This window comes from Myodes glareolus, chromosome 3 (genome assembly GCF_982192425.1).
Source record: "Myodes glareolus chromosome 3, mMyoGla1.1, whole genome shotgun sequence".
In the NCBI taxonomy this organism is placed as follows: domain Eukaryota; kingdom Metazoa; phylum Chordata; class Mammalia; order Rodentia; family Cricetidae; genus Myodes; species Myodes glareolus.
Genome location: NC_142028.1, coordinates 71,719,433 through 71,863,316, shown reverse-complemented (window position 1 = coordinate 71,863,316; position 143,884 = coordinate 71,719,433). Strand labels below are relative to the sequence as shown.

The window sequence follows — 143,884 nt, the reverse complement described above, 5'->3', positions numbered from 1 at the left end:
AAGGTCATGGTTCACTGCAGAAGACTTAAATATTTTAAATGTCATTGTAGTGATCTCAGGGAGGTTAAAAGGACCACAATCTATTAAACACACCTGGGATACACAAACTTAAATCCTAGTTACCTACTTCAGACTCAAACCAGAAATCATCCACAGGAAGCTAGATGAAGCCTGTTTCTAGAATAGTTATTATTCTATATGATCATTAATATCCAGACAGAAAGTTTATAAATAGTTAAAATAAAACCAAAAGTGTATGAGATTATTGGTAATAGAATAGTTCCTTAATTTTGATTTTTCTTCTGTGCCATACCAGGTGGCTCTTCTGACATGAGACAGAGATTTTGAATTTTCCTTTAACAAGCATGCTTAGGTTTAGAGAAAGAGAGAGTCATGCTCTAACTTCAAAACCAATTTTATTTTTTAATTGAATTAGGACTGCAAAAAGACCATTTACTTTATATGTCCATAGGGAACTGTTTTGGGATGTCCTTTGTACACTGTGAATACATGTTGTTTTTATTGGTTGATGAATAAAGCTTCTTTGGCCAATGGCAGGGCATCATAGCAAGAAAGGTGCATCATCAGGCAGTAACCAGGCTGCTACTGTTTTTGTTCTGTGACCTCAATGAACACCTCACTCAGCTATTCAAAGTGTGTCTTTCGGGCAGTATATGGGCCACAGGCAGTGGTATCAGGATCTAACTCTAACACACGAACAGACTTTGTGGAGCCCATTCTCTATGGAGAGATACCTGGTTCAACTTAGGCTCTGGGTTGGGAGGGGGAGGGCCCTAGTCCTACCTCAACGAGATGATGAGACAGACTTAGTTGACTTCCCAGGGGAGGCCTTCACCTCTCTGAGGAGCAGATGGGGACTGGGGTGAGGGAAGAAGGGAGAGCGAAAGGAGAGGAGGGAGGGAAAACTGAGATTGGTACATAAAAATAAATAAATAAAGTGTGTTTTTCTAAACTTTAAATTGTTCCCCAAGATTTTCTACTTCAAAGTCTTTAACAAAAACATCTTAACCTAGCTTTATTAACAATCTACATGTCTAAATTCTTTCTAGGGGTGGTGGTTAAGTAATTAATTTATTCCAACAGCAATCCTTGGAAAAAGCCAATCACTATCATTGTAAGAACCAATAACACTGCCCAGAGAGGGGCTAGAAACCCCCTGAGAGTTTTCATCCAACTCGTAGATGATTAGGGATGTGGGTAATAAGCAGAGCTGTGCTCAGCAACACTATGAGGTCAGTTAAACATTTTCTTTTAGACTTCTCACAGATCAGGAGCCTTCCAGTCATAACATTTCCCAGTAGGCAGTACCAGGAGCCTTCCAGTCATAATCTCTTACTTAGACAATACCAGGAGCCTTCCAGCCATAACCTTTCCTGTAGGCAGTACCAGGAGCCTTCCAGCCATAACCTTTTAATTAAAGGATATCAGGAACCTTCCAGTCATAATCTTTTACTTAGGCAATATCAGGAACCTTCCAGCCATAATCTTTTACTTAGGCAATATCAGGAGCCTTCCAGCCATAACCTTTCACTTAGGCAGTAGTTTTTATAATTGCCAAAAAACAAGTTACTTGTTTCACTTTTCCTATTTTAAAGTCCTATCCAATTATCTTAACTAACCATCCAATTCTTTGCTTTTGAGCTACATAAAGTCGCTATTTAAAGCTTTGTTTTAGCTGTAATGCACACCAAAACCCATGGACACATTTCCGAACATCAAGATCAGAAGTCTTGGGACTCAGCTAGTCTAACTCCTGGGACTCAATTTTCCCCCTTAACCATTAACCTAAGCCACAGTCTATATGACTCCTCAAGTAAAACTCCCAAGTCCTAGCTGTGTGGCACTTCCTGGTTCCTATTTTCTATCCGTTGTAGCCCCTGCTTTATCAGGGGTGGGGACAATACTACATCCTACCTTTACCTATATTAATTTCCCCGCTAAAATAACCTCCATTTGTTAAAAACCACATTTGTTAAAAACCCTCAGTCATCAAAATTCTATTTAAACTAACACCATGATTGTATAAAATCATTACTTCAACTAAACAGTTCAGCCTAAGATGAAATCATCTTCATAATAATCTACAGGTGAAACTGCTCAAGAGAACAGGATATTTCCATGAGATAATCACACTACATTAAAGCCAGTGGGGACCCCCTGACACCCGTCCACACCATGCTAGATACCAGAGAAGAACAGCAGCAGCAAGCTTGCAAAGGCACAGCGGTAGTAGAGACCTTCTGGAGCCAAAGTGCTCAGGGCCTGGCCTATGTGAGAGTCAACCATCAGTGCCTTGCACACTGGTGAGTGGGACTCCTGAAGTCCAGTTGCCACCTGCTGCTCCTCTCACATGCCACTGGCACTTGCTTTGTTTAATTCTCCCTTTTTCTTGTGACAGGATTTCTCTGTGTATCCCTGGACATCCCGAGACTTGCTGCGTGAACCAGACTGACCTTGAATTCACTGGGATCTCCCTGCCTCTGCCTTGTGAGTGCGGGGATTAAAGGCGTGTGTGCACTTTCGCCACTTCCTCCTTTATAAAGCCAGGGTCCCAGACCCCACAGTACCATACACACATCCTACATAACAGATTCATTTAAACATTTTTCAATGTTTTTCAGGGAAAAAAAATGAGCAGGAGATTGATACCTTGACTCTAGAATAAGAAAAAAAATGGCTTCAGAACACGCACTGTACAAGAATCTGTGGCTACAACCTGCAGCTTGGGGAGGAAGAAGCCATGCTCCCACACCTTTGTGCTACACTCAAGACACACCCTTCATGATGGTCTGGAAGCCCTGAGCAAGTTTCTAGTAAGATACCGTCTGCTCTCACTAGCTAAAGCTTCCTGCTGCCGCCCCTGTGGACCTCACCTAATTCTCACGTGCCCACTCACGTGAACTAGAATATGCTCAGTGGTGAAGGCAGCTGCCGCCAAGCCCCAAGTCCCGAGTTCAATCCCTGGAACTGCGTTTTGAGAATCCAGGAGAGGTAAGAAGCTAGGGTGTGTGTTAGAGGATGGGTCCCTAGCTCTATCAGAGATGGCCGTCCTCTCCTAGAGAGAAGGCTTGAGCACAGAGATGATGAGAGAGTACCAAACTCACCCAGACGGAAGACTCTCATCACCTCACAGGTCAGAGCATGGCCTCTGGTTGGATGTCTGATTGCGAGTGGAGAATGACCTTCATTTTTTCTGGGGCCAATTGGAGACTCTGGCTTACAAACCCAGACTCCATATATCATATGCAGGAACTCTGCACGAAAGACCCCAATTTGATGAGATGTCTTCCCCATGATATGGAAATCCTGTGAAATCAAATAAGGCAGCCTAACAATATGCATTATTGATAGAGGGGGATGGGATGAAAGAAATGAATTCTTCACAGCTCAATACAAGGTGGCATTTGTCAAGCCCCTGGCTTTCCCACCAATTGTTACTGGGGGGCCCACAATGATATCTGACCTTAACCTGCCTGCTAGACACAATTACACCTAGGATTCTGAAGGTTTCACTTACTTTCAACTTCAAGTCATGGCTCCCAGCTAAAGAACTCTGCTCTTATTCTGAACTTCGGAGGATTCCAGTCTTCTCCTACACATCAGGAAATAGGTTTGCTGCAAGAAAATCTTTACAATCTATGGTTACTGGAGGCATGTTAGTTGGCTCTTTATTTATAGCATCTTCTGTTCTTTCAGGCATCACTGCAGATATAGCAGAGATCAGAAATCTTACTGAACATCAAACATTTGCTAATAACACCTTCTCCTATATACTGCCTACTACTCATGAACAGGCCTTCATGGGAAATGAATTCATTAAAGCAATTGTTGGCAAATACTAACAAATATACAGCTGAAAATTTGAGACTAGCTGTAGCCAACCGGATCTCTCAAAATTATCTACTAAAACTTATTCAGAGGAATAAAGAGAAAAATGTATTCAAGCAAGGCTCTCTTTTCAATGAGTACACAGACAGATCTCAGCCCTACTCAGTGGGAGCCCACACGTGACTCAGTTTCCATCTGGAGTCATTTCTGACTTAAAGAAGTCATTTGAGTTCAAGCTTGCCTGCTCTGCTTTTTCCCCTAACCTCGAGAGCTCTGAGTAACATCCGTGTGAGCCCATAGAAAAAGCATTTCTGGCCAGATGAAAGAACACGTGTTTCTATTAAGATATGAGCTGGTGTATGCCAGACAGAGGCAGTCCTCCTTAGAGATCAGAAGCTGCTTAGCTGAATGAGATAGTGCACCTGCTTGAGCTCCTCCCAAGGACGGAGCAGGGAGGTGCTTAGCTGACTGGACTGCTCTTTGTTCTGCCTTTTGACTGTGGTTAGGTATATGCTGGCTGAGAAATAAACTCGGGATTGTTTGGTATTGACCTTCAGTCCTCCTGGTCTATCCTATGTTTCTGTCTTCTTTTCTCTTAATATTTCCTCAGCCTTGGTGCCCCCTCCCAGGGTACTCCCAGCTGATTTCTGCCAGAGTGGGCTCCAACACTTTTCTATAGTATTTGGAACAAAAACAGAATGAGCTAGAAGTCTCTACTGTACCCAAGGTGTGGTAGTTTGAGTGTAATTGGCCCCCAAAAGCTCATAGACAGTGACACTATTAAGAGGTATGGCTTTGCTGGAGTGGGCGAGACCTTGTTAGAGAAAGTGTGTCACTGTGGGGGTAGATTTTGATGTTACCTATGCTCAGGATAATGCCCAGTGTCTCAGTCAGCTTCCTGTTGCCTCTCAGCTACTTCTCGAGCCCACATCTGCCTGCATGCCACCATGCTCCCTGCCATGATGATAAAGGACTGAACCTCTGAAACTATAAGCGAGTCACCCCTATTAAATGTTTTCATTTACAAGAGGAAAAAAAGGGGGCTGGAGAAATGGCTCAATAGTAAAGAGCACGGTTGTTCTAACAGGGGACCTGAGTTCAGTTTCCAGCACCCACATGGTGGCTCACAACTATCTTTATTGAGATCTGATGCCCTCTTCTGGCATGCAGGCAGACATGAGAACAGAAGGTTGTATATATAATATAGTGTGTGCCACACTCTTCAGGCAAGCTTTAGCTTGTTAGATCACAAACAAAATATCACCACATTTCCCCCTTTTTTGTCTAAAATTTAGAAAAGGTTATAACTAATATAATAAAAACTATATATAATAAGTACAATAATCATATACAAATATATACAGGGAATAATTATATTAACATTGTCTAATTCATTAGCATTTGACAAATTCTAAGAAAATACTACATCATCTATTCTATCTTGGTGAATCCAGAGTGTTGTACCTAACTCACTTTCTACCTTACAGGTAGAAATGTGTGCATTACCACATTTCTAGATGAGGGGAGGGGATGATGGTTCAGATGGAGAGAAAAGAGGAAGGTCAGATGCATTAACTAGGGGCAGTTGGAGAAACAAGCCCTAGTGTTTTGAGAGTTCCTTATGCCAGAGAACCCATCAATCTGGACGAGAAGGTCCTTGGACCAAGGCAATTTGCAATCCTCAATCCAGAGTGCTGGCAGAGGAAGGGTGAGTGGGAGAAAATAGGGGAGGTTCAGGGACAGGGTGGAGCTAACTCAGGGACACCTCAGGATCTAAGGGTTAGCCCTGGGTGCCCTGCTGCTGCACATGCTCCCTGGGTTGCAAGAGGGTCCCCTGCTCCAAGCGCCTGTCCCAGGACTGAGAGCCATGTTAGGAAACAATGTGGAAGAAGAGGTCAGGAGACTGGACTCCAATGCAGGCGGGTTTATTTCAGAGAACCTGAGAGGAGCTCACACTGAGCGAGCATGCCTCTCTGACAGACTAGAAACCTATACCAAGCTAGGAGGAGAGAGGGAGGGGCTGTGTGCTCAAGCGAGTGATTCATTCTTCTTTGCAGACAGGGTTGGCCTTTTGTGGTCAGGTTGTGTCTCAGGAGTCAACATGGGGTGCAGAGCACAGCTGTGTTCACGATGCTTTGCTCATACCGTGGGTTGGGACCAATCACAGGTTGGGATCAACAGAAAGTCTCTTCATCACTCTGCAAGAGCAGTTAACAGTTATTAGCCACAGAGCCATCTCTCTAGCCCACCTTCCTGATCCTCAGCCCTCTTTTTGTTCGAGACAGGGTCTCACTATGTAGCTCTAGCTGTCCTGGAACTCACTGCTTACGCCAGGTTGTCCTCAAACTCAGAAATCCTAGGATTAAAGCCCATGTCACTACACCTGGCTTCTCCTACCTCTTTTGAACCCATTTTGATGAAACTCTTACATCAAGGTCTCCAGGAATAGCGTATTTCTTTTTTTTTTAAAGTTTTATTTATTTATTTCTTATGTATACAACATTCTGCTTCCATGTATGCCCGTTCGCCAGAAGAGGGCGCCAGATCTCATTACAGATGGTTGTGAGCCACCATGTGATTGCTGGGAATTGAGCTCAGAACCTCTGGAAGAGCAGCCAGTGCTCTTAACCACTGAGCCATCTCTCCAGCCCCCGAATAGCGTATTTCTAAACCTGAGTTGGTGTCCTTGGTTTTTTTTTTTTTTTTGAACCACTGTTTCATGTGTCCCAGGCTAGCCTAAAATTCACTATATAGACTATTCAAAATCAAGGCTGATTTAGAAATTCAGATCCTACTGCCGCCACCTCCTGAGGGCTGGGATTAAAGACACGTGCTTCCACACTCAGTTTAAATGCTTCTTCTCTTTGATTGACAAGCATTTATGTGGGACTTTGCTTTAAACTACTCTGACCCCGGGAGAGCATGTGGAGATGAGGTATCCCTCATTTATTGAGTGTGAATGTGGGTGCCATGGCCATGTGTGTAGGGAGAGACAACTTTCTGGAGTTGGTGCCTCCTTCCACCGGGGATCTGACCGTCTAAGTCAGCTGGTCGGGCTTGCCTGGCAACCACTGTAAATCCACTGAGTCATCTTACCAGACCAAAAGTAACAAAGGTTGATGAGGGATGAAAGCAGGACCAGAGGTAGTCACTCTGTGACTCTCTACTTTTGTAAATATTTATAAATTTCCCATAATAAAAGGTAAAGTAAGCAAACTTAAAGTGTATACTGTGTATATGATGTATATTAACATATATATGCATTTCTGAATGCTTTCAGCCCGACCACCATCTTGAACTTCAGACAAGTATTTTCAATAGCCTGAAATACAGCTCCATTGGTTTGCCATCTCAAATTGTGCTTACAAACGAAGTCTCTATCCTATCTCTCCACATCACATCAAACTGCCTGCCTAAACACACACATACACACACACACACACACACACACACCTACTGTTCCTCTCCAGTGGTTCCCTGTCTCTGTATAAATGACAATACTATTCAGCCATTTGTTCAAACTGATAACTTGGAGACATCCTTGACTCCTCTCCGAGGAGATGGTGCAGCAGGTAAAGGCAGTTGCTGAGTTCAGTCCCTCCCTGAGTACCATAAGGAAGACACAGCTGACGCCCTTAGTTTGTCCTCTACCTCCCTCCACGAGCACACCAGGGCACATGTGACCACACATCATACATAAATAAATGTGATGAAAGTTAGTTTTAGGGGCTGGAGAGATGGCTTAGTAGTTGAGTGCGCGCTTCTCTTCCCGAGGACCCAAGTTAGGATCCCAACACCCACGTCCATTGATTCACAGAAGCCTGTACCCCAGCCTCAGGGGATCTGACTTGGAGCACACATCAGACTACTAAGTTTTTCTTTGAATGAGTGTGTGCTGGGTGTATGGCACATGCCTTTAATCCAGCCCTCAGAAGGCTGAGGCAAGAGAATTGCTAGAGTTTGAGGCCAGCCAGGGATACAAGTCAAGATTTATCTTAAAAAGAAAACAGAAATAAAAAGGATCAGGTGGGCATGGCTTACAACAGGAACAATGGGGATAAAGAAGTGGAAGTAGGGGCTGGAGAGAAGGCTCAGCAGTTGAGAGCTGAGGTTCTTAAGATAGTTAAGTTCCAGGGGTCTCCAGTTCAATTCTCAGCGCTGACTTCACAGCTCACAGCTGTCTGTAACTCTACTTCCAGAGAATCAGACATTATGCAGGAAAAACACTAATATACATAAAATAATAAAAACATTTTTTTAAAAGTTGAAGTTACCTTAAAAGTAGTAGTTAATGTTAATCTACCATAAACTGTTCATACCTTTCATGGGTGGTGGTGAACATCTCTTGGTCAATTCCTTCCTGGAAAAATCAAAGGTGGCTGTCAACTCTGAAGGTCAGACTGGAATGTATCAGCATTCACTTTATAGATTGAGCTATTTAATACACCATGGGTCCCCAAACCACAGCATACAGGATCTTCCTCCTCTAAAGAGGGATACAAACACAGATCTTCACAGAATATAAATCACAAGAGGCTGAGGAGATGGCGCAGTCAGTGAGTGCTTGTCATGCAAGTGTGAGCAACTGAGATGACGTTGCATGTTTCCCCTTAAAAGAAAAAAATCTCCAGTCATAGCAAGTAATCTGGTAATGTCAGCACTGGGAAGGTAGAGACAGGAGGGTCTCCAGGGTTCCAACTGGCCAGTCTAGCATAATAGTGAGCTCCAGATTAACTGAGAAATCTTTTCTCCTCTTCCTCCTCCTCCTCAGCATTATGTTTCCCAACATGCATACATTAAGCAAATAAATATAATTTAAATATTTAAAGCTAAGGAACTGGAGAGATGGTTGGGTGATTAAGAGTGTCTGTGCTCCTGCAGAGGGCTCAAGAGCCGTTTCCAGCCCCCACTTGAGTGGCTCACAATCACCTGCAATTTCACTTGAGGTGATCTGATGCCCTCCTCTGGCCGCTGTGAGCACTGCACTCACCTGTGTCCATAATCACCCCCCAGGCCTGCACATATACACATCATTAATAGAAAGTAGAATTTTAAAATTTTTATAAAATTTTAATGAAGGGAACAAGTGAGGAAGTCACCCAACTCTGAACTCTGAGCCCCACACTGATGCTCAAACATGCAGACACACAGAGTAACAAGTTAGCACACACAAACACATGCACACTCATACACACAAACACACACACACACACACAAGCACAAAAAACTAAATTAAGATCCACAAAGCATCCTACAGGGACATCTTAATGGTAACTTTTTTTCATCGCTTTGGGAGAATCCAAATCACTACAGTCAATTGACTGGAAGAGAAGCAACAACAAAACCATGGAAGCGCTGCCATGGAACAGAAGAACACTTACAGTAGCTGGAGTCTTTTGAGGAATGAAACATCAATGTAGACTTTAGAATTCTCAGCAAGAATCTGACACAAAAGGGATTTGGCATCCGAGTCCTTGTTCTCCACATCCTAAAAAGTGAGCAGCGAGAAATCAAAGGCTGGGACCGTTGGTGACTGGCATCTTCTCTAAGAGGGAAATGGACTAAAATCTCCAGGAGGTTTGAATGAGAATGTCACTCATTGGCTCAGATATTTAAACCCAGTGGGTGTGCTGTTTGGGGATGATATGGGGAGGTGCAGCCTTGCTATAGGAAGTAAATCACTGGAGTGGGCTTTAAAAGCTCATAGCCTTGCCTCACCTCCAGGCTGCTCTCCCTGCTTCCTGTCTGCAGTGGAAGCTGTACTCTCTCACATTCCTTCTGCTGTTGTGCCTGTCTGCCATGATTGATGAACTCTTATCCTTTAGGAACAATAACCCACACAAACTCCACATAAGATGCTTTTCATCCTGGTGTATTTCTCACAGCAGCAGAAAAGTGACATACACAGGAGACCCTCCTGTCCTCATCAGAGTTCATGGGCATGATGGCACATGCTTGTAATCCCAGCACTACGGGGGCTGGGCCAGGGAAATCAGGCTCCAGGCCAGCCTGGGCTACAGAGCAAAGTCCTGCATCCCAATGCAAGATAAAACAAAACCAGTGGGGAAAAGGTTTGTAAGGAGAAACATTCAAATAGCACAGTTTACCAAACCCCTCTCAAACCTCTTAGGGAATGAGCTGCCCTCTTACCTCCATCATGCTCTTCAAAACTTCTAGAGGCAACTTATAAGTTATGGATGTTGGGACTGCAGCCATGAATTCATTTGCAAGTAAGCGCTCCTCTAGAAAACAAAAAGACAATGATCAAAATCATGAATCAAAACATCAAATTTTTATTTTTTGTGGATAGATGTTTTTTCTATATGTATGTCTGTGCATTTTTGCGTGCAATAAGCACAGAGGCCATAACAGGATCTCAGGTTCTTTGCAACGGGAGTTACAAACAATTATAAGGTGCCATGTGGGTGCTGGGACCTGACACAAGCCCTCCTGTGCTCTTAACTACTGAGCCGTCTATTCAACCGTGACAAATGGCAATTTCTTAAATACAACATTGAGACAAAATAGAATAGAAAGAGACATTATTTTGCTATTTACATGCTGAAGAAAATATTAAAAGTCCTTGATTCTTATAAACAACTGTTTCTATAAGGGCATAAACTTTTTTTTGCAGAATAAAAGTTCTGGAGTTCGTAGCATCCAGTAGTCTGCAATCTGAGCAGAGTGTTTGAGGCGGCATTTGCCGGCGTTCATGACAGGACAGCAAGCACAATGCCAAGTGCAGGTGTTGGGAGTTCAGAACCGAGGCTCCAGGGGAGCAGGCGATGCAAACACTGACAGAACACTCGAGTCACTTTACACTTGATTTTGAATTCATTTTTGTTCATTGTGCATTCAGAATACTCTTGCCACATTATTCTCAACCCCACATTCCGTTACACAATCCCCCATGGGGTGTCACCCCACAGTAAAAGGCACTGGAGGCTAGAGGGTGAGGTCAGCCCCCAGAATAAAAGAAAATATTTCTGAAACATGCGCCTGAGCTCGAGGTCCAGAAGATATAAGGGATTCTTACAACTTAGTAAGACAAATAGTACAATTAAGAAAAATTGTGTGCAGCCTGGTGTAGTGGCACACGCCGACATTCCCAGCACTCTGGAGGCAGAGGCCGGTAGAACTCTCGAGTTTGAGGACAGCCTGGTCTACAGAGTGAGTTCCAGGACAGTCAGACCTACACAGAGAAACACTGTCTTGAACAAACAAACAAACAAACAACCCCATAAAAAAGAAAGAAAGAAATGGTGTATGTGTGTGGCGGCGGGAGGGGTAGGCTGAAGAGATGGCTGAGCGGCTAAGCTGTGCACTGCATTTGCAGAGGACCCAAGTTCAGCACGGAGGACAGGTGACTCACAACCACCTGTAAAGCCAATCGGGAGTTCAATTATTTCTTCTGTACAGTTATTTCTTTTGTCCTCTGTGGGCACCTGGGCACAAGACACTTAAACAAATGCGTATAACTAAACAAAAATATTTAAAGATGTTTAATTTTTTCGTGTGTGTATTTTGCCTCCATGGATGTGTGTGCACAACCTGTGCGGCTGGAGCCTGGAGAGTCAAGCAGAGGGCGCTGAATCCTCTGGACATGGAGGCACAAGCAGTCGGAAGCGGCCATGTGGATGCTGGGGACCCTACCTGTGCCTTGCAGGAGCATCTAATGCTCCTAACTGCTCAGCCATGACTCCAGTCCCAGCTTGAAAAAAATGTGAAAATCGATCTTGCACAGTGGTGGGTTCCTTTCTTCCAACGCTCTGGAGGCAGAGGCGCTCAAAATAAATAAGTAGAGCTGGAGCAATGGCTCAGCAGTTAAGAGCACTGACTGCTCCTCCCAGTGCCCACAGGGTGGCTCACAGCTGTCTGCTACAGTTCCAGGGGATCGGTCACACTCTGTGGGTGTTGCATGCATTTGGTGCATACAGTCTTACAATCAGAGCACTCAGACACACAAATTAAATAAATAAACAAATAAATAAATAAATCTCAAAAACATCAAAACGATCAAAATTTCAATAAAAAATCGTAAAAAGAAAATGGGAAAGGATGAAAAGACATGTCTCCAAGAAGAGAGGAAATGGTCACAGCACCATTGTTCCTTAATGAAACGCAAGTTAAAACAGCAAAGTTCTTTTTACAACCAGACAGACTTGAAGTCTTGGACAAATAGGAACATTTGTGCCCCATCAATGGATGTGTAACAGTGCAATCCTGATGGAAAAGTGTGGCCCTGCCTAAAAAGTAACTAAGCATGTAATTATCAAATGACCCAGCAACTCCACTCCTGTCTTTATACTGAAGAAAAAGGAAAAGGTACGTCAGATAAGCCCTTACACAAATGCTTACAGCAGCATTGTGGTCATAGCAAAGGTAGAAACTGGGCAAATGTCCATTACTGGATGAACCACCTGTGGTGTAGTCACACAATGGGATACTGTTCACCCATGAACAGGCATGAAGCACTGAAGCAAGCTACAACCCGGATGACCCTCAGAGCATGTTCCATGCACTAACCCTACACAGTAAACAGATTGTCTACTTCTTCACCTGTTCTGTCGGAATGAGAAACCGCAGCAGAGAGAAGAGGCGGGAGGTGATCAGGAGAGAGAGGAGGGAAGGAAACAAGGACTTAACCATGCGGAGGTTTGCCTGGGCTGACAGTTCTGAAACTACAAGGGAGCTGTGGTTGCCTCAGCTGTGACCAGGCTCAACTCCACCGAATCATGCACTGAAAACGGTGAAGCTGATGTCACAGAAATTTCCCTCAGCAGGAACAGATAAAAGAACACTTCCTACATGATTCTGTCTGTCAGGTGCTAACAAGCTGCAGGGGCCATGTGGGTCTGGAGAAGTAGCCATGCTAATAGAGTGGTTACCCAGCATGCACCAGGCCTCAGGCAGGACCCCAGAATTGTATAAACTGGGTGAGGAGAGCACACATCTGGTTCCAGCACTTGGGAAGCTGAAAGAAGAGGATGACGTAGAAGTTCAAAGTTATTCTTGGCCACTTAGTACAATAAAAAAAAAAACAACAAAGAGGAGGTCAGGTGTGGTGACAATAATCTCATCACTCGGAAGACTGAAGCAGGAGGATTGCCTGGACCAGCATAAGGGACGTGAATTGCCCGAGGCACACACAAGCAAAGGCTAAAATGAAATCCAACATCCCTGCTTCTCAGATCCTGACAGTGACCTGAGGTGCTTTACAAACAACCAGAGCTCAAAGAGCCTGCACCCCAAATGGACAAATGATGTCATAGGAGTCTCTGCTCAACATATTGTGGGGTTCCCACCTTTTTTGCTCAAATGACTATACAGAGGGCAAAATGAAGGGAGGCCAGGTGACCATTCTTAACTGTGGTGAAAGTGCCCCACCCTTGCTGGGGTGCAGTTCTCTCTAAGAACCAGCCTGCCGTGTTTCTGTCCACAGTGTCTATTCTTCATTAAACTCTTATGTCAGTTCTGCCCTGGTGAATTCTTTCACTCCTGCACCACACATCCAGAACAACACAGCTTTGCTCTGTGACAGCCCAAGTGCTGGCGAGGGCAGCGTGTCTCTCACGTCCTCTGTGAGCCGGGCTTTAGCCCTGGACTCTGAAGCAGCCTTGCAAGGGCTGTCTGTATTCGCTGACTCTAATTCCTCTCTGTGGTTTTCTTTAACCTGTTTCAAAAAGATCAGCCTCAAAGTGCTTCTGTCAAGATGGATACAGGTCATCACGTGGCTAAGTCCAATAGTCAGTTTCCAGGCTGCTTCTGATGGACCTGCCTACCTGTGGTTCATTGACCTGCCGTCTTCCTTTGTGTTGTTTGTTTGTTAGTTGTTGAGGTGTGCTATTGCTCCGGACTGTTCAGAAGATCAGATGAACTTGCAGTCATCTTCTATCTGGGCCTCCCCAGCACTGCAGCTCTAGGTGTCAGCCTTCACTCTTGCTTTTTCCTTCTTCCTGGAACATTTTCTTCACTGGACACTGAACTCTCCTGACCTCCCTAACCCCAGAACCTTCCCTCATGTCTCTCTCCTGGGATGCTTCCTCCTTGTCAACTCCACCTCCAGAAGCTGAGGTGTCCCCACTCCTGGCACATTTCACTCCTGGGGTGGTCTTACCCGTGAAAGGGCTTCATAGTCAAGTCAGAGGCCAATGGCTCTGAACTAAAGTCCCCACCCTTGAAAACACCCTGTAACAGCACCCAGTTCTGTGAAAAGGACGTCAGAGTTACTATATACAAAGCTGGTGTGCCACAACATGCCTGTGACCCCATTACTCCAGGGTGGGACAGATGGGGCCTGATTCAAAGTCAGCCTGGACTACACACTAAACTATTAAACAAAGTGCCCCTCACTCAGAAAAAAATGAGGTTAATATAGTGGTACATTCTTTTGTAGCCCCACAACTTGGGAAGTAGAAGAAGCATTAAGAGTTCAAGGTTAGCTTTGGATCCTAGACTTGAGGCCCCTGCAATCTCAGTACTCAGAAGGTGGAAACAAGGTTATTTAGGATTTGGAGCCAGCCTTGACTACGTAGTGAGCTCCAAGACAACCTTGCTAAATAGTGAAATTCATTCTTAGAATAAACACTGAGACAAAATAAAATAGAGAGAAAGAAAAAGGGACAAGGTCATCCTTGGCTACATATCAAATTAAGGACAACTTGGGCTACATTGGACACAGTCTTACATAGTTGAATCAGCCAGGCATAGTAACACATGATTGCAATCCCAGCACTTGAGAAGTAGAAATGGAACAGGATTTCATAGGTATTCTTGGCTACATAGAAAATTCTAGGTTGCCATGGTCTATATGGGATTAAAGAAGCGAGTACAAGGCTGGAAAGGTGCATGGTGCTACAGTGGGTAGAGACACCTGCTGCCGAGCATAGTGATCTGAATCTGATCCCTGGGACCCACGTGGGAGGAGAGAACTGACTACCAAAATTCTCCTTAGACCTCCACATGTGCTGACATGTGCATACGAACACATACAGACACAAACACACATAGATACACCCCACAGAGAGAGAGAGACAGAGACACATGCAAAATAAAATAAAATAAGACAAATTTAAAAGCTAAAACTAACATAAAACCCCAAACAACAATAAAAACCCTTAACGAAGGCGGAAAGTAGAATCCAATTTTAGTTGGTTTGTGACAAGTCTGGCTATGTGTGTCAGTTTGGCCTCAAACTCAGTATCCTGCTTCTGCCTCCCCTGTGCTGGGATTCCTGGTTTGTGACAATTTGTCTGACTTAAGAGAATAATCTTCTCTCTCTCTCTCTCTCTCTCTCTCTCTCTCTCTCTCTCTTTCTCTCTCCCTCCCTCCCTCCCTCCTCCCCTCCCTCCCTGTCTCTCTCCCTCTCTTTCACACACACACACACACACACACACACACACACACACACACACACACCAAGTCCACCTCAGATGTGCTCACACTACCAGCTACTCCCCCTGAAAAAACAACTTCACTTTTGAATTGTCCAAGCAAAAACTGTGGCGTTGTCTCTGTCCCCTTTCTCTCTCACACCATAGTAAATCCCTTGATACCACCTTCAAGTATTTCCAAGTTCCACCACTTCCTCACACTTCAAGCCACCACCAAGCTCTGAGCCACAGCCATCTCAGGGTTTAAGGGACTGCAGTGACCCCTAGCAGCTCTCTATTCTCAGCACAGCCAATAAAACAGAAAGGCAGACACTGGCGGGACAAGCAGACAGGCTGTCGTGTCTTGAATCCAAGGTCTGACCCAGAGTCTCTCTCCTTTTCTACAGTCCGTGGAATGTGCCTGGCCCTGATCCTTCTTCACCTTGTCACAGGAGGGAAAGAACAGCTGACTAGCTACGGGACAGAGCCAGGGGGTCTCCAGGACAAACAGGACACTGAGCTGAATCTTACATGTGGACTCTCCTTAAGAGGAGTCTTCGAGAAAGTCAATCATCACAGTTAATAAATCTACATCCCCAAAGACCCTGAGAAACGACTATTGTCATCTCTGTGGACAAGCAGCCTGAATTCCCTGTGGTCACAGCTAACCTTGTCCCTCTGTCCTTTTCTTTCTAATGACAACTTCTCCCAGAGCTCAGAGCCACAGCTTTTGTGACAGTGACCACTAGAAGGGACCACATGACCCTTTGTTTTCATTTTTAACTTTAGCTAAATATATATTATTATTTATGGGTCTCCCCATGTAACTCTGGCTGACCTAGAACTTGCATGTAGATAACGAAGGTCTCAAATTTGCAGAAATCCTCCTGCCTCTGTCTCCTGAGTGCCTGTGAATTACTCTCCTGAACTTGTGCTTATAGGCGACACAGTGGGCAGAGAACAGTTCTTCCCAAATGTAAAGCAGGCAGCTTGTGCTACTCCATCTCCTCAAAAGTTCCTAGGTCCTTACAGATGTGCCCACCCTCTCTTCCCCTGCTCCTCTGCCCCTGTCCTCTGATCTGGACGCTTCCAGGCTCAGCTCTGGGCCTTTGCCTCTGCTGCTCCTCTGACCACACATCCATGTGGCGTCTTCCCTCACACACTTCAGATCTGCTCAGTGGTCACTCTCTGGATGTGTCCTCTCCTAACACTGTACTCTGCAAGAGCATGCTCACTCCTCCAGCTCTGTCTTCTTGCAGGCTCCTGTCTGTCCACACTGCACTCACCACCATTTGGCACGTCTCCCTTATTTCTGTTTGGTATGCATACCCACTAGAAAGAATGTTCGAGAAGGATGGAGAATTCAGTCCATTTCATGCTCGTAGGCAGTGCTGTGTGGTAACTGTATAAAGAACATTAGGAAACTGAAAGATCTCTATTCATTGTATAGAGGAACAAAATCATGAGTGTGACCCCCATCTTTGCAGGGACCGGCTTCCCTGACAGCATAAACCATAGAGGTTCCAGCTCTCCCTGAGTGTTCACCAAAGACATCTGGTTTCCTTCCTTCCAGTGCAGAGCAGTCCTTAAATTCCAAAACCCCAGGCCAGGCAGGGGCTATGGAATCACTGTCCTTGCCCTTCCAGGCCTCACTTTTCAGATGGGAACCCAGGCAGTGGGTTCCCTGCCCTTTACCCATCTAGTAAACACTCACCTATCTCATGCCCAAACACCTATCTCATTCTCAGTTGGGCATGGTGGCCCACACCCGTTTTCCAGCATGTGGGAGGCAGAGGTAGAGGCAGGTGGATTTCTAAGTTTAAGGTCAACCTGGTCAGGGCTACACAGAGAAAAGCCTGTATTAAATCAAACCAAAAGACAGAAACAAAAAAGTTAGGGCTGAGGGCATAGCTCAGTGGTAGAGCACTTGCCTAGCATATGTGATGCCCTAGGTTCAATCCCCAAGATTAAAATCAAATGTATACCTGAGAAAAATTGGAATAACTTCCGTTTTAGACAGAAAAGCATTGCACTTAAGCTTGGGGCTGGAGAGATGGCTCAACAGTTAGGAGCACTTACTGCTCTTGCAGAAGAGCCAAGTTTGGTTCCCAGCATCCATATGGTAGTTTATACCCAACCATAACGCCTCAGTATCATCTTTTGTCCTATGCTGTGTATAAATAGAAACTGCTTTTTCTTTTCTCAGCCATCCTGACCCGAATAATTACACAAAAACTATATTAATTACTACATTGTTTGGCCAATGGCTCAGATATATTCCTAGATAGTTTTTAGATCTTAAATTAACCCATTTTTATCAATCTGTGTATTGCCACAGGCTGTGGCTTACTGATAAGATTCTGGTGTCTTTCTCCTTCAGCAGCTACAAGGCATCTCCCGACTCTGCCTTCTTTCCTCCTCTATCTCTGCTTAGATTTTCCACATAGCTATGTTCTGTCCTGCCATACTCCAAAGTTACTTCTTTATTAACCAATGGTAGCAAAAAATATTCACAGCAAGCAGAGCAGACTCCCACATTAGCCAGAACTAGGCACATAAGCAATGTACTTACATATTCACAGGTAAAACTCTGATAAACATCAAAATAAACAAATCTTTTAAAACAAAGTCATAAGAATAATAACGAAACCTTGGGGCTGAGGAAGGCTGTCCATAGTGGTGTAGGCCCCCAATTCCAAGCCAGTTTTCACCTAACAGATAAACCACAGCCTCTCAAACCTTGGCTCATTACTAGTCCTTTCCTTTTCCTCTCTACTTGAATATACAAACTTTGCATGTAGTACTTGAATGTAATCCCCCTGAGTTCCCATGGAAGATATTTGTCTTCTTTTTAGCAGCTCACAATAATTTTCCCTCTTCTCAATGCTCTCCTCCGCACTCACCTGTCTCATCCCAGGTCTCTACAGGCATTGGAGGGGATTCTGACTGCAACTTCTGTCTCCCCAGCACTAAGGTATTGCACTGCCAGGACAGAAGACAGACAGACAGGAGCCACTGGGAGCCAGGGAGCACCATCTTAGCTCAGTGACACCAACAAATGTTTATGTGCCTGGCTGGTGACCACACCTCTGACAGACTCCTCAGACTGAGCCTTCTTTGCTCATTACTGACGTGTTTTTATTGAGCTCTTCCAACAGACCAGAAGCTGCTCTTCCATCTTTAGCCTGTCTCTACAGCAACCCATTTTCTATGTAAGGACAAAATGTTCTCTGGTCCCTGGCCCCCTTCATTCAAAGTCGTCCTTGCCATCAGGACTGCTGTCCTGGCGTCATTTGGAGCCTTCCTTAAAAGGAGCTCCAGGCATCCCACTCCAGACGATCCATCCCTCATTCCCCTGCACTCAGGCACAACCTAGGCCTCCCATATTCCAGAAACTTCAGGAGACCAAGAGGTGGCTAAATGATTTCTCACAGGAGGGCTAACTTTAACACTCCCACCCCTCTCTCTGTGGCCCTTTGCTGGCCTATGAATCTGGTCATGTGGACAGGGTAGCCTCAACCTCACAAAGACTCACCTGCCTCAGCCTCCTGAGTGCTTGGATCAACACCACACCTGGATTCTGAACTGACACTTAAAACACCTTTTATTTTGACCACCCCTCAGCCAAACACCTGGGCTCCTTATCTTTAGCCTCATAATGGCTCTGTGAATGGTGCCCACAGCCAGGAACTATGTCCCTTGCCCATCTACCTCTGACAAGCAACCCACTGCCCAGCCAGCACCTCCTCTTAGACTCCACCAGCTGGAATACCCACACCCAGCCGTGTACTGCCTGCCTCTCCTTGTCTCTCTCAGGCGTCCTTCTTAAAACTCAGACAGCAAACGTATTCCTCCTCAGTCTTAGCACAAGCTGTTTAGTCAGATTGCCCACAGGCCTCTCTCTGACTGCTGGGTCTGCCTGTCTACCCAAACCTAAAAGTCCACAGGTTTCCCTACTCCCCAGTCTTCCCGGGTCTTCTCTCTCTCTTTCTTTATTCTCTCTCTCTCCTCTCATGTTGTTTTACAGCTTTTATACCCCAACAGAATCTTCCAGGTAACATAAGAGTTAAAACGGTTGCATTCCATTTCCAAGTGAATGATTATAGGTAAAAACATGTTTTTCTTCTCCCTCACATGATTAAACCTTTTATGTATTACAGGTGAAAAGCAAATTATCCTAAGAACCCACAAACATTCATACCCAAGCAATTTGGTATAGATTAACTGTGGGGACAAGCAAGGTACTCTTGTCAGGTCTTTTACTGACAGGCTGCATTTTATGGTTACGAAGAAAGGGCCAATCACTTTATTACTTGTCTTGAAAGGGAATCTTATAAGGAATCTTAAAGGAATCACAAACCTAAATTTTCATATATGAAAAAGAATCAGTCAGCTCTACTTTAAATCTTTAGGGTACATATCCATTCATTAATAGTTTTGCATTAGAAGATTGAGGACAGAAAAGGGTATAAGGAATTAATCATCACCTTTGATCACCAGCCAAACCTAGCAAGAAGAGTACATCATTAAACAATTATTGGACTGCTTTGTTCTTGCTCCCTGACCGTAAAGAGTTCCACATTCAACTATGTGCCATTTTAAAACTTTAGATTGTCAACAAGGTGGTGGTGTGCACACCTTTAAGCCCAGCACTTGGGAGCCAGAGGCAGGTGGCTCTCTGTGAGTTCAAGGCCAGCCTGGTCTACAGAATGAGTTCCAGGACAGTCAGGAGTATACAGAAAAACTCTGTCTCGAAAAACCAAAATAAATAAATAAATAGTAAGAAATAAGGAAAAAAAAATCTTTAGATTGTCCTATTGGGTTTTTCACCTCAAAGTTATTTAACAAAAAACATCTTAATCTAACTTTGTTATTTTTTTTCTTTAAAATATTTATTTATTTGCTTATTATGTATACAGTATTCTTTCTTCACTCCAGAAGAGGGCACCAGGCCTCATTACTCATGGTGGATGAGCCACCATGCGGTTGCTGGGAATTGAACTCAGGACCTTTGGAAGAGCAGGCAATGCTCTTAACCTCTGAGCCATCTCTCCAGCCCCTAACTTTGTTATTTTCAAAGCTTCGTTTCAGCTGTGATACACTCTGAGACCCCTGAACACATCTCCCGACATTTAAGTTAAAAGACTTTAAACTCACTGGGCTACTGGGACTCAGTTGTTCATCATTAACTTGAGCTACAATCCACGCAGCTCTTTAGGGGAGGCTCACAGACCCTGACTGTGAAGTATATCTTTGCATTTATTTTATTCATCAAAACTCTGCATAAGCTATCATTAGTATTATTAAATTAGACAGTACAGCTTAGGGAGGGGTCATCTTCTTGACAACCCACAGGTAAAAATGCCCAGTAGAACAAGATGTTTCCAAGAACTAGGCACACTACTACAGGCAGTGGAGATCTCCCCACTGGATACCAGACCATGCTGGATACCAGAGAAAGGGAGCCGCAGCAAACACGGAAAAGCACAGCAGAAGCAAAAGACGTTCCAGGATCTGCAGTCCCGTGGCCTTGCCTGAATGAGCTTGGCCCATCAGAGGATTCCCTTCTGCTGGGCTGACCCTGGAACTTCAGCTGCAGCTTGCTGCTCCCCTGGCATGCCCTATGGTACCCAACTTTCATTCCTTATTCTTTCTGCAGCCCGAATCTGCAGGCCATTGTTCTCTTACAGCCATTCCCTCTGCTGCTGTCATTCTATTCCTGGTCCTCTCACAGTTGTTAAGTACACAGAACTCTCAATAGCTGTCTGGAATCAGCTCCACTTCCCCTCTGGGGTCCCCTCTCTGTCCAGACTGTCCTCTCCTCCGATTTCCTACTTTGCATGTCATCCCCATTCTAAAAACCTTCCTTCAGTTCCTTTGGCAACGTCAAGCCTCAGCTAGGCTTGGTGGTGCACATCTTTAATCACAGAAATGGGACACAGAGGCAGGTGGATTTCTGAGTTCAAGGCTAACCTGATCTATGTAGTGAGTTCCAGGATAACCAGGGCTACACAACCAAAGCAACCCAAAAGAAACAAACAGAAAAGTTAGGGGTGAGGACAGGTCAGTGATAGCGTGCTTGCCTGGCATGTGTGAGGCCCTGTGTTCAATCCCCAGGACTGAAAAGAAATGAGTATCTGAGAAAAAATAGAACACCTTGCAATTTGCCCAAAATAGCAGTACACTTAAGCTCAGGGCTAGAGAGATGGCTCAACACTAGGGGGCTGGGCCAGGGATATTAGCTCCAGGCCAGCCAAACTACATAGCCAAGTCCTGCACTCCCCAACACACAAAAAATCAAACAAAACCAGTGGTGATATGGATCGTAAGGTGAAGCATTCACAGTCTATCAAACCACTCAGCAAACCTCTCAGGGAACAAGCTACCATCTTACTTCCTCCGTGTTCTTCCAATGCTATAAAGACAGGATGGACACCCCAGGTATTTCCTTTTGAACCACCATTTCTTTTTTCGGGGGTGGGGGATTCGAATTTTTATTTATTTATTTATTAAAAATTTCCACCTCCTCCCCACCTCCCTTTTCCCTCTCCTTCCCCACCTCCCCCTTTCTCTCTAGTCCTAAGAGCAGTCAGGGTTCCCTGCCCCATGGGAAGTTCAAGGTCCTCCCCTCTTCATCCAGGTATATAAAGGTGAGCATCCAAACAGACCAGGCTCCCACAAAGTCAGTCCATGCAGTAGAATCAAAACCCAGTGCCATTGTCCTTGGTTTCTCGGTCAGCCTTCATTGCCAGCCACTTTCAGAGGGTCCAGTTTGATCACATGCTCCATCATTCCCAGTCCATCTGGCCTTGGTGAGCTCCCATTAGATCAGTCCCACTGTCTCAGTGGGTGGACGTACCCCTCGTGGTTGAACCACCATTTCAATGACATCTTTATTTAAGGGGTCTCCTAGTTAACAAAAACAATGATGGAAATCATGAATCAAAACATTACTTTTAAAAGATTTATAATTTTTTATTTTGTGTGTATGGGTGTTTTTCCTGCATGTATTTCTACTTTTAATTTGTGTGTATTAATCATGGAGGCCAGAGGAAGATCTTGCTTTGCTCAGATCACGTGGAACTCCCAAAGCCCACCCCGGAGACCGAATCCCATATGTAAGAACAAAGACCCTTTATTCATCCTCAGGCGTGGCCTGTCATCTGTGCCACTCCGTGGTTGAGGGCAGAGAGTGCCCAGCCCAGTCGGGGTAGGGTTTCTATCATAGTAGAGGTTGGGATGAGGGGATTTCCAGGGTTCAGAATGCTGATTGACTGACACTTCTCTAGGGGAATCTTGGCAAAAGGGGAGTAGGTGAGTTCTGGACTCGGGAACATCTGGTAATCTTATCTAATCTTATCTCTAATGATTAGAATGTCAGGTACTTCCCTTTAGATGTTGGCCCTCGGTGGATGGTGTTAGCTTATGGCTTTTCCTGGAACCTAGTGTTGCCTGCCAGTTAATTGAGAAACTCAGGCCTACTTTTTAGCTGGTCCCTATCAAGCCTGTTGCGGCAGCTATGCAACCTGGGACCCTTATGTGTGGCCAGGCTGCCTAGGCACTCAAGGGGGTGGTATTGGTGCCTCAGTACCATTAGCTTACAGATTTTTTTAAAGACAGTGGCTGCATCTATTGCCATTCTTAAGGCCCTATAGCTCTGATCTTTGAGTGCGCCAGATTATAATCTTGGATGATTAATACAGAACTAATCATCTTTTAAGGCTGTATAATACCTCTTTGGTTCTGCATAAAGAAGGTTAAGTGTCTTATCTTATTGCAGAATTATTTTAGTTAATAAATCCATCAATTGAAAACTCTGAGTCTATTTTCCTGGCAATGAGCATGTTGTCCCCCCAGGCCAGGGAGTTTCCCCTTGTTTCAACATTTCAACCTATTTTGGGCAGGGAGCACAGGACAATGTGTTCTTGCCTGTAACTACTTCAAGTTGACCTTGGGACGTTATCGTCAGGGCCCAAGAAGACTGAAAGGCTTGTCAAAGGTGAGGAGGAAATTCAGGCAATGGGGCACTCATCAGAAGCTTCTGGTTCACTGGCTGCACTGAAGAGACAGGGAGCATTTACGTAGGCTGGTCTGGTCTACAACAGCCTTCAGCAAATCCAGCATGTGTCGTCCTTTGGAGCAGGTTGTAGGCAGCAGCTGATGCTTGAACGTATCAGCCAAGTGGAAACCTGTTGAGACAAGTTTAAACTAGAAACAGAAGTTATATTTATGAACTTAACAGAAAATATTACATTTGAAACTTTAGAAAAAGCAAGTAAGAGATATCTATAAAAGGGCAGGAATGGATTCAATTGAAAACTCTGAGCCTATTTTCCTGGCAAGTCTATTAGTTTATCAGAACTTTATTAATGTTAAACTCTGAACTTCTATACCAGAGAAGGAGAAAGAAATTTGAAACACTTTTTATATATTAAATTATTTTTGAGACCCTTAAAATTTATAAGTTTTTATATTCTCAGACCTTAATATATCTTAAAATATTCCTAGACCTTCAAAATTTGCGTAGACTTTTATATCCTCAGACCTTTTACTTTCAGATCCGTATTTAAACCTTCATGGTTTACTTAAACATTTATATCCTAAAACATTTTCTTATCAAGAGACTTAGTAGCTTTAGAAAAAAACAAAGCTAGATTTTTTGTATATAAAATGAGCTAACAAGCTGACTATAGCCTTGTGGAAGGATCTAGCTGTCTGATGTTGCCACGCTGGCAAAGTTATAGCTAGCCTAGCTGTCAATACTATCAGAGATCCAAGAAGGATAAATTATACCTGAGTGCAGACCAAGCAGCTTCTAAATCTATTAAAAACGACAGGAACCAGTCCATACCCAGTTAGCCATACCCTGGTCTTCATAATGTTGGAGGCAGAAGTATCAACAGAACAACATCAGTCTCCACCAGGCCCATAAAGTAAGAGTTGTTGGGGGTTTTGTCCTGTGAAAAAGGGTCATGGAGAGGTTCAACCTTACTTTATCTAGGTAAAAGGGGTGCAATCAATTCTCCAGAGTTCTGTTGCTTGTCCACACTCTGGGTCGGGTCCTAGCAGCAGGTGTTGCCCAGTAATCAGAGTTGCTAAATCCAGGTGAAGGCATCATGGTGCCTCATAATCTTCTTTGGAGACCTTGGATCACTGCCAGAATCTGGGAGTCTCTGTCTGATACAGTGAGCTTTTTAATTAACATTTTAAATGCCATATTCTGCAGCTCTCTGGAGCCTTTGAGGGCTGCCTAGGTATATCTAAATAGACAGACTTTGTTTCTAGTTGCTTGTTTTAAGATTAACTTTGAAAACATGTGCAGGGACTAACTAAGACCTATCCCTGTAATTAATTACATCAGTATTTAGTGTGACTATAATTAATTATATCAGTATTTAGTGTGACTATAATTAACAAACTTGATCATGTGTAAGGAGGAGTGACTATTACCTTGTGTTCCCAAACAGCAACTTCCATAAGACTAGGACTTCACATTCCATTCCTGTCAGGTTTAGTTTTAAAAATTATGATTTTTAATTGAGGCTAATAAAGAAACTAAATTAGTCATTCCAAGGGTGAAAGCAGAACAAGTTTGTATCAAGCTGTTAAGTTGTCTCCCGGGAGGAAAAGTGACAAGAGAAAAGATCCCAAGGCGAAATGAGAACAGGAGAAAGGGGTGATGTGGGATGTGACCCAGGAGCAGGGATTCGGGAAGCCTAGACAAGTTCTAAGGCACCACAGCCAGATGTTAATGGAAGGGCATAAATTCCTTTTTAGCAAGCAAGAACTTTCCCCAAGCCCCTGACGGAATGGGAGCTTTATCTGAATGCCTAACCTTGGAAAAAAGACTTTGCAGTTTTATCTCTGTTAAGCTTGAGCCTTAAAAACAAAAATTTCTCAATTGAAGCTCCTTTTAGTATCAATATAAAACATTTATGACTCAGTTTACCCAAATAGCTTAAGCTTAACAAATTAGTAAAAACAGGGAGAGAAGGCTAGACATACATTTTAAAAGCTGAATAGACCTTGAGTAAGCAGAGACATTTTTTAAGTCATTGGTTCTCAACTTTTTCTATGCTTTGACTTTTCAATATACTTCCCCATGTTTCATCTCCCTCATTACAAAGATTTTCCCATTGTTATTTTACAACTGCAGTTATGCCAATGTTATGAATCACAATGCAAACATCCGACATTCAGGTGACCCTAGGCTACCGCTGTACAACCCCCAAAGGACTGAGACCCCAAAGAAACTGCTCCAAGGCCTTTGCCAGACTGCTTAGGTCGTTGCTTTGATGCATCATAAGAAATGAACATCCCAGTTTCTGGGTAGCATTTGGTTCTTATGGCTGTGACCCTAATTTTTAGCTTTTTATTTTAAGTCCAAATAACAATATAGGACATTTTATACCGGGTAGTGATGGCGCACACCTTTAATCCCAGCACTTGGGAGGCAAAGGCAGGTGGATCTCTGTGAGTTTGAGACCAGTCTGGTCTATTGAGTGAGTTCCAGGACTTGTTCCATAGCTACAGAGAAACCCTGTCTCGAAAAACCAAACCAAACCAAACCAAACCAAAATTTTATAAACTTAAAAATGTCCCGTGGCCTTATAAATTTAAATACTTTAAAAGCTGCTCTTAAAAAAATTTAAATGTCTCAAACGTCTTCCTGTAATATCAAAAGTAAAGTACCCTTTTTTACTTCACATGATATAACCACAGTCTGCATAAGGCGAAACCAAGCTCTAACAGTGCAAGCAAAAGTTCAATATCTGGGATTCACTCATAACCCTTTTAGGGTTTGTTTTGTTTGTTGGAGAGGCTTCGAACACTTCCTTGGCCCCACCCTCAGCAGTGTAGACACAGCCTGCCCTTTAGTCTCAGCCTGTTCCGTTTCACTGGGGCCAGTGCTTCTGGTGACTGTCACCTAGCACTGGCATTTCCAAAACTGTTAGGAATCGTCCTTGCAACTGGACTCTCTTTGAAACTCTAGCCCCACCTATATTTGCAGCCCTAATGATTCCCTCATGCTTTTAAAACCATTGTCCCCTGGGTAACCTCTAGGTGGTTTTTAAAGTACAAAAGTTCAGCTGCCAGAACAAGGTACCTTCTTGTGCACACCAGCACTGATACAAAGCTTTACCATCTTAAGTCTCAGCTGCCAGGGAAAGGGGTACTCTTGTGTCAACAGCATTGACGTAGCTTAAGTCCTGCTTTTTTCTTTTTTATTTAATAAACCTTGTTTTTGAACAGGACATGAATTATCATATAAAAATCTTTCCCAATCCAAACTAACTTGGAGATCTGTTGTTACCTCCTAGGTACACCCATCCCACGTTGGTCATCTTTAATCAAGATGATAGCCAAATCATATGACATCTATCTCTTCTGACTTTAGAAAAATGACAACCAGCCATGTGACTGACTAAAAATGGTGGCAATCCAAATTGGAATCATGTCATATGCTTTTTTAAATTACCCATGTATAGATTTTAAGTTATCAATTCCCAGTGTTACTTGTTTTAACTTTTAAACTAGTTTTAATTTTAATAGATCTTAAACCATATTCAACTAAATAAAGTTATACATCTCAAGGAATAGAACATTCAGATAAACCAAGTCCAATTTTTTGGCTGTACTGCTTTGTTTTCTTCTCCTTGTCACTGTATCAGGGGCTCAATGACATAGAGGACATTTTTAAATAAGCACACCTGGGTCTAGTGAAGGAGGAACCATAATCCAACTCTAGAGCCAGCTTTCCAATAAAGAACAGCATAAAACAGTTTTAACACTATCCATATCAAAAAGTTATCTGAATTCCTGCTAACCTGAATCTAGTGACCAGAACTAAGAGGTAAATTCTAAGCCATGCCCAGAAATGTGGACACAGCAGCGGTGGATGGTTACTGGCTGCTGGCTGCCGCAGAGACAGCAAGAATATCCAAACCATTTCTGTTTCAATTCCTTGCTAGCAACGAAGCTTACAAACACATCAGAAAACACAGACAAAATTTTCCAACAAGCATCCACAACTTTCTCAAGAAATAGACAATACTTTAACAAGACAAATCAAACTCTCCAAACATAACTAACCTAATATGGTCAAATTTCCAACTTATTGTACAGTTTCCTTTCAAGTTCAGTATTTGCAGGTTTGAGAAACCACAGCAAACGTAGTCCACACCCTCTGGCCTTTTACGGCTGACTCTATGCCTTCCGTCTGGTCCTCCGATTGCTCAGACATTTTTGCTTTAGGCAAGTTTATCGTTCCCTCTCTTTATTATTCCAGTCTCCTGTATTCTCTCTCACTTTACAGATAACACATAGCTTTTACCAAAGCCTTTCTTGTGGTTTCCCTCAGTAGTTTAGAATATATTATATGGCTACAGTGTTTTAAATAAGAACAGAAACATACACATACCACAACAAAAATGATTCTAAATTTTCATCAACACATAAAAATCTGTATCAGCATGAAGCACCTAAGACTAACAGTAGTTTTTCTTAACCTAACCAATAATAATCTAAATGATGACAGATGTTTATAACCCATTGAATCTGAATGACCAAAACAGCCCTGTCAGAGAGAAGTCTGGTTACAGCAACAAAACACAGAAGCCAGAGCCTAGCAACCATAGGGAGAGATTCCCTGCCCTCAGCCCAAGGAGCCAAACCTTGACCAGGTTTGACCAGAAGTTAAGGCCTCCAGCCCCCAGGGCAGGCTGAGGGAACCCCACCCACCAGCATGGGAGGGGCAGTGTGCAGCATGGGAGCAAAAGATTTTTAACTTTTCCAGCCATAGCAAATAACCCCAGATTCTCTGTTCAGCATCTGAAGTCCTAAAGGGGCGCACCTGCCCCTGCCCTTTCAAACTGTGGCTGACAGCCCTGTTACACTGTCACAACAAGGCTGCATAGCACAGCCACCCCATCCACATGAGCGTGCTGCCCCACAACCCTGCCTGGGCTTGTATGACATGCCAGGGCAAGCCCAGCCCTGCCTGCCTGTGTTGCCAGCATGTTATCTACCAAGAGCAACAGAGGTAGGCTGCCTCTTTTCTTTGAAGGGCTCAAGGTGGGTAGAGGTTGTCTACCTCATCTTTTTAGGAAAATATATTCCCTTTTTATTCTGTCTCAAACTCTACCTTTATGGTCTTATCTCTAAAGTCCTGAAAGTGATTCAAAATCAATGCCAAGAGTTGTGCTTTGAGTTCACCCCATATCATCAGTGTCAGTCTTGTAAGTCAGAAAGAAGATGAACAGATAGCAAAACAAAACAAAACAAAACAGCAGTACACAGAGCAATACAGAGTCCTCCCGGAGCCTGGAGACAAAACTGAACCAAAGAGAAAACTGAAACACATTGTTTATATGAATTAACCAAAGGGATCCAATCACAATCAAAAGGGTGCTCAGATGTCTCTCAGGTACTCCACCTGTGGTCCTTCTGTGCATCTGTGTGGACTGTTACAGGCTTTTAAGAACCATGGTCCATTTACAAAAGAATATTCAAAGTACCCACTTAAAAAGGATATATAAAGCAGAAAGATACGAAATGAAAGTAAACACAGAAAACTTATCAACCGACTGAAGGCCCTACAAGTGGTGGTCCTGGTGGGAGATCCCAGACGAGCCCCCAAATGAAGATGGAGGTCAAGCAGTTGTAAGTTGTGAGTGCTGGGGGCCCTACCTGGGTCCTCTACAAGAGCATCAAATTTCTTAACTACTCAGCCAAGTCTGCAGCCCCAGCTTAAAAAAAAATGTAAAAATCAATCTTTCATTGTATTCCTTTCTTCCAATATTCAGGAGGCAGAGAGGTCCCTTTGACTTTCAGGCCAGCCTCAATATGTAGGGTTAGATAGTGAGACCCTCTCTCTAAATAAATGGATAGAGCTGAAGAAGCGGCTCAGCAGTCAAGAGCACAGACTGTTCCTCCCAATACCCACATAGGTGACTCACAGCTGTCTGGAACAATTCCAGAGGATCCATCAAGCTCTTCTGCCCTCTGTGGGCACTGTACACACATGGTGTACAGACAAACATACAAGCAAAAATCTTATATATATAAAATGAATAACTCTCAAAAACATCAAAACAAAATCAAAAAAGAAAATAATGAAAAGACATGTCTCCAAGAAGACTGGAAATGGACACCACACCATTGGTCTCTAATGAAATGGAAGTTAAAACAACAAAGTACTTGTTCCTACCAGACACACTTTGAAGACATGGACAAATAGGAACACTTGTGCTTTATTGGTGGAATTGTAATAATGCAACCCCCATGGAAAAGTGTGGTGTTGCCTAAAAATGACTAAGCATGTAGTTATCAAATGACTCAGCAAATCCACTCCTACCTTTATACTCAAGAAAAGCGAAAACGTACATCCAGATAAACCCTTACACAAATGCTTACAGCAGCATTGTGGTCATAGCAAAGGTAGAAACTGGGCAAATGTCCATTACTGGATGAACCACCTGTGGTGTAGTCACACAATGGGATACTGTTCACCCATGAACAGGCATGAAGCACTGAAGCATGCTACAACCTGGATGACCCTCAGAGCATGTTCCGTGCACTAACCCTACACAGTAGACAGACTGTCTGCTCCTTCACCTGTTCTGTCAGAATAAGGAACCACAGCAGAGAGAACAGGCGGGAGGTTATCAGGAGAGAGAGGAGGGGAGGAAACAAGGACTTAACCATGCGGAGGTTTGCCTGGGCTGACAGTCCTGAAACTACAGGGAAGCTGTGGTTGCCTCAGCTGTGACCAGGCTCAACTTGCACTGAAAATGGTGAAGCTGATGTCACAGGAATTTCCCTCAGCAGGAACAGATAAAAGAACACTTCCTACATGATTCTGTCTGTCAGGTGCTAACATGCTGGAGAAGACCATGTAGGGGTAGAGAAGTCACCCCACCGATAGAGTGCTTGTCCAGCATGCCCCAGGCCCTGGACAGCATGGCAAAGGGAACACGTGTGTGATCCCAGCACTTGGAAGGCAGAGGGAGAGGATTATGAGTTCAAGGTTATTCTCAGCTACTTAACACAGTAAAAACAAAGGGTAAGTCAGGCGTGGTGACAATAATCTCATCACTCGGAAGACTGAAGCAGGAGGATTGCCAGGACCAACATAAGGGACATGAAGTGCCCGAGGCACACACAATCAATGGCTAAAAGTGAAAACCAACTCCCAGCTTCTCAGATCCTGACAGTGACCTGAGGTGCTTTACAAAAACCAGAGCACAAAGAGCCTGCACCCCAAATGGACAAATGGGGTCATAGGAGTCTCTGCTTAACAAATAGCAGAGACTCCCCCATAGCTGGGCACCATGTCCCTTGCCCATCTACCTCTGACAAGCAACCCACCGCCCAGCCAGCACCTCCTAGACTCCACATGCTGGAATACCCACACCCAGCCGTGTACTGCCTGTCTCTCTTTGTCTCTCTCAGGTGTCCTTCTCAGAGCTCTGACAGCAGCAGGTTCCTCCTCAGTCTTACCACAAGCTGTTCAGTCAGATTACACACAGGCCTCTGACTGCTGGGTCTGCCTGTCTACCCAAACCTGACAGGCCACAGTTTTCCCTACTCTCCAGTCTGCCTGGGTCTCCCCAGTGACACTTTACCTAACCGACTTCCCCGCAGCGCGTGCTCTGTGTCTGACTCTACAGACGCCATAAACTTCCCCAACTTTCATTCCTTGTTCTTTCTGCAGCCCACATCTGCAGGCCATTGTCCCCTTACAGTCCATTCTCTCTGCTGCTGCCATCCCATCCCCACCCCTCTCACAGCTGTCTGGGATCAGCTCCACTTCCCCTCCAGGAACCCCTCTCTGCCGGAACTATTGTCTCCTCTGAATTCCTACTTTGCATCCTATCTTTCTTCTCAAATCCCTCCTTTAATTCCCTTTGTGACTGCTCTCCCTTTAGTCACAGAAATGGGTGACAGAAGCAGGTGGATTTCTGAGTCCAAGCCTAACCTGGTCTACCGAGTGAGTCCCAGGAAAGACAGGGCTAAAAGAGAAAACCTGTTTTATACTCAACCAAACAAAGAGAAAGAAACAAACAGGAAGGTTAGGGCTGAGGGCATATCTCAGTGCTAGAGTGCTTGCCTAGCTTGTGTGAGGCCCTGTGCTCAATCCCCAGGATTGAAAAGAAACAAATACCTGAGAAGAATTAGAACAACTTCCGACTTAGCCAGGAAAGCACACTTAAGCTTGGGGCTGGAGAGATGGCTCAGCAGTTAAGGGCACTTACTGCTCTTATAGAAAATCCAAGTTTGGTTTCCATAGGGGGACTTATAGCCATTCATAACTCCAGTTCCAGGGGATCCAATACCATCTTCTGGCCTCTCCTGGAACTAGGCACACATGCCGTGCACATACATGTACGCAGGCAAAACACTCACACATATAAAAATAAGCAAACCTTACAAAAAGAAGTAACAGGAATAACAACAAAACCTTGGGGCTGAGGAAGGCTGGGCATGGTGGTGTAAGCCCACAGTCCCAAGCCAGTTTTCACCTAAAGTTAAACTGTGGCCTCTCAATCCTCGGCTCTGTACTAATCCTTCCTTTTCCCCTCCTCTACATGTACATATCATGCAATACTTAAATGTAATCACTGAATTCCCCTGGCAGATATTTATATTCTCTTAGCTGCCCAGAACACTGTCCCCCTCTTCACACTGCTAGAAGTCGTTCCAATCAGAGACACAAAGCTAACATCCAGCTTGATGTGAACTCATGGTGGCATGGATCTACACTACACACTATGACCCTACTCACCCTTCTTTTATCTTGTGCTTTCTTGGTTTATAACACAAGGGTCACCTGACATGGAATATTTCTCAATTCCTGGAACCCTGAAAGAGCCAGACACTTCCTCTGTGTTTCTAAACTGAAGGCTCTTTCCCTTCAAGCTCCCCATGGCCATCTGTGACCACAATGCTCCAGCTCTCCTACTAAAGCCCTGCTGAAGGTTAACGTGTCCTTCCTCTCTACTGAACCCATAGTGTCTTAGAAGCAGGAGTGATGGGCTGGCCATGCAGGTGCCGGGGGAAAGCTGTCTGGGGAGAAAAACTGAGGGAATCTTGTGAGATTCTTTATGACGACTCATGAGACAGCAGAATAATCCTTCCTTCCTTCCTTCCGTCCACCCTTCCTTCCTTCCGTCCACCCTTCCTTCCTTCCGTCCACCCTTCCTTCCTTCTTTCCTTTATGATACAACATGTTGCTATGTAAGGGCCTTAAACTCTTAAATTTCTTGCTTCAGTCTTCTGAGGGCTTTTATTACAGGTGTGACCACAATGCTGGGCCAAAATAAAATTTCCCTTTTAAACAAATTGCTTAATTTTATTTTTATTTTTATCTTATGTGTTTTGGGCTATAAATACTTGCAAGTATGTCTGTATATCGCATGCATACCTGGTGCCTATGGAGGCCAAAAGAGGGTTTTGGATCTGCTAAAACTTTAGTTCGGGCAATCAAGAGCCCCATGTGGGAGCTGAGAATTGAACCTGGGTCATCAGCAGTGGAGCCAGTGTTCTTAACTGATGAGCCATCTCTCTTGGCCAGCAATTAAAAGTTTTAAATGGTTTATTTAAAAATGTTGTTGGGGGTTTATGTGCATATAAGAGCATGCTCCTGTGCAGGGCAGAAGAGGGAGTCAGACCCCCAGAAGCTGGAGTTGCAAGCAATCGTGAGCCAACTGAGGAGAGAGCTGGGGTCTGAACTCAAGCCCTGGAGAAGAGCAATCTGTGCCCTTGGTGCTATACCATGTCTGGAGACATAACATTGATTTGTGTTATGTTCATATATTTAGAGTGCATACGTGTGTGTGTGTGTACACCCATGCCGTGCTGCCCTTCTCTGTGTGTTTGTTCTGGAAGGTGATGCTTCTGTGTTATGAAGGCACAGGATATAGACTTCATTTGAAGTGTGGAGTGATTTCAATGACCAACCACAGGGAGGGAAATGCCACTTACCCCCATGCCTGTCAACAGAACTAGTCTCTTCTTGGCCAGGCCAGTTTCGTTTAGAGCAGAGACTCACTATGTAGCTGTGGCTGCCTGAACTCACAGAGATTTTCCTGCTTCTGCCTCCAAGTGCTGGGATTAAAGTTGTGCGCTACCAGGACTGACAGGTGAAGCATTTTACACACAGTTTTTTGTGTGTATATTTCATTTTATTCTGCTTTGTAAAGTTATCTTTCCGTTGCAGGAATGGTGGCACACGCCTGCAATTCTAGCATTGCGAGGCAGAGGCAGGAAGATTGCCAAAAGTACTAAGCCAGTTTGGTTTGCATAGCCGTTTCCAGTCCACCCAGGACTATGTAATGAGATCTGTGATTAAAAATAAAAGTATTGGGGTGTGAGTGGGGTGCTTGAGAGATGGTTCAGCAGTGTGTTCAATAGCTGTTCTTCAAAAAAAAAAATGACCAGTTAATATGTGGGTCAGAAATGCATTGTGGATCTGAACTGCATTGTGGGTCAGAACTGCATTGTGGATCTGAACTGCATTGTGGGTCAAAACTGCACTGGGGGTCAGAACTGCATTGTGGATCAGAACTGCATTGTGGGTCAGGATGTTCCAAGAGAACTAATGCACTCTTCAGGCTTCCATGGACACAAATATACATTCAGTCAGAACACCAATACACAGTAAATAAGTAAGTATGTAAGTAAGTGAGTAAATAAATAAATAAACCAAATACAACACGAGGCTGGGATAGCTCAGTCAGTAAGGTGCTTGCCTTGTAAGTGCCAGGGGCTGGGTTTGATCCCCAGAACCCAGGTGAAAATTCCAGGCAAGGTGGTGAGCGCTTGTAATCCTAGTACTGGTCTCGCAGAGACAGGCAGGTATCTCTGCCCAGCAGCCTGGGCTACTTGGCAAATTCCAGGCCAGTGAAAGACCCTGTCTCAAAAGTAAGTAGATGGCTCCTAAGGAATGACATCTGAGGACATCCTGGGATCCCACATGTACAGACAGACAGACACACAGACACAGACACACATACACATGTGAGTCTTGCTATATATCCTTGCTGAAAGAAATGCAAATCATACTGAAATATACAAAGTAAAAAAATGAGTTGGATATGGTGGCCCAGGCCGATAATCCCAGCAGTGTGGATGCAGAGGTAGGAGGAGCAAGAGTCAAGGTCATCCAGAGTGTCCAGAAAAACCTGGGCTATGTGAGAGAGACCTGTCAGATCTCTTCCTCAATCTCTCTCCTATTATTTTATAGACAGTCTCCCATTAACCTGGAAAATGGTGATGTGGTCAGACTGTCTGGCCAGCACGCCCCAGGGATGCCCTTGTCCTTACACCTCAGCACAGGGATCACAGGTGCACGTCCCTACACCTGTGGATGTGGGGGACTTGGGTTCTCACACTTCTGCAACAAGCCCTGCACTAACTGTCTCCCTAGCTCTGAGCCTTTCTTCCTTTTTGTAGTTTTTACTAGATTTAAAAAGTGATTTGATTTATTCATTTAATTGTATGTATATGTATTTTGTCTTCATGTATATGTGTGCCTGGTACCTGAGAGACCTGAAAGGAGCATTGGATCCCCTGGAACTAGAGTTCCAATGGCTGTGGGTTCTGGCAGCCAAACCCCACTCTTCTAGGAAAGCAGTGAGCATGCTTAACAAATGGACCATCTCTTAGCCCTATGTAGGTACCCAGGTTTCTTCCCCCTTTGTTCGTGGCGCTATGCAGGGCCATTTTACCTCTGGCTTCCTGGCTTCTCTGTTAATGCACCAGTCTGAGGGTTTAGCTTAGAAAGAACTTGGCCCTCTTTTGTTATGGTAATTCCACCTGCAAGCAAGGATCCCACCGTAGGCCCTATATGCCTGCCACCCACAGCTGCTTCTGGCCTTGGGTGCCGGACACCTGACAACCTCTTCCACTGCTCCCGATGGGAGGGGGCTTTGCCCCTTTGTCCCCTAGTATATATACCCGACTTGTGTTTAATAAAGTTGCCATTTACTCCTTTGGTGAATGAGCATGGTCTCTTTGTGTCTATCTGGTTCAACCCTTAGGATATTCATCTATTCTCGTGGGCTCGATTCGGGAAAGCGCGCGCCTGTTTCAGGTTTGGGAATTCACAGAAAAGTGCAGACAACAGCCCTATGCATTTATTACATTTTATTCATTTACTTTGTGCATGTATGCACATGTGTGTGGGCATGTATGGTAAATATATGGAACACAAGGACAGTGTTAAAGAGTCTGTTCTCTTCTCCCACCATCTGGGTACCAAGGATGGGACTCAGGTCATCAGGTTTGGTAGCCAGCACCTTTATTGTACTGACCTAAAGACTGTTTTTCTTTCTTCCTTCCTTCCTTCCTTCCTTCCTTCCTTCCTTCCTTCCTTCCTTCCTTCCTTCCTTCCTTCCTTCTTTCCTTCCTTCCTTCCTTTCTGTTTTGCTGGTTTTGTTTTGACTTTCCAGGCAGGGTTTCTCTGTGTAGCCCTGCTGTCCTAGAACTTGCTCTGTAGACCAGGCTGGCATTGAACTCAGAGATACACTGGCCACTTCCTGAGTGCTGAGATTAAAGGTACATACCATCTATGTTCGGACTTCTTTTTTCCCAATTTTCTTTTTCAGTTTTCATTTATCTTGAGACCAGTTCCTCTGTGTAGTCCTGGACATTCTGAGACTTGCAATGTAGACCAGACTGGCCTTGAACTCCTGGGGTGCTACATCCACGGCTGTCACGCCAGTGTAGCAGAAATGCTGACTGGACGGACTGTTGCCGTAGGATTGGGATTTGCGCTTCACGGAGCTACGTCCCTGGCTGTCCCTTGGCAATCAGCTGTGGTCATGATGCCACCTGAAGTTGCTACCTGCACTGACTCGACCTCGCTGTCCTTGGCACCATATGTCTGTCTTTTTCCTTGTCTTTGTGTTCTTTGTGATCCTTGCAGATCACAAAGAACACAGATCAGACTATTCCAGGCAGTTACAAATACAAACAAGACTGCTGAGGACATTTTGAGCTCTGCCCCACCATTCATTAAAGCCTTAAAAGACGTAGCCAGTTCTGGGAATTGGCAGGGTCATCATTAGGATAATTCCTTGATGATGTGGAACAAAAGAAGTTAATTTTACTAGGAAAAACCTTAGAAGCCCTCTACAGGAAAACAGTATTAGGCATTTGCCTGGGAAATACGTACAGTTGCAAACAGAAGGCCTATGAAACCTTTCTTATGGGCAGAAAAAGACTTAACCTAAGCTGACAACATCTGAGCCTGAGAATTGAGAAGGGAGGAGAATTGAGGTCAGTGATATGGAGTGGGTTTCAAAGAGGTTCGAGACTATGTCTTTAAAATTTCCTAGCAGAAAGTTTTCCCAGGAAGATAATGGCCTTTCTGAGCACAAGGTCACTTAGCTCAAACCAGCCAGCTGCCTGGTGCAGGCTGATAAAGATAGCCTAGCTCAAGGGCAATGGCCTCTCTGAAGGCAAGAAAAAAAGTTTATTTTACAAAATATGAGAGAGCAGAAGTCCTTGTACCCAAGTCAAAGCATCTTCAAAGATTCTCTTTGTAAACTGTTTTATGCTGTTCTTTTCTATTTTATAATTTGCTGATGTATGCCTTTGCCAAGTTCCTTGTTTGTAAAGTATAAAAGCCTTACACTAATTGGAGTAAAGTTTCAGCAGCATTTTTCAATCACATTGAGGGTGTCTGACTGTCAATTCCTCGCTGATTTCTGAAAACTTCCTGAGCCTTCGCCCTGATTCTCCCACGGTCTGAGTGACTCACCTGAGCCGGTCTGTGGCACCAGGGGGTCTATTTGCCTCTGCCTCCTGAGAGCTGAGATTAAAGATGTGTGCCATCCTGACATACCTTCATCGTTTCCTTCCTTATAAACCAGAGTCTTGGAATTCTACAGTACCATGCATGCACACATCCTACTTAACAGATTCTTTTGAACATTATTAATGGTTTTCTGGGAAAAAAAATTGACCAGGTAATTGATACCTTGAATCTAGAATGAAAAAACACCTGTCCACAGAACACACGTGTATTAAAGAGGAGAAGCAAGTGACAAGAGTCTCTGGCTATAACCAGATTGCAGCTTGGATAAGAAGCCATGTTCCCACATCTCTCTGCTCCACTCAAGACACAAGACATGTCTCCATGACAGTCTGGACCTGACTGGATCTCTAATAATCTTCTCCCTGCTCTCACTGGTTAAATCTTCCTCCTCCATCATTTCTTCTTTACCTATGGAATCCTAGTTTTCCTTCAAGATCCAGAACAAACACACCCAGCCCTGACTATCCCTGGATGGAAATCAAAGGTCCTCACCCAGTCCCAACACAAGGCAGAGTCCTGTCTTCTGTCCACACAGCTTCTCTTTCCCCATTCCCAACATAAGGCAGAGTCCTGCCTTTCATCTGCACAGCCTCTTCTCCTACGAAGCACAGTGCTGGAGAACCGCTGCCCCTGTGAACCCCACCTAATTCTCACATGCACATACAGGCTGAACTAGAATATAGTCAGTGATTAAGGCAGCTGCAGCCAAGCCCCAGGTCCTGAGTTCAATCCCTGGAGCTGAGTTTCTAGAATCCAGGAGGGGTAAGAAATTAGGATGTCTATTAGAGGATGGGGTTCCCTACCTCTTACAGAGATGGCCATCCTCTCTTGGAGAGAAGGGTTGAGCACAGTGTAGCTAGAAGCCACGAGAACCTTTGCAGGGATCTCAAGAATTTATTTAGGTATAAAATGGGGTAAACACTCACTAATACAGAATGGTTCAGATGTCGCTGCTGATCCTGGTGTCTTCATCCAGTTGTTCTGTCCTGGGTGAAGAGCAAGGCACCTGCTCCGTTCAGACCACCCATGAGAGTTCGAGAGCAAGACAGTGCGAGACTCTCTCCCTAAACTTTTAAGTTGTCATGTGCATAGACAAGACCAGGCCCTAGAATTTGTAATCCCCAAAATCCAACGGCTAAAGGGATTGAAATCCCACACTTTCCCTTTTTTCTAAATAAGAAGGTTTTAATTCTAACATAAAACTATATGCAATTAGAACAACTATCAAGCCTGGTGTAGGTGGCGCACGCCTTTAATTCCAGCACTTGAGAGGCAGAAGCAGACAGATCTTTGTGAGTTTGAGGCCAGCCTGGTCTACAAGAGCTAATTCCAGGACAGACTCCAAAGCTACAGAGAAAAAAAAAAGAAAAGAAAAACTATCAAGTATTGTGCAGAAGAAAGAAAATGTAGTAATATAAACAAAGATGAACTACAACCAACAAAAACAACATCAAGCAAGAAACACATTTTAAATATCTAGGCCATAGGTAATTGACAAATAAAAGAGATTATTCCAATATCTGTCCCATACTGAGGAGTCTAAATCTTGTACCTTATATGCCCTAGCTATGATATGAGAGGATTATAACTGTGACTCTCTAGCCTTCAACTCCCATCAAAGACCTGAGAAGGAAAATAATATTATCTGAGTAAGCAGGAAGTGCAAGCAAATAACTTCCCAAAGATGCAAGAAATGACAGAAACAACTGGCTGCCTGGACAGTCACCCAAAATCTCTCTGCAACATTTGGGCAACCAGCTTTGGCTACAGGCCTAGAATATCTGACAGACTATTTTCAGAAGCAGAAATATTTATAATTGTCTTGTCAAGGTTCAGCAGTCACTTTTCTTTGTATCCTGATTGTCCAGATTGGACAGCATGGCCAGTTTGCCAAGAAGAAAACAAGCTCCATATGGCGTGTCTTTGGTGTCCATCACTCTCTCGGGAGTAGGTTGATGCTGCCAGGTGCAGTTGTGTCTCATATCAACAGAATTCTAAGTTATTAAAACATTCAATGCCATTTTCTGTAGGTCTTTGAAGTGTTTGAAGATCACCTGGCTATATGGAATACATCTTTATGCATCTAGAGAACCTAACTAACATAAGTATAACAAACGTGGGTGACTATGAACCTGTATTTCTTAACAATCTATACCTATAGTTTAAAGACTAAAGCTTCGTATTATAAAAATAAACAATCTTTAAACAGATGCACAGCATGAGGACAATGACCTCAAAATTATGACAATATATAAAAATATCTTAATCAGAGGTAGAAATGTATAGTGCAATATGACAACAATATCCATAAATTGTATCAATATACAATATATCTTAAACAGAAGTAGAAACATACATACTTTATGATATAAATAATTTTACATTTGTATCAATGTACAAAAATATTGCAAACAGAAATAGAAATAGAAATATGTAATGTTGAAATTGTATCAATATACAAATTATATTAGATGGGAATGCAAAAATAATTTTATGTATCTATCAATATACAAGAATCTGTACCAAATGAGATTACTTAAATAATAGTAAATTATCTAAAACTAATACTTGCTATTACTATTAATTTAAAATAGTTTACAAGTAGATACACTAATCTACCTTATCATCCTATCCTATTTCCTCTTAATCTATACCAAATGAGATTCCTAAGTCTAATCATTATTATTCCACCCCCAAACCTATTATAACTTATAACCAACCGTGAGAAAAACCTAAACCATCCATCCCATCTATTGGGAGAGGGGGGCATCATTTTCTTAGAATTACTTGCAGCTGTCCTGGAGTCGATGGTATCTCTATGAAATTCTGTAAAAACTAAAGCAATGGTTAAGTCTCAAGAGAACCATCTGTAACATTTATAGCCAATCTCTAGTAATGGGTAAGGTTTATCTGAAGTTTTTATCTGCAGTTCTGGCTAGAGTGTTGTAAGAAGGTGGACTATCTCAGCTAGCCACCTTGGAATTGCCTTGAGCAGTTTGTAGTCCAAAGTTAATCTTTGGGTAGTATTTATTGGCTCAATAACATCACTATGAACCAGGTAGAATCATTGTTGTGAGGCCCCATCTTCCTTCTGGAGACTTCAGAGACTGCTGTTAGGAAAATTTATTGTTCATTGTGGAAAACTTAAACATTATTAATATCAAAATGGAAAGTTTAAAATTTAAGACAGTGCTATATCTAAAGAAAGGTTCTACAGAGTCAAAAATAAGTATGGGGAGAAATAGAATTTGGGGGGATAGCAGAGTTTAGACAACAATAGTTCCTAGATTTTTGGTTTTTTTCTGTCCCATACCAGGTGGCTGTTCTGATATGAGACAGAAGCTCTGAATTTTTATTTTAACAATATGCTTGGCTTTAGAGAAGGAGAGAGCCATGCTCCAACTCCCAAACCAGCTTTGGTTTTTAATTGTCTCAGGACTACAATTTTTCTAAGAACTAAAGGGATAAAATGTTCAGGTGGGGAGATTTTACTTTACAAAGGATATTGGTACCATAGATCAGATTTTTCTTTGCTTGGTAAATTTTTCTGGATAGCTTTTCCTTCTTCTTTAGGTGTCTAGATGTCTAAGATCTTTTAATTTTTTTGAAGGTGGGTATCTCTATTTTCTTGTAAAGACAAAAAAAAAAACCAAAAAACAAAAAAACCCTCTGTCCTGGCCTTTTTTTGTAGTTTTCCTTTTAGCATGTCACATTTGTTGGTGAAGTATTATTTCTCCTTGTTAAGAGGTCTCTCTTGTTCTAATCAAAACTTTATTGATTTTGATGGTATCCATAACTCTTCTTCTCCTATGGAAGTAAAAGCAAAACCCCTTTCCCAATGTAACACATGTCCTGGTTTCCATTCTGAGGACAATACATTTTTAAAGTACACAGGTGGTGTATCTTTAAAATACTGGGCAGTGGTGGTGTACACCTTTAATCCCAGCACTCAGGGAGGCAGAGGCAAGAGGATCATTGTGAATTCTAGGCCATCCCAGTCTACAGAATGAATTCCAGGACAGTCAAACACAGAGAAACCCTGTCTTGAAAGACCAGAAATAAATAAATGAAATACACAGGCTGATTTAATTCCAACGTTTTTTCTATTGTCCAGTGTCTCTCTGCAGCTGTTGTTCTTTTCTCATTAGCATTAAGAAAATTCAAAGCTAATAAGGCATTATGCAATCTATCTCTGGGGGAATCTTAGTTCCATCTACCTGTTTATTAAGCATTTCTTTTAAAGTGCAATTAGATCTTTCTATAACCACTTGTCTTGTAGGATTCTGTGGTATACCTGTAATATACTTTAGATTATAACATTCAAAAAACTGTTTCATTTTACTAGAGATATATGCTGGAGCATTATCAGTCTTAATATGTACAGGTATCTCCATGATGGCCATGACTTCTAGTAGGTGTGCAATTACAGAATCAGCATTTTCAGAATTTAAAGTTCTGAAATTCTACTGAAATCCTAAAAACATATCTATTGTATGGCAGCCCCACATTGGGTGCCACTTGTAGTGAGAAGCCACAGAGTCTGTTACATGTTCTTGAGAATTTATTTAGGTATTAAATAGGGGTAAATACTCATTGATACAGAATGGTTTAGATATCACTGCTGATCCAGCTGCCTTCAGTCATTCTGACCAGGGGTGAAGAGCAAGCTGCCTGTTCCATTCTGACCAACCAAGAGAACGTGGGAGCAAGAGGGCATGAGGAACTCTCCCTAAGTTTATAAGTTGTCATGTTCACAGACAAGACCAGCCCTAGGATTAGCAATTCCCAAAAGTCATTGGCTAAAGGGATCAAAATCCCACAACAATGCAGAGACGATGAGGGAGTCCCAAAACTCACCTAGACAGAAGACACTCAACACCTCACAAGCCAGAGGATGGCCTCAGGTTGGATGTCTGACTATAAGGGACTATGACCTTAATTTTTTTCTGGTGCCAATTAGGGGGAGAAAGTGGGCATGGATAGAGGTTCGAAGGAAAGAGGAAAAGAAAAGAGGAGGAGCTGGCATATTAACCAGGGGGCAATTGGAAGAACAAGCCCAAGTATTTTGAGAGTTGCCTTTGCTATGACCCAGGAAATCCTCAATCCTCAATCCAGAGAGCTGGCAGAGAAAAGGTGAGTGGCAGAAATTAGGGGAGGTTCAGAAACAGGGCAAAACTAACTCAGGGACACCTCAGGATCCAAGGGTTAAGTCTGGATGAGCTGCGACTGCATCTGCTTCCTGAGTTACAAGAGGGTCTTTTGCTCCAAGTGCCTGATCTGGGATTGAGAGCCATGTTAGGAAATGACATGGAAGAAGTCAGGAGACTGGACTCCAATGCAGGCGGGTTTATTTCAGAGAACCTGAGAGGAGCTCACACTGAGCGAGCATGCCTCTCTGACAGACCAGGAACCTTTACCAAGCTAGGAGGGGTCAAAAAGAAGGAGACTGATCGTTCAAGCGAGTAACTAGTTCTTCTTTGCAGACAAGGTTGGCCTTTTGTAGTCAGGTTGTGTCTCAAAAGTAAACATGGGATGTAGAGCACAGCTGTGTTCTTGGGATCAATCACGGTCGGTTTAAAACACTGGAGAGTCGTCTCATCACTCTGCAAGAGCAGTTAAGAGTTGTCAGACACTGAGTCTCCAGCCCACCTTCCTGAAACCAGCACCCTCTTTTTTCTCAAGGCAGGGTCTCACCATATAATTCCAGCTGTTCTGGAACTCACTACATAGACCCGGCTGTTCTCTAACACAGAGATCAGCCTGTCCCTGCCTCCCAGATTCTGGAATCAAAGCCTTTGTCACTACACCCAGCTTCTCCAGCTGCTTTTGAACCCATTTTGACCAAATTCTTGCATCAATGTTCCAGGAAATAGTATATTTCTAAACCCGAGTTGGGTTCTTTGTTTTGTTAGGGTTTTTTTTTCTTTTTCTTTTCTTTTTTTTTTTTTTTGAGCCACTATTTTATGTACACAAAGCTAGTCTCAAATTCAGTGTGTGGCCAAGGCTGATCATGAAGTTCAGGTCCTGCTTCTTCCATCTCCTGAGGGCTGGAGTTAAAGACACATGCCGCCCCCCTGTACTCCAGTTTCAGGAGATCTGATGCTCTCTTCTGGCCTCATTAGCACTTGCAGACACATGCATACACACACACACACACACACACACACACACACACACACACACACACACACACAACTGCTACCTGCCACGCAGCTGGAACCGTTGCACCTTCATGAAATATTGTCAATTGTGTTAGGGAGAGAGAGAGATGATCACCTCTCCCCAAGACAATCCCAAGACACCTCCTGCTTCCTCATTAGTCATGGCTGCTTTGCTATAGGATGCAGGAATCAGTTTGACAAGGATGATTGAGTTAGTGTACACTTCAAACTACTGTTTTCTTATTATGCATAAGTAAGTCTTGGTATGATGGGGCATGTTCACAGCCCCAGTACTCAGCAGCCTGAGGCAGGAGTTTGAGGCCAGCCTGAGATACACAGCAAGACTTTATTTCAAAGGGAACAGAAATTCAAAGTATCAGGTGGATACAGGTGAGAAAAGAGAACGGTGAGTTGAAGAAGTGGAAGTAGGGGCTGGAGAGCTGGCTCAGCAGTTGAGAACTGAGGTTCTTAAAATAGATGAGTTCCAGAGGTTTTCAGTTTGTTTCCCAACACTACCCTGGCAGCCCACGGCTATCTATAACCCCCATTCCAGAGCCTCAGACATTCTCTTAGACATGCATGCAAGAAAAACACATACACATAAAAAAATAAAAACAAATGTTTTTAAAAGCAGAACTTACCTTCTAAATTTTCTACTAGAAAGTGAGATCAAATCTTTCATGGTAGGTATTTGGCATTTTTCAGCCAAGTCCTTCCTAGAGAAATCAAAGTTGGCTGTCAGCTCTAAAGGTCAGACTGGAATGTATCAACAGTCGCTCCACAGATTAAACTATTTTTTAATGGTTTTCTTTTTAAAAAAATATTTATTTATTATGTATACAATATTCTTTCTGCATGTATGCCTGAAGAGGGCACCAGACTTCATTTCGGATGGTTGTGAGCCACTATGTGGTTGCTGGGAATTGAACTCAGGACCTTCAGAAGAGCAGGCAATGCTCTTAACCGCTGAGCCATCTCTCCAGCCCCCCACAGATTAAACTATTTAATATGCCATGGGTCCCCAAACCACAGTTACAGGATCTTCCTTCCCTAAGGATGAACACAAATCTTTCATAGAAAACAAATCAAGAGGGGGTTAGAGAGATGGCTCAGCAGTTTAAGAGCACTGACTGCTCTTCTAGAGGTCCTGAGTTCAATTCCTAGCACCCACATGGTAGCTCACAACCATCTGTAATGGCTTTCAATACACTCCTCAGGCATGCGGACGTACATGCAGACAGAGCACTCATACATAAAAAAATACATAAATAGATAAACATTTAAAAAGGAAGAAAATAAATTGAGAGGCTTGGGTGATGGCTCAGCCAGTGAAGTACTTGTCACGCAAGCACGAGGAATTGAGTCTGGACTGCATGGTCCCCATTTAAAAAATGAAAAATATTTAGGTACAGCAGTAATCTGATATTATCTCTGGGGAGGTAGAAATGGGAGGGACTCTGGGCTTCCCAATCAGCCAGTCTAGCTCAATAACAAGCTACAAGTTCATGTTGAGATTTTTCTTCTCCCCCTCCTTATCATCATCATCATCATCACCATGTTATCCAGCATGCACACACTAAGGAAATGAATATAATTTAAAACTATACAGTAGAGTGGACGGCTGGAGAGATGGTTTGGCAGTTAAAAGCGTTTGCTGCTATGGCAGATGACTCAAGTTTGGTTCCTAGCAACCACAATCATCGGATGAGATGATCTGATGAACTCCTCTGGCCTCTGTGGCATTGTACACACATGTGCACATGCCTACCCCCACCCCTGCCAGCACATGTGCATATGATTAATAGATAATAAAATTTTAAAAATTTTCTAAAATGATAAGGCAGAGGAAGACACCCAACATTGACCTCTGACTTCCAAACTCACGCTCACATACATGGGCACACACACAGAGGAACATGTTACACACAGAGACACACACACGCACGCACGCACCCACACACAGACAGTGAATTATGTCCACAAAGCTTCTCACAGGGGCATGTTAAGGATCGCATCTTTTCTTTGCTATGGAAGGGTCTGAATCATTACGGTCAATTGACTGGAACAGACGAAACATCTATTCTGTGTAAGTGATGCCATAGAATAGAAGGATACTCACAGCAACTGGAGTCTCTTGGAGAATGTAACAGCAATGTAGCCTTGCTGCAGTTTAGGATCCTTAGCAAGAATCTGACACACTTCTGAACTGGCATTCAAGGCCTTGTTCTCCATATCCTAAAACAGTGGAAAAACAGGAGCAGTGGAAAAGCAAAGGCTGGGACTGTTGGTGACTGGCATCTTCTCTAAGAGGGGAATGGCCATAAATCTCGTGGGAGTTTGAATGAGAATGTCCCCATTGGCTCAGATATTTAAACCCAGTGGGTGTGCTCTTTGGGGATGATACGGGGAGGTGCAGCCTTGCTGTAGGAAGTAAATCACTGGAGTGGGCTTTAAAAGCTCATAGCCTTGCCTCACCTCCAGGCTGTTCTCCCTGCTTCCTGTTTGCAGTGGAAGCTGTACTCTCTCACATTCCTTCTGCTGTTGCGCCTGTCTGCCATGAAGAACTCTTATCCCCTTAGGAACCAAAGCCCACGCAAACTCCACATAAGATGCTTTTCATCCTGGTGTTTCTATCACAGCAGCAGAAAAGTGACGCATACAGGGGACCCTCCATCTCCATCAGAGTTCATGGGCATGATTGCACATGCCTGTAATCCCAGTACTAGGGGGCTGGGCCAGGGAAATCAGGTTCCTGGCCAGCCTGGGCTACATAGCAAGTCCTGCACCCCTAAACCAAACCAAACCAGTGGGGATACAGTTTGCAAGGCAAAGTGTTCAAATAGCACCATCTATCAAAACTTGCAGCAAACCATTAGCTGGCATCTTACCTGCACCACGCTCCTCCCAATCGCTATAGGCAGGACATAAATTCCAGGCATTGCCTTTTCAGCAAACTTTATAAAGGCTTCCACTTTAATATCTCCTAGCCAACAAAAACAATGATGGAAATCATGAATCAAAGCATTACTTTTAAAAGATTTTTTTTATTTCATGTATGTGGGTGTTTTCCTATATGTATGTCTATGCACCACTTGTGTGCACCTGTAGAGGCTAGAAGAGGATCTCAGGCCTTCTGAAACTGAGTTACTAACAGTTGTAAGCCGCCATGTGGGTGCTGAGAAGTGAACTCAGGTCCTCTAATGCTCTTACCACTGAGACATTTATCCAGCCTGGACAATTAGCAGATTCTTAAATCTAGCATTAAAAGAAATGTAATAGAAAGAGGCATTAATTTGGTATTTACATGCTTGTAGTGGCATTTCATTTGTATTTTAATAAATAAAGCGTGCCTGAAGATCAGAGGTAAAAGAGCCCCACTGGTCAGTCTTACAGACTAGGCAGTGGTAACACAAACTAATTGCCATAGAAACCAGACGGCGCATGATTTCAATCCCAGTGGTGTATACCTTTAATCCCAGTCCTAGAGAGTATTATAAAATGGGAGGAGACAGCTCTCAGTCTCATTCTGAGATTCCTGGAGGCAGAATCACCATTTCGGACTGAGGTAGAGGTAAGAGCCAGTGGCTGGCTGTTTTGCTTTTCTGACCTTCAGGTTGAACCCCAATTTCTGTCTCTGAGTTTTTATTAATCATGCTTCACATGTTGAAGAAAAATTTAAATGTCCTCAGTTCTGGAAACGAAACCATTGTTTCTATAAGGGCATAAGCATTGTTTGCACAGTAAAAGATCTGGAGTCCATAACATGCAGCAGCCTGAAGTCTGAGCAGAGCGATTGAGGCAGCGTTTGCTGGCGTTCATGGCAGACAGCACGTGCAAGGCAAAGTTCAAGAGTTCAGTGTTCAGACCCACGGCTCCAGTGGAGTGAGAGATGCAAACTCTGCCTGAACAAGTTGATTCAATTCACCCTCGATTTTGAGTTAATTTTTGATCTTTGAGCATTCAGAATCCTGTTGCCACATTATTCTCAAGCCCTACATTCAGTTATACAATCCTCCTTGCTGTCACAACCCACAGTAAAAGAAGCTGGAAGCTAGTAATAAGGTCAGCCTCCAGAATAAAAGAGAATATTTGTGAAACATGTATCTGAGTTCAATCACCAGAAGATATAAAGAATTCTTATAATTTAGGAAGACAAATAGTACAAAAATGTGTGAGGCCTTTGTGGCGGCACAGGACTGTAATCCCAGCACTCAGGAGGCAGAGGCAGGTGGATCTCTTGAGTTCGAGGCCAGCCTGGTCTGGTCTATAAAGTAAGTTCCAGGACAGCAAGGGCCACATAGTGAAATCCTCTCTAGAAAAAGCAAACAAACATGCAAACAAACAATCCCCCCCCCAAAAAAGAAATTGTGTGTGTGTGTGTGTGTGTGTGTGTATACCTGCATGTCTGTGGTAGTGGTGGTGGTGGTGGTGTGTGTGTGTGTGTGTTTGTTTGTTTGTTGGGGTAGACCAAAAAGATGATTAAGTGGTTAAATTGTGTTCTGTTTTTGCAGAGAATTCAAGAATTCAAGTCCCAACACTAAGGTCTGTAACCACCTGTAACTCCAGCTATGGTTCAATTATTTCTTCTGTCCTCTGTGGGTTCCTCCACATAAGACACTCACAAAACACATGCACATAAATACATTTTTAAAAGATTTTTAAAATTTTTATTTCATGTCTGTGAGTGTTTTGCCTTTACGTCTGTATGTTCACAACCTGTGTGCCTGAAATCTGAAGAGTCAAAAAGAGGGCATTGATTCATCTGGAGATGGAGGCACAAACAGTCATAAGCTGCCTCGTGGGTGCTGGGGATCCTACGTGGGTCCTCTGCAAGAGCATTTAATGCTCTTAATTACGCAGCCATGACTCCAGTCCCAGCTTGAAAAAACATGAAAATCGATCTTGCATGGTAGTGACTTTTTTCCACCATTCAGACTTTCTTCTGGAGGCAGAGGCAGCGAGGTCTCCGGGAGTTCAGGCCAGCCTGATCTACATAGCAAGTTTCATACCTATAATGAGACCCTCACTCAAAATAAATAAATTGAGCTGGAACAATGGCTCAGCAGTTAAGAGCACTGACTGCTCCTCCCAGCACCCACAGGGTGGCTCACAGCTGTCTGTAACAATCCCAGGGGATCGGCTACACTCTTCTGCCCTCGTGGGCACTGCATGCACATGGAGCACAGATGTACATACAAGCAAAACACCTGTGCACATAAAATAAAAAATAAAACTCAAAAGCATCAAAATAAATGAAATCATAAACAAGGAAGTAGGAAAGGATGAAAAGACATGTGTCCAAGAAGACAGAAAATGATCCACAGAATCATCGCTCTTTAATGGAAAACAAGTTAAAACTGCAAAGTTCTGATTCCTACCCAGACAGACTTGAGAACGTGGAGAAACAGTGACACTAAGGCCCTATTGGTGGATGTAACCCCTGTGGAAAAGTGTGGCGCTGCCTAAAAGGTAACTAAGCATGTGATTGTTAAGTGACCCAGCAACTCCACTCCAGCCTTAATACTCAAGAAAAATGTAAACGTACATCGAGAAAAAAATTTACACAAATGTTTACAGATGTATTGTTGGTCATAGCCAAAGGTAGAAACAAGGCAAATGTCTATTACTGGGTGAAAAACCTGTGGTGTAGTCACACAATGGGATACTGTTCACCCATGAACAGACATGAAGCACTGAAGCATGCTACAACCTGGATGACCCTCAGAGCATGTTCCGTGCACTAACCCTACACAGTAGACAGACTGTCTGCTCCTTCACCTGTTCTGTCAGAATAAGGAACCACAGCAGAGAGAACAGGCAGGAGGTTATCAGGAGAGAGAGGAGGGGAGGAAACAAGGACTTAACCATGCAGAGGTTTGCCTGGGCTGACAGTCCTGAAACTACAGGGGAGCTGTGGTTGCCTCAGCTGTGACCAGGCTCAACCCCAACAAATTGTGCACTGAAAATGGTGAAGCTGGTGTCACAGCGGGAACAGATAAAAGAACACTTCCTACATGATTCTGTCTGTCAGGTGCTAACAAGCTACAGAGGCCACATGGGGTTGGAGAAGTCACCCCACTGATAGAGTGCTTGCCCATCTTGCACCAGGCCAGGGACAGGACCCCAGGACTGTATAAACTGGGTAAGGGGAACACACATGGTCCCAGCTCTAGGGAAGCAGAGGGAGAAAGATTAGAAGTTCAGGGTTATTCTCAGCTACTTAACACAGTAAAAACAACAAAGGGTAAGTCAGGCGTGGTGACAATAATCTCATCACTCGGAAGACTGATGCAGGAGGATTGCCAGGACAAGCAAAAGGGATGTGAAGTGCCCGAGGCACACACAAGCAAAGGCTAAAATGAAATCCAACATCCCTGCTTCTCAGATCCTGACAGTGACCTGTGGTGCTTTACAAACAACCAGAGCTCAAAGAGCCTGCACCCCAAATGGACAAATGATGTCATAGGAGTCTCTGCTCAACATATTGTGGGGTTCCCACCTTTTTTGCTCAAATGACTACACAGAGGGCAGAATGAAGGGAGCGCAGGTGATGGTTTTTAATTGTGGTGAAAGTGCCCCACCCCTGCTGGGGTGCAGTTCTCTCTAAGAACCAGCCTGCTGTGTTTCTGTCCACAGTGTCTATTCTTCATTAAACTCTTATGTCAGTTCTGCCCTGGTGAATTCTTTCACCCCTGCACCACAGCATCCAGAACAGCACAGCTTTGCTCAGTGCAGCCGGAGTGCTGGCAAGGGCAGCGTCTTTCTCGCGTCCTCTGTGAGCTGGCCTTTAGCCCTGGGCTCTGAAGCAGCCTTGCAAGGGCTGTCTGTATTCACTGACTCTAATTCCTCTCTGTGGTTTTCTTTAACCTATTTCAAAAAGATCAACCTCAAAGTGCTTTTGTCAAGATGGACACATGTCTTCACATGGCTAAGTTTCCAGGCTGCTCCTGACGGACCTGTCTCCCTTTGGTCCACTGACCTGCTGTCTTTCTTCGTGTAGATGGTGGCGGTGGGATTTTTTTGTTGCTGATTGTTTTTGAGTGGGGTATCACTCCACAGTGTGCAGAAACTCACTAAAATTCTCTCTGGATTATCCACCCTGGCCTTGAACTTGCAGCCATCTATCTACCTTCCTGGACCTTCCCAGCGCTTGGGCTGCAGGTGTCAGCTATCACTCTTGGCTTGTCACTCTTCAGGGAACATTTCCTTCAGTGGCTTCAGGACACTGAACTCTCCTGACCTCCCTTGCCCTCAAGATGTTCCCTCTTGTCTCTCTCCCGGGCTGTTTCGTCCTTATCAACTCCACCTCCAGAAGGTGGTGTCTCCACTCCTGGCACATTCACTCCTGGGGTGGCCCTACCCGATGACAGGACATTAAATTCAAGCCAAAGGCCTTGAACTAAAGTCCCCACCCTTGAAAAACCCTCACCTCCCAGGTCTGTGAAAAGGACGTCAGAGTTACTATATACAAAGCTGGTGTGTGATCCCATCACTCCAGGGTGGGACAGATGGGTCCTGATTCAGTGTCAGCCTAGACTACGCACTGAGCCTGGTTCCAAAATAAAGTGCCCCACACCCTCCCCGAAACATGTGCTGGGTATCGCAGTACACTTTTTGTAGCCCCACAACTTGGAAAGAAGAAGCAGGATGAGGAGTTCAAGGTTACCTTGGGGACCCTGGCCTTTCAACTGTAGGATTCCCAACGGTAATTCTAACACTGAGAAGGTTGAGGCTAGGGTATCACTGGGGTATTTGAGGCTAGCCTGGACTACATAGTGATCGCCAAGACAGCCTTGAAAACAAAGAAAGATCCCGTATTTAAATAAAATATAAAACATAGGAAACAAGGAGAAAGGAAAGCATAAAGGCCACCTTTGGCTACATATCAAGATCAAGGACATCCTGGGCTACATTAGACACCCTCGCCAAAAATCAAATTAGGCAGGCATAGTAGCACATGCATGAATCCCCGCACTTGAGAGGGAGAAGAAAGAGGAACAGGATTTCAAGGCTATCCTTGGCTACATTGAAAATTCTGTGTTACCATGATCTATATGGGATTAAAGAAGCCAATAGGCAAGGCTGGCATAGCGCATGGTGCTACAGTGGGCACAGACACATGTTGCCAAGCACAGTGACTGAGCTTGATCCCTGGGATCCACATAGAAGAAGGAGAGAACTGATTCCCAAAAATTATCCTCAGACCTCCACGTGTGCTGACCTGGGCATTCTTGCATAAGAGGTCATGTGCAAACGTGAGCGTTCGCGCACTCACACGCACAAACACACACGCACACATACAGACACCCACACACACATGCACGCACACACACACACACACACACACACACACACACACACACACACAAGTACTCCTCAGATGTTCTCATCTTATAAGCTACTCCATCTTGGTAGCTTCACTTTCTAATTGTCCTAGTTCAATTCCAGGTCCTTACACTAGTCTTGAGAGCCCCAAGAGATGTGCCCACCCTCTCTTCCCCTGCTCCTCTGCCCCTGTCCTCTGATCTGGACGCTTCCAGGCTCAGCTCTGGGCCTTTGCCTCTGCTGTTCCTCTGACCACACATCCATATGGCGTCTTCCCTCACGCACTTCAGATCTGCTCAGTGGTCACTCTCTGGATGTGTCCTCTCCTAACACTGTCCCCTGACAGAGCAAGCTCCCACCTCCAGCTCTGTCTGAGCGCTCACCAAAGACACGTGGCTCCCTCCCCTCCAGTGCTCAGGGGTCCTCAAATTCCAAAACCTCAGACTAGGCAGGGGCTGCGGTATCACCGTCCTCGCCCGTCCGGCTCTGACTTCGCAGGTGGGAACCCAGGTTGGGGAAGGAAGAGGGGCACCTGCCCTGCACCCATTTGCTCTTCACTCACCTATCTCATACCAGAACACCAGGGGTGATGGTGATTCTGCCTGTGGGTCCAGACGCCCCAACGCCCAGGTGTTGTAACACCAGGACAGAAGACAGACGGCCAGGAGCCACCAGGAACCACGTAACACCATCTTAGCTCAGGGACACCAACAGGTTCTTGTGTCCCTGGGTGGCAGTCAGGGTGCCTGCAGGGACCTAGGAGGCCACGCCCCTGCCAGGTGCCACAGCCTGAGCAGTCCCTGCACAAGACCATTGCTGACGTGTATTTATTCAGAGCTTAGCACAGCCCAGAAGCTGCTCTTCTGCCCTTCAACTGATCTTATGCAGTGATCCCTTCTTTCTTTCTCTTTTTTTTACAGTTATTTATTTATTTATTAAAAATTTCCACCTCCTCCCCGCCTCTCTTTTCCCTCCCCCTCCCCACCTCTCCCTCCCTCTCTAGTCCTAAGAGCAGTCAGGGTTCCCTGCCCGTTGGGAAGTCCAAGGTCCTCCCCCGTCCATCTAGGTCTATAAAGGTGGACATCCAAACAAACCAGGCTCCCACAAAGTCAGTCCATGCAGTAGAATCAAAACCCAGTGTCATTGTCCTTGGCTTCTCAGTCAGCCTTCATTGCCAGCCACATTCAGAGGATCCGGTTTGATCCCATGCTCCATCACTCCCAGTCCAGCTGGCCTTGGTGAGCTCCCATTAGATCAGTCCCACCGTCTCAGTGGGTGGACGCACCCCTCACTGATGAATATCTTGCATATCACTATAGAACCTTCATCTGGCGATGGATGGAGATAGAGACAGAGACCCACATTGGAGCACTGGTCTGAGCTCCCAAGGTCCAAATGAGGAGCAGAAGGAGGGAGAACGTGATCCCTTCTTATATGTAAGGACTTGGAGGTGACAGACGGTTTTAGTGTCATCAAGAAAGCAAACAGTGCCTCCTCTCCCATCCGTGTCTTCGTAGAGGAGCTAACCGTTCTTTGACAACTGTCTCACTTCTTCTGAAATGACTTTCCTCCTGTTTACTTGGTACCCCCTCCAAACAGCCGACCTAAAATGCTGTCCTCCGGCCCCTGACCCCTTTCATCCAAATTCATTCTTGCCACCAGGACTGCGACATTGGCATCACTTGGAACCTTCCTCCAGACAATCTGTCCCTCACTCCCCTGTACACCGACACGTCCTAGGTCTCACATATTCCAGAAACTTTTGTTGACCAAGAGGTGACGAAATGTTCCACAATGTGAAGCCTAATCTCAACATCCCCACACACCTGCCCTTCCTCGCTCCTTCTCTCTCTCTCTCTCTCTCTCTCTCTGTGTGTGTGTGTGTGTGTGTGTGTGTGTGTGTGTAGCCCTGACTGACCTGAAACTGGCCATGTAAACAGGCTAGAATCAAACTCACAGACATCCACCTCCCTCAGACTCCTGAATGCTTGGACCACCACCACAACTGGCTTCTAAACTGACCCCTTAAAACACCTTTTATTTTGACCACTGCTCAGCGCAAGACCTGGGCTTCCTATCTTTATCCTCACAATGACTTGTGTATCTTTCCTACAGCTGGGAACCATGTCCCTTGTCCATCTACCTCTGACAAGCAACCCAATTCCCAGCCAGCACCTCCTCCTAGACTCCACCAGCTGGACTACCCACACCCAGCCATGTACTGCCTGTCTCTCAAAGTCTCTCCGGGGCTCAGATGCATTCTTCTGGCCTCAGTGGACACTGCACTCATATACACAACCCACCCCACATATTTACATATAAAAAAAATAAAATGTCCTCTCTCTTTAATTTTTTTATATTTTGAGACAACGGCTTACTATATAGTTTTGACTGTCCTGGAACTCACTCTGTAGTGTGAGCTGCCACACCAGCAACATAAACTTTTTTTTTTTAGAAAATTGAGAGTGTTGGTATAAACCTTTAATCCAAGTATTTGGGAGTCAATGGAAGAAGGATCTTTAGGAGTTCAAGGCCAGTCTGGCCTACAGAGAGAGCTCTAGACTAACCAAGGCTGCACAGGGAGACCTTATCTCAAAAGTAAACAAGCAAATAAATAAAATGAGTTCAAGAGAAAACTAAGTGGAGGGGTAGTAGAAACGTCAGGTGCACACCATGGTTTAAGAATTTTTTTCTCTAATGAGGTACTGTTAAATAGAATCACTAGCAGAGGAAAGTTGACCTTCCAGAATCCAGTTTGTTTCCCCCACTGTGCCAAATATATATAACATAAAATTAATTATCTTGCTACATTAAAAAAAATTCAGGCAGGGCAATGGTAGTACATGCCTTTAATCCCAGCACTAGGGAGGCAGAGTCTGGTGGGTCACTGTGAGTTCGAGGACAGCCTGGTCTACAAATTGAATTCCAGGGCAGCCAGGACTATTACACAGAGAAACCAGTCTCAGAACATCAAAAAGAAAATCCTTTTTTTTTTAAAAAAAAATGTTTCTGGTTATATTGCTTGCAAGTATGTCTGCACATTGTTGTGGGATTCCCTTCTGTATGCTGTGAATACCATTGGTTAATAAAGGACTGCTGTGGGCTGGAGAGATGGCTCAGAGTTTAAGAGCATTAACTGCTCTTCCAGAGGTCCTGAGTTCAATTCCCAGCAACCACGTGGTGGTTCACAGCCATCTATAATGAAATCTGGCGCCCTCTTCTGGCATGCAAACATACATGGAAGAAATGTTGTATATATAATAAAATAAATCTTTTTAAAAAAATAAAATAAAGGACTGCTGTGAGCCTATAGCAGAGCAGGGCAGAATGAGCTAGGCTGGGGAGGGGGGACTAAAGTGAATGCTGGGAGAAAGAAGGGCGGAGTATGGAAGAAACCATGGAGACAGATGCTGGGAATTTTACCCAGTAAGCCACTGCCACGTGGCAATACACAGATTAATGGAAATGAGTTAAATTAAGATATGAGAGTTAGCCAATAAGAAGTTAGAGCTAATGGGCCAAGCGGTGATTTAAATAATATGGTTTCTGGGTGATTATTTCAGGGCTTAGTGGCTGCGAACAAACAAGCAGCCTCCTACAATAGCACACCTCATGTGTCCCTGTGTCAGAAGGAGGCCAAATGAAGAAGATGTATGTCTGGAACTGAAGTTGCAGTCATGTGAGTGTTGAGAATTTAACCTGAGTTGTCTGGAAGAGTGGTCAGTGCTCTTAACTACCAAGGCATCTCTTCAGCCCCTGACTTTTTTTTTTTTTTTTTTGAGACTGGCCTGGTATAAATTGGCCTGAAACTTAAAAAAATCATATTGCTTCTGCTTCCTTCTGAGTGTTGGGATTACAAACCAAAAGTGTGTGTGTGTGTGTGTGTGTGTGTGAGAGAGAGAGAGAGAGAGAGAGAGAGAGAGAGACTTTTGTGTGTGACTGTGTATAGTGTATGTGTACATGTGTGCAGGTGTGCATGCATGTGTGCATGCAGAGACCAGAGGACGATGTCAGGTGTCCCATGCTACCACACCACCAGATTCCCGTGAGTCTGGAGCAGAGATGAGGGCCAGCAAGCCCAAGCAATCCTCTAAAACTGGGATTATAAGTGTGTGTAGACCCCACCCAGTTGTTTATGTGGGGTCTCCAGGTCCTTGTGCTAGCTTAGCAATCACTCTTAACTGATGAGCCGTCTCCCGAGACCCTATCTTAGTTTTCTTTTTTTTCAAAACAGGGTTTCTCTTTGTAGCCCTGACTGTCCTGGAACTCACTTGTAGACCAGGCTGGCCTCAAAGATCTGCCTGCCCCTGCCTCCCAAGTGCTGGGATTAAAGGTGTGTGCCACCACCGCCTGGCCCTAGCTCCTATCTTAATATTTGTTAGTGTATTATTTAAAGGCATTGAGTCCATGTTATTGTTTTTAAGACTTATTTTTATTATTTTTTTTAGTAATGTGTAGTTCTGTATGGCTTGTGGAGGTGTGCAAACTTGTGTCTAGATGCCCACAGAGACCAGAATGTCTGATCCCCTAGAGAAGGAGTTACAGAAGGCTGTGAGCCACCTAACGTGAGTTCTAGGAACTGAACTCAGGTCCTCTGGATGAGCAACAGGTGCTCTTAACTACCGGGACATCTCTTCAGCTCTTGAGTCCATATTGTACAGCTGTCACCACCATCCATCTCCAGAGGCTTTTTCATTTTTCAAAACTCAAACTCAGTACCCACTTGTGATGGCTAGTTTTATGTCAGCTTAACACATCTATCTGAGAGGCAACCTCAACTGAGAAAAAACCATCTCCATCAGATCAGGCTGTGAGCAAGAGTGTAGGGCGTTTTCTTAATTAGTGATTGATATTGGAGGCCCTGCCCATTATGGGTGGTGCCTACCCTGGGCTGGCGACTGTGCTCTATGTGAAAACAGATTGAGCCATGGAGAGCAAGTCAGTAAGAAACCCCCCCTCCATGGCCTCTCCATCAGGTCCTGCCTCCCGGTTCCTGCCTTGTTTGAGTTCCTGCCTTCACGTTCTTTAGTGATGGACTCTGATGGGAAGTGTAAGCAAGATACACCCTTTCCTCCACAAGTTGCTTTTGGTCATTACAGCAATTCTCAGCCTAAGATGCCACTAAGCAACGACTCCTCATTCCCTGTGGTGGCTAATATTGATTGTTAACTTGTCGGAATCTACAACTGGCTAGGAGGCAAACCTCTTGGCATGCCTATGGGACAGTTTTTAGATTGAGAATACTGAGGTTGGAAGATTTGCCTTAAATGTTGGTGGCACCATTTCATAGGCATGGATTGCACACGCCTCTGAGCTAGTGTGAAGAAAAAGGAGAAAGGAATCTGAACAGCAGCCTTCATCCCTCTTTGCCTCCTGGCTGTGGATGCAATGTAACCAGCTAACTCAGTCTCCTACCACCATGCCTTCTCTGCTATAATGGACTGTGACTTCAAACTGTGAGCAAGGGGCCAAGTGTGGTGGTGCACATCTTAAATCCCAACAGCCAGAAGGCAGAGGCGGGCAGATCTCTGTGAATTCAAGCCAGTTTGGTCTACATAGTGAGTTCCAGATCAACCAGAGCTTTGTAGTGAGACTGTCTCTATGATAGACAGACAGACAGACAGACAGACAGACAGACAGACAGACAGACAGATAGATAGATAGATAGATAGGTATAGATGGTCCATAGATACATGGATGGATGGATGGATGGATGGATGGATGGATGGATGGATGGAGCCAAGATAAACCCTTCTTCTTTAAGTTGGTTTTCTCAGACTTTTTTTTCTTTCTCCTTTGGAGGGTGAGGGAGGATTCAAGGCAGGTTTTCTCTGTGCAGCCCTTGCTGTCATGGAGTTTACTCTGTAGACCAGGCTGGCCTCAAACTCAGAGATCCTCTTGCCTTCCGAGTGCTGGGATTAATGGCCCACGCCACCACTGACCGACTTTCTCAGGTGTTTTCAAGCAATGAGAAAAGTAACTAATGCACTCCCCTTTCCCTGCTCCCTGGCAACAACCATCATTGTATTTCTTGTCTCTATGATTTTTATTTCTGCAAATGCCTCATATTAATGAAATATCAAATTATCTGTGTCTGGCTTATTTCATTTCACATGTTCTCAAGATCTGTCCATGTTGTAGTGTGAGTCAGAATTCTTTCCTGCCTGGGGATGAGGGATCTTCCTTTATGTGTCTACACCACATCGTGTTCACCCATACGTTCTTTAGGAGACCATGGATTGCACACACCCCTGAGCTATTGTGAATAAAGCTGCCACAAATCTGTGTCTCTGGGTACTTCCTCAATCCCAGATTCCCACACCTTTGAACCCACACCCAGAAGTGGAAGTGCTGAGTCATATGGTAATTCTATTTTTAAATTCTTTTACATTTCAACTTTATTTTATGTGTTCGGGTGCTTTGCCTGCATTATCTATGCCTACCATGCAGGTGTCTGGTAGTCATAGAGGCCAGAATAGGAAGATGGATCCCCTGGACCTGAAGTTACAGATGGTTGTGAGCCAACAGGTGGGTGTTGAGACTCAAATCTAAACCCCTGGAAGAGCAGTCAGTGCTCTCAGCCATTGAGCCATCTCTCTAGCTCTGTAATCCTTTCTTTAATTTCTGAGGATAGTACCAGATTGTCTCCCATATTATGTGTATCTTTTTACATCCTTACCAATGATATCCAAGACTGTGGTTTCTCCACATCCTCGCCACCAACACTTCTGTTTTGTTTAATAGCAGCCTTTGTGAAATATTGTGGAATATGTGTCTCAGCTCTGAAATAAAGCTCCCACAATCATAGGAGATTAGGTTGTTAAGAGAACCCTGCATTTCATACTTCATCTGGGACCCCAATTTCTCACGCAAATACTCTCAGACCTCTGTAATTTCTAGACTGAGAGATGCAGAGAGAAGTGTTTTTGGTTCTACTGAGATGATTCTTGATGAACTCCTCCATAGGGATGGACACCAAAGACCAGATCACGATTAGAAGTTTGGAGCATTCAGCCCCACCCCAATTATTTAAGAAGTGAAGACAGAGGAGATTGAGCTAATCATGAAAAATCCAAGAACTCTGGCTGGGGAGATAGCTCAGTCAGGACTCAGACCCCCATTCACCCTCTAACATCCCTGGAGAAAAAAATAACAACCGGGTGTGGGGTGTTAGATTTGGGGGTGTAGAGTGAAGATACAGAAGACAGGAGATCAGGATCTGACCTCCACAGATGAGACTGTTTACTTCAAACAGCGAAGGGCACACACTCTCCCTCTGGACGGGAGATTCTGCTAAGGGCGGGTGAGGGGCAAGAGAAGAAGGGCGTTGATGAAGCTGTCAGGGGTGCACAGGGTAGTGGTCTCCCTGAACTTCTTGCTCAGCTGAGACAGACGATCTTGGGGAATGGCTGCCTCAGTAAACAGTCCCCGTTGTGGCTGATACAACAGTTGCACAAGGCCAGCCGTAAGTTCTTAGGAACTCTGTTTTTACAGCTGAGGCATTCTGACATGGTGGTTTGTGCTTGTAATGCTAGCAATAGGACAGTGAAGACAGGATTGTCCCTAGAGATGACTGGCCAGCTCCCTTAGCCTAATTGGTGGACCCCACTTCTCAATTAGAGACCTTGTCTTAAAAAAGCAAGTCTCCTGAGGAATGACATCTGAGGGTGACCTCTGGTCTCCACACACGGGTGTACCTGCACACATACATGCACTTACACACACACACACACACACACACACACACACACACACACACACACAGGTACAGAAGGGTCATGCCATGGAAGATTCCTGGCTTTTCCCACATACCTTGTTTTCAGCAAGTCTCCCTTGTAAGATGGTCAACATTTTCTACCTTTATTCCTTCCTTTTTTTTTTTAGTTTTTTTTGGGGGGGGATTGTTTGTTTGTTTGTTTATTTGAGACAAGGTTTCTCTGTATAACCCTCGACATCCTGGAATTCACTCTGTAGCCCAGGCTGGCCTTGAATTTAGAATCTGCCTTCTTCTGCCTTCTAAGGCTGGGATCAAAGGCATGCATGCACCACCACCCAGTCCTTCCTTTTTTTTTTTTTTTAAAGACAGGGTCTCACCATGTCTCTCTGCATGGGCATGTAGATCACACTGCCTGGAACTTACAGAGTCTGCCTTCTGGGTGCTTGGACTAAAGCCTGCGTCACAGCTTGTCTTTACAATAAACTTGACTTTATAATATAATATATTATTATATATTTATAATATAATATATAATATAATAAACTTGTTTTTATAATAAACTGCCAAATGCCAGTAAATTCTGTTATATGCAGCACTGTCAAATAACTAGGTGCTATCCGAACCCCAATTTATAGCCAGTTGTTCAGAGGTTCCAGAGTACAAAGGGCTGTTCCTTTCGATTTCTAACCCTGTGTCCATGGTCCAATCCTTTGCCCTGAGACCCAGGAGCCTGGAGGCAGACACTCTGTGAGCTCAGATTCAAGACTTGGCATTCCTAAGTCTGGTTTCCCTAACACTCTGGCCTTTCTCTGTCTCTCTGACCTCCACGACTAACTTAAAAGGTGTGACTTTTCTTCATTTTTGCCTTCTCGTTGAGGCTGTGGAGAATTTTTTGTTTTTGTTTTTGTTTTTGTTTTCAAGACAGGGTTTCTCTGTAGCTTTGGAGCCTGTCCTGGAACTTGCTCTGTAGACCAGGCTGGTCAGATCTGCCTGTCTCTGCTTCCCAGGATTAAAGGTGTGTGCCACCACCACCCAGCAAGGCTGTGGAAAGTTTTTGATTTGGCCTATCCTATTGCTTTTATTTCAGATTTTAATAAAATGGTACGTGGGCTTCAAGAAAAAGATTTAACCATATTTATTTATTAGTGTTAGTGTCTCTCTGTGTTCATGTGTTGTAAGGGTTGCTCAGCATGTATGTAGAGGTCAGAGGACAGTCCTCAGGATCTGGTCCTCTCCTTCTTCTGGGATGGGGTGGGGTGGGGTGGAGTGGGGGTGAGAGCTCTGGGGATCAATCTCAGGTCAGCAGGCTTGTGTGACAAGCGTTTTCACCTGCAGAGCCATTTTACAAGTTCTTACACATCGTCTTTAGGGAAATGTCCATCTGAGGCCTTTGACCATTTTCTGACTGTGGATTTCTGAGTTTACCTGAGGATTTACAGATGGAAAGCCATGGTTAGTATGTGGAAACAGTGAACAGTGGACACAAGATCCACAAACTTAGCAGCGAGGCAGGCACTTTGAGAACAAGTTCACTTCCAGACATTTAATAAGTTGGGCCTTTTTCTTTAACTTTTGAGACAGAGTCTCACTATGTAGACCCAGCTATCCTGAAACTCACTATATAGACCAACTAGTGACGGTTCTCCTGCTCCAGCCTCCCAAGTGCTAGGATTACAGGCATGGACCTCCTATGGCCAGCTCTAAATTATATTTTAAGTTTTAGTATTTCTTTAACTGTTAACTTTTGATAAATCAAAATATTACTGTTTCATTTTAGAACTTATTTTATCTGTTAGTACATCCTGAAACTGCCCATTGGTGTTCCTTCCTCGCAGCCCGACTAGGTTACATCTTTCCTTTAAAGCAGTTGTCCTTGTCTAAAGCTGAAGGGGGGGACCCGGCATAGCAGGGGCTCTCCCCCCCCCCGAACCTGGATTAGGCACAAACCACACCCAAACACCTGTTTTCACAGAGATCCTTTACTAAGCAGGGAAGAAAAGTTAAAGCGGCTGCTTTCTGACTCCGGCAGAAAAACAGCAGCAAATGACCTTGCAGGTGTAATTTTAAGAGGAGAAGAAGGGGAGGCCTGTGTTAGAATGGGCTAGGATGCGGTGGTAAAGACAGGGGATGAGGGGGAAGGGGAGGGGCATAGGAAAGGGGAAGGGGGTATTTGTCCCAGGGGGACAAAGGACTGCCTGTGGATAGAGGGAGACAGATGTGGTGCATGGATAAATGGCGGTTTATAAAATGGGAACTCCGTGTTAGGATTGTCACCTCGCCCATTATGCACCACCAGGAAGGAGAGAAACAACACTTCTGGATTCCAAAGATTCTAACAAATCACCCCATAAGCAGGTCACTGATCGATCAGGGCTGCAGGACAAGGACTCGGGAGCCTTGTGTCACCTGACAGCCCCGAGCAGGGGCAGACGCGGGGGTTATAAGCACAAAAATCACAAACATTTGTGATTTGCCAAGTTACAGTTACAATATTCACCCATCAGGTTTAGGTGGTGCAGCCTTGCTGGAGGAAGTGTGACAAGTGTGGCCGTCCTTCACTGCGAGCTCTCTGCTCTGTGTTTGTGGTTGAAGACATGATACCATTTGGCTTGGTGGTGGTGGGCACCTCTAACCCCAGCACTTGGAAGGCAAAGGAAGGTAGATCTTTGTGAGTTTAAAACCAGCGTGGTCAGCATGGTGGACATATCAAGTCCCAGGCCAGCCAGGGCTCCGTAGTGAAACCTTGCCTCAAAACAAACAGAAAACTCCTGATGAAGATGCAGTCCCTCAGCTTCCTGCTCTAGCCGCTGCTGTCATGCCTTCCCCACCTAATTCCAAGCCTGTTGTTAAAAGAAAAACCCAGAATTTCTGGAGTTTCTGTCTCATGTCAAGAGCCATGATATGGGACAGAAAGAAATATGAGTTTAGAAAACATTTTTACTTTTCTTCATATCTATCATACCTTTCAGTGAATATATCTATCATGTCTTTCATTGAATATATGTATGTCTGTATATGTCTATATGATTAATATACGATTATATATTATTATAATCATATAATATATGATATTAATATATGATTAATATATATGATTAATGTTTAATTTTTCCACAATGAACAATAAGTTTTTCCTGCAGTGACATTTGAAGTTTCCAGGAAGAAGATGGGGCCCCATAACAACAACTCCACCTGGTTGAGATGACATCATGATACTGATAGCACTACTACAAGACCTGTTTTGGGTACCAGATGCACAAGACGATGCCAACGTGGTTAGCTGAAATGATGCACATCTTGTACAACATTCTGGCCAGACCTCCACAAAATACTCAGAGACTATTTGCAATTTTAAAAGACATTGATCTTGAAATTTAACCATCATTTTACTTTCACAGGATCCCCCAGAAAGAACGTCGCCCCCATGACAGCTAGAAGTAATTCTAGAGAACGACGTCCCCTCTCCCAGTAAAGTTTGTCCTTGGGTTTAGGGACATCATTTAGGGGTTGGTTATAATTAGTATAGGGTTGAGGGTTGGGGGAGGAATTTTATAAGTGCAGGAATCTTAAAAAAAAAAAAAAGGGATAATTGGATTATGGGATAATTGTACTTGTGAGTTATTGTTTTTGACAAATGTATTGGTATTAATTCTTATATATTGATACAAAGTTAAATTATGTTGACTATTTTATGCATACATGCTTCTACCTCTGTTTAAAACATTTTTATGTATTGACATATATATATATATTGTATTGATATATGTATATTTTACCATATTGCATTGTACACTTCTACCTTTGATTAAGATACTTATATATTGTTTATGTATTGATATATATATTTACCATATTGCAATGTATACTTGCAAATTGTTTATATTTGGAGGTCATATTGTCCCCATTTATTGCACAGTTGTTTACTATTTCAGTCTTTAAGTTAGATAGATATTGAGAATAATATAGATCAATAGTCATCTAAGTTTGTCATTTATAATTAGACTAATCAGGTTCTTTAGATACATAGAGATTATATTCAGTATAGATAGATAATCTTCAACCTCTTCAAAGAGCTGCAGAAAACGGCCTTTAATCTAACTCAGAGTTCTGTGGTAGGGAGACACAATCCTTCCTGGCAACACTGATCTATTCCCGAGAGAATGTTGAGCACCAAAGACACTCCACCTGGAGCCTTTCTTCTTGGTAGAACTGGCCTTTGGGTAAAGAAATGCCCATGCCTCAACTACTGACAGAGTTACAGAGTATCCGTAAATGGATAAAACAGGACTGTCATATCCTGCCAAGACAGGATAAGATAGTTTTGAAAAGTTCCTTGCCTTTGAAAATGGTATGTCAGTTACGTTAGGCCTTAGCCAAAGTTGGTTGCTTCAACGCTGCAAACGTGATTTTGGGTGTTTGCCCAGGTAGCCAGTTGTCTCTGTGATTTGTTACATGTTCTGGAAGTTTGATTGCACTTCCTAATTACTTAGGTAACATTATTTCCCTTCTCAGATCTTTGATGGGATTGAAGATTATATAAACGTAATTACTTTCCTTTTATGACGTGGCCAAGTTATTTCTTATATAAGACTTAAGCTAGTTAGAATAGGATATTTGTATTTATTGTATATAATTGTGTAGGTTTGTACTTACTGTATATAATTTCGTAGTAGGCTTAGAACTCTCTTACTTAAACAAAAGGGGGAGGTGTTGTGGGAGTAACTTCCGCTGCCTCAACCAATAATCACTGAAGCAGGAGCCCACAGTGCAGCGGGGAGCGACTTCCGCTCCGTCAGCCAATAGCTGCTGAAATACCAGCCCACTGGGGCGTGGTATATTTCTCTTTTAAAAAGAGAAGCATATCCGGAATAGGCCCTCTTGGTTCCGGCTCTTGGTTCCGGTGCTCGGTCTCGGCTGCTGCTCCCGGCTCCTGCTCCAGCGACTAGGCTCCCTTCCTGTCGGTTTATGGTGTATGTAAGTTTTGCCCCCCGCCAAATAAATAACCCCTTAAAACATAACTGGTGTGGGATTGATTCGTTAATATCCACCCCCACCAGTAAGAACTCTCCCTCTGGAACCATGAGCCAGACAAGCTCTCAACAGAGAAGTACCTTACACAAGCCTCTAACTGTTTTCACAGGCAGAGTCTGATATGTTCTCTAGTCTGGTCCCTGACTCCTAAAGTCTAGGACCCCTCATTTCAGACCCTGAAGTAGCTGAGCGACAAGTGTGCTTTGCTGCACATGACTGGAGTCTCCAGTTAGGACTGTAAAGGAGATGCTTTTAAAGGAGATTTGTTTGTTTGTTTGTTTGAGATAGAGCCTCACTGACTGACCTGGAACTTACAGAGATCTGCCAGCCTTTGCCTCCTGAGTGATGGTCTCAAGGGTGTGTGCCATCGTGTCCTTCTGGAGAAATGAATGTCTAAGATCAGAGAAAGCACAGCAATGCTTGCTGTGCTCAGGGAAGCAACCAAAAGTTAAGGACATTCTGGCGATAAGGAAGCAGAGGGTCAAAACTAAAAGTAAGTCCTGGGAGGAAAAAGGAAGTGAGATCCAAGGTCTTAGGTCATTTATTTCAATAACTATAGGAATTTTTTTTCTCCCAATGCTGGGGATCAAACCCAGCACCCTGTGAGTGCTAAGTAAATTCTCCACCACTGAGATACACTCCTAGTTCACCATAATATACATATATATATACACTCTGCCTTTTCTTTGTGCTGTGGGATAAGACTCTTGTACCCTGTAAAGATTTGTCACTTGTATTGGTTTAATAGAACACTGACTGGCCAGTAGCCGGACAGGAAGTATAGACAGAGCAACCAGAATAGGGGAATTCTGGGAAGAGGAAGGGCCCAGTCTGCAGTCACCAGCCAGATGCAGAGGAAACAAGATGAGAATGACTCACTGAATAAGATACCAAGCCATGTGGCTAAGCACAGATAAGAAATATGGGTTAATTTAAGTTGTGAGAGCTAGTTAATAATAAGCCTGAACTAATAGGCCAACCAGTTTATAACTAATATAAGCCTCTGTGTGTTTTGTTGGGATGGAATGACTGTGGAACTGGGTGGGACAGAAACTTCAGTCTACAATTTGGTTCACTTGAGGGCAGAGTCATCTGCCTTTCCTTATTAATACTTAGGGAATATATTTCTTTGCCCAGAGAACAACCAGGACCTGCAGTTGAGAGGAGATGTCTATTACTAAGATAACTTCCATGTTTCTGATCCATGTGGCATTTACACCTCTACAGCCATCTCATTGTAAGAGGTTCCTTTGACCAACCATCAGAATTTGGCAAGTGTGAATTCCTTAGGAATTAGCAATAAAGTTGAGCTAACCAGTTACTTCAAATAGAGAAAAGGTGAAAAAGAAATTCTTCTATTGAGTTTGTTTGTGCTCAGGAGATACAAATTCTTGACTTCAGGGGAGGTTTCTGGGCGTTATCTGGCCATGGTGACGGGCTTGGGTTTGCATGTCCGTTAATCCTATCCAATCACTTTTTTCCCCCAAGTGAATGCTAAACTAAAGAATTCCGCCTGTAAAATGGGAAAGGAGGTCCAATCCCTGGAGCTATGTATTCGTCACAGGACCACAGAAGAAGTCACTCTAGTGGAGGACAGAGCCAGGAGATGAAAATAAGCTAGGTTCATGTTAGCATGCCGGATCAAGCTTTCTCCAGGGGTCAAATTCGAGATTCCACAGAATGCTTCCATCTTTCAGTCCTGTGAAATGGCAAATTCTGTTTGTTTAGTTACTGTCTGATTTTTTTCTTACATCTTTACTCTGTGTCTGTGTTAGGGAGGGGCACATCCACGCCACAGCACCCACGTGCATGTGGAGGTCAGAGGACAACACACTGGAGCTGGTTTTCTCCTTTCACTGCGTGAGATCTGGGGGTCAAATTCAGGTCATTAGGTCTGGCAACAGACACCTGTAGTGATATTTCCTTTGTATTTTAATAAATAAAGCTTGCCTGAGGATCAGAGAATAAAACAGCCCCTCTGATCAGTCTTATAGACCAGGCAGTGGTGACACACACCTTTAATCCCAGTAGCCACACTAGTTGCCATAGAAACTGGGCAGTAGTGGTGCACTCCTTTAATCCCAGCCCTGAAGAGAAACATAAGACGGGAGAAGACAGCTCTTAGGCACACAGTGAGGATTGTGTCTCATTGTGAGGATTCAGGACTCAGGGTTGCCATTTTCAGACTGAGGTAGAGATAAAAGACAGAGGCTGACTGCTTTATTTTTCTGGTCTTCAGCTTGAACCCCAATACCTGTCTTGGGTTTTTTTATTATTATTATTATTTATTATACAGATACCTTTTAGACACAATGAACCACCTTGATGGCACATTTTATTTTATTTTATTTTATTTTATTTTTGTTTTTATTGAGATGGTCTATCACTGTGTTGTCCAGGTTGGCCTAGAACTTGTGATGCTCCTGTCTCAGTTTTCCAAATTTAGGTTTACACTGCCACACCCTGCTAATAAATTCTCTTTACTGATCAAGCCAGCCTAAGTTGGACTTTGTATTATTACAGCCAAAGGCATTGGAACTGAAGTGCAGAGAAAGTACAGGTCACAGTAAGGAGAGGTTTAGCATACTCCTGCTCCCTGTGACTTGTGCTAAGCAAACAATGTAGCAACCAAAGCTGAGGAGTCTTGAGTCTAGACTAGTGGGTGTCAACCTTCTTAATACAGTTCCTTATGTTGTGATGACCTCCCTGCCATAAAATTATTTTTGTTGCTACTTAACATAACTGTAAGTAATCGTTTTACTACGATTATGAGTGATATTATAAATATCTATGTTTTCCCATGGCCTTAGGCAACCCCTATGAAAGAGATCCCGACCCACAGGTTGCGAAACACTGGTCTAGCCTCGTTCCTTGGTACTTCTGCTCTCGGCCCCCTTGGGCTTCTGCCCCTCCCAGGGTGTATCAGCCTGGTTTCTCTGTGCCTCATCTCTTGCCTTCTGGATCTGGGAATTTATTTGGTCAATTTTGTTTTAAAACAGATTTATCTTCCTAACTTTCATTATCTTTGTCAGAGAAAAAGAAATGACAATCCCAGAAAGCTCAAACAGAAAAATATTTCTTTCATAAAATATCAAGGTTTTACAAAATCGCAAGAGCCAGAGAATTAAAAGTCAGAGAAAGTCGGCCATTGCCCAGATTTGACACCAGCTTTCAAAGAACTAAAAACTTTAGAAATTGCAGCGATTACTCCCCCTTACAATATCCATGGAGGTGACCGTAGAGAAGCACGTGGAGGCCCCGGAACCCTTTCGTCTTTTAGGCACGGTCTCCCTTTCTCTTTGGCTTTGCACATCTCATCTCCGATGCCTTCCATGGGAGGGAACTTACCCACACCTTCCCCAAAAGGGATTTTGGAAAACACAGATCTTAAATATCCATTTTCTGCGTGATATAAGAGAACAGATAAAGGCTTAAATAGTGTGTATTGTGAATACACACTTAACATAGCCATTCCCTAACAGAATAAACCATCCATGAGACCCTACCCCACCCTGACCCCATGTGAGACTTAATACCGTGTCTTTCTCTATAGTGTAGGCTGCTGGGGGCTCAGCCATCCATATGCTGGGGTTACAGGGAGCAGTCCTTCACCTGATATATGTTTTATTTTTACTTTAGTTTTTGAGTTATAGTCTCACTATGTATCCATGACTGGTCTAGAACTTATATAACCAGATGAACTTTAACTCACAGAAATCCTCCTGCCTCTGTTTTCCAAGTGTTGGGATTAAAAGCCTGCACCACCATACCTGACATACTTCTCTTTTCATGTTAATTATTTCTGTAATTTTGATATTATAATGCAAAATAGTAATATATATACTCATTAGGAACTTACAGAAGTGAAGCCAGGTCAGAGAAGCCGGAAGGAAGGACCACAGACTAAGCTGAAGGGTTCATTCCCAGTCTACACAAGACACACTTTATGCTTCTCATGATTGTAGGTGGGTACCATAACAAGGCCCCAGACCTTAGTAGGTCCAGAGACCTTAACGCAACTGTCTCCATGATGGACCTGCCATTCAGGCTGCAAACCTCAGCACGCAGACAGCACCACCTGCCAAAACTAAAACAACAGCCTAATCCATCAGAGTCTGTGGTGATAGGAAAGTCTCTAAATGTACTGACCTTGCTTTTTGGCTTCTGTTGTTCTGCTTCTGGCTGACTATTCTTGTTAAGTGAAGTGTGCCAGCCCAGGACATAGTTCTTGTGCTTAAAAGCTCACCCAGAGAAAGGCTCGAGGCTACGCTGGGATCCCGAACACCCAGTGTAGTCGCCAGCAGGCTAATAGAGATGTTCTACTGTTTTAAACCCATGTCTGAGCAGTCTTCTCTGGTGAATACCCCACAGCTGGCACCCGCACGTTTGTGTGCCCATGGAGGTCAGGGGTCAACACTGTTGCCTTCCTCAACCGTTTTCCATCTTATTCTTTTAAACTCTTATTTGTTTAATTATTTGTGTGTGTGGTATGCTACCACACATGTGGAAGTAAGTGGCCAGCTCTGTGGAACTGGTTCTTCCTTCTTCCTTGACATGGGTCCAGAGGATCACACGTGGTTCTTTGTGCTGTATGGCGATTGCTTTTACCACTGAGCCATTCCTCCAGTCTTACCTTATTTTCTGAGACCACCTCTCAGTGAACTTGAAGCTCTCTAATTCAAGTAGACTGGCAGGCTAGCAAGACCTGGGGACCCTCCTGTCTCTATGTCCCTAGTGTTGATAACTCAGGTTTGTACCACTGTGTACAGCTTCAATCAGGTCCTCGTGCAGTGTGGCGAGACACCTGCTACAGAGTCCTCTCCCGTCTCCACCTCTGTTCTTTAGATGTAAACAAACTGGGCATGGTTGAAGTTTTCTAAACATAGCAGCAACGCGACGTGATTTATTTGTTTCATTTGCTCGTGATCATGTTCACCTTTCTTCCCTTATCAGAGGTCGTGGTGTAGCAGCCTGGATCCTTTCCCTTAGCAGCCGCCAGTGAGCAGACTTCAGGCTCCCAGGTGTCCTATGCTTTCCTCAGAGTAGAATCTAGACTGAAAGATTTGGGTATGCACGATGTGTGCCTTTGCCCTCGTTGCTTATTAAGTGAGAACTACAGAACACCAGCTCTGTGTTGGAGCCTCAGAGAACCAAGAGAGTAAGAGTTAATGGGCCGGGCATGGTGGCACACACCTTTAATATCAGCACTCGGGAGGCCAAGAAAGGTGGATCTCCATGAGCTCTAGGCCAGTCTGGTCTATATAGGGCAATGGTCCTCAGCCTCCCTAATGCTGTGACCCTTTACTAATACAGTTCCTCAAGCTGTGGTGACCCCTAACCATAGATTACGTTCCTAAGCTAGCCACCAAGGTCTCTTCCCCTATTTGGCCACTTCCTCCTCCTGAGACTGACTACCAAGATTCAGCTACCGAAGTATTGAAGTCTAGTAGTCAGAAGCCCCTTTGGTTCACCTACTTAACATGCCCTATTAAAATTAAACACCACATCCTAACCTGGGGTTTCCCCTTTTATCTTTATAAACCGCCATTTGCTTTGTCTTTCTCCTCTCTATTCAGAGGCAGTCCTTTGTCCTCCCAGGGGACAAATACCCCTGTCCCCTCTCCCTTGTCCCCTCCTCCTTCTCTCTCATCCCCTGTCCCCTGCCTTTGTCTCTTACTTCCTGTCCTCTGTCTTTCTGAGGCAAATAAATCTCCTTTGTGCTGAGAACTTGGTCTTGGGGTGTCTTGTGCTGATACCAGGCCTTTTACTTACTATTTGGGGTAAGTAGATGTGTGTTGTGTCTCCCCAGGAAAAGTTTTGTCACATAACACTAGCCCATAGGATCATTCAAAAGATAGAGAGTCAGAGCCGGGTGTAGTGGGTCGCAGCTGTAATTCCAACATTCCGGAGGCCAAGACAGGAAGATTGCATTCAGTTCAAGTCAGCATGAGCTACACAGTGCATTCCGGGCCGACGTTGACTACAGAGTGAGAGTATCTCACCAACAATGGAAAAGAGGGGCTTGGAGAAAGTTGTATTTCTGCAGGGCTTGCAGCACGAGGACCTGAGTCGAATCCCCAGCACTTGTGAAGAAAGTCGGGTGTGGTGGTGCATACGTGTGACCCTGGTGCTGGGGGGAAACAGAGTGGAGGCTACCCGAGACGAGCCAGTGTAGACTAATCAGCGAGCCCAGGTGCCAGGTAGATGGCTCCGAAGGAAACGCACACAGGGCTGACCACTGGTCTCCCCACAAGTATACACACACACACACACACATACAAGCTTACACACTGGCACATACTACACACCGGGGGAGAGAGAGAGAGAGAGAGAGAGAGAGAGAGAGAGAGAGAGAGAGAGAGAGAGAGAGAGAGAGAGAGAAAGAGGTAGCCTCTTTGGGGGAAAGGGCGAGAAGGCATGGAATCAACAGAGCAATCAACTGCGCAAACTCCGGGAGCAGGAGAGATGCAAAAGCCAACTCGTTTATTGAGGGTATGGGCAGGTCCTTTTGGGACCCAGGGTAGGTGCCAAGCTGGACTATTGTGTTATCTCTCTCTCATTGGCCAAAGTCATCATAACACCGGCAGACTTCGGTTGACACAGCAGGAAGTTGTGAATGCGCATGCTCAACGGGCTTCTTGCTGGCTGTTAGCCTCTTCCTGCTAAAGAGGAAAAAAAAAGAGATATATATCCAAACACAAAGAGAATTTGTGTTCAATTAAAGACACAGTGTATACATTGTATTCAATACTACTACAATAAGGGAGAGAGGTTCAGGAAAACTGAATTCAACTCTAATACTAAAAACATAATGAGGGTCATTGGGTGATTTTTTTTTAATGTAGGGTTTCACTATGCAAGACTGGCCTTGAATTTACTATGTAGCTAAAATGACCTTGATCCTCCTGCCTCCATCTCCCTGATGCTGAGTGTGCAGGTATGCTCCACCATGCCTGGTTTGGAAAATACAAAGATCAGACCTCTGCGGTAAGGCACATTCTTGGTAATATTTTCCTTGTGAATTTCATGTGTGCATGTATATATGTGTGTGTGTTAATTATTACACCTTCAGCTCCTCATTTTCCTCCTCCTCCCCCTCGTCTTTCCAACCTGAGTCGTCTCTTCCTTGATGTGTCAGCACATTACACATTACAGGAGGACTGCGCACTCCTGCTGCCACCGTCAGGAGCTCCTCTCGGCTCCATAAACAGCAGCACACCTTCCACCATGACGGGCTGAAGGACTCCCTCTCCCTTCCCTCCTACTTCTCCTCCTCACCTCCTATTTTTCTTTTCTTCCTTTTCTATAATCCGTTGAGTCCAATTAGTGCTGCCTGGGTAAACATGGGTAACTAGCAACAGCCACCCCCCAAAGAAGAGAAGGGACCCCCTCTCGGCTCCGCAGCCATCAGCTGCCAATAGCTCCTCAGCTAATGCTGGCGCCCCATGAGCTTGTCCCTCAAATATGCCAGAATTATTGACTGGCTTAATCGTGTGCAAGTGAGCATAGCTGCTTGAGCTCATGAGCACAAGGGTCGCGCCATAGTCGAAAGACAGAATGTCACAGCACGCTTCCCCATCCTCCAGCTCCTCAGGGTCGCTCCCAGAGCAGTGTGGGGGTTACTACAGATGTCTCACTTAGGGCTGAGTACTCAACAGTCACCTCGGTTCAGCATCTTAACCAATCACGCATTTCTACACTGACTGCTGGCCGAGGTGAAGAGCAGAAGCATAACCTATGAGCAGAAACATAAACACTTAGTTTGACAACACTTCTGTCTGTTCTGCCAAACAACAGCTGTGGGTTCCCCTGCTAGGACCTATAAGCTCCTATGACTTTATAGGCTCTTGAGCAAGTTTCAGTACTAATAGTATTCTCACCAAGGGAAAGTCAGGGACTTAAGACACTTAGGGTAGGGGATGTGGAACATGGTCAGATACTATCAAGGAAAGGTGGTGATTCCCACTAAACTGACTCGATGGGATTCTTGCTCTAAAACTAAGCAGGAATTGTAGGTTCACCTAAGTGGTGCGGTTCTTTCCTAGCATGGAAAAGACCCCAGATTCGCTCTCAAGCATCAGAAAGATGACACAAAACAGGATGAGGTATAGCTCAGCAGCACGGAGCTTACTCAGCATGCACAAAAGCCTGGGTTCCTATACTGGCAAGTGAGTTCATTAGAATGTTTAAACTCTGAAACGCTTTCATTTCTTTGGATGCTTCTCAGTTCCCATACTTTCTTGCATGATACAAATTATTTGGGGAACTGGCAGAGAACTCAGCCGCTTTCAGTACTCTTTGAAGTTAACTTGGAATTTCGGGCTTTGCAGCTTTGAGGGCTCCTTATTAAAATCACAACTTAAATTGAGAGAACTGTACTTATCTCTCACTAAATATTTCCTCCTAATACCAAATTCAGAGGAAGTAAGAACTCCATCACTTCTCCTCTAGACAAGTTTAACTGTTTGTCTAAAATATTTGGACATGGTACAGTCAGTAGACGAGATGGCCAAAGAGAACAAGACCCACTGTGACCGTTATGAGGAGATTTTAGCATGTTTTCCCCAAACTCAAAAATTAAGAATACAAATGATACATGGAAAATCTGAGAAACAGAAACAACTGACCTCATGGGCATGTGTGAAAACCTCAATCCAACACACACACACACACACACACACACACACACACACACACAAACTACCTTCTTCCCCTCCCTCCCTCTCTCCAACTCAGGCTGCAGATCCAAGCACTCTACTATTGCATCCCAAGAATATACTCCTCAAACAGAGAACACAGACAAAACTAAGTCCTTGGGTCAGCAAGATGGCTCAGCAGGGAAAGGCACCTGCTACCATTTGCCAACCTGAGATCCATCTCTGGGACTCACATGGTAGAAGGAGAAAACTAACTCCCAAAAGTTGTCCTCTGACTTCCGTACGTGCACCCTAGTGTATGTGTGTTCATACACATAGACAAATACATAGATACACACACATAAAAATAGACATACAGACAGACAGATACACACACATGCAAATAAACCAAAGTTTTATTTAGAAAAGTAAGTACCTGATTTTAAACATGGTTCTCAAATTATTTCATTTTCTTAACTAATAATTGTTTTTCCTCCTGTTACATAGGATTCTGCCTTTGGATTATTGATGTGGGGTTCCCCTCCATATGCTATGAATTATGTTTTATTAGCATTGGCGATTAAAGAAACTGTTTCAACCAATGACTTAGTAGAGTAAAGCCAGATGGGAAATATAAACAGAGATTATAGAAAGAAAGTAGGCAGAGTTGAAGAGACACCATGTAGCTGCCAAAGGAGATAGACACAGGAAAACCTTACCGGTAACCCATGAACCTCATGGAGACACATAGATGAATAGAAATGGGTTAATTCAAGATGTAAGAGTTAGCTAAAAAAATATGCATGAGCTAAATGACCAGGCAGTGTTGTAATTAATATAGTTTCTTTGTAATTATTTTGGGTCTGGGCGACTGGGAAACCAACGAGTAGTCTCTGACCACAAAATGACATGCCAACGAGGGCTGACTATATCCACATAAAATCTGAGAGAGCTTGAAAAGGAATTCTAGACACACACACAAAACAAAAACAAAATGGTAGCAGCATTTTCTCAGGTGACCTCTGTTTGCTAGAAGCAAGCAGAGGCACGATTAAGAGAAGGCTTCCTAACTCGACAGTAGCAGCAAACTCCATGGCTCCTTTAAGAAGGCTTCCTGGTTTGTGCTAGTCGCACAAACAGCTCTGGCTCTTTCAGGAGGCTGATCACTTGAATGGACTTTGTGGGCAGCATGCTGCAAGTTACTTGGTGGCAGCATGGACCAACTGCTTCCCAGAGTTGAGGTAGTGAGGATGGCTCTCACCAGGTGGTCCCAGAGCTGGCGGTAAACATGCCTCCACCATACTGAAAGGCTGAGAGAGGTGGGGCCATCATCCACAGCCATTGTGACCAAGCTGGTTACCATTTTAAAAGCACTTCTGGTCAGAAAATGATTACAGATATGCAATAAAGACAGATTCAGACAAAAGTAAACCTCTGAACAGGTCACAGTGTATTTAAAAATGTATGTAGGCTTGGAAGAGAGAAGAAAAAGAAGATAGACAGTTATAAAAAGAAATAAATACTTTTAAAGAATAAAATAAGTCTTTAAAGAGACAGAGTACAGTCATAGATTAAAGGAGTAAAGAAAAATAAGCCCATAAAGATGGAAAATACACAGGGCATCTGGATTATGCATATTATTGTGGTTTCTTTGAATTTTTTGACTGTGAATGAACTAAGTACAGAGAAACATTTCATTGTATGGGCTGCTAAGCTAAACCAACATATATATTTTAAAGATATCTTGACTTCAAAATTTGGGTCTAAAGATATGTTGCTTTGGAAAAGAGGTTCTGCTTTTGTTTCCACAGAGGATAAAAAGCTGTGGATTCCTTAATGACTAATAAGGTTTAATCAAAGAAGACCTCCTGAAATAATGGGCCAGATGGTCCAACATCCATGACAGCTTCAGGACTGCTGGCTTAGATGGACCTACCACACAGGATACCCCATGAAAGACCTGATTAACAGTGCCCCCAATCAGCAGGAAGTAGTCTAAAGAACAACACCCAAATTGCCTAAATGATTGTTTACAAATGTTTACATTTAAAGGGGGATGTGCTAGAGAGATGAATACTTTGCATTGGTATGAATCTTGGTTTATTGATACAAATTTAAGGTCAGTTTTGTTATATGTATATTTCTGCTCTTGATTAAGGTATTATGTTTGTGCAGTTCATTTAAAAATGTAATGTATAATTAAGAAATACAGGTTAATAGATAGTCATCTATAATAGCCAAGCTTGTAGTCATGTTAGTTAGGTTTTTAAGATATACAGAGATCTATTTCAGATGAATAGTCATTCTTCAAAGCTTTCAAAGACTACAGAATATGATATTTAAAATGTTTTAAAAACTTAGGACTTTTCATGACAATGAGACACATCTGCTCCTGGCAGCTCCACTCTACTTCAAGAGGATAATGGGCATCAAAGTGGCTCCTTATGGAGTTTGTTAGCCATTTGGGCAAGAAACTGTTCTTGCCTGGATTGCTTGATGGTATGCTGTATGAACCGGAATGTAGGGCCCACAGAAAAATGACTGCTGAAGTTGCCTGAAGAAGGTGAGATAGTCCTTCAGGGTTCCTGTTTCATGAAAGACTCTGCAAGACATTCTGCAGGACACAGAGGAAAGTGACTGACAAACTGCCAAAAGAGGCAAAACAGTCTTTCAAATTTCCTGCTTCATGGAAAAGTCTGCTGGATACTATGAGCCTGTAGGCTGAGGATGGATACCCTAATGTTACAGAAGAACTTTGGGTGACTGTCCAGGCAGTGAGATGTCTCTGTCAATTCTAGAGTTTTAAAAGTTGCTTACAATGCACTTCCTGTTTACTTAGGTAATATTATATCCTTCTGGGGCCTTTGATGAAGTTGAAGAATAGATAGTTATAATTACAGTTTTCCTTAGTTATGATTAAAGATAAAGTAGATATAAATATTATAACTTCAATTCTTGCTTGATACCTGTTTTGTTATATGTAAAATTTTACTATATTAAAGTTAAAAACCTTCCTTTTCATTTAGACAGAAAAGGGGAGATGATGTGGGATTCTCCTCTGTATGTTATGAATATGTTTTATTGCCATTGGTTATTAAAGAAGCTGGTTGGCCAGTGGCTTAGTAGAGTAAAGCCAGATGGTAAATATGAACAGAGATTATAGAGAGAAAGTAGGCAGAGTTGAGAAGATGCCATGTAGCTGTGGAAGGAGACAGACACAAGAAAATCTTACCAGTAAACTATGAGCCTCATGGCAATACACAGATTAATAGAAATGGATTAATTCAAGATGTAAGAGTTAGCTAGAAATATGCATGAGCTAATTAGCCAAGCAGTGTTGTAATTAATATAGTTTCTTTGTAATTATTTTGGGTCTGGGCAGCTGGGAAACGAATGAGCAGTCTCCATCTACAGGTTACGGAATGGCTGTAACTACCAGGGAAGGAAATGCTACCTTCCCCCCACATTTACCAACAGGACCAGAGTCGATATTGGCTGCTGAAGCATTTTATATGCAACTTTTCAAGTGTGTATATGTACCATTAAATTCTGATTTTAAAAGTTATGTTTCCGTAGCCAGTATGGTGGCAATACCTGTAACCAGCTACACAACCTGGGCTATATGAGAGAGACTGATCAGGTTTCTTCCTCAGTCCTTCTCAACTTACTTTTGAGAGACAGTTTCCCACCAACCCTGGAAGATGGTGACATAGTCAGACTGTCTGACCAGCACGCCCCAGGGATGCCCTTGTCCTTACTCCCCAGCACAGGGATCACAGGTGCACATGCCTACACCTGTGGATGTGGGATCTGACCCCGGTTCTCACACTTCTGCAGCAAGCCCTTCACCGCCTGAGTGTCTCCCTGTTGGGGGATATTATTTTAAGGTGTGTGACTTTTGTTTGTGCTGCACTTGTTGAACTCTGTGAAGCTGTGATTCTTTGCCTGTCTAAAACACCTGATGGTCTAATAAAGAGCTGAGCGGCCAGGAAGTAGAAAAAGATAAGATCTCCTGAGTAAATTGGGAGCATGGGGACCTTGGGAGAGGGTTGAAGGGAAGGGGAGAGGCAGGGAAGGGAGCAAAGAAAAATGTAGAGCTCAATAAAAATCAATTTAAAAAAAGAATCACACACACACACACACAAAATAACTGAATGGCCAAGAGTAAGGTGGGATCAAGAAAAGAAGTAGAGGAGACACAAGGGGCCAGCCGCCCAGCCACCCGGCCACCAAGCCACACAGCCACCAAGCCCCCAAGCCACACAGTCACACAGCCACACAGCCAGCAAGCCATACAACCACACAGCCACACAGCCCCCAACCACACAGCCACCCAGTCACACAGCCCCCAACCACACAGCCACCCAGTCACACAGCCCCCAACCACACAGCCACCCAGTCACATAGCCACACAGCCACACAGCTGCCCAGCTGCACAGTAAGAGTGAAAGTAAGCTATACAGAAGTAAGAAAAGGAAAAAGCCCAGAGGCAAAAGGTAAATGGAATAATTTAAGTTAATAAAAGCTGGCTAGAAATAAGTCAAACTAAGGCTGGGCATTTATAAGTAAGAATAAGCCTCCACATGAGTGTCTTATTTGGGAGCTGGGTGACAGGCCCCCCTCCCCCACCAAAAAACCTAAGAAGCAAAGAGTAATTAATGAGAGTAAGAGACAACCACCACGTCTCCCTAGCCCCAAGGCTATTTTCCTTTTCTTTGTATTATGTTTTGTTTGTTTACTTTGTGTGTTTATGTGGGGAGGGAGGCGGTCACTGTGGGTACACAGAGGTCAGAGGACAACTCACACAACTGGCTTCTATCCTCAGCTATCATAGTCCCATGAGGAATGGACCAGGTCACCAAGCTTAGTGGCCAGTGTTTCATCCAGCTGAATCACCTTGCTGGACCAAAGCCTATCAAACTGTGCACTGTATAATGCTTCCTAATCCTGTATTTAATTGGCTTCTCAACTACCTAGTAACTACTAGTTTCAACAGTGTGGAACAGAAGGGTTTCACGTGGGTGTGCGACCGGTTTTTCTTCCAGATTTTTCATGTCACTCTCTGTAAGACGACTTCATCCTCTACAAAGCCAGTGCCAAAGAGCCCCACTGTACCCTGGACACATCTTACTTGACAGGTTCATTTAAACGTTTTCATCGTTTTTCTAGGGGGGAAATGTTTGACCCCCATAATTGAAATGCTGGGGCTGGACTGAGAGAAGCTAGAAAAGAGGTGAGGGCAGAGAGGGCAAGAGCCTCTGGCTGTAAACCAGGGTGTAGCTCGGATAGGAAGTGGCCTTGCTTCCCCATCTTCCTGCTTCACCCCTCACCTGACAGTTCAAACCAATCTGGAAGCCCTGACTGGATCCCTGAGATCTTCCTTCCCCTCCCCCATCTCCCCGGAGCTAAAACTTCTTCCTCCCTAATTACATTTTTGCCCTGTTGAAATCCTGTATTGCCTTTGAGACTCAGAACAAAACCCACCATGATCTAACTAGCTGTGGATGAAAATCAAGTCTCCTACATCCCAAGGGCAGTAGGTAAAACACAGTGCTGAATAGTTTGCTGCCCCTGTGGACTCCTTTCTTACACGGATGCACACGTGCTAAAATAAAGTAATCTCCTCTGGGAAAAGCTCCTGCAGCCAAGCCTGATGATTTGAGTTCTGAGTTCAAATCCCAGGACTGACAGTGAAAGGAGAGAACCCACTCCTGCAAGCTGCCCTCTGACCTCCACACGCACGCTGTGGCACGCGTGCCACACACCTATAAACGCCCACACACAACATAAAAATAAAATAAAGCAAAAATGAGACAGTTGTTAGAGAATAGACCTCTCTTCAAATCCGTGGGGAGAAATTGTCACCTGGGTATCCTTGGGTGTAAAATGAGAGCAGTGCATAGACCAATTAAAAGATGGAAAGCCGTTGGACAATAGCGTCTGGTCCGAGGTAGACACTGCCCGGCGGGGGCGTGGTCACCTGGGACCCTGAAAGCCTCGGTCCTGGGCGCGCGCGCGGTCATGTGACTGGGCTAAGATGGCGTCCCCCGGCTTACGGTGGCTCCTGACTGTGTCTCTTCTGCCCTGGTGCTGCGCCGCCTGGTCGCTGGGATATCTGAATCCGCCTTCTCCGCCACCGCTGGTGATCTGGCATGGGATGGGTGAGTGAGTGTGGAGAGGGGCATCCCTTCCCCGCCTGGGTTCACATCGCAGAGCTGGAAGGGCGAGGACTGTGATTCCACGGCACCAGGCGCCTGATCTAGGTTTTGGGATTTGGGGACTCTCTGCACTGGAAAGAAGGGAGCCAGGTGTCTTTAGTGAGCGCTCAGGGAGAGCTGTGCACTGCTAGGGTTTTATGATGTCCTTATTAAAATCCTAGCAGCAATGACATCAGCTATCAGCAACTGACATCTGACCATCGGTCCCTGCAGAGCTGGGCGGCACACTCATGCTTTCATTCCTTCACTCTTTGGAGATCTACTAGGCACCTGCATCACCTTTTTACAGTTACCACACAGCACGACTACATCTGAGCATGAAACAAACTGGATTCTCCATCCTTCTGGAACTTACTTTCCAGCGGGGGAAACATACTATAAAGAAATAAGGGAAAAAAGTGTCAAATGGTGGTGAGTGTGGTGTGGACAGACAGAAAGCCTAGAAGATAGAGCTGGAGGTGTGAGCATGCGCTTGTAGAGAGCACTGTTAGGAAAGGAGTCACCCAGAGAGTGGCAACCAAACCGGTCTAAAGTGATGAGGGAAGATGCCTATATGGGTGTGTGGGCAAAGGCCCTGAGCCGAGCATGTGAGTGTCCAGATCAGGGTAGCAGGAGCAGAGGGAGCAAGAGAAGAGAAATGTGAACCACCATTCTAGCACTGGGAACGTACCCTGCAAGAACAAACCACTGAGCCATCTCTCCAGCCCCCTGACTTACATTTTTAAAAGATTGTTCAAATGCAACATGGTGGGAGCCTGTGATTTCAGCGCTCAGGAGGCAGGCAGGAGGATTTCTGCAAGTTTGAAGCCTGTCCTATATGGCAAGTTCCAGGTCAGCCAGAGTTACATGGAGAGACCCATAAATAATAATATATTTTTAGCTAAAGTTAAAAATGAAAACAAAGGGTTATTCTACTGGTGACACTAGATGGTCATGTGGACCCTTCTAGTGGTCACTGACACAAGCAATGTGGCTCAGAGTCCTGGGGAGAAACTGTCATTAGAAAGAAAGGGACAGAGGAACAGGGTTAGCCAAGACCACAGGGAATCCAGGCTGCTTGTCCACAGAGGTGACAACAGGCGATTCCCAGAGTCTTTGGGGATGTGAATTTATTAGCTGTGAAGATTGACTTTCTCGAAGACTCCTCTTAAGGAGAGTCCACATGTAAGGTTCAGGTTATTGGCCTGTTTGTCCTGGAGACCCCCGGCTCTGTCCTGTAGCTAGTCAGCTGTTCTTTTCCTCCTGTGACAAGGTGAACAGGGATCAGGGCCAGGACAATTCCACAGACTGTAGAAAAGGAGAAGAGAGACTCTGTGGGTCAGACTTTATGGATTCAAGACATGACAGCCTGTCTGCCTTGTCCCACTGTGTCCTTATTTCTGGTTTAGTTTCTGTGCTGAGAAGAGATTGTAGGTGTCACAGAGGTCTGCAAGGGGACCCTGCAGTCCCTTGAACCCTAGAGATGGCTGTGGCTCAGAGCCGTGTAGTGACAGATGTTTGGTAACAGGAAGTACAGGGAAGGCTGGAACTTTGACACACTTGCGGGTGGCATCATGGGATTTAGATGTGGTGTGAAAGACGAAGGGGACAAAGATGACGCCATCGTTTCTGGCTTGAACAATTTGAAAGTGAAGTTGTTTTACCAAGAAGTGGTAGCCAGGAGGGGAACACACTTGGGGTATATATACGTAGTCAGAATTCTTTTAAGCCCAGTAAAGGAACGCACACTGGTACTTGGAGCCCCAGGAAGTGGAAAGAGTAAGGTCTTAGCTCCAGGCCAGCTGAGGTACATAGCCAGACCCTATCTTGAAAGAAAACAAAAGAAAAAGAATTTGCTTTTGAACGTAGGAATTTAAAGGGTTTGTTGTTATTGCTTTGGTGTGTTGCTTAGTTTCATATGGGGCCTTTTTATTAAAGTGTTTTTACTATTGTGGGGGGTACCACCTACACCATTGCACACACGTGGAAGTCAGGGACAGTTTGCAGCAGTCGGCTCTCTCTTCCACCGTGTGGGTCCCAGAAATCAAACTCCGGTTGTCAGCCTTGGCAGTGGGCATCTCTACCCAAAAGACATACATCCAGACCTAGTTTTTGACTGAGACAAGGTTTCATGTAGCACAGGCTAGCTCAGAACTTGTATTTGTTGCCTAGACAAGAATGACTTTGAACTTCTGATCTTACCTATACTCCTCCGAAGCGCTAGGACTACAGGCATTTGCAAACAGCCTGGGCTTGTTTGGTATTTTGAGACAGTATCTTTCGTAGGCCAAGCTGTCACTGAACTAGACATGTAGCCAAGGCCCCTTTTTGTCCCTACTCATTACAACATGGTGGATGTTGTTAAGAAAGAAGTTTCTTTGGTGTGGCGTATTTTCTCCTTATACTTTCCTGTCCGGCTGAGATGCTGCACTTTAAGTGCAAAGAGGACATGTCTCATCTTGGTGGTCAGTTGGCTTCCTGTTCTTAGGTCTGATTCTTTGCGGGAAAGGAAACAATTCCTGGGCTAGGTTGAGGTGCTGAGGTTCTCGCTCTTGATTTGTACAAGTGGGAGGTCAACCTTTTCTCAAAGCTTGTAGATGGATTCTTCTTTGGGCTTCCAGCTCACACATACACAAAAATGGCATGGATAGTTAATTAGGAAGCTCAGCCTATAGCTTAGGCTTATCCCACTAACTCTTATAACTTAAATGAACCGATTTATATTAATCCTATGTTTTGCCTCGAAGCTTTTTACCTCTCTTCCATCTGTACCTCCTGTTTCCTCTCTATGTCCTCTGGCATCTCCCCTGCACCTAGATTCACCTCCTCTTCCTCTCTCTGCCTGGAAGTCCCACCTAACCTCTTTCTGCCTAGCTATTGGCACTTAGATGTTTATTAAAAACCAATCGTTTTATTAAAAAACTTGGCAAAGACACATCTTCACAGTGTACAAAAAGATTATTCCACAACAGAAGCTCATAGGGAATATTTCATTGAATTTTGTGCCTCGGGTATTTCACTGACCTCCATTATGGTCCCTGGGGTTACAAATGTGTGGCGCCACACCTGGCTTTTGATTTTTTTCTATTTCTTTCATTTGCTATAAGACAGGGATTCATGCTGCTCAGACTAGTTTCAAATGTCCCTGAGAAGCCAAAGAATAACCTTGAAGTTCTAATCCTCCTCCCTCTGCCTTCCAAGTGCTGGGACCATGTGTGTGCTCCCCTTGTCCAGTTTATACAGTCATTTATCCTGTCTGGGGCCTGGTGCATCCTGGGCAAGCACTCTATCAGTGGGGTGACTTCTCCACCCCCATGTGGCCTCTGCAGCTTGTTAGCACCTGACAGAGCCATGTAGGAAGTGTTCTTTTATCTGTTCCCACTGAGGGGACACTCCTGTGACACCAGCTTCACCGTTTTCAGTGCACGATTCGGTGGAGTTGAGCCTGATCACAGCTGAGGCAACCACAGCTCCCCTGTAGTTTCAGGACTGTCAGCCCAGGCAAACCTCTGCATGGTTAAGTCCTTGTTTCCTCACCTCCTCTCTTTCCTGATCACCTCCTGCCTGTTCTCTCTGCTGTGGTTCCTTATTCTGACAGAACAGGTGAAGGAGCAGACAATCTGTCTACTGTGTAGGGTTAGTGCACGGAACATGCTCTGAGGGTCATCCAGGTTGTAGCATGCTTCAGTGCTTCATGCCTGTTCATGGGTGAACAGTATCCCATTGTGTGACTACACCACAGGTGGTTCATCCAGTAATGGACATTTGCCCAGTTTCTACCTTTGCTATGACCACAATGCTGCTGTAAGCATTTCTGTAATGGTTTATCTGGATGTACGTTTTCACTTTTCTTGGGTATAAAAGTAGCAGGGGAATTACATGCTTAATTTTTTTTTAAGTCATTGCCATACTTTCCCACAGGGATTGCATCAGTATAGTCCCACCAACAGGGTACAAGCATACCTATTTCCCCAGGTCCTTGCCAACACTTACTTTCCAATTTTAAAACGTGTGATAGCACACACCTTTAATCCCAGCACTAGGGAGGCAGAGGTAGACAGATATCTCTGAGTTTGAGGTGAGCTTGATCTGTGTGGGAAGCTCTAGGCCATTCAGGGTTCTGCCTCAAGAACAATAAAAATAAACAAAAGTTACTTTTAAGCCGTCCAGGTGGGTATGAGGTGACACTGTTTAGACCACATCTAAACTACAGTGATGCTGCTGGACACTTCCTGTCTTCTTGGAGAAACGTCTTTGCATCCTTTCCCAATTTATGTTTAAGATTTTTTTTAAAAATTCATGTGTACATGTATGACAACATATGTGTATGTGTGCCCATGGAGACCCGAAGAGGGCTTCACTGACTCCCTGGAGTTAGAGTTGGCTGTGAGGTTGCAACATGGGTTCTAAGAACTGAGTTCAGAAACTCTAGAAGTGCTCTCAACCACAGATCCTCTCTGTAGCATCTTCTTTCATTTTAAATATATTTATTTTTATTTTTATGTGTATGTGTGTGCCTATGTCAAGTACGTGTAGATGCCCAAGAAGGCTAGATGGTGGATTTCCTGGATCTGGAATTACATGTGGTTGTGAGCCATCCAACATGAGTACTGGGAACCAAACTTGGGTCCTCTGACAGAGCAATATCTTGACCAGTGTTCTGTTGCTGTGAAGAGACACCATGACCAAGGCAACTCTTATAAAAGAAAACGTTTAACTAGGGCTGGCTTACAGTTTCAGAGGTTCAGTCCATATCATCATGGCAGGAAACATGGTGCATGCATGGTACTGGAGTAGTAGCTGAGAGCTGCTACATCCAGATCCACAAGCAGAGACAGACAGACAGACAGACAGACAGACAGACAGACAGACAGACTGCACCTGGGCACCTGGTATGGACTTTTGAAACCCTCAGAGCCCACCTCCAATGACACACTTCCTTCAATAAAGCCACACCTCCTAATCCTTCTAATCCTATCAAAGAGTTTCACAGCTTGACTAAGCATTCAAATATATGAGCCTCTGGGGCCTTTCTTATGCAACCCACCACAAGCATCTAGCATTCTCAACGATTGAACCCCCTCTCCAGCCTACCCCCTTTTCATAATTATATTATTCGCCTTGTTGAATTGTAAGAATGATTTATGTATCTGGACACTGAACTCAGATACATGTTCCACAAATATTTTCTCTCCTTCTGGAGTCTGACATCTCAACTTTTGGCTTCTAACTTCTTACATTGTGGGTCAGAGACCCATATGGGATTATGTCACTAAATGTGGGGATCTCGAAAAGTGTGGCAACAGTATTCTGAACCCTCAATGAGCAAAACTTCATTCAACATCAAGAATGAAATGAATCAAGTTATTTCTGGCCGTGTTTGCATCTCCCACTCCACTGGGGCACACTGAACACAGAACACGTGCACTTGGCATTGTACATGCTGTCCTGCCGTGAACACCAATAAAACACTGCTCAGGCTCCAGGCTGCTGGTGTCATGAACCCCAGTGCCCTACTGTATGCACGTCTTATGTTCTTATAGTGGTTCTATTGCCAGAAATGAAGACTTAATATTTTCTTCAGCGTGTAAGTACCAAATCAGCTTGTCTTTCTATCATGTTGTGTTCCAATGATTGCTTTTAAAATTGCTGTTGGAGAGATGGCTTAGTGGTTAAGAGAACTTTTGATCTTCAGCAGACTCCAGTTTGATTCCCAGCACTTGCATGGTAGCTTACAGTTGACTGCAACTCCGCTTTCAGGGGCTCTGACGCCCTCTTCTGGTTTCCACAAGCACCAGGCACACATGTGATGCACTTACATACATGCAAGCAAACCTCATTAACATCAGTTAAAATGAATAAAAATTTAAAAATTGCTGTTTGAGTTGCTGACTTGAGTTTCATCTTAAAGCAAAAAAAATCAGTAAGTGAATTTTGTTTGGGGATTAGGACACACTTTCCACAGTTTCTGAAACAAGCATGCTTCTGATATTTGTGCTATATATTTGTGTCAGCAACTTCAGTATTAATGTTATAAAATCAATATATTGGCTAACTATGAAAAACACCAAGGATGCTCTGTGTCTTTCATTATCAACTGTTCAGCCAGAGCTCAATTCCTGTTCGTTTAAGATAGAGTCTCTCTGAGTAGCTCTAGCTGTCCTGGAACTCACTCTTTGGACCAAGCTGGTCTCCAATTCTGAGATCCACCTGCCTCTGTCTCTGAAGTGCTGGGATTAAAGGCATGAACCACTAAAGATGGGGTCTTACTATGTAGCTCTGGCTAGACTGGAACTCAGCATGTAGACCAGCCTGGCCTCAAACTTATGGAGCTCTGACTGTTTTTGCCTCCTGAGTGCTGGGTTTAGAAAAATAACCACGTACATCTATTTTATCATTTTGTAAAATTAATTTCTCCCTTAATAAATAGTCAAATTTTATGTGTGCCAAAGAATTGTCTTATAATAAACTTCTTTATGATTTATTATCAGTAAATATCTGATTTGTATACATACTTCATGCACCCATAGAGCCAAGGTCTCGTAAGCATTTCTAAGCTGAGAAGGGCTCTGTGTGGGCACAGCTGGAGAAGCCCTGCGGTAGATCTCTCCACTCTATGCCGTCCTTCACATTCTTGATTTCGCTCTTTGAGATATAGAATGTTTTTTGTTTCTTGAACAGTGTTTTGATTCACGAATTTCTGTCATCATTTTCCTTGGCTAGGAGACAGCTGTTGCAACCCCATAAGCATGGGTGCCATTAAAAAGATGGTTGAAAAGGAACTACCTGGAATTTACGTCCTGTCTCTAGAGATTGGGAAGAACATGATGGAGGTAAGATAGCAGCTCGTTCCCTGGGAGGTTTGCTGCCGGGCTTGATAAAGTGTGCTATTTGAATGTTGCCTCTTGCATTGTAAGCAGCAAGCCATAGCCCCACTGGTTCAGTTTCATTTTGTTTGGGGACGGAGGGTTTTGCCATGTAGCCTAGGCTGACCCGGAACATGATCTTCCTGCCTCATCCTCCCAGGTGCTTCCCTGCAGGGTTGTTCCCGCATGCTCAGCTAACACTTGAACTCCAGTGGTCAGATGAGGGCATGGATCTGGGTCAGCCCCTGCCTTAGAGAAGACGCTGTCTACGTACCGTTCCTTCATTTTACCTCCCTGCTCCTCTTTTAGGATGTGGAGAACAGTTTCTTCCTGAATGTCAATTCCCAAGTGAAGATAGTGTGCCAGATTCTGGAAAAGGATCCGAAGTTACAGCAGGGTTACAATGCTATGGGCTTCTCCCAGGGAGGCCAGTTTCTGTAAGTACCCTCCTGTGTGTGCTGCTCCTCACAGGGAACTGATGTGTCTCCTGATCAGGTCAATTGGCTGCACTTATGTGGGGGTCCTCCTGTCTCACAGAAAGGAAGGCAGTCTTAAATTGTCACTGTGTAAACAGCTTTGTGGAACTTAGTTTCTCTTCTTTCTCTGTGTGTGCACATGTGTGAGCATGTGTGTGGAGGTCAAAGGTTAATGTGAAGTGTGTTCCTCAATTACTCTCAACCTTACATTTTTAGAAAAAAAATGTTAAGGATTTTATTTTGGTATTAATTATGTGTGTGCTGGGGTATGTGATCATGTGACTGCAGTGCCCTTAGTGGCCAGAAGGGGCATCTGATCACCTCCCAGCTAGAGTTAGACATTATTGTGAGCCGCCCAGTGTAGGTGGTGGGAGCTAAGCCTGGGTCCTTTGCAAGAGCAGCAAGAGCTCCACCACTGAGCCATCTCTCCAATCCTCTATTTTAACTCAAAAATGTCAAAACCACATTTACTCTGTGTGGGTGTGCCTGTGTTTGTGTATGTGTATGCGCACATGTGCACACACGTGTATGCATGCCTTGGTACCGTATGAGTAGGTCAACAGACAGCTCTGAGGAATCAGTTCACCCCTTCCAACACATGGAGCCTGGGAACCAAGTCTGGTCATCAGGTGTGGTAGTGAGTATTTAACCCATCTCACTGGACAACATTGTTACTGCTGCTGCTGCTGTTGAGGTCTTTCTGTGAACCTGGAGCTCAGGATTGAGCTAGCCTGGCTGATTGACAAGCCTCAGGGACCCTTTGTCTCTACCTCCCCAGTACTGATATTCCCGGAACTGCTGTACCAGGCTTTTTCATTTTTTCTTTTTTCTTTTTTTTTTTGTAAGGGGAACAGGCAATGCAGACTCAGGTCCTTATGGCTTCACTGAGCCACCTTCTCAGCCCCTCTTGCTGTGTTTTCTATGAAATAAGATTTATATACAGCCAGGAGGAAAACCCGGGAACTCTATGGTTTGGGGACCCATGGTGTAGTAAATAACTTAATCTGTGAAGTGACTGTTGATAATTCCAATCTGACCGTCAGAGCTGACAGCCACCTTTGACTCCTGCAGGAGGGCAGTGGCCCAGAGATGCCCGTCACCTCCCATGATCAACCTGATCTCAGTTGGGGGACAACATCAAGGTAATGTTCACCCCCTATGCCCATGGTTCTTCCCCTTTTCAAACCCATATTTAGCTGATGTTTTGTATTTCTTTTTTCTTGCTTTTTCTTTCAGTTTTTTTCCTTCCTTCTTGTCTGTCTGTCTTTCTGTCTCTCTTTTCCCTCCTCTTAGCCCTCCTTTTTAGATAAGGTCTTGTTTGGTAGCCTAGGCTACGCTTAAACTCTTAGCAGTTCTTCAGCCACCTGGGTGATGAGATCATAGGCCTTCACCACCACACTGTGTGTGTGTGTGTGTGTGTGTGTGTGTGTGTGTGTGTGTGTGTGAGCTGCTGAGTCCATTTAGTGCTGCGCATATGTATATAATCACTTGGGACTGGGTGACCTCCCAGGGGCTCACCCCAGAAGACGCTTCTCTTTCTCTCTGCCATCATTAACTGCTTCTGGTTCTTCATCTAGGGGTGGGGCCCTGTGTGGTTTCTCCCACCTGCGCTGGCATGTCAACTACTGTTGTCATTATGCAAGTCTTGTGTAGGTGACCATATTGCTGAGATTCTATGGGTGTAACATATACAGATGACACTCTAAACAGCAGCCGTACTCTGGTCCTTACACTCTCTCTGCCCCCTTCTTCCCTGTGCCCTGGATGTGTAGGGCTGTAGATGTGTCCGTTGCAGTTGGGCACCTCACAATCAATTGTTCTCTGCATTTTGACCAATAGAAATGGAGATTGCTACAGAAAGAAGTTCCTGTGGTGAAGGGTGAGAGCTGCCCTTACCAAGAGAAGCAGGCGCTAAAGTCTCACCTCCAGAACAGGGCCTGGGCACGCAGAGATGGCCTAGATCTAGGCGCAAACGTGTGTGTGCGCGTGCACATGTGTGTGGGTCTCCACATGTAAGGCAAGAACTCTACCTCAGGGCTGTACCCCAGCATACATTTGGTCTTCTGAATCCATGCATGAGCTCCCTATCTATTGATGCAAAGATCCATGGAGGAGAACTCTTCTGGGAAAGGCCATGGTGGTTTTGTGTGCCTAGAATCCCAGTATTTAGGGAGTGGGGGCAGGAGGATCATCCTCAGAGAGCTTGAGTTCAGCCTGAGCTCTATTAGACCCTACCTGTCTTCATAGAGAGGGGCAGGAGTGTAGGACCCCGCCTTCCTGTGGATACCCACACCCAATCCAGGCGCGCGCCTTCCCGAACTCGGGCCCACGAGAATGGACGATTGTCCTGAGGGTTTAAAACAGACACACACAAAAGAGACCTTGCTCACTTACCAAGAGTAAATGGCCACTTTATTAAACTCAAGTCGGGTATTTATACCAGTGGGCAAGGGGGATCAAAAGGGCAAGGCCTCCTCCCATCAGGAGCAGGAGAAGGAGAATACAGGCCCCGGTGCCTCAGGCAGAATCAGCTGGGAGGGGCCAGGCGAGTGGAGCCCACTGCTAGAACCTTGATTACAAGTGGAATCACCATAACAAAGAGAGCCAAATTCTTCCTAAGCTATCCCCTCAAGCCAGTGCTAGTGCACAGTCTCTAGTGAGCCAGAGGTCACACGGCCCTGCGAATCGCCAGGAAGAAGGGAAAAAGACCTTGGTACCTACACAGGAGTGGGGAGAGAGGATGGGAACATAGCATCTGCACTGAACATGCAGACTTTGCTCGCTCCCCAGACAACACAGTAATGACAATCCACGAAGTGCTTACACGTCTTAGGTGTCAAAAGTAATCCACACAGTATTTAAAGGAAGGGGAGCTGCATGGATGAAAGTATGACCTGGGAAGCGGGGGAGGGGAGTCAGATGATTCCCAAGAAGGAGGATGAGGCAGTCACGCGCTACTTGTAGCAGCCACATGTGGGTGGGGCTGGGGCACAGGTCCCTGGGGGCGTGCCAAGAGGAAGTTGGTGGTGGTGTTAGTTCTCAGTACTTGGGCTTGGGCTTTTTTGGTTTTTGTTTTTTTTTTTTTTTTTTGGTTTTTTGTTTTGTTTTGGTTTGGTTTGGTTTTTTTTTGCAAATGAATGAATTCAGATTGAAGCTCTTTGTCATTCTGTTTTTTGTTTTCACGGTGCCTGGTACAGTGGGCATTCAGTACATGATTATTGCAGTAATGCATGGTATCTTTTACCTACACAGGTGTCTTTGGCCTTCCTCGGTGCCCAGGAGAGAGTTCGTACATCTGTGACTTCATCAGGAAAACAATTAATGCTGGTGCTTACTCCAAAGTTGTCCAAGAACGGTGAGTGTGGCTGGGTGTCCGGCTTAGACTGGGGAAGTACCTTGCTGACATTCATGCTCGGTGATCCTAGGAGTAATGCTAATGATGTCACAACTGTGTATAACTTTAGTCTCGGGGGATCTCATGCCCTCTTACGGCCTCTGGGGGCACTGCCTGCATGTGGTGCACAGACATGCATGCCTGTAAATCATCCGTATACATAAAAATATAAATCTAAAAAAAAAAAGTTGTCCTTAAAACATGAGACCTGATGTGATGACACACGCCTTTAACCCAGAACTCAGGAGGCAGAGGCAGGTGGATCCCTCTAAGTTTGAGACTGCCTGGTCTACAGAGCCAGTTCCAGGCCAGTAAGAGTGACAGACACAGTGAGACTTTGTCTTAAAAAAGTAAAAATAGGGGCTGGAGAGATGGCTCAGATGTTAAGAGCATTGCCTGTTCTTCCAGAGGTCCTGAGTTCAATTCCCAGCAACCACATGGTGGCTCAAACCATCTGTAAAGGTGTCTGGTGCCCTCTTCTGGCCTGCAGGCATACACACAGGCAGAATATTGTACACATAATAAATAAATAAATATTTAAAAAAAAGTAAAAATAATAGAAAAATAAAAAAATAATAAAGGACTTAAAAGGGATAAAATTCACAGGGCCAAGAGAACAAGAGAGGGGTTAACAGACTGACCCTCTGAAACGGTAAACCGGCCCCCAGTTAAATGCTTTCGTTTACAAGGGTTGCCTTGGTCATGACGTCTCTTCACAGCAGTAGTACCATAACTAAAACAAAGGTAGGAAAGAGAACAGAGAGAAGCAGTTAGAATGCCTGATGTGACTAACTTTCCAAGTAGAGGAAGGGTGAACTGGAATTAAAGAAGTAATACAAGAAAATGTCCAAGCCGTCACATGCATGAGCTTCCAGACTAACCAGACTTGCTAAACACCCAGTCAAGAACAGAAGGAAAGCAAAGCCACCCTGCAGTGCTTTCCTATGAAAGTTCACAGCACCAGGCATGGAAAACAGATCCCAACCAGGATACAGCTGAAGAGTTCAGATCCTGGGGCAGCATACCCAGAAGGCAATGGTGCGGAGCCTGTCCGCTGTCCTGTGTGCCTGTACCAAGGAGCAACCCAGTATGAGGGGAAATGAAGTAAAGGGAAAGGAGATGGCCTCTCATGTTCTCCTCTGGGGGTCGCTGGAGAGCCCCCATTCTGTCATCAGCTAGCTATGTGGTCCTGGGCACTCTGAACCTCTAACATAAGGTCAGTAACATCATTTTCAGGGATAAGCAAGCTGAGTATAAGCTATTCAGTGCAGCCTGCGTTCCCACTGTAAAAGGGTTTGGGCTGTTATCATGGTTGGGCTATATTTAAAACATTCCGTCTTCTGTTTCCTTTGCTGGTGTCATTTTGTTTTCTCCTTTAGTTGCAGCTGTGAAGTCTTTGATTCATGATGTCATCAAATATTGAGTTACTATTTGCCAGGCCTGGTCATAGGCTCCATAGATACCATGGAATAGAAGCCAGCTGGGTGCCTTGGTCTCGTGCTTAGTTGGGGAGAGGAAAGAGGCACATCAGATGGGATCTGCAGGCAAGAAGGTGGTTCCTGCACTGGACACCTCTAATCTGTGTGAAGGAGGAGATGAAAGGAGCCTGGGAGAAGCCAAGCAAAGAATGGCCGGCACAAAGGCAGGGGCAGGTCAAGCTTGTTCTGGGCCAGGATGACTAGAGATCTGTGGGAAAATTGAGTAAACAAGTCGGGGCTGTACCACGTAAGAACTCGGCCCGGGAGGGAACTGGGACCCTGGGGCACATGCGGGACTGTTGGAGGTTTGAAGCTGAAGACCTCTACTGCTGTATGGAAAGTGGATTCTGAGAGGGCTAGACAACCAAGAGACGAGCGCATTAGGGCCTGTCTAATTATAGCCTAGCTGAGAGATAGTGGTGGCCGAGACACTAAGGTGGTGACAATTAGACTGAAGGAAAGGGGGCTTGAGGAGTGTTCTGTGCACTAGCTGAGCAACATGGGCCAGCACTTACAGCAGTCTACCCAGGCTGTGCATTCTGAGCTCTCAAGAGCTCGGGTTGTTTGCTTTTTCTTTTTAAAATGTGTTTATATAAGCAAAGCCTCATTTGCACAGATGGCCAGTGGGAGACATACAACATGCAAGCAGAACATACGACATGGTGGGGGGTGGAGGGAAGAGCGCGAAAGGAACATTTCTTCCTGCCACTTTGTCAGGTTTCCTCTCATGTGAGAGAGGATTCTGATGACCAGAAAGGAGCTCACTCAAGCTGCAGTAAACTTAAAAGGACTTTCCTTGGGGCTGAGGGATGGCTGGGTGGACGGCGTGCTTGCTGTGCAAACGTGAGGGCCTGGGTACGCATTGCCAGCAGGTACGCACAAAGCTGCGCGCAATGGCATGCGTCTGCAACCCCCATACTGTAAGACAGGCGGACCCTGGGGACTTGCCTATCAGAGCTGTAAACTTCAGGTTTAGTGAGAGCCTGGCTCAAAGAATATGGTGTAGAGAGAGAGGAGGACACCCGCTGTCAACCCCACAAGAACAGGGGTCTTCCCCATACCTTCTCATATGAACATATATGTATACTCACACATACAAACTAGAATAGATTAATGGAATTTTGTTTCCCAGCACCTCAGAGAGCATGGTGCCTCACACCTGGAATGTCAATACTCGGGAAGGTGAAGCAGGAGGATTGCTGCAAGTTTGAGGCTGGCATTGGCTACATGGTGAAGGACTAAGCCAGTCAGGGTTACATACATAGCAAGACCTTCCATGATAAAAACAAACTGAAACAGTTGATTGTGGTGGCACATGTCTATAATCCTAGCACTGGGGAGATGGAAGCAGGAAAATTGTTCAGTTGGGTCTATCCTGGGCTACCTAGTGAAACCCAGTCTTGGAACACCAAATGAAGTGCATAGACTTTTCTTTACTGCTGTGGTACAGCTTAGACTAGTTAGCCTTTTCCAGTCTACCCCCCAGTGGCTCAAGTTGACAGTAAGAGACACAGTTTCTCTTCTGTCTGTTCATGAGCCGCCTCCTTCCAGGCCCTCCTCTGGGCTGTGCCACTGGCATCGAACCCCTTACAATGGAATGTCCCTGGAATCTTCCTGCCATCTCCTTTTAGCTGCCTCCTTTTGATGGCAAAAGCGTCATGGCAACGGTTGCCCTCACTCCACCCTTGGCCACTGGCCTCCTGGAAGTCAGGCTACCAGGAAACTGGCTTGACTTGGTCCAAAGACCTTCCTCATCCTCCCTTCCCACTGTGCTAGTGAGCCAGGATCACTAGTGTGCTAGTGACCTCAGAAAGATGTCCCCCTACATTTGAAGCTGTGCCCCACCCAGTGTTCTCACTACTGCAGCCTCCTTTCTCCTTATACCCCTAATCCAGGCGTAGCTTGTCTCACGTCCTGTGTGAACCATCATTTAGCAGACCCTTAGGATAGAGTGTCTAAGAGCGTCTACTGTCTATGAAGGGCCTTCCGGCCCTGTAGGGAGCAGTAGTGAGCAGTGATGCTCGAGCATGGCAGATCAGTAGTGGCACTACTTAATAAACTGTCCGTTGAACTTTTCTTTATCTAATTATTTTTGCAGTGCTGGGGATCAAACCCAAAGTCATTGCAGGTCAGACAAATACTATTATCTCTTAACAATACCTTTAGCCCTGAAGTTTTTATTTATTTATATATTATTTTTATTTTATGTCTGGGTATTTTGCTTGTGTGTATGAAATGTACCATGTATGTGCCTGGTGCCCAGAGAGGCCAAAAGAAGGCATTGGATCCCTGGGAACTGGAGTTACAGACAGCTGTGAGCCACCATGTGGGTAGGGGGAGTCAAACCCAGGTCCTCTGGAAAAGCAGCCAGTGCTCTTAACCACTGAGCCATTTCTTTAGCTCATAACTGAATTTTGAAGTATCAGTGAAACTGAACTTTTTAGAACTTCCAGATAACATTTTTTTGAGACAGAGTCTCACGTTAGCCCAACCTGGCCTCAAATTTACTACATAGCTGAAGATAAATAACCTTGAACTTCTGATCCCTAACTCCCAGGTGTTGGTATTTCAGGTGGGTACCACCACCTCTGGCTCCAAATACATTTATGAACAGATTAGAGAGTGTCGTTCTGATTCCTGATAGTCGCACTGGGATGGCTAAATCTCCATGCCTGGCTGAGGAAGGATAGGGTAATAATGGGGAGGAAGAGGTGTCTTATAGGATGACTAGGAAGCAAAGGAGAGTAGGGAGGTGAGGCTGTGGGAGGGACAGCCTGGGCCACTGTGATTAGAAGGAAGCCAAGTATTGATGAATCTCTATCAAAAGCCAAAATCTTTGGAATTTGGCCCTTGATAGACAGAATCCCCAAATATTTGGACTTTATCTTCCAAATGGTCTGTCCCCCTCTCAGGAAGATAGATGTCTTGTTGACAGATCTTCAAAGTCATGAAAAGACAAGGTTTGGGACATAGGGGCTTTGATCCTTCATCTTTTGAAGTCTCTTGGTTGCCTAGGCACTGGAGCATGCCCCGAGCATGCTGACAGAGAAGCACCTTCGTTCCTTCTCTTCCTCAGCCTGGTGCAAGCACAGTACTGGCATGACCCCATCAAGGAGGATGTGTACCGCAACCACAGCATCTTCCTGGCAGACATAAATCAAGAAAGGGTAAGCACCCAAACACGCCCCCATGTTAGGCATTTCTTTCTGGCCATCAGAAAGAAATCAACCAGTGCCCATTTACAGAAAATACCCCAAGCATGAGAGGCAGTACTCATGAGTTCCAGTTCCTTTTAGGACAGCTGGGCCGGGGCTCATCTGGCCCTCCCCCTCCCTGAAGCCCTCTGCTTTCTTTATGTTGAAGTAGCAGAATGAGGCGACAGTAGGTGGCCTGCTGGACAAAGTAGAAAATCACAGCTGCTGTCTGCACGAAGCACGTTTTTTTGCTTTTGGTTTTGGTTTCTCGAGACGGGGTTTCTCTTTGTAACAACCCTGGCTGTCCTGGAACTCGCTCTATAAACCAGGCTGGCCTTGAACTCACAAAGATCCACCTGCCTCTACCTCCAAGTGCTGCCTCCAAGGTGTGCACCACCACCGCCCGGCTTAGATGAGACTTAAGAGACTCTAGAAAAGGCAGAGACTGTACTCAAGCATGAGCATGGTTTGGAACATTCTGGCCAATTAAATGATCACTTTATATGAAGGCTAAGTAGAGGGCATTTGTTGTTTGAAAGCAAAAAGTTGAAGAGGACAATAAACAAAAACAAAAGTTAGGCAACAATGCTGAATCAGGTAACAGAACAACCCAGAATTCTGTTTGTTTGCCTTGGTTTGAAGCCTGTGACTGAAGTGACTAATGTATATAGAATACGTAGGCAGAACTCCCGGTAGAATCCAGCCTGGTTGATAACACGCCAGTCAGACAGCTTTTAAGGGAAGGCTGAACTCTGAATCGCTACCTGAACTTGACAGTACCAACCCTGCAGAACTGCTCTTCTTCCAGAGTGTCAACGAGTCCTACAAGAAGAACCTGATGGCCCTCAAGAAGTTCGTGATGGTGAAATTCCTCAACGATTCCATTGTGGACCCAGTAGACTCTGAGGTGAGACGGGCAGCGTGCCAGTGTGCCACAGTGTGCCGAGAGACTAGGGAGTCAACGGCGCCTGCCACAGTGTGCCACAGTGTGCCGAGAGACTGTAGGGAGTCAACGGCATTGATGGCGGCTGCCACAGTGTGCTGAGAGACTGTAGGGAGTCAACAACACAAACGGCGGCTACCACAGTGTGCCACAGTGTGCCGAGACTGTCAAGTCAACAGTACTGACAGCAGCTGCTTCCTGGGCAAACCTGTCCTCCCACCAACTTTGTACCCAGGAAAATCAGCTGCAATCCCCTAGCTGCACCCAGAATTTGTAAGTAAATGTGGTACACTTTAGTTTTAATCAGGTTCTCAGAAATATGTCCCAAAAGGGATTTAGAATGACTAGGCCCATATTTATGAGCCCCTAAGCTTGATGTCCAGGTCTGCCTTGATTTAGAGATAACAATCTTTACAGCTTCGTCACCCACATTTTTCTTTTTGAAATGCCCCAAACCTGTTTGAAGGCTTCTTTCACGAGCCTTAGTCTTTTGAATGCTTTCCCCTGGCTTCTCCGCCTGACAAACTCCTGTTCTTTTGCTCAGGCTAAATACAATGTCACTTCCTCTAGAACACCATCCCTAATTCAGCTCTCTCATTTTAGTGGAGCCCTCACTTTGTAGTCCAGGCTGGCCTCGAACTCGCACTGATCCTTCTCCCTCTTCTTTTGAGTGCTGGGATGACGGAGGGGAGGAACCACCAGCTGCCTCAACTGACACTCCTGCTCACAGTCAGATCACAACTGGGAGGGGAAGGCAGCCTGGGAGCCAAATCTCACCATATTTTGAGTAGCCTATGAGCTCAGAATTTTTGCATATATGAATGGCTAGAGAAAAAAATCATATTTTATGCTATGAAAACTAGATGAATGCCAAATTCCCAAATGCATCTCATTAGAAATCTTTGCTCATTCTCATACTCTGTTGCTCCCTTTGCATCACAATGGCAAGTAAGAAGCCACAACCACGTGATTCCCTATCTGACCCCAGTGCTAAACAACGAATTGGTTCTGGGCCTGCTAGGCTGGGAGTTTGGGGAAAGGGCTTATGTATTTATCCTCGAATGACTGGGGAGCTTTCATCTGCAGACAGTGAAGGAAGCAGAAGTGGCAGGGAGATAGAAAACCGGAGAAAGAGTCATCCCTCAGGATTGGCTTTTAAAATGAGATGACAAGATATACCCTCAGGTTACGTATGCTGACAGGTCTGTATTTCTAGCATTCAGAAGGCTCAGACAGATAGCTTGCCAGGTTAAGATCAACCTGGGTCACACAAGGGAGTTCCAAGTCACCAAAACCAAGACCCCACTCCCATTCTTCCTTCTTGCTTGCTATGTTGCATATATTACAGTGTTCATTTTGCTGGTAGTTTCAGGTACTAGCTAGCATCGAATCTGACCTGTTCTTTTTCCTTCTCTCCTACAGTGGTTTGGATTTTACAGAAGTGGCCAAGCTAAGGAAACCATTCCCGTTCAGGAGAGCACTATATACAAAGAGGTAAGAGAGGGAGCAATCGGCCTTGGGAGGTTGACACTGTTTCTGTCATCAGCCCTGGCTCCTGGAGCTGCTGGGCCCTCTTTAAGGAAGGCCCTTGCCTTGTTTGTCCTAGAACACTCGTAAGCCATCTGACTTGGGCCTTACTGAGCTGTTGCTTGTCACACTAACTTCCTAGGTGCAGGTTTATAGATATTTACTGCATCTCATGGTTTTTAGACACAAAAAGAGAAGCTGCATCTCTGTTTTACTTTTGAAGATAAGGTTTGGAGCTGGCTTCCCGTGCAGAGTTTACTACAAATTCCAGAAGCCTCTAAGTAAATGCAGACATGGGTGAGGTACCAGGCTACCTTAAGACCTGGAGCGGGGCTGTTTCTCAAGCAGATGTTAGTGTTTTACCACTGCCACAAACTGAAGAATTTATACTTTATCCTGGAGATGGACTCACAAGCGCCCCAGAACCACACCTGACTCATATTTACTTCCATGTGTTCCCCGCAATTTCAGAGGCATGGTTTCCTCTGCTTTTCTCATACATGTGCTGTGCCTGTGGGTGAGTGAGGAAGAAAGAAAGGGAAGCTAGTTTCTGGCAGCCTTGGAAATCATAGCCAAGATCTTCCTTATCATGAAACTCAAACCCGGGGGCAGACAGACAAGCAGTGGCTTGCTCCCCCACCAGTCTCTTCCCAGCAAGAGACAGACAGCCTGGCTATTGGGGATGGCACTCTAACTGCAAGCCACTAACAGGTCCTGAGTTCATGATCCTAAGAATAGGATATGCTGTATCTTAGAGCATTTGGTCAGTTTTCTCCTGTCTTTGGCTCAGCCCCACTTCACAATAATGTTCTGTGCCGGGTTTGCCTGGGGCTTGTCCAGCTGCTTTTCAGAAAGCTGACTACAGGCACTGGGGAGCAGCTCAGGTCCAGGGTTTATTTCTAGCACCTTGCAGGGGTTAGGAGTGCAGCAGAATCAGAACAATCTCAACTGCATATTAAAAAAAAAAAAAGGAAAAAAAAAAGACATTTTCTATGTAGTCCTGACTGACCTGGAACTCTTTATATAAACCTAGCTGCTCTTGAACTCAGAGACCTGTCTCTGGCTCCTGAATGGTAAAATTAAGGGAATGGGTCACTATGCTGGCTTACCCCCTTTCCCCATTTTTTCCCCAATGCATAGGGTGCTTTATCTGCAAGTACACCTGCATGCCAGAAGAGGGCATCAAATTGCATTATAGAAGCTGTGTGTGAGCCATTATGTGGTTGCTGGGAACTGAACTCAGGACCTCTGGAAAAGCTGTGTATGCTCTTAACCACTGAGCCATCTCTCCAGCTGCCATGTCTTTTTAATGCTTAGAGGCAGCTGAAGGAACCAGGCATAATAGTAAAACAGTCATATTCCCCCTGCCACTTAGGAGGCTGAGACAGGATTGCTGCAAGATTGAGGCCAGCCTGGGCTATAAAGCAAGACCTTATCTCAAAAACCCAAACAAAATCCTGAAAGGAGGAATCCTTCCCCCCCACTCAACAATACAGCTCTATTTTAATACTGAAGAGAAAATGTACTTTGAGACAAATGCTGTACATTGTTGTGAGTCTAAAACCTTCCATTAAGCCCTTGAGTTCATTATGGCCTTTCTCTCTACAGGATCGCCTGGGACTAAAGCAAATGGACAAAGCAGGAAAGCTGGTGTTTCTGGCTAAGGAGGGGGACCATCTTCAACTGTCTAAAGAATGGTTTCATGCCCACATCACACCTTTTCTTAAGTGAAGCCCTTGCGCTTTGCAGCAGAGCTCAGGAAAGCCCAGCTCTCCCTGGCCACCCTGGTCTCTAACCTAGCTTGCAGGCAGCCCTCCTCCCTGTTATCTAACATGCCTTACTTGGAAAGATCTAAGATCTGAATCTTATCCTTTGCCGCCTCCTACAACCATATGGTGTTGAATTCAAATTTAATTAGCTAATAACCATGGCGATTGTTTTACGACCTTGTGATATGGTCAAGCTTCATCTGAAGAAGGGAGTCTGCTGTTGCAGATCAATGATTGTGCCCAAAGGAGACAAGAAAGTGAAGCAGGGAGACAGGCTGAGGGCATAAACCCACACAAATTTGGAACAAATAAAAGCCTGGTGGTACCCAGTCCTGAGGGGCTCGCACAGCACTTTCTCGGCGCTGCTGCTGTGGGCGGTGCTGTCTTCCTATCTAAGGGTTGCCTTCTAGTGGCTCCTAGCAGTCGCTCCACAGGCCTACCTTCATGTCCCCACAGAACTTACCTTGAACCCTCAGTGATAGAATTAGTCACAAAAGGAGGGACCGGGAGCAGGGTGGCTTAAGAGAAGAAATGCACTTTTTTTGAGACAGAGTCTCTCTCACTCTGTAGCCCTAGCTGGCTGGAACTATGTAGAGCGGACTGGCCTTGAACTCACAGAGCTCCTCTGCCTTGAGTGCAGGGGTCAAAGGCCTGCACCACCACGTTGTGTGTCTTACCTACCATGAGATAGTGGGGAAGTGGAGCCAGGTGGGGACTGTTCTTACAAACAGCCCTCTGTAGTTGCTCACACCATTGCAAACAGGAGGAAGTCTGAAAGCTGGGACTTAGACACTTCTACCCAAATCCTATTTACCAGCATACTCCAAGCTGCTGCTGACTGGGTTCAAGAAAACGACTGAAGAGTATTGTAGACTTCCTTTTCCCCTTGGACACCAACCCACATTAGTATCAGGTGATGACTCTGATGGTTAGAGAGACACTGCCCCCACTTCATGTGCCACCTGAGCTTGGACCCTTTAGCACTCAGGCTGAGGCCGCAGCACTTTCTGGATGATTCCTATCTAGTCTGGAGAAATGATTCTTTTCATGAAAGCACCCTATTAGCAATGCAGAATCCACCCCTTGCCAGTTTTTCCTTTTCTCAAGTCTACTCTTCAGTAACAAGATACAGGGTAAGGGCAGGCAGCGGGAAGGTGTGACGCTCACTTTACAGGCTGTCTGAAATAAAGAGTAGTTTCTTACCCTTGTGTCGTTTCCAGTGTTTTCACATCTCAGTACAGAGGGGGTGAATAACTGAACAAGTTTGGTATTAACTTTATTCTATTTTCTGTATAACTTTAAGTACATAAAGGTTTATTTCCACAGGCCTCAGGAAACGGGCAGAAGTCACAGGACAATCTCTCTTCCCACCAAAAACAAAACAAAAATCGTTGCATATTTTGGTCAGTGTGTCCTAGAGGGAGAGCTGGGATTTACAATAGCAATGCTGTGCAAGATTCGTACGGAAATCAAGACCCAGACAACCTGCAGTGGAGGTCTCAGTCCTGCTCAGGGGCCCGCAGTGAGGCGCTAAGCTGCCGAGCATGACAGGCATGGGCAGGAAGAGGCCCACCAGACTCCTTGGAATGCTGCTTTGCTTTGCTTTTTTTAAGCTGGCCCATGAGAACCAAGGTGATCATCCCAGAGGAAGGAACAAGGTTTGAGACTTTTTTTCCCCTCAAAAAGGGTACTGCTACTGCAGCTGAGAGCAGAAAGCCTGCTACTTTGTGGTTGAGGCTGACCCAGAATGGAATGCAGAATGAAGGAATGCTTTTAGGAAACAAGTCTGCTTGGAATGCTGAGTGGCAAGCCTTAGCCTTTGGTCCAGTGCAACGCTGGCCTCACTTCTCAACGATGAACAATTAGATTGATTTGAACCTTACGGAGTCACACTGGCTCCTGCTACCCGCCATGCTCGCTGTTAGATTAGTACACATTCTGATCTGTTTGTTTCCAGGATGTTTCCCCCCCCCAAGGACTGTTTATTGGTAGAATGACCCCCAAAGCTGAAAGCTCCAGCCTGGGCCTGCAGCTCTTAAGCACGGACTGTGGTGCAGCTGCGCTGGTGCGGAGCCATGCACCTTCCCGCCAGAGATCCACTGACCTGCTGTCCCGCCCATTCTCAGCCTGAGGTATATTCAGTGAAGGCAGGTAGCTGGGCTTCTCAGAGCAGAGAAGCAGTTTAAGAGCAGAAAGGTAGAGGAAATCTAGAAAAGAACCGTCTTCATACAGATGTATCCCATGGTGTGAAAGGGGAGGGCACAGGACCCGCGGGCATTCGCTTATCCAGCTATCTCTGTCACTGTGGTGACCAACTTCTGCCCATTCCACAAGGTCTTGAACTGCTCAGGGACTGGAAACTCGTTCTGTAAAAAATAGGTAACAAGTTGATAGGAGTAGAGATGGCTCAGCAGTTAAGAGCCCTGGGTTTGATTCCTGGCACCCACGGGGTGGCTCCCAACAATCTATAATTCTGGTTCCAGGTGATCCAACGCCCTCTTCTGACCTTAGGCACCGGTCACACATATGCTGCAACTATGTAATGCTGACAAAACACTCAGACACAAATCCAAAAATCAACAAACTTAGGAGGTAACATATTGGAATCCTGCCTATAGAATGAGCTGGGCAGTTTCTGTTTCACACTTCTGCCAATGCCCGGCTTCCACTTAACCTTGAGAGTAGTGTAGGATGGTGTGAGACAAACCTCACCAGCAGCCATGGCTGCACTGTGCTGCTCACTCTCTGGTGATCTATGACCCTGACAGGCTTAACCCTAGACACCAGCTTGTTGGGGGGGGGGGGGAGGCTCTGACTCTCAGTGAGCTAAGAAAGGCAGGAATGACCCTCCCCTCCCCCTTGGAGTCCCTTCATAGAACTACCTGGCTTCTGTGTGCATTGTTTTGGATTTACCTACAGAATGCCAAATGTTCATCAAATAGTTTTCTCTAATTCAATAAGTCTTTGGTTTAATGAGATAGTCTTACTACATAACCCAGGCTAGCCTCAAACTCCTAGCTCAGCCTCCTGAATTCAGGGAATACATGTGTATACCAAGAGGCTCAGCTCGTTTCTTCCAGTTTTAATGTCATGTTCCTCAGGGATATAACTTAATTGGTAGAGTGCTTGCCTAGCATGCAACAAAGCCCTGAGTTCAATCTTCAGCAGCAAATAAACAGCTGAGATATGGCTATATCTCAGCACGTGGGAGGCAGAGGAGGGAGGATCACCAAAGAGCTCCAGGCCAGCCTGGAATACAAGCGGCCCTGCTAGAAAGAAAGAGAACTTACAAAATCTCCGCCTTCTGTAGGAATGAGGACGTTCATCTCAGAAGATTTGGCACTGACTATCTCACAGTCCAGAGAGTTCTTGCTCAGGTAAGCATGGCAGCCATCTGTTTTGTTAATGGAAATGGTTGGCACTTTCCCCATCACCTGTAGAGAAAACCAAGGCAACTGAGTTCCAGCAGAGAAGGGTAGACTAAGCTGCGGAGAGAATGTTCACTGTTTTAAGTGATTGTACTACTTCACAAAAGCCCCCCAGTGCACAACAGCTATTAGAAATGGATGGGCCGGGCTAAGTCCTGGAAAGAGCTCCCTTAAAGAGCCAACTTCTGCCACATGCAAACCAGCTCAGCTTACAGACTTTGGAGAATCAGATTCCTGCCCAAGGAGCATCTGTGAGTCTGCTGTATCTATCAATTAATTCCTCAGGGACTAAAAGAAGGAGCCAAGATATCATTTACCTGAACTTTGACATCTCTACTATTGATTATCTCCACAATGCCCACCACGTCATCAAACACCAGGCCGAGCTTCTTACAGTTATCTAGGAGAAGAAAGGAAGCAGATCAACAGTGTAACTGCAAAGGACAGAGGATAAGGATTTCCAAAGAGGTGGAAATGACTCTAGCCCGCTCGGGCTTTAGGTCAGAACCTGCCTAGGGCAGCAAGGAGGACTCACCTACTGTAATGGAGTTAATTTTGCCCTTGATTTGCAATGTCGTGTTGACACACTTGTATATGTAAGCCACCTGTTTCAGCTCAGTGTCCTCAATCAACAGGTTGGAAACATTCTCCTGGTTTTCCTATGAAGACACACCCCAGGATTCTCAGCACAAAGCACACATCCACAAAACCAACACCTTACCCCAAACCTTTGTTCCTCACTATAAGCCATCCCCTGCACACTTAGCTGAATTCTGGGTAGGTAAAGAACCACTACTCTGCCCCCTCCCCAGAGTCCAGCCCCTTTAACTCACCACTCGCCACTTCTTGCCTTCCAGTTCCAGCAGAGCTGGCTCCTTCTTTGTGGCTGGTTTGGGGGAGGGGCTGGTTTGGGGTTTAGGTGCAGAGAAGGGTTTGGGGCCACTCCGAACTGGACCACTCTGAGCTTTCAGGGCAGGGTTCTTGTGAGTCTTCATGTCATCAGATACATGTTTCAGGGCTGTAAGAATACACAACAGCTACCTTGTTCCTAGTCTTCATATCAGAGCTTGGGCCGAGGCAATAGACAAGGCCTGCTATCACTAGTCCTTAGCAGAAACTTCAAGAACACAACTCGGGAGAGGCCATCTTGCAAGCAGTTTTGGAGAAGTGCTTTTATGGTTTCTCTTGTAATCTAGGTTATATGGTTTTATTAAAAAGCAAAACAAAGACAGCTGTGTGTGTCAAAAGTGAGGAAGGAACAAGAATATGCAAATGCATAAAAACAAATCTTGAAAGGTATGTATCAAATACATACACACAGAATACGTATGTATGTCATAATAAAAAGAGAAATTATGTCACAGTGAAGAAAATCTAGGAAAAGAAAAAGCCTCCTATATAGCAACCCCTCCTAATCAAGTGTGGGCATTTTGGGTTTTTTTTGTTTTTGTTTTTCCCTTTTGGTTTTTTTGAGACAGGGTTTCTCTGTGGCTTTGGAGCCTGTCCTGGAACTAGCTCTTGTAGACCAGGTTGGTCTCGAATTGACAGAGATCCGCCTGCCTCTGCCTCCCAAGTGTTGGGATTAAAGGCGCCACCACTGCCCGTTGGGCATCTTGTTACTATGTATTAATTACACATAATAACTGGTTTCACTGTGAGATTTTCATACATGTATAAATATGTTTTGATCATATTCACCCCATTACCTTCTGCTGTCCCCCTCCATTCCTACAAGCCCCTTCTACTTTCTCGTCCCTATGTGTGACACATGAGCTTCGAGCTTCGTCAGGCTTGCTTATAGGAGCATGGGCAAGAGTTTATCAGCTCTTTTCTGTGATCTAGTCTTTTTCTACTCATATTGATGTATTTGGTTAGAGCCATACAAATTGTTAATATTCAATTAAAATAAAACTTTTTTTAAACTTTTTTTTTTTGGTAAGCAAGTTGACAAAAATATGTTGACTACATAAACGGAAAATGAGTTTTAGCTCTACCATTGCTTGTGGTTGTAATATATTCATTTTTGGAGGTAGAAGCTGTTTTGTGAGGGCCTTACAGCTGGTGGGAGGACCGTGCAATCTGTATTATTCAGCAGGGCTGGATCTATGCATCCCCATAGCTGCTCCAAGAGGTAGTAGTTACATACTAGATTGCTTGCTCCTTAAACAGTACACAGTTCCTTTGGTGCAAAAAGTGTAACATGGCTGCACAGTATGCAATCAAGAGGGTACACCTCAGTTAACAGCCATTTCCCCTAATGCTGTGTTTCCCTATCTACAACACTAGTGGCTTCTATAAATAATAGTCTAAGACTGTTTCATATATTGTTACGAGTACATTCTTAGTCAAGGGTTGTACAATTTAGAATTTCCACCAGCTAGGTAGAGAAGTATTCACTTTCTCTGTAACAGTAGTCCTTTGTATGCGAATTTCCCATGTGACAAGTATAGATCCTCTGCAATGTTAGCATCCCAACACAATGACCTCAGAGACCATGCGGTACTTACTATGTGGCACAGGCTCCGGGAAACCTGCTAGAACTGAGCTGGCTAAGGTGCCCTGGGCATGCTGCCCTGGGCATGCTGTCATTACCCATGTTGAATTTCTACTCTTTAAAATTAAGTATTCACTTTTGCACTTATTAGAGGGAGGGAGAGAGAGAGTCAGAGAACAACTTCCAGGAGTCAGATCTCTTCTTCCACCAAGTGGGTCTCGGGGGTCACACGCAAACCATCAGTCAGGCTTGGGAGTGAGCTCCTTTACCCACTGAGCCAGCTGGTCTTTCATTAAGAATTATTCTTGTGGGCAGGAGGGACTCATGCACAGTGTGCTGTGAGGGTGAGCAGACAATCTGACACTTCTCTCCTCACTTTTGAGGGCCCCAGGGATTGACTGCCATGCTTGTGCTGCAAGCACCTTTACCTGCTCAGCCGTCTCACCGGCCCTTCAATCACAACTCAGTTCAAGTTTGATGTCCCTTTGGGTAATTTGAAGGCCAAGTGTCACCTTTGGGTAACTTGAAAGCAAGTGGCACCCCAAATGAATGTTCCCACATGCAAGCCAGAGTTCTGGTTTAAACTAGCTGTTGTGTCTGGTTGATGGAGTCTAATCCAAACAATTTGCTTTAACAACTGCTCCTGCCAAAATACTCACCATGTGTGATGCTCTCCCCCTGATTAATCTGTGCAAACAGTGCTGAGCGGGAAGCAGAGTCGTCGGAGCTGGAACTTGTAGGGACTGGAGGAGGTGGTGGGCCTGGTGGGGGTGGAGGTGGACCTGACCCAGAGGGTCCGGATGGCAATCCACTCAGTTCTTTTGCCACAGGCCCCTGAATAGGAAGTGCAGGGAATACAGTTACCCTTCTTTATTTGTGGTGCTCTGGGTATTTACTATAGCATTCAGCTTAGTAATTTATAATAGGGGTCTGTCTTTGTACTTTTGAAATTTAGTTTATTTTTAACTTACTTTTTGGTTTTATTATTTTATGTACATGGGTATCTTGCCTTATGCATGTCTGTGTACCACATGTGTGCCTGGTGCTCAGAGGGGACAGAGAGGGTGTTGGAATTACAGACAAAGTTGCCCTATCGGCCTAGAGAATCAAAACCAGGTCCTCTAACAGATCAGCCAGTGCTCTTTACTGCTGGTCCATCTATCCAGTCCCATCTCTCCATTTTTTTTTAATAGATCCTGACTGGCTGTGATATGGGCTGATGTACTTATTTACACATTTTTTTTTCTTTTCTGAGACTCTCATGTATCCCCAGACTGCCCTGGAAGTTACTATGTAGCAGAGGCATAGCCTTGAAATCCTGATCCTCATATCTCTATCCCCTGGGATAACACGTGTGACGTCATGACTTGGTAATTAAGCCCAGAGCTCCTTACATGCTAGGCTAGCACTCTACCAACTCCCAGAGCCTTGTATTTGTAGCGTGTGTGTCTGTGTGCGTGCACGTGCACTCACATGTGCACGCAAGGGAGCAGATGCACCTTTATTATCTGTATTTTTTAATTCCTTGAAAGCTAGGATAGCATGACTCATTCACCCGTATCTGTCCTCCAGCACCAGCAACTGTCCCTGATCAGTATTTAGTAGAGCTGACTAGCATCCAGGCCTGGGGATGGACTTCAGCTGGATGCTTGCCTGGTGTACATGAAACACTGGGTTCATTCCCCAGCACTCTTTAAAGCTGTCGTGGTGGGATGTACCTGTCATCTTAGCACTTGGCAAGGGGAAACATGAGGATCAGAAGTTCAAAGGTTATCCTGGAGAGAAAGAGAAAGGACGAGAACCAACTAACCGTCTTGCTCCAGGCCAGGCTAGTGGTGTGGAACTCCTTGATATAAGCCTGCAGTTCTGTCCATATACTCAAGTAAGCTTTGACCCAGTCGACATGCTTCTTATCCCTGGGGAAATTGAAAAAGAATTTCAGAGAATGATAGTAACTCCAGACCCTCCCGTCCATGAGTTCACATTCTCTTGCTGGGGCATTTCTTAGGCTCTGCTCAATGGCAGCTTCCCTTTCATCAATAATAGTTTTATTTTTAATTATTTTAAGTGTATGAGTGTTTTGCCTATATCTGTATACCATGTGTATGCCTGATGCCAGAGGAGGCCAGAATAGGGTATTGGATTCCCTGACTGGAGATATGAATGGTTATGAGCCTCCAGGTGGGTGTTAGGAATCAAAGCAAGAGTTCTCCCCAAAAGCAGTCAGTGCTCATAACTGCTGAGCCATCTCTTTAGCCTCTTATCAATGATGTTTATCTTAAAACAAAACAAAACAAACAAACAAAAAAACTGGGCATAGTGGTGTACACCTTAATCCCAGCACTTGGGAGGTAGAGGAAGTGGATTTTTTAATCCAATGCCAGCCTGATCTACAGATCAAGTTCCAGGAGAGCCAAGGTTACACAGAAAAACACTGTCTCAAAACAAAACAAAAGAACCAAAATCAAACCTTACTTTCTTATTCTAATTTGAATAAACTCTAGGAGAACAGGAACACTGGGTTTATTTCTATCTTTGGCAGCAGTGCTTAATCAATGTTTTTTAGGACCAGAAATGTGTTTTTCAAAATATACCATAGGCAGAACCTAGTAGCAAAGTGGTAAAAGCAGGCATTTGTGCGGGAGTCACAGTCGAGCCAGGATTACTCGAGTATTGCCATGGAATTGAGGGACTGCATGAGCCCAGCGCCTTCTGTCAAAATATGCTCCCAGCTGGGCGGTGGTGGCACATGCCTTTAACCCCAACACTCAGGAGGCAGAGGTAGACAGATCTCTGTGACTTTGAGGCCTGCCTGGTGTACAGAGTGAGTTCCAGGACAGCCCAGGGCTACACAGAGAAACCCTGTCTCAAAAACAGAAACAATCAAACAAAAAAAAGGAACAATCAGTGTTTATTATAGAAGGTACACTGCACTGTGTCCAGAATGATCCCTTCTCTTTCTAAATGTTAGCTGGAAGACTGTGTGATTACTTAGCCCAAGACCTACTCTCGTCAACTATAAAATGACAGGGTAAATTCCAGGCAGAGTATGGGTAATTCCAGGCTGCTAGAAATATTAAAGAAAGTTGTGGTGTTGTGGGATACACTTCATACAAATGAAGGCTTATTTCTTACACAGCTAGTCAACAAATGTCTACTGACTAATCGTGGTCTGGATAGTTATAGAGCTAGTAATTGTAGTCACTCCAGCTCAAAATTAGCAATGGAGAAGTCACTTAGGACTAGCATAACTATGTGGTGAGAACGTAGCAACTCCCTTCTTAATACCGACATTGGCTAGGCAGCCTTACCTGAGTATGTGAGTATACAAGGTAATTTTCTAGTTAAGTCCTACTGACCCCTTTGCCGCAATACCACTACTGAGACACAGCAACAGAAGAACAAAACCTGATACAAACAAGCAACTCCTAGGCCTGGAGAGATGGCTCGGTGGTTAAGAGCAATGGCTGCTGCTCCAGAGGACCCAGAGTCAGTTCCCAGCACCCACAAGGCAGCTCACAAGGTCTGCAACTCCAGCTCCAGGGGATCCGAAGCTCTCTTCTGGCCTCTGAAGGTACCAGGTATATACAAAATGCAGACTTACACACAGGTAAAACACCAAATCAGAATAATAATTAAAGAGGGGACAACTTAAAAGGCATTAATCCATGTTATCTCCAGCACAACCCCTAAACCGGGAAGACTAAAGACTAGAAGCTGAAGTGTGTCTGCCATTCAGGGCGGAAGAGAAAAGGAAGCAGAAACAGCCCCTGCCTGCAAATGTGCTTTCTATGAGCCAGGGTCCACCTAGCTTCCCACAGAACAGCCCTGAAGTGGGAGAACCAGCATGGAAGCACTCCACAGGACCCAGCTGCGTTTGTCCTGCCCGACCTGGGCAAAGGCTAGACTCACACATCTTTGTACTCCTTGAGGACTCGGTTTGTGTAAAACATGGCAGCATCAGTCATCTCTTTCACAAAGGGGCCGGGCTTTGCAGCCTGTGGAGAAAGAAGCCGTGGGTAACCGGGAGCCCCTGCAGCTGTAACTCCCTGCCCTAGCCCCTCCCTTCGCTCTTACCAGAGCCACCCAGCCCAGGGCCTGGATGCTCTCACTGACAGCCGACAAATGGTTGAAAAACTTGCTGCCGCGGTTCTTCTCCCGGAAGGTTATAACTTCCTGGATCTGCTCCGAAATGGGTGCCAACAAATCAGAAAGCTTATTCTAGGAGAGATGAGGAAAGACTGTGGTTAGCATTTCTATAAAAGCTGTATGTGCTCATCAACTCATGATTCTGAAGGCATGCTTTCTCCCTCTTTATAGAGACTATTCTACGTAACCTAGACTCCAGGATACTCCTGCCTAGAATTATAACCATGAGTCAAAATACCTGATGATGCAAGAATCTGTTACGTCTACAACGAGCACACAGGTAAGCTTCGTATCCCTCCCGCCTTGAGTCATATCACTAAGATATTGCTCACACCCTTCCTCTGCATAAAGTTTCAAGTTCTCAGGAGGGACTTTGTGCTCAGGATCCACATTCTCTACCAGGAAAGCCCACCATTCCGGCCACTTGTCTCTTCTGACCCACTAATAGAAGATGGCACTTTATTTTTGTCTTTTTACTAATGTTCTCTTCTTTCACCTACCCAAATGCTTCACGTGCAGCCACTGCAAGCGTCGATACCATGTGTCCCTATAACCAGTCTTGGCACCTTACCATACACAACACTGCAAACTGTCACTGGACCCATGAACGTTCCTCCTTTCCTTTGTTTCTCTGTGACACATAAGGATGACCTTAAACTCCTCCTGATTTTCTGTCTCTACCTCCCAAATGCTAGAAGTAAAGGTATACTACCAAGCCTGGTGCAAATATGCTTTTCTTTTTTCTGTGGCTTTGTCTGGGTTCTCCTTTGTCCTCAAGGCACCCTGAGCCACACAGCAGCTGCTGAATAGAGATCTGGTGTCAAATGCCGTCAGTGATGCTGCCACTCCAAGCTGCTTAGCACAATGGATGAACCTTGTGTTTCTATTTTTTGATCCTCCCTTCAAAACTAGATTTCCTAACCATGTCAGTTCATAGCTCCTACATGCACACAGCCTAACAAAAGCATGAGAATGTCTTCTCTAAAGGACTAGTCAGTAAACTAGAAAACTTAATTTTCCAAGAAAACTTCATTTCCAGCCGGGCCAGACCTTTTAATTCCAGCACTCGGGAGGCAGAGGCAGGCAGATCTCTGTGAGTTTGATTCAGCCTGGTCTACAGAGTAAGTTTCAGGATAGCCAGGCCTGTTTCACAGAGAAACCCTGTCTCAAAACAAACAAACAAACAAACAAACAAAAAAAGAAGAAAGAAAAGAAAGAAAAAAGAAAAAAAGAAAAAAAAAGAAAAGAAAAAGGAAGTTCTTTCCATTCATGGGGAGCAGATTGGCTTGCAACCTGTGGCTTTGTTAATCCTGGGTCTAAAACATGACAATGTGTCTATTTATTTAGAAACGCACGAGCGTGGAGAAAATACTTAGATAAAACAATCATCACTGAAGACAGATATTTAAATTACCCTGCATTATTTTCACATCACTTAGGCATGGCATTGATCAAGCGTTTTATTCTAGCTTTAGCAAGGTTTGTTTTATAAGCTTCTATGACTAGAAAAGCCTAGGACAGAAGAATCTTTCCTTCTGAGAAAACCCTCATTTCTCTAACTTGACTTAAAGTTCCAGAGGCTTGGGCGCTGCACCACAGCCTTGCCCACCCATCATAAAACCAGAACCACCTCTGTTTGCTGACAGAAGCAGCAACGTCCCAGGGGCAACTCAAGTTATGAACAAAATGGCAGAAAACAAAAGTCAGCAGGGACCGGTAACTACCCAAGGCACCTCCCCTTGAGGGCACTCGATGCAGAATGACTGGATATTACTACAAGTATGATAGGTCTATTAGAGCATGTTGTGACCGCCGCTTGGAGGTTTCTCAGTTTGCCTTGAGCCCTAGAACAAACTAAACCACCTTGTAATGAACTTACACCGGCTGGCTGCTGGCACTGAGAAGCTGTAACCAGGAGAGCTCGCTCCAACTTCAGGCCTGTGTGGACCATCTCTGCCTGCAGGAGAAAACAATCAGCTATCCGTGACACATGACAACTGGAGAGATCCTGCTAAGTATAACCTGAAACTTCCATGTCCACAGGCTCTGGTATCCAAGCCCAGCATGCTGTCTGCTCCATGGATTCTAGAGTCCAGGTACTGATACCAGAATGGCGTTTACTACTACTGTTCTTGTTGGAACTGTCAAGGTCAGATGGCCAGGGCTAGAAATGAGGACAATCACAACAGCTTAGGTGAAGGCGGGTCAGTGAGTTCATATCAGGTGTTTTGGGATTTGTTTGGTAAGGGGCTTGGCATAGAACCCAGGGCCTGTGAGTGCTAGGCAAATGCTCTACCACTGAGCTAACAATATCCCAGGCCCATGGAAATATGTTTAAATTTATTCTTATCCATGTGTCTCTGTGTGCATACACTTCCTTGTGTGCAGATCCCAATGTAGGCCATAAGGAGTCAGACCCCCCCCCAGACGGGAGCCGTAAATGGCTGTGAACCACCAGATGTGGACACTGGGGTGAGAGCTTGGGCCATCTGTAAGAGAATCATGTTTCCAGCTCCTTACTTTAATTTTGATGCTTTGAGATGGGGGTCTCACTTTATAGCCGATCTAAGGATACCTAAGACTGTGGCATCCTCTTGCCTTAGTCTCCCAAGACTAGGATGACAAGCAGGAGCTACATCTGGATTTGTACTTTCAAAGATAAAAATGACATGTTTTGAAATTTTGTTCAAGGGGCTGAAGAGGGCTCAGCAGTTAAGAGCAGCAGCTGTTCTTACAAGAGACCGACCCACAGTTAATTCCTAGAACCCACCAGGGCTCACGCCATCTCTAACTCCCACTTCCAGGGGATCTGATGCCTTCTAGACTGTGGGCACCATGCACACAAGGGTATACAGACATGTATGCAGGCAAAACACCCGGATGCATAAAAAAAAAATTCTAATTTCTTAAATTCTTTCCCAAATGTTACAGAACTGTCCGAAGTCCCCCACCACAGGAAAGTCCCAGCACCGCCCCAGAGCTGAGAGCTCTAATACACTGCCAACAGCTAGTGTATAAGGGGCTCAGGGCCAGTTAGGAAGGTCCTACATATGGTTACTGTTCCCAAATGATCATTCAGTGCCCCAGCAGAAAGGTACTGGCCCCAAAGAAAAGCAGAATGTATATGTGAGTGTGGGATGCCGGTGGTGGTGACAATGTAGGAGGCAGTGCATGAAGGGACGTGGGAGGACAGGCATCTGCCACTGCCTACTCTGTTTCTCACAGGGGACTATAAGTGTGAAAGTAACCCATATTAGCATTCACTAATAACTATCAAGCATGGCTTCATAAGTGCTAAATCAGGATAATGAGCCTTTTGAATAAGCCACCCTCCGCTTGGTTATATAACATGAAGATAAGACTGCAAATGCATTTTTCACCACAAAGATGAACATGGCTGTATTTACGAACAAACAAGCTTTCTCATAAAAGAAACACACAGACTATATAATAAAAACAGGAGCCTAGAAAAATGAAATCGTTTCTGTGCCTGGACCAAGAAGGTAGAAGAAAAGGAGTCAGGAGACTCCAGAGGGCTCGTCAGCCGAGGGTGAAGGAGATGCGAGAAAAGCCGCCAGTCCTGACACAGGAAGGAAAAGAAAGGCCCGCATCCTTACGTGTTTCTGTACGTCTCCCCCAATCTCCTTACTCATCTTCAAGTACTCTGCCACAGGATTGGCAAGCAGCGAGTCAAAGGCTTGCACATATGGAACCGCTCCTGGGGAGGCAGACACACAATAAGAACCATCAGACATCCAACAGAAGGCTTAAAAACTTTCGTGGGTGGTGTGTGCTGGCATGTATGTGGACACCAGAGGACACCTTCAGGTCTCTGTCCTTGCCATCTGCTTTGACACAGCAACCCTTCTTGCTCAGGACTGCACACACCTGGCTGACAAGACCATGAGCCCCCAGGGAGGCAAGTTCCTGTCTCTGCTTCCCATCTCAACACAGGAGCCCTGGGATCATAGACACATGCTCCTGTGTCCAGCGCTAAGTGGGGTCTGAGGATCTGAACTTGGGTTCTCAAGCTTGTTTGGCAAGCATTTAACCTGCTGAGCTATCTATCTCCCCAGACAGGAGATGGTTCTTGAAAAGGGGAAAGTCAAGGAGACACAGTGCAGAAAAAACTAGAGCAGCAGTCAGGCAGCGGAACTCTGTCTCTACCGCCATCACTAACGGCCTCTGCGACATCCTTCCTCTCTAGGCTTAGTGTTCTTCATCTATAAAGTGAAAAGAAACATAATGACCCCCGGATTCCTTCAGCTCCAGTGTTCTATGTCCGTTACTGTATCGGCAAATGGCTAATTGGCCAAATCATTTAGAAATAAGAAACTTTTAATATCATTTATCATTTGAGAGAATGACTAAAGCCATTCTGCGAAAGGACAGGAAACATCACACAAGCAGGAAGTTCTTGTGTTAAAACTACTTAACCACAGAGCTCCTGTGCCACGTCACTTCCTTCCTGATCTGTTCACGGGAGATGAACTGGGAGTGGGCTCTAAAGAAGAAAGTTCACCAGGACAGAAACTAAGGCAGGGACAACACAAGTACCCTGAGGGTCTGGCTTACCTTTTGAAGAGCTGTCTCCGTAGCCACAGTGCATGTCAGAGGTGTGTGACACAGCCTCCAGGCGGCCCACTGCCCTCTCCAATCTTTCTACAAGATTTTGCATGTCGGCCATAATGTTCCACCTGCTGGAACAGATCAGATGTTATGTGTTATTTTAATATTATACCCACATGGGGTGAGAAGGATGCCAGTTCTTCAGAACAGGATAATTTAGTAATAAAATACTGTGGGAAAGTCATCTAGAAAATTTGCAAAACCAGGCAGACTTCATTACGTAAGAAAACTACTCAGGAAAAAGTGTTCACTAATGCAAATCTTATTCAAATACTTATTGAGTACTTAGCATATACTAACAAATATTTGTGGGGGAATTTAGAATTTACAAAGTATGGTCATACATATTTTCTCAGGTTAGCCTCCCCTACAACTATTTGGGATAATAACAATATTCCTTTGGGGTGGGGGAGAGCCCAGGTGTCAATGCTAGGCAAACACTCTCCCACTTAGTCATATCCCCAACGCATTACTGAATTCTTATCTATTGAAATTTAGTTTTAGCGACAGTCAATGACATGTCTCTAGTCACTGATCACCACAGAAGCCAACATTCAGATCTCCTGCTATATGTTTGTACCCCACCCCCAACTTTCTGCTGTCTGCAGTGGGACGTCACAGACCAAGATAAATAGCATCCTTGCTGACTTGAAGGTTGAAAGACGGTATTTAACGTATACACTAACAACTACCCAGCGAATGGGAAAAGCCAAAGATGACAAAAGCTGCAGACAGGGTGGCATGGGGTTTCAGAGAAGGGCTGAATGTATCAGCTGGGAGATCAGATAAGGCTATCATGAAGCTGCCATCTGAGCCAGGCTCCAAAGAGAATGGGTAGGGTCTAGATATGCAGCCAGGAAGAAGAGGACAGACCTGACAGTTTGTTATAGACTTGTCCCTTCCTGAACCAGCCTCATTCACTGTCTAAGATCCTAAAGAAAGGAGAAAGTTGCTGATCTAATTGGACTCTTACTCTACTCTCCCATCCAGATCACTCTCCCTGGCAGGTTAGGCTGGAGGTGTGCAGTCTGTCTTTATGAACCACACATACCGTGCAACCACAGAGGGACAAGGGCCCTGACTACACGTGTGAAGCATTTCCTATCTGCATCTGTACAAGGTAACTGGGAGTGCAGAATTTCAGCTAAAGCCTTGACTTAAATTCTGATTAATCAAAGCATTAGGTAGTTCAAATAAATGAAGCTGACCCGACTCAGTGACTCCCACAACAATTGTGATTCTTCCACAAAATGAGAGTTAGCACACCAGGGTATCTCCCTCTTCCACACTGGCCCCCTTGCAGGAGATAAGCAGCTCACCAGACAATACAACCCCTGTCTGGTCTTCTCTGTCTGCAGGTCCTATCTCTCTGGACCCAGTCACTTGTTACCAAACGTCATTTAAGAGTGTTAGTGAAAAAAAAATAAGCGTGAGAAATCAATGCAGCCTTTCCATTTCCTGACCTGAAGAAGCGGATAAACCTCTAGGTCTACCCTACTCACAAGCAGAGACCGGGGACAGCAGACACTCACTCTCCCTCCCTCATGTTACCAAAAGCATCAAGCAATAGCCATCCTGCTTTCTTGCTCCATTCTGGGCAGAGCACTCACATATAATACACACTATAAATCTAGGGGAAGAAACCAAATCCCGAAGCTCTCATCCACGCACAGCGCTGAACTGTACAATGTACTCTGTCACACACAAAAGCAACCAGTGAGGCCAGCACTAATACAGAAAATACAATACAAACTGCGTAGGGCTGTACATGCTACCACAGCTCTGAAAACGGGTATCATTTTAAGATTGGCTTTTATTTTACATGAATGGGTGTTTTGCTTACAAGTACATTATGTATGTAGATGGCCCACAGAGGCCACAACAGGGGTCAGATCTCCTAGAACTGAAGTTACGGATGGCTGTGAGCTGCTGTGTGGGTGGATGACTGAACTCAGGTCCTCAGGAGAACAGCTAGTGTTCTTAACCACTAAGCCATCTCTCCAGCCCTGAACACTCATTTTAAAAGTTCAATAATAATTCCTCAGGGGCTAGAAAGATGCTCCATGGTTAAAAGTGTGTACTTCTCTTTCACAGGATCTGAGTTTTGTCGCTAGCACCACTTCAGACAGCTCCTAACCCCCTGGAATTCCAACTCCAGGGGATCCAGTGACTTCCGGCCCCTGGGACACATACACAAATACACATAATTAAAGAAAAAAAGAAATCACTCTTCCTCCAACTCCCAAGTTGCTAAAGATGACTCTAAACTCCAGGTTCTCCTGCCTGCACCTCCCACATGCTAAGATTACAGGCACGAACCACCTACCTGGCTAAGGCTACTATTTATAGCTAATCTCTTCCCACTAACCAAACACAGAACCCCAGGGCTTCGGGGTTGTTTCTGTTTGTTTCGTGGGAATAGAGTGAGACTTGATATGTTATGGGAAGGGATGTCCAGAAGCAAAGGGACTGAAAGACAAACCAAATGATACAACTCTCTCCTCCCAAGAGCTCAGATTACAGGTGAGTCACCACTTCTGGCAAGACACACTTCTCACCCTATACACTCCCTTCAGGGTGGCCATGTCCACTTGTCCCTCACCTTCAACTGCTGTCACTGTAGAAGCACACCCAACCCACTCGCAAGCACCATCCATTAAAACTTCAGAGCAGGATATCCAAGTCAAGCCATTCTTCTGGGACTCAGAGTTAACTCAGAGCCACCTTCCACTTAGACATCTATACCTGACTGTCCCTAAGGCACCTCAAACTGAAATACAATTCCTCATCTTCCCCAGCAATCCCTGTCCACACTGTCTCAGTGATCCTGCACTGCCTGGCAGTCACATAACTGCCCAAGCTATAACCTGGACACCGTCAGCCACAGATTAGTGAACAAGAGCGGTCTTTCTGGGTTTTTGTTTTGTAGAGATAGGGTCTCACATAGGGCAAGATCCTCAAACTCCTGATTCTCCTGCCTGCGTCTCCCAAATGCTTCATGAAATATTGTCTGAAATAAACACATTACAGCCTCTATTTTGTATATCTCAAGAACAGATAGATGTCCCTTGCCTTCATCCTGCCTAGAAGAAACCACTGAGGCTTCGCCATGACTGCTGCCGTAACCTCCTAGCTAGTCTCCCTGAACTCAGCACCATGCACTTCGTCATCCACCTCACAGGCAAATGTCATTAGGACGGATTTTTTATTTTGTGTAGACGTGTGTGGATATGGAGGGGGGGCACAGAGAACAATTTTCGGGTGTTGATTCTCTCCTTCTAGGTAGAAGGTTTTCAGGCAGGGTCTCTCACTGTTTCTTGCAGTTGCATCATGTATGTGATCTTTGGTTGACTCTCTTGCCTCCGCCTCCCACCTTGCTGTAAGAATGCCCAGATTACAAATGTGAGCTCCAGCATCCAGCATCTGGGTTTTTTTTTTCCAACATGGGCTCCAGGAATCACACCCAAGCAACAGGTTTGAGCACCGTGAGCTTTTACTCACGAACTATTGCCCTGGCCCATAAAACTAACATGTTTTTATTTGATACCATTTAGCTTTTCCCTCAGCATCAGGTTGAAGTCCAAATGAACCTTTCCCTAAGCGAGCCTTTCATTCTCACCTGTGCTCACCTGGTTTCATCTCTCACTCCACCTATCTCAACCACACTACAGCAACCAGAACTTTCTTGCATTTCCATAAAAAGCCATGTCTTCTTTCATTTACTAGCTTGGTTGCACTTTGCCCTATCTCAGGAACTCTTATTGTCCTTTAAGACTCGGTAAGATATCACCTACCTAAAAAGCATGTTCATGTATGTACTTTCATGATACTATGCACTTATCTCTGCCACCATACAGAGGTTTAAAACCATTTCTTCTTCATATGTATGTATGTGTGTATATATACATAAATATGTATATATAAATCTATACATGTCTATATTTATTTATTTATTTATTTTTGGTTTTTCAAGACAGGGTTTGGTTTCTCTGTAGCTTTTGGAGCCTGTCCTGGAACTAGCTCTTATAGACCAGGCTGGCCTCGAGCTCAGAGATCCGCCTGCCTCTGCCTCCCGAGTGCTGGGATTAAAGGCGTGAGGCACCACCGCCTGGCTTTTAAAATATTTTTAAGTGTTTATTTACTTATTTTTACATATATACCGTTCTGCCTGAATGCCAGAAGTGAGCACCAGATCTCATTATGAATGGTTGTGAGTTACCATGTGGTTGCTGGGAATTGAACTCAGGACCTCTGGAAGAGTAACTAAGCTCTTAACCTCTGAGCCATCTCTCTAGTCCCCTAAAATCATTTCTTAATAACCAAAGGCAAGAGCTGATGAGATGGCTCACCAAATAAGGGCACTTGCCACCAAGCCTAATGCCCTGAGTTAGATCCCCAGAACTCACATAAAGGGAAAAACACTCCTGCAAGCTGTCCTTTCACCTCCATGCTTCTGTGCAGATGGACAGGGACACACACAGACAGACATATGGACAAATGAACACACACACACAATAGCTAGCTAGATGGATGGGTGGATAAAAGAAAATATGGACTGACAGATGGACAAACGAAAGAAAGAAAGAAAGAAAGAAAGAGAGAGAGAGAAAGAGGAAGAAAGAAAGGAAGGAAGGAATGAAGGAAGGAAGGGAGAGAGAGAGAGGAAGAAAGAAAGGAAGGAAGGAATGAAGGAAGGAAGTAAGGGAGAGGGAGAGAGAGGGAGAGAGAGGGAGAGAGAGGGAGAGAGAGGGAGAGAGAGAGAGAGAGAGAGAGAGAGAGAGAGAGAGAGAGAAAGGAACCAACAGGCAGTTTGTCACCCTGGGGCAGGGATCATAGCTTGTCTTTGTATCCAGCATTAGAAAATGACAGGAGCTAAAAATACAGTAGGCTATCCAAAATCAGACCTCTGGATAGATGAACAATTTGAGTGACACCCTACCTACTAATATCTAAACACAGGGCTGGCTTCTCTCCTTCCTTCATCTCTGTGGGGAAGTGGTTTTCTCCTTCTTATTAATTCTTGGCTTGTTTTTACAAAACCTCACCAAAAATAATGTTCACCTAAAAATAAGTCCTGCCTTCTCAGGCACAAATCACATTAATATAGAGATATCTTAAAAGTACCACTTAAAAGTGAAATAATTTATTAGAATATGTAATTTTAGGACCAGGAAGATGGCCTACAGAAGGTAAATACCTGCCACCAAGCCTGACAGCCTGAGTTCAATACTCAGGACCCACAAGTCAGAAAAATAAGACACCCACAGCTGTCCTCTTCCTACACACACCCACACCGTGAATAGTTTCCTTCAATTAAAAATTTGTATGTGCATGTGTGTTTTACCTGCATGTATGTCTGTGTACATATATACCTGGTGCCCAAAAAAAGCCTAAAGAGGGCATCAGATTCCCCTAGGACTTGAGTTATAGACAGTTATGCGCTGCTGTGGGAGTTCTGGGAGTCAAACCCAGGTCCTCTGGAAGAGCGGCTAGTGTCCTTAAGCATCGAACCATCTCTCTAGCCCCCTAAATTTGTTTTTTTTTTTTTGAGGGGGGGAGGAATAAATTGAGCCATCTCTCCAAGCCTACTTACAAGCCCTTTTTTTTTTTTTAAGGGATCCATATGAGGCTAGCCTGGTCTATACAATGAGTTCCAGGCCAGCAAGGGCTACATGAGACTTTTTCTTAAAAGTAATAAAATTAAAAATGAATCCTTTTAAAAAGTGATAGAAACAGGCTATTTAAAAAAAAAAAAAGGCTAGAATGCATAGGGTACGGCATATGGAAATGAGGCTGCTAAGCAAGCTAGGTCAGATATCCAGAGAAAGTCAGATAGTGTCGGGCTTGATATCATAATGAAATGAAAAAAGATAAAAGAAAGAAAAGTATTTCTAGGTACTATGTGGTAAACGGAAGAGGATTTGAATGAAAGAGAAAAAAACAGCGTTTGTAAGATTATTCATCTTTTAGCTGTTCAGAAAAAAAAGGTTACTACAAAAAGATTTCTTTTTTTCCTTTCTTTTTTTCTTTCTTTTTTCAAGACATGCTAACATGCCCAACTCATCATAAATGATATTTCAATGGAAAAAAAACAACCTACAGTAATTGGTGCCTGGGCATTCAAACTAAATAAAAACCATCAATTAGCCTACAAACTTTAGGCAACTGGGTAACTAGCACCTAAATTAAGGGCTGGGATATTTTTCCTTAAGGTTAAAAAGTTTCCCTGCCCAAAGGGGAAAGGTAAAGCTACCTTCCATAGAATCAGCTCCTCTTGATTAAAAGTCACTGTAGAAATCACCTTGGATGCCAGAACAGTCCTTTCAATGTTCTTAGCAATTAGCTGGGCAGCCTCTGACCAAGCACCTTCAGTGATGGAGAGCCTAGACTTCTGAGACAGCCATTTGATTCAACAGCTCAAAGTATTCCTTATATGGAGGCAAACTTGCCTCCCTGCAGCTTCCACCCACTGCTCTCAGCTCTGCCCTTGGAGGGCACACACGACAAGAGGGAACCAGACAGGGAACAAGTGTGACCGTGGGGCCTGACTGGAAGCACAACAGCATTCAGAGGAGGGAGAGAAAGAAAGGCAGTCTGGAATTATAGGTATGGGGGTCTCGGAACGATGAGGCTGAGGCAGTAAGTAGCAGGTTCTATCTGGTTCTAGTTAGGGCCATAAGATGATGTCCGTTTTGGATGTACGGAGTCTGAAGAGAAGACGAAGCTTCTGAATAAAAATGTCGGGTAAGTATTTAGAAAGAGGGCCTGGGAAAGGATCAAGACTGGAGATAATGTTTACAAGTCACTGGCAAGAAGAGCTTCACGACATCACCATGCAGAGCAGAAGGAAACGAGGAGCCTGATTCTCCAGCAATTTCTTTTGTGGTCTGAAACCAAGAAGAACTAGAAATGGCTAAAGAGTCTTGCAGAAGTTGCATCTTTTTCCTCATTCTGCATTTTGTAGTACTGGGGACAGAAGCCAGGCCTGGCTCATACATGCTACACAAACACTGCCGCTGAGCTTTGTGCGAAAACTCTCAACCTCTTCATCCCAACAACTTCCTGCTGCTCAGTGACTCACACAGAAGGCGACAGGCCGGGCTCCTCCAGCAGCTCTGGTCACAACTCCAGAGGCCACCGAGCCAGGCCTAAGAAACGGTTTCTACTTTGTCCCGTGGGAGTTCTAAGTCATCAACTCAAATAAAACGGAAATGAAAGCAATCGTCCAAGTCAGCCTCTATTCCTAATAAACCAGCTGTCCTTGGACTTTCCTCTGTGAGCCTGTTGAGACTTCATCTAAAGAAAGGAGCTATCACGACGCAGTGGAAGTGGCAGCACCAAGATGTTCGCTCACTGTGACCTATTTATTTATCTACCCATCGACTCAGTGACTGCACCCGAGGCTCCTGGTTATGGGGAGCAGCTGAGCACACTGAGGGGAAAAACAAAGACTTACAGTGGCTATCACATTACGGTGAGGGACTTTTCAGCAAATTCTCCTTTTTTCCAAACTTAAAAAAAAAAAAGTATCACTTTCAGCACCAGGAAGCAGAGGCAGGCTGATATCCGAGTTTGAGGCCAGCTGGTCTACAGAATGAGACGCTGTTTCAAAAAGGGGTTAGGAGGTGAGGGAGAACACTATCTCTCAGGACATCTCTTTCAAGCTACCACAAAACTATATTACTTTCTTTTATCCCTAACAATACAGAAATCCTTAGGACTAGACTCTAGACATGCTAACAGGAGATACCTACATACAGGCTGGTGTGCTGGTTGATTTTATATCAACCTGACACAAGCTAGAGTAATCTAAGGAGGACTTCAATTAAGAAAAATGCCTCCATAAGACCCATAGTGATTGATGGAGGAGAGCTCAACCCATGGTGGGGGGGGTACCATCCCTGGGCTGGTGGTCCTGGGTTCTGTAAGAAAGCAGGCTGAGCAAGCCATGGGAAGCAAGCCAGTAAGCAGCACCCCTCAATGACCTCTGCACCAGCTCCTACCTGCAGGATCCTGCCATTGGAGTTCCTGTCCTGACTTCCTTCAATGATAGACTATGATCTGGAAGTGTTAAACAGAATAAAAATAAACCCTTTCCTCTCAAACTTGCTTTTTGGTCATGGAGTTTCGTTGCAGCAATTAAAACCCTGACTAAGCCAGCAGACTTAACCCAGAAACCAAAGAATCGACTCTGCAGAGTAAAGATGTCATCTAAATCTAACCCAAATGAGGAGCCACTGTTCTTCCCTAAGATTTTGGTTTCACTGATGATACCAATGACATTTAGTGCCCAAGTCACTGTCACCTGAGGATTAGATTAAAAGAGAAAAGAAGGGCCTATCTTCTAGGGAGGGAAGGGATCCAACCCAATATCAGGGCTTGTCTCCTATTCCCTCCTGCCATGGTCCTCTGAGACTCCAGGAGTGTTAGGTGAAACGGGTAATATCGCCGAGAGCTGCAGTCAGACTGGGGAACCAGCTGTTTCAGTGGTTTGGGGCTAACAGACAACTCTGTGAGGCTATGGAGTCCTCTCGCCCTCACCCTGAGAAGAGTATTATGAACATTCAGCAGGCCCTTGTTACGTCCTTGTTTACACTGCTCAGCGAACAACCACACTGCTGATTTCTGCCTGGATGGTTGCTTTAATAGAACAGCATTCCCTGCTCACAAATATAAAGATAGATTCAAAGATGAAATCCATCCTTAGCCATGATTCAGCTACAACTAGAGATATGAAAAGATCTGTGATTCTAAGTCTATAATTAACTTAAATATAGGAATTATAATGGCCTCTGGAGGAAAGGAACTGAAACACTCTACCCCCAAAAAAGAACCTCAAACAAAAATAGCAAGGTTGCTTATTCCTTCCATTAAACATTTCAACTACTTTCCAGCCAAATGGAAAAGTTTGGCACATGTCTGGTAATAGAAGGCAAACAAAGTTGCACTGTAGCAGAGTAATATTTTCAGAGCTTTGGCTGTTTTTTTTAATTGGGCTTATATAATGGTATATCAAGAAGAAGTAATTTCATGGTGAGTGCTGAAGTTATACTAATTTAAAAACTGAGAAACTACAAGCCTATCAACTGTATAATCCCCATCCTCTAGACCCAAGCAAGCTAGCAGTATGAACATGAACAAAGCAGGAGTTTACACAGCCACAGCATTGGGAGAGGCAAATCTGCTAACCTGCAGGTAAGTAACACAAACTTTGCTGCTAGCACCTGCCAATCATTGGCCTTTCTCTATGAAAAGATGCAATTGGGGTGCTGGAGAGATGGCTCATCAGTTATGAGCACTTGCTGCTCTCAGAAAGGACCCTGAGGTTGCCAGCGCCACATCAGGTGGTTCACAACTGTTCATAGCCAGCTCCAGGGGATCCAATGCTGCCTTCTGGCCTCTACAAGCAGCAAGAGTGTGATTTACATACATCACTTGGGCACACATCCACATAAAATAAATAAATAGATGGATAAGTAAATAAATAAATGAATAAATAAATAAATGTTTAAAAAAATAACTGAAACAGAGGGATGCCCAGGAGGATGGCAAGTTCTTTGAAGACAACCAAGGACTTCCTTGAAAGCACAATAACTTCCCAGTGCCGCAATGAAAACAAATGAGTCCTTCATTCCAGAGTACGAAATGCTTATAATGTGCTCAGTGCAGCTACAGAGCCTCCTCAGATCCCTAAGTTGAGGAAAGAAGTCCCTGAAGAAAGCACAGCTATGCTGTCTATTACGCTTATGTATTGTGTGTGGATGCACACATGCTACAGTGCATGTGTCGAGGTCAGAGGACAACTTGCAGGAGTCGGTTCTCTCTCTCCTTCCACCACGTGAGTCCCAGGAACACACCTCAGGTGGCCGTGCTTAGCAGTAAGGGCCATTGCATCATGAGCCATCTCACCAGCGCCTACGGAGTTGTCCTCAGCAGTTCTCCACCAGGAGAAATTCCTTCCTCCATAGAACATTTAGCAATGTCTGAAGACATTTTTGGTTGTCACAATTGAGGAAGTGCTACCAGCATGCAATTGATAGAAGCCAAGGATGCTGCCAAACATCTTTATAGGACGGTCCAAGTGTCAACTGTGCCAAGGCTGAAAAAAACTGTTCTAATATAAGAAGCATAAGGGAAGTACAAATGACTCACATAAAATGCTAATCTGCGTTAGAAAGTCAAGTGTGCATATTAATTTAGGTAAGTGTCTGAGTGGGGCGGCTACAGCTCAGTGGTAGACAAGCAAACGCAAGGCCCGGACTAATACCCCACACTTCCAAAACACAACACAACACGGCACAGCACAGTACAACTCATAAGAGTCTAGTCATGGAGACACCATAAATTGGAAAAGTAATTTAGACTTGATTCTTTGGGATGTGAACTTTTCAATAATAACGCGAATAATGGACAGAGGCTGAAAAAAAAGTATTCATTTTAAGGAATTTTCAAAGACTCACTCTGGTGCAAAGTGGAATGTCAGGCACAGAAGACAGGCTAGTGGTAGATAAACTGACGATGATATCTAAAGGAATATCACAACCACTGGGTGAGATAAAGTATATGGCCCTCAGATTTCAAACCTCGGCATTAAATTTCAAACCAAAGGGCTTAACTTCCAGTAACATTAAGCACAATGAATCTTGTCTCACAGAAAACTGAAATGAAGAAATTGTACCTTTAAAGACTCAGTCTCTGGTTTTTGTTTGTTTGTTTGTTTTTCGAAACAGGGTTTCCTCTGTAGCTTTGGAGCCTGTCCCGGAACTAGCTCTTGTAGACCAGGATGGCCTCGAACTCAGAGAGATCCACCTGCCTTTGCCTCCCTCCTGAGTGCTGGGATTAAAGGTGTGTACCACCACCACCTGGCTTGTTTTTTTCTTTTTTTAAAAATCAACTAAAAATTGCGTGCACTACCAAGAACATGGACAAAGAGGTCCCAGTCAGGATGGAAACCTTTCACAAACATTGCCTCCTCAGAGCTGGATGCCTTAAGGGGGTCTACAGTGCTAGCTACCTCTTGGCCTGAAGGCTAGGTGATACTTTATTTTATTGCTACCATTTTTATTAAACTTCTCTGAGTCATCAGTTATACTCAGGTGACCTCTGAAGTATTTCCGGAAGACTAGGAAGTACCTACAGAAAGTTCTTCATGCTGGCCCACCCAACCAGCAAACTGATAGCCACAAACTAAAACCCAAACCCATACGGATTGGATACCGAAAGCCCCTAACAACCTGGCAGATCCCCCAGCCCCAGTTTCTGCCAAACTCCAGATCTGAATACTTCTCTAAGCAGTACAGACCAGCCCCACTGCTGCCCCACACCTGTGCTCCTGCAGCGTGCTCCGCCTGGACCACCATACCAGACGTTTTGGCCTGGCTGGCTGAACTACAAATACCTGAAAGGCTCCGGATTTTGTTCTGCTTGGTCACTCCACAACTTCAGTCCTCCTTCCAACAAGCCTTTTACATTCCTTATCTGAATGGTACCACCCGGTTCCTTAGGCCAGAATACCAGCAATTTCTAGACTACAACTACTTCTTCACGCCTAGAAATAACAAGCCTCCAGTTCTCTGGATTCCAGCCTTGATATTTGCCCCTGGCTGGCCTTCAACTCGTGACTCTCCTGCCTCAAACTGCAGGTGCTGACATTACAGTCGTGCACTACTCTGGTAGTGACTCCAGTCTGAAACTGCTCAAACACAACCAACCCCTCCTGGCCATTTCCACTTCCCCTCTCTAGTTCAAGTCCTGACATGGCAGCATCTTTTACATATTGGTCTACTCCAGTGTCTGGTCCCTTCCCATTCTGTCAAGTGAGAAAACCCTTCAAACCCCTCATAGCCTCCAGGCTAAAATCCAAGAGCCTCCATAATGTGATCAGCACCTCTCATTCTCTCCGCTTCTCTAAGTAATACTGGAACTGAACAAGGCTGACTGGTCACTGTCTTCCACAGGCTTAGTCTCAATGTCCTTCCACCTAGGTTCTTTATATGCCTAAGGAAATCGTGAAAGACTTGAGTCTTCCACTTCTGCCTTGAAGTGTGGCCCGGCTATTTCTCCTCTATGCTGTCAGCAGCTCTGTGCTCACACGGTGCACACACTGGGCCATCCTTGATTTGTTGGCCCCTTCCCATGCTGTAAACCCCACAAGTGTATTCCTAGCTACAAGGGCTAAGTGCCTCATCTAATATGTGTTTCACACATAGTAAGGTCCGATAAATGCTTAGCGAATGATGAATGTGTCTGGCCTCACCCTGGGACTTCCCTTCAAGGGGAGCAGTACAAAGGGCTACAGCCGGCAGTTCTGATACTAACCTCTGTCTAAAACATCCTCAGCCCCGTCAGATCTTCCAATGCTTCTGACTCTCCTGCTACCTCCTCCCACAGCACCCTCAACACATCAATAACTACTTCTTCACCCTTTGCCCTGCTAACTCCACGGGGGCAAGGACTAGACTTTCCAAAGCTGTATTTGGCTAACTTCCGCATTGTTGACACAGAATAAATACAATTTTGTTACCTGTTGAATTTAGTCCTGTGAGGAGATCAAACACCTCCACGTGAAAGATGAGCAAAACAAGGCATTAAAAAAAAGTTAAATAAGGAATCCTACGGCTACAGGCACTGGACGACTGAGCCAGACCCAACCTGAACCAGCTGACTGGATCCAGAAGTGGACAGCACCTCCCATAAAGTTAAGCTTGGCTTCCTATTAATAGCGGCAGTCTAAAAGCAAGGGGAACTCTCTGAAAGTAAACGCAGGGCTTACTATTTTAAAGAGGCATTCCAAAAATTTATTTATTTGTTAGTTCCACAAAGCAGGTAGCCTTTAACCTGCAGCTGCCCAGATCCAAAGACTACCCCAAGTTAGAGCGGTTCCAAAGAAATGAACGTAGGAAGGACCCGAATCTGGAAATCTCTCTCTAAAACCAGACTCTTTTCTTCTCCGAGATCAATTTACCCATCCGTGCAATGGGAATGAGACCCGATCAGAATAAAATGCTAAGGTCTCGCAGAGTCCAGCCTCAGAGGAGGCTGTAGACAAAGCTGCTAAATCGAGAGGAAAGTGGCTTCCTCGGGATCTCCCGGCTCATTCTGATACCCCGGCCCCACCTCAAGAGACCGCACCCAGGAACCCGAGATCGCCGAAGCACCACGGTCCCCTCAACAGGGCTCCCCATACATGAGTAGGCTAACAAGGCCATTACCAACACCAGGAACCGGTGGGCCCCAAAGACCACCCCAATCCTTAACCAAACACCAACCCTCACCTTAAGAGTTCCGCCTCACCTCCGGACTGAGATCAGCCGCTCTCCACTTCCGGCAAGAACCGCCCAGCGGTCTTCGCGCGACCCACTTCCGGGCCCTCACTGGGCGCGGCACCCCCACCGGAAATGAAGCGCCAGCTGAAACGCTAGCCCCAGAGAGAGGAAGAAGTTTGGCCGCCTGGCTCGTGACTCCGCCCTCATTCCCCGCCACCGGAGAGAGATTCCGGCCCAGGAGCGCTTGGGAAAGGGCTCCGCCTCCAAGGCGGGGGCGACTAGAAGAAGGGGCGGGTTTGCAGATTGGGCACGCCCCGAGGCCCGGACCAATGAGAATCAGGAGTCCCTGACCAAGCCCCGCCTCCGCAAGGGAGGACAGATGAGTGGCTGAGTTTCCTGTCAGTTTGTGCTCGGTGACTGAGGCTGGTCCGTTTTTTTACCCTCACTCCGGAAGCGGCTCAGGGAACAACAGTAACGCTGAAGGCTCTGGAGAGCCACAGTCTCTGGTGGTGCGGATGTAGCCAAACTCCACCCTTCGCTGGGCGTACGAACTTTGGTTTCCCTGTCTATGGTGCGGAAAAGCACTGGACTCACTGAGGCTGAGCGTAGCAGGCTCGGCTTTGAGCGTCTGGGCATGCCCACCCTTGCTCTGAGGCTCTGAGGCTACGGCTGGGAAGGTGGAGAAAACCTTCCACTCGCGCCCCCACTTCCTGTTTGCTCTGTGCGCTTTGTGACCATAGATGGTCAGGTCTGTGGCCGCTAGAAAGCTTCCGCCCCGAGGCTTTAGAGTCCTTCCTCCCATCCAGCGGGGTGTGGTCCCTGAGAATGAAATGAGCAGAATTAGAGGAGATCTGTCCCATTCCTCAAAAATCTTGCTTTTGAGGCGCCCTCGCCCCAGGCTACGGAGTTTCCGGTGGCTGCTAATGAGTTCATGAGCGACTGAGAACTGTAACCTGCTGGGTCGTCTTCGCCTCCCCGCTTCTTAGACAGGATATCACGTCTTTGTTTTCTCCGGACTTAACACTTTCCAACCGGTCATTATCCTCCCACAAAGATTTATTTCTAGAAAAAAAAAATTGGTGAGCGCTGTGCTAGGGTTCTTACCCCTTAGACTGAGTGACTGACAGCTCCATGTTCAAGTTGAATGCAGGTGTTATATGCCAGAGTCAATCACTCAATAAACACAGTTCTTGTAATAATAGCTACCATTTACTGCGCGCTGACTACATGCCAGGCTTGTACTGAGTGCTCAAATCATTTTCATTTAATCCTAATAGCAATTCTCTGCGGTAGGTACCATTACATCCTCGGAATTTCAAAGGAGGAAGCTGAATAACTTGTCAAGGTCACAAAGTAGATGTTGGAACTTTGAACAGAGGACAGAACTGATTCTTAAAACCAATGTGTTTAATTAACCCCAGTGATAGATCGATCTGGAATCATTTGAGGCATTGGATGCCTCTGGCTCTAGATACACATGGGTTCCATTCCTGACTTGAGCCCTTCACTAGGGGCCCGAATTCGGACACCTTACTGGCCTCTCCCAATTCTATGATCCTAGTACCTTTAAAAGAGAAATGACAACATGGCAAACTGACAAAAAGTGTGTGTTTAAAATATGTACATTTTGGAAGCAGGCATAGTGACTCTCACCTTTAATTTCAGCTCTCAGGAAGGAGAGGCAGATAGATCTTTGTGAGTTCAAGGCCAGCCTGATATACAGAGTGAGTTCCAAACCAGTGAGGGATACACAGTGAGACTCTACCCCAAACGAACAAATACATTTGGACTGGAAAAATTACTCAGTGGTGTTAAGACACCTGCTACAAAGTCTGATGACTTAAGTCATGTGCCCTTAGTTCCCACACACAAAATTTTTGTTTCGTTTTAGACAACTTCTCATACCCTTGGCTGGCCTGGAGCTTACCATGTAGACCAGACTGGCCTCGAACTTACAGAGATATGCCCGCTTCTGCCTCCTGAGTACTGGAATTGAAAGGTGTACTGGTCAGTAAATATTGTTTTAATTTAAAATTATATGTACATTTAACCAAAAATACTCTTTTTTTTTTTTGAGGCAGAGTTTTCAGGCTGCCTTTGAACTCTCAGAGATCCACCTGCTTTTGCCTCCCAAGTGCTGGGATTAAAGGCATGTGCCACCACCACCTGGTCAGAAATACTGTCTTGGCATCAGAAGTTTAGACAGGTGTGGTGTACACCTATGATCTCAGCTCTTGGAAGGCTGAAGTAGGAGGATTCTGAAATTGAGGCCAGCTTGGGCTACATAGCAACAAACTATCTGAAAACAAAAACTAAAAGGTTTAACTTAAGTGTGTATGAAGCTCAGAACCAACACCCCCTCCCCCCAATCTATTTCGCCCTCCTAAATCCCCTTCTTGAATAGGGGCAAGAACTGTATAGATCATACATACATCTAAGAGCAATAGGAGAAAGAGGAAGAAAAGGGGATGAACAGGGCCAGTGAGACGGCTCACGGGCTGAAAGTGCTTATGCACGCCTGAAGATCCCTGTAACCCGCATAGAGGTGGAAGGAGAAAAACTAGCTCCCAAAGTTGTTCCCTGACCTCCACACACTTGAAATGGTATGTACTCCCACATACATGCATGCATGCACGCATGCATAATGCATATATAAGTGAAAGACCATTTCCTTACCTAAGCTGGAATGATAATTCACGAGGTTGCAATGAGAAATAAAAACAAGGACCTTTTCGAAGTCATTTTCTAAGATGATTATAGAAAATGAATACGTGACTTAGCAGTCCATACCCTAAGAAACTGCTTGTCTTGAATGCATACGTAGATGCATGCACTTGTAAGTCCAGTCACAAAATAAAAACATTACCCATTGCGTGTTTGTCTAGATACTGAAGGAAATGTATTCAGCTCTTCCTATGTACCAAGCACTATGGTTTTTTTTTTTTCTTCAAGTTCCACAACTGTGATAGAACAGTGGCTTCCAGGTTTCTTTTCCCTCACTGATACTGTTCTGTGCCCAGGCCACCATGTCTTGTCCAGAGCTGGCCCACATCTAGCACATATTTAGTAAGTGCCTTGGATGATGAGAATTGTCATTTCCTGAGCTAAGATGGAGGGGCAAAACAGTGAAGATGGGAATTCGGCCAATGTGAGGGAGTAGTTTCTGAAGAAGACGACTTGGACACAGGGCTGGACGAAGAGGCTAAATCAGAGTCGAAAGTGCAGACCTTGCTGCAGTCCAATGCAGTCCTGGGCTGTGCCCCCACTGGCAAGATGGACTTTAATGGGAGAACCATTGGATTGCATTTTAGCAATATGTTGTAGAGCACGGACTCGAGTAAGCAAGACCGAGAGACGGGGCAGAAAGAGGGCCAGCACAGTGACTCAGTAAGAGCACTTGCTGCAGAGACCTGTGACCTGAGTCCCATCCCTGGGATCTCCAGAAGGGTGGGAGGAGAGAGACGCTGCAAAACTGTTCTCTGACCCCCCACATGACTCTGTGGCATGCATACACATATGCATATGCATCACACGCACACAAAACAATGATAAGAACTTGATAATTTATATTCTTTTAAAGAGGACAGGAACTGGAGAGATGGTTCAGCAGTTAAGAGTGTGGATTGCGCTTGTGGAGGGACCTAAATTTGGTTCCTAGCACCCATGTCTGATGACTCACAGCTGCCTGTAACTCCAGCTCCAGGAGTATCTGGCTTCCATGAACACATGCATTCATATGCACATACCCACACAGAGATATACATACATGCACATAATTCTTAAAATATATAAATAAATAATTTATTTATTTGGTTATTTGGTTTTTCGAGACAGGGTTTCTCTGTAGCTTTGGGGCCTGTCCCAGAACTAGCTCTTGTAGACCAGGCTGGCCTCGAGCTCACAGAGATCCACCTGCCTCTGCCTCCAGAGTGCTGGGATTAAAGGCACGCGCCACCACCACCCAGCCCAATATACCATTCTTATGAAAGGAATATTGATCGTGAGGATAGAAAGAGGACAGATGAATATGATCCAATAGAGTATTGGTCTCCCAGGACTACCACTGGAATGCCTGTGTTCCTCTAAAACACACATAGAAACAATCCTTCATCAATAGCAAGGGATAGGGGCCTCTTAGAATATGATTAGGCTCGGAGGACTGTGCTCTTATGGATGGCACTGATGCCTTTGAAAGGTTTGAAACCTCTGCATACTTTGCCCTCCTACCTTCAACCCTGTAAAGACTTGGCAACAAGAAACCATCTCAGAATCCCAGAGCAGGACCTTATCAGACAGCTCGAGGACTTCCAACCTCCAAAACTATTAGAAATAAATTTCTTAGTCTCGGGCATTTTTCTATAGTAGCTGGAAGGACTGACATCGGGTGTATATTTCTACTTAATATTGCATTTCCTCTTCAGTGAGCACTATAATCCTAATTGTTAGGGCGTGGGTTGCTTACTTGCTTGTTTGTTTTGAGACAGAGTCTCACTATGTAGCACAGCCTAGCCTGAAAAATCACTATATAAACCAGGCTGGCCTCAAACTCACAGAGATCCACCTGCCGCTGCTTCCCAAATGCTGGGTGCAAGTAATTATCTTTGAATGTCTTTCTCTCCCCTGTTGGTTTCTTTCTCCTTGCAATTCTTTGTGTGTCTGGCACAGAATTGATAATAAATATTTATGGGAAAAAATCTGACTAAATGAAAAGGGTAGGAAGGTGGCCCTGAGACTTGGGGTGCTGGTGATGGCAAGTGAGAGCAGGACAGGATTTGGGGGTTTGGAGGCTTTGAGTTTCAGACCTTAAACTCTAGTCTAGGGGTAAAAGGGAGGAAAGACTTGTGGTGGATCAGTTTACAAAGAGGAATTGCCCTCACTCTTTGCATACATTATCACCTCTTTTAGTCCTTTTTTTTTTTTTTTTTTTTTTGGTGGGGATGGGGGCTGAGTTTCAGCACAGTCTAGAGCTGCAGAAACTCGCTTTGTCTGGAGAGGGCTGGGTACCCAAGTCTCCTCCTTATCTCTCAGGGTTTCAGACCCAGAATTCTGACAGTTCATCTAGAGCACTTCCCAGCCTGGCTTACGGGACAGTGTGGATCCCTGCAGCCTGGCTCAGAGGACTGGGTGCATCTGTGATCTGTGTAGCCTGGCACAGCGCCTGCATGCATCCAGGCAGATCCCGTATCCTCTGCTAGGGGGGGCTGACGGCAGACAACAGTCTTCAGGAGACTGTCGTCCTTCTCCCCTTCCTAAGGTAGGGGCCCCAGGCTGCAGTGTGAGAAAGGGCACCCTGGGCCACACTTAGGAGTTGCCAACAGAAATAGCAAGGATGAAATGTGATGATTAAAATCTGACTTCGGGGTCACCCGGACCTGAAAATGAATCCCGAATCTGCAACTTACTGTGTGATCTTGGGATTATCCTCACTTAACCTCCAAGAAGGAAATTCATACCCAAACTGAAATGGTTGATAAAAATTAAGAAAGAAAATTTATACAGTTTATAAAAACAGTTGGTTCTTAGGAAACAATGAATGCTAACAGCTAGTACTCAGAACAAAGAACCCATTGTCTGAGTCCCTGGTGAAGGCCACCAGAGAGCAAAATAGGATCTGAAGTGTCAACACGCGGGCTGGTGCCTCCAGAACCGCCACTGCTGTCTCACCAGAAAGATTTTCTACTGCCCTTGTTTGCTTTCATGGTTATCTTTTGGTCAGGGTCAGGGACTGTGCTCTTGGCTGCAAGTGAGACCAAAGCAAATCAGCTAGGAATCTGAAATGTTTTGCCCACAAATAACAGAAAACCTGGCTGCAATGACATTTAAGAATGTTTTAATGGCTCGACTTCAAAGCCAGTATCTTCTGACCCCTCCCCCTTGTCACTTTTTTTTCTTTTCTTTCTTTTTTCTTTCTTTTTTTTTGGGGGGGGGGAAGCCGTGGTCTCATGCTGTAGCCTTAGCTGACCTGGAATTCAGCCACCTGCCTCTGCTTCCTGAGTCCTGGGATTAAAGGCGTGTGTGCCCCTGCCTCAGTTGCAAATAAACTGCGGCGGATGAAGCTGTCTTATCATATTTAAGGAAAGAGGAAAGGGAAGAAGAGGCAATGTCTGAAATCGGAAAGCTGAAGTTTTCTCAAGAACCCACAAGGCATACCCTGTTTCCGGTCTCATAGCCAGATATCTTGGTGAGCTGAGTTCAGCTTCCCTGTCTCTCAGAGGGACCTTTCTGAGTTTCCTTTCACAATGTTTTCTCCCCAAAGGCCCTGAGCCCACTTGCCCATAGCTATGACCTCTCATTCGCTATGGCAACAATGAAACACCATGAGCAAAAAACAAGGTGGAGAGGAAAGGGTCTCTTCTCCTTACATTTCCACATCGCAGTTCATCATCTAAGGAAGTCAGAACAAGATCTCCTGAGTAAATTGGGACCATGGAGACCATGGGAGAGGGTTGAAGAGGAGGGGAGAGAAAGGGAGGGGAGCAGAAAAAAAGGTAGAGCTCAATTTAAAAAAAAAAAAAAGAAAAAAAGACCCCCACCTTCATGCTCTGCTGACTATGGACTTTAAAGTTAGCCACTCCGATATGCCATGCCTGCTGTATGGAACCGAGGAAGGCGAAAGAAGGGAGGAGAGAGTTAGGTTCCGTGTTCAAATATTAAGTAGCATATTAAGAAACCTTCCTCAGTCAATAGCTTTTCAGCGCCCATGTCTCCTGTCCATTCTATACTCTCTTTGTCTTTATTCAACAATGGAAACAGAAAGAAGGCATGGAATAGGCATACCACGTGCTAAAAGCCCCAGTCCTGCCATAGCACACATCCCGGTGGTTCTATCAAATCCAGTAGAGTGCATTCTACATCGCTTCAGGTTGATGAATCGCTGAGTTTTTCATATGTGGACCACATCAATCTTCATCCATACATCCCCCTCTGCTGTCTCTCCATCCCTCCTTTGTGTGTGTGTGTGTGTGTATGTGTGTGTGTGTGTGTTTCTCTGACCTACTCTGGGTCCTAAATTCAATCCTCAGTGTTGTGTGGGGGCAGGGCACAGTTGATTGGTTCGTTAGGGAAAGGAACTAACACATAATTACCCTTTTGGACTACCATTTTATTGGGGGAAAGGGCCTGGATCATGGTCTGATGATGGATGCTGAGATGAAACAGCATTAAAAAGAAAAGTACAACAATGTATGGACAACAGAGTAACAGGACCATAAAGGGAAGGAGAGGATCCCCTTTAAAAACCTGGAGCTTTAGTAAGCCAGACAGCTGAAAGGAAGTAAAAGAGACAGCCTTCATGACTGAATGATGGGAAGTCCCAGAGAAGGAACCCTTCAGAGAAATCCCCAGGATGAAGGAAACATTTGACTTTTATATCTATTCTGGGGGTAGCAGGACATTTCAGAGCAGTGAGAGCCTATGTGACAAGCAGAATGGAGGTGTCCTCAATGGGTAGGACCCTGGATTAGGAGCTGTAAATCACAGACTTGGGGCTGGGGAGATGGTCAAGCAGTTAAGAGCACATGCTACTCTTCCAGAGGACCCCAGTTCAATTCCCAGCACCCAGGTGGCTTTAACCCCTGGAAAAAGGGATCTGACACCTGTAGTCTCTGCTGACACTTGTCCTTGTGCCCACACCACACAGATACACGCGTATGCATGTACACACACACTCAGTGGAAAAGAAATTAAACCAGCAAACACCACAGCACAGATGAGCTTCTTAGCGCTCTGCCCCAAAGAAAGACCTGCAGGAGAGATCTGGCCTAACAGAGCAATCAGCACCTTACGGGGGCAGGCCTATGATCTAACACCCAGTTAGAACAGAGGGGGGTAGCAAGGAGGCGGGAGGAACAGATTTCCCTAGAGACCTTCAGAAGGAGCACAATGGCAGCTGTGGCTTGGATACAACAGTAACAAAGATAATGACAGTGGTCAAATTTGCTAACAAGCCTTCCAAGTCTTTAAAAAGAAAGGGCAGCATCAGTTTTAGCTGCTGTCCCAAATACACAGCGCAGCCTGGAGTAACACACTGACTTGTTTCGCCTCCTTCATCAGCCACTTCGTTTTATGAGCATTATACCTGAATTTTGTCTGTGCACCACAGGTGTGTCTGGGACCTGTGGAGGCCAGAAGAGGACATGGACTCCTTTGGACCTGGAGTTACAGGTAAAGTTCTCTTCTGGAGTGCGCTGCCCTATTTCAGCATCAGCAACTTCTGTTTTCCCAATCATCGTTAAAGTTGGAGAAGCGCTGTCACAACTGAATCTCCTGGTCGCAGGAACTCACTCCTGTCCGTTGCTGACTGTAATCCAGCTGTTTTGTGGATGCTGGGACCTGGGTCTTCTGCAAGAGCAGGAAGTGCCCTTAACCCCTGAGCCACCTCTCCAGCCCAAATCAACTGTTTCTTTCCTTTTTCAGAGTTCCCTACTAGATATAAGTGTTGTTGTTGTTGGGGGACAGTGTTTTGTCCCGAGTACTGGGGTTAAAGGTGTGTACCACCACCACCCAGCTTTTTTTTTTCACAAAAACTATTTTTTTAATTTATTTATTTAGATTTTTTGAGATGGGGTTTCTCTGTGCATCCCTGATTGACCTGGAACTCGCTCTGTAGACCAGGCTGGCCTTGAATTCACTTAGATTCTTCTGCCTCTGACTCCCAATTGCTGGGATTAAAGGTGTGGGCCGCCATCGCCTGGCTAGGATTCATTCTTTTTCTTTTCTTTTGGTTTTTCGAGACATGGTTTCTCTGTGTATCTCTGACTGTCCTAGAACTCAGTCTGTAGACCAGGCTGGCCTCGAGCTCACATAGATCCACTTCTGCCTCCCCAGTGCTGGGATTAAAGGCACACCACCACCTCCCGGCTAGGATTCATTTTTAAAGGTCTCCTCTTAGGTCCTTTACTTCTTGCTCTTTCCAGTAATGGTGCAACCTTTATATATATAGATAGATAGATTGTTATCTTTATCTCAGCTTCTCTCTGGAGTGTCTGGTTTACTTAGGTAGAGTTGCTGGGAATGACGTTAGCGAGCACACACTTAAATCGCCACAAGATGGCAGCCTTGCCAGTTCTGGCTTCAAGGAGTCCTGTAACCAGCTCCTTCAATATTAAAGAAGCTTCTAAGTCTTAACTCTTAAGACTTCTTGAGATCCTGTTCAATCCTGAGTCTTTCAATATATTAGAAGCTTTTTTTTTTTAATTTTGCAAAATTTTGCAAAAGGTTAATCCCCTTTCCAGACAATGAAACTAAAGTTGACCTGAGTCAAATTAGTCAGGGTTTAAAACCGAAACCAGAGTTTTCTGATCCAAAGATGGATGGCAATCTCCCACTAAGGAATTAGATTTCATTCAGTAGTGGTGTTATTTAAGCTTTTCTTTTAAATTACACTAGGGGAAATTAATTCTGGCCAATCTGACAGAGCAATGTAACCAGACTAACAAGAATGATGATCAAATAAAGACCCACTTGTGGGGTTGGAGAGGTGGTTCAGGGCTTGAGGGCCCGAGTGCCACCACCCCGAATCTCTGTGAAACATTCACAGAGCTGCTCAGCTTGATCTTGAGCTCACTCCTTAGCCAAGGCTTCAATCTGCAGTCCTCCTGCCTCAGCCTGGGTTTAAAGGCTTGTGCTACCATTGCCCAGTTGATTTTGGACTATCTTGCAAGGAAGATCATAAATCTAAAATGATGTATCTTTACTTTTGTTTGTTTTGTTTGTTTGTTTTTTGAGACAGGGTTTCTCTGAAGCTTTGTAGCCTGTCCTGGAACTAGCTCTTGTAGACCAGGCTGGCCTCGAACTCACAGAGATCTGCTTGCCTTTGCCTCTCAAGTGCTGGGATTAAAGGTGTGCGCCACCACCACCCGGCTGTATCTTTACTTTTTAAATGAAATGTTTGTATAGAATCCCAAAATATAAATGGGATCATTTTCATGGAATGGGAAATGAATGGACATTAGTCTCTTGGGCCTCATGGTTATTCCTTTCCCTCCCCCACCGTGTGTGTGTGTGTGTGTGTGTGTGTGTGTGTGTGTGTGTGTGTCTTTAGTCCTGATGGCAGTTTAGTCCCTGGCTCTATCTCTATTCTCTTTTCTAAAGCCATACCATGGGGAAGGGAGACAACAAACACAAGGGGACCAGGAAAGGAAGTCAATACAGAAAGAAGTCAGGGGCAAGAGATGGCGATGGCTTAGCCCGTGACACAGCAGTAGGAGTGAAAAGAAACAAAGGGTTGAGGACACGGAAGAGTGGGCTGGCCGGGACTGTGACTGACGTGTGGCATGGGTGTGAGAAGACTGAGGCACCGCTTATCACTAGTGCTGGATGGGTGACACTTTCCTAGGCACACTGGGTCCCCGGCAGGGAGAGTAAGTGATGCGCATTATGAATATCTCATCTGAGGTGTCTGTGAGGTTTTCTGAAGGTGTGAGTGGGGCCTGGAGCTCAGAAGGCATCTGGCCAGCAGGTATGGGGTGAGGAGCTCTGAGCTTGAAAGAGTGGGGTAAGAAAGGCTCGTCAACAAGATGTTAGAAGACAAGATGGAGCCGGGCAGTGGTGACGCATGCCTTTAATCCCAGCACTCGGGAGGAAGAGGCAGGCAGATCTCTGTGAGTTCGAGACCAGCCTGGTCTACAAGAGCTAGTTCCAGGACAGGCTCTTGTCTATCTGTGCAGGCATTGCCTGCATTTTGCAGACCTTTGTGTTACATTCGTAATTAGGACTGTCCATGCTTTTCAACGTTAGAGGCTCATAATTCATAATCAGTTGTTTCTCTTGTTCTAGCAATAACTTTTTTGGGCAGTGCAGGATGTCAAACTGCATGCATGCTTGCGCAGAGCGCTGCTACTGACTGCATCCCCAAACCCTTAGACATTCCTTCTTCCTTAACAGTTTGGTGGAAAACGAAGCCGGATGGTGTTACCAAAGTCTGCAAGCACTGGAATCACCTTGCTATCATCTCTGGTGTTCTTTATCAACACACAGTTCACACACTATCAAATCCACCCTCCCAAGTACATAATATGTACCTTTACATAAGGTTGTGCAACCTCTGTCACTCTCAAATTCCAGGAAAATGTTATTACCCCCAAGAGAAGCGGCAGGCTCATTAGCAGCCGTTCTCCGGTCCCTTCCGCTGGCACTCGGCAAGCTCCGCATCCCGCTCCACACTTCAAGGAGTGTACGTGGCCTTTGTTTCCACAATGCCTTCAGACTTCATCCATGTGTAGCATCTGTCACTTCACTCATTTAGGGGCTCCATATTTCATTTAGGGTTGCTTACGTTTCTATACATCCATCAGCTAATGGACATTAGGCTGTTCGTGCCCCCGCCCCCCTTTTTGGCTACACACCATGAAGGGACCATTCACACCACAGTCTGCACCAGCAACACTTCCTAGAGGCTTTCACGGTGCATGTAATTATTATTCCTGTGTATGTGTGCAGAATCTGCGCTTTTGCCACCGTGCATGCGTGGAGACCAGAGGACCAGTTTCAAAAGAGTTGAGTTTCTGCTCCCATCGCAGCCTAGTTCCAGGGATCAAACTCCGGCCCTCGGGACTCCAGGGCAAACGCTTTTACCTGAGTCCTTTTGTCTGCCTGTAGCACCCAACACACACAGGCACTCCTTAGGGAGTCGCTCTCAGTACAGGGCCTCAGAAAGTTCTGGCATCTTCCCAGAGCGCCTTTCTAACTTTCCACACTGTGGAGGTATGCCTGGGGAGAAGATTGCCATGCGCATATATTAGAGAAGCTCGATCATTATAATTCTTCTCACTCGCGTGTCCCCTTTGCTGTGGTATTCTCCCAGCCGCGCTAATGCCAAAGAAGCAACTGGGAACTAAAGCTTTCTGGCTACAAGCAACAGCAACCAGCTCTGACAAACCGAAGACGGAACAGCCAGCCAAGTGCGGCTCCGGCCCTCTAGTCCCATCATTCGGGAGGCTGGGAAAGAAGACCGACCTTAGTTTAAGACTGGCCTGGGCTACCTAGCAAGACCTTTTGTCAAAAACTAAAATATTTGTTGAAAGAAAAATGTGAGCAACTCATAGACTCAAAACAATCTGGGGAAAATGTCAGAAGGGCAGGGGAGTATTCTATTAAAATATTCAGGGATGTCGGTAGTTCCCAATGCACAGATCACAGACAAATCCCTCCATAATGCTACCTACCCTGGAGTTAATCAGTTCCAAGTGTTCTTACCCTCTTGTCTCCCACTAATTTTTTGCCCAAGAGGGAAAACTTGCAATTGGCCAGGTTGTGATGGGATAGCATCCTTTGACCAGGGGGCTTTGAACTGTGACTGACAGCCCCACCAAGTGTGCAGTGGGGGAAGGGCTTCTCCAAAAGACAGCGATAGAGGCTGATAGAGGAAAACAACAGATGTCCCCTGCATTCCAACCTCGGGTTGCCAAGCAACATCTTCCCACGTTTTAAAATACCATATACGATTTTTAAATGCTTCTGCCTCACATAATATGATTATTTCAAAGGCAAACAAAAGACACACTCAGCTCCTTCCAAAAAGACACAACCCATGCCCAGGAACGGCAGCCATTCCTCCCCACACACCCCAGGGTCAGTCAGGATCCTCCTCCATAGTAACTTGTGGGCAGATGACAGATTTAACCAATACCAGCCCACAACACACGCAATTCTAGGGCAAGAGAAGGATAATTACCTAGTTGGGAGGCATGGGGGTGGGGCGGTGGGAAGGGTTTGAGACAAGGTTTCTTTGTGTAGCCCTGGCTAACCTGGAACTTACTCTGTAGATTAGGCTGGCCTCAAACTCAGAGATTCATCTGGGATTAAAGGCAAGTTCGCCACCACCATCTGGTTTATTCCCTTTTAAATATATCTAACTTTATGCATAGTATTATATACATTTTAACCAAAAGCACACAAATAAAAGAAGTCATGATACATAGTAAAAGAAGCTCTATGCTTCCCGTTTACAATTTGTTTTTTGTTTTGTTTAATTTTTGTTTTGTTTTGTTTGGGAGGGAGGTGTCTTTTTGGGATGACCTGGAACTCAGTATGTAGACTAGACTGGTCTTGAACTCACAGAGATCCTCCTGCCTCTGCCTCCAGATTGTTGGAATTAGAAGAGTGTGCCATCACACCTGGCTTTATTTATGTTTTCGTTGTTTTATAAATTATATAATGTGGGAAGGGAGAAAAAAAGGGTGCACATGAGTGCAGTGCTTCTGTAGGCCAGAAGAGGGCAGCAGATCCTTTGGAACTGAAGTTAGGAACCATTGCAAGCGCCCTCGCATCCCACACCCGGTATGTGGCTGCTGGGAATCTTACTCAGGTCCTCTGGAAGAGCAAAAAGCACTCTTGACTGCTGAGACATCTCTCCAGCACCTCCTTCTGGCATTTGTAATTCTGTTCTCCAATTCCCAATCCATACTGTCTGGCCATTGACTGGCCAGCACCTCACTTGATTTAGTGCTTTGCCAGGTGGTTTGTGGAACTCAGCCATCTCCTGATATTTACACCCTTATGAAGCATTCTCCCGCCTGAAGTATACCCTAGAATAGTTCCAAATGTTGGAATAGCATTGCTGGGTCTTCTCTCACACCCAGCCTGGAGTTCAGCTCTGCATTCCCTCTGGACCCTGGAGTCTTCTGCATTACAAATCACGTCTGTCTGTCTGTCTGTCTGTCTGTCTGTCTGTCTCTCTCTCTCTCTCTCTTTGAATGCCCAAAATCAAATCTTTATTTTTTATAACTGTATAAATGTGATCCAAATGTGTCCACCACTAGTTATCTCGTTTTAGCCAGTGTGGAACACGGAGTTTTTCAACTTGTCTAATCTACGGGATTACTGAAGTTGGAAGACCCGAGTGTTTACTTTTCTACCTTCCAACTGGAAAGGAAGTTCCAGAAAAGCAGAAGCTCACAGCTGTGTCCAGGTGGCCTAGCACTGTGCCTGGTGCACAGAAGGGGTTCACTAAAGGTTAGAGAATGAATAAGTGAAACCAAGGTAGAAGAAATGACGTAACCGGGCTGGGTTTGTCTCTCGTTGGAGAAGAGAAGCACATTTTCGCTCACGAAGGAGACCATTATGTTAATTAGCTAATTAAGTAACGGGAAGGCACACAGAAGACTGCTGTCCCCAGGACAGGGTTCTCTGTCAGACCCGCTGGTATTTATCCTTGAGACTTGCCTTTCTGTTGTGGGAGTACAACCCCTCATGCTACACCTCATGCTACACCTTTCAAATATCATCGTTTAAATTACAAATCAAGTAATCCTGAGTTTACTTCTTATACTTGTTGTTTTGTTTTGTTTGTTTGTTTAAGACTGAGAGAGCTTCCAGGGGAAGTGGAATTTGGCTGTGCTGACTTAGTTATAATACTGACTGGCCGTGAATGTCTGCATGCTAGGGTAAAAGGAACAGAATTTACCTGCACACATATGCTCTTTGCATTGGTAATTATAGAGCCCACTCCTGGACTGACCTGAAAATTCAAATTGTTTAGAGTCACATCCCACAGACTAGGGCATTTGAGCTGGTCAGTTTTGTGATCAAAAGAAATTCCTGAGTCTGGAGAGATGACTCAGGGTTAGGAGTGCCTGTTGAATAGAAGTTCAGTCCCCAGAACTCATAAAGAGTCTCTGCCACTCCAGTTGTAGGGGGTCAGATACTTCTGGCCTCCACAGGCACCTGCACAGACATGCAATACCCACACACAGACACACATGCACATATCCACACACAGACACACACGCACATACCCACACACAGACACACATGCACATATCCACACACAGACACACACGCACATACCCACACACAGATACACATACCCACACACAGACACACATGCACATACCCACACACAGACACACATGCACACACCCACACACAGACACACATGCACATATCCACACACAGACACACACGCACATACCCACACACAGATACACATACCCACACACAGACACACATGCACATACCCACACACAGACACACACGCACACACCCACACACATGCACATATCCACACACAAATACACATACCCACACACAGACACACATGCACACACCCACACACAGACACACATATCCACACACAGACACACACGCACATACCCACACACAGACACACATGCACATACTCAGACACACATGCACATCCCACATGCAGACCCATATGCACATACCCACACTTGCACACATTATTGAGAAATAAAATCTTTTTTTAAAAAGAAAAGGAAAAGGTTTGGATTTTGGTGTTAGTGTTTTGTAAAGCTGGAAGCAATGATGTAGCCTACAATCCTAACACTGAGAAGTCTGGGGCAGGGTGATGGTAATTTGAAGGCCAACCAAAGCTACACTGGGAATGAGATCTCTCATTTTGGGGGAGTGGAGGAGAGGAGGTTGAATTGACATTTTTCTTTTATATGTGTGTGTGTGTGTGTGTGTGTGTGTTTTAAAAAAAAGATTTACTTATTATGCATATGGTGTTCTGTCTGCATGTATCCCTGCAGGCCAGAAGAGGACACCAGATCTCATTACAGATGGCTGTGAGTCACCATGTGGTTGCTGGGAATTGAACTCAGGACCTCTGGAAGAGCAGTCAGTGCTCTTAACCTCTGAGCCATCTCTCCAGCCCCCAAGATCTCTCATTTTTTAAAAGATATTTATATATCTGGGGACTCTGAAGAGACAACTCAGCAAGTAAAAGCATTTGCTGGTCTTGCAGAGGATCAGAGTTCAGTGCCCAGCTCCCACATGGTAGGTCCCATTCCAAAAGACCGATTGTTCCCGTGTGGAAAATGGAAACAAAATGCACTGTCTTTTCTATCAAATGGCTAAATAAAATAAAACTCCATTTTAAAAATGTAGAGAGGACACTTGGCAAAAACCCCAATGTCTCCAGGGAAAGCACTTCTGGAGACTAAAATATGTGCTTAAGGCTGTGTCCTGTTCTCAAAAGTTTCCGGGGTGTATCAGCTTATCGCCGTTGAGTTAGTCCGCTGGCTGAGTGGCTGAGCACTCCCTCCTCAGAGTGAGGCTCAGAATGCTTTGCATTAGGAATAAAAGAGATTGCTTCATTTTTGTGTGTATGAGCATTTGCCAGCTTGTCTGCTCACCACATGCTTGTCCCACTGTGGCCAGAAGAGGGCAGCAGATCTCCCAGAAGTAGTCAAGAAGGTTGTGAGTTACTGTGTGGGTGCTGGGAACTGAACCTGGGTCCTCTGTTCTCGGAACAGCTGAGCCAGCTCGCTAGCCCCAACTGCTCTCTCCATAAACAAATAGGGCTGGGGATGTTGCTCAGTGGTAGGGCGTTTCCCAGACTACACAAGGCCCTGCTGTACGATATTAGCACACCAGAACTTCCTGTCTGTCATTCACTACCCACTGGCCAACTTCCTCTATCCCCACTTCTTCAAAAGAGAGCTCTTGTCTTTTTCCAAACGTGTGCTTGGCTGTGCTTCACCTTTTCTAGAATTTACTTTAGAAACATCCTTGAGCGCTTTTTCCTCTTGTGTCCCTCAACCTCCACCCTGCACCTCATTAATCATCTGTCCTGTGGGCTCTTCCTTCCAAAGGTACCCAGAATCTAACTGTCTCCCAGAAGTCCTCAGGACCAAGACTCTCTCGCCTCCACTACCCCAACCCACCCATCTGTGTTCGTTCCTTTCCCACCAGGAGCTCTTCAAACCACAGCCAAGATCAGATCACATTAGGTCCACCCATAGGCCAGTTTGAAAGGTAGCAGGTACACATAGCTCCGCCACTCCTGGCCACAGTACAGAAGCCAGGAGGCTGTCCCATTAATGATCTAGCTATCTATTTATTAGCTGCCGCAGTGAAACCAAGGTCTCATATATGCTAAGTATAAAATACTTTCTCTACCACTGAGCCATACTCCCAGGCCCCATGAAATGAAATTTAAAAAAAGATCGGGCGGGGCAACGTTGTTGCTATAGGAAGTTATAAATAGCCAAGCTTGGCTCTTCTCCACGCTGCATTGTACACTGTGAACAACTTCTGAGCAATCAGTGTGAGAACGCTTGGAAAACAGTCATAATAACCCGGATGTTTTCCAGATAGGTTCCTGCCATGTCCAGTTGCTCCTCTCGTTTCAAAGTCGGCCTTTGATGGACTAAAGTGGCTGGATTCTGTGACCCGGCTGCTCTGATGTTATGCCATC

At 44.9% G+C, this 143,884-nt stretch overlaps 3 protein-coding genes and 1 long non-coding RNA gene across 7 annotated transcripts; 1 reads left to right on the top strand and 3 right to left on the bottom strand.

Annotated features, from left to right (window-relative positions):
• Positions 1-42,375: 42,375 nt before the first annotated feature.
• Positions 42,376-52,273, bottom strand: LOC125400453 (palmitoyl-protein thioesterase 1-like). Its single transcript, XM_048434527.3, has 5 exons — positions 52,093-52,273; positions 46,094-46,188; positions 45,325-45,440; positions 43,847-43,921; positions 42,376-42,647 (listed from the first exon to the last, which is right to left on the bottom strand). The coding sequence occupies exons 1-5, from the start codon at positions 52,220-52,222 to the stop codon at positions 42,608-42,610; spliced, it is 456 nt and encodes a 151-aa protein (XP_048290484.3). The 5' UTR covers positions 52,223-52,273; the 3' UTR covers positions 42,376-42,607.
• Positions 52,274-70,746: 18,473 nt separating this feature from the next.
• LOC125400452 (uncharacterized) lies at positions 70,747-78,884 on the bottom strand. Its single transcript, XR_007231949.3, has 2 exons — positions 78,780-78,884; positions 70,747-70,940 (listed from the first exon to the last, which is right to left on the bottom strand). It is a non-coding gene; the product is annotated as an uncharacterized LOC125400452 (long non-coding RNA).
• Positions 78,885-78,916: 32 nt separating this feature from the next.
• Ppt1 (palmitoyl-protein thioesterase 1) lies at positions 78,917-99,960 on the top strand. The gene is made up of 9 exons (XM_048434525.3): positions 78,917-79,075; positions 85,835-85,944; positions 86,287-86,414; positions 87,525-87,595; positions 89,706-89,808; positions 94,402-94,492; positions 95,328-95,426; positions 96,885-96,956; positions 98,598-99,960. The coding sequence occupies exons 1-9, from the start codon at positions 78,952-78,954 to the stop codon at positions 98,718-98,720; spliced, it is 921 nt and encodes a 306-aa protein (XP_048290482.1). The 5' UTR covers positions 78,917-78,951; the 3' UTR covers positions 98,721-99,960.
• A 57-nt stretch (positions 99,961-100,017) lies between these two features.
• Positions 100,018-126,886, bottom strand: Cap1 (cyclase associated actin cytoskeleton regulatory protein 1). 4 transcript variants are annotated; one of them, XM_048434524.3, is made up of 13 exons: positions 126,752-126,886; positions 113,405-113,526; positions 112,447-112,547; positions 110,709-110,786; positions 108,758-108,901; positions 108,593-108,678; positions 106,491-106,596; positions 105,340-105,514; positions 103,020-103,204; positions 102,722-102,845; positions 102,504-102,586; positions 102,049-102,192; positions 100,018-101,124 (listed from the first exon to the last, which is right to left on the bottom strand). In XM_048434524.3, exons 2-13 carry the CDS (start codon positions 113,514-113,516, stop codon positions 101,041-101,043), a joined length of 1,422 nt encoding a protein of 473 aa, XP_048290481.2. In that variant the 5' UTR covers positions 113,517-113,526; positions 126,752-126,886; the 3' UTR covers positions 100,018-101,040. The 4 variants fall into 4 exon arrangements, with proteins under 4 accessions (XP_048290481.2, XP_048290479.2, XP_048290478.2 ...); XM_048434522.3 differs by having other exon boundaries at positions 126,733-126,885; XM_048434521.3 differs by having other exon boundaries at positions 113,405-113,529; positions 126,733-126,883.
• Positions 126,887-143,884: the final 16,998 nt, after the last annotated feature.

What these genes read in the sequence shown, in the direction of transcription:
- Cap1 (XM_048434524.3), bottom strand. Translation starts at nt 113,516, where the DNA reads ATGGCCGACATGCAAAATCTTGTAGAAAGATTGGAGAGGGCAGTGGGC. An exon ending in GGGGGAGAGCATCACACATG is followed by an intron (nt 103,205 to 105,339) that starts GTGAGTATTTTG and finishes GTATTCTTACAG; the next exon opens with CCCTGAAACATGTATCTGAT. An exon ending in CTACAGAAGGCGGAGATTTT is followed by an intron (nt 101,125 to 102,048) that starts GTAAGTTCTCTT and finishes TATTTTTTACAG; the next exon opens with AACGAGTTTCCAGTCCCTGA.
- LOC125400453 (XM_048434527.3), bottom strand. Translation starts at nt 52,222, where the DNA reads ATGGTGTTACGTGGTTCCTGGTGGCTCCTGGCCGTCTGTCTTCTGTCC. An exon ending in GGTGTTCTGGTATGAGATAG is followed by an intron (nt 46,189 to 52,092) that starts GTGAGTGAAGAG and finishes TTTGTTGGCTAG; the next exon opens with GAGATATTAAAGTGGAAGCC. An exon ending in TTGGGAGGAGCGTGGTGCAG is followed by an intron (nt 45,441 to 46,093) that starts GTAAGATGCCAG and finishes CCACTGTTTTAG; the next exon opens with GATATGGAGAACAAGGCCTT.
- Ppt1 (XM_048434525.3), top strand. Translation starts at nt 78,952, where the DNA reads ATGGCGTCCCCCGGCTTACGGTGGCTCCTGACTGTGTCTCTTCTGCCC. An exon ending in AGTTGGGGGACAACATCAAG is followed by an intron (nt 87,596 to 89,705) that starts GTAATGTTCACC and finishes TTACCTACACAG; the next exon opens with GTGTCTTTGGCCTTCCTCGG. An exon ending in TCCAAAGTTGTCCAAGAACG is followed by an intron (nt 89,809 to 94,401) that starts GTGAGTGTGGCT and finishes TCTCTTCCTCAG; the next exon opens with CCTGGTGCAAGCACAGTACT.